At 43.7% G+C, this 144,179-nt stretch overlaps 1 protein-coding gene across 2 annotated transcripts; it reads right to left on the bottom strand.

The window, feature by feature from the left end:
• Window positions 1-59,095: 59,095 nt before the first annotated feature.
• On the bottom strand, window positions 59,096-127,560 carry LOC148540838 (volume-regulated anion channel subunit LRRC8C). 2 transcript variants are annotated; one of them, XM_088482237.1, is made up of 3 exons: window positions 127,423-127,560; window positions 71,344-71,485; window positions 59,096-65,158 (listed from the first exon to the last, which is right to left on the bottom strand). In XM_088482237.1, the coding sequence occupies exons 2-3, from the start codon at window positions 71,479-71,481 to the stop codon at window positions 62,891-62,893; spliced, it is 2,406 nt and encodes an 801-aa protein (XP_088338363.1). In that variant the 5' UTR covers window positions 71,482-71,485; window positions 127,423-127,560; the 3' UTR covers window positions 59,096-62,890. The 2 variants fall into 2 exon arrangements, with proteins under 2 accessions (XP_088338363.1, XP_088338358.1); XM_088482232.1 differs by lacking the exon at window positions 127,423-127,560 and having other exon boundaries at window positions 71,344-71,734.
• Window positions 127,561-144,179: the final 16,619 nt, after the last annotated feature.

The raw sequence follows: 144,179 nt of genomic DNA, 5'->3' as shown, positions 1-144,179 counted from the left end.
CTCCCACACCAGGGCCACAAAGTCAGTATAATTCCACACTTACAGCCACCAGGCAGGTGGTGGAGCGCTGTATCAGCCTTTTAAAAGGCCGATTCAGATGCCTCCACCGCTCTGGTGGTGACCTCATGTATTTGCCGGCTATGGTTTCGAAAATTGTGGTCCTGTGTGGGATATTTCACAACATCGCCATAAGGAGTGGTGTCCCAATGCAGCCAGAGGATGCCTTGCCCGAGGACGGCCCCCCGAGGTTGGTCGGAGGTCAGTATGTGGGGGGGCCATACTCGATGAAGTTGTGGCCAGATTTTTTAGGTAATTATTTCCTCATAATGTTTAAAAATGCCACAATGTAGACATGTAATATTTTAAAGTACACTTTTAACTGTTTTTTTGTTTTGTTTTTAATCCCTAAAATGACCATAAAAATCCATGCCTATTACCTGATCAACACAAATGACTTTATGTGGACACATTGGATATAACTTCGGGAACAATGATTTCTTCTCCTCATTTGTGGATTCATGTTGGCATGCTACTTCTTCAAACAGTTAATGATTTTGTTTTTTTGGGGGTTTTGGTGTGTTTTTCACTTGTGTGTGTGATTTGAATTTTTTAATTTATTGTGTGTATTCACTTGGTGTTTATTATTTGTGTGCATTAAAATTTTATTTTACGTTCACCAACCATTTCCATCGTAAATTACAACCAAGTGTAACCTGTTTCTGAAAATGCAAAGTTGCTTAATGCCTAATACTGTAATTTCTTATTTTGAAAAGTGAAGTACCCTGCTTTGCTGCTAAAAACAAACCCCAAAGGTATTATGGTGAATCAGTATGTTTGCAATCAGAGGCCTAAGCAGGTAGCTTTAAATTTAACATTACCCACACCAAAAAAAATAATCACATTTTGAGGTTACTTCTCCAAACCTACTGGTATTGTTATGTGTTTAATGTGCAAGCTTACATACTTACTTGAGCTTTCGACAAACAAATTTACATTTCTTTAAAAATCAGGGACAAATAGTAGACTTATGTAAGGTTCAACAATCTAAGATTTACACATAAGGAATGAGACTTAAATAAATCAAAATAAATTTTATTTTTAACAACATTTTTATAGCGAAAATAAAAAAAATTAGTGGCGCAGGCGCGCCAAAATGTGATCCAAGGCCACAAGCATGGCAACGACATGGCCCCTCAAAATCTGCAAGCCAGCATAAATTTCTGCATTACGCCTCTGGTCCTCTGTGGGTAAAAAAAATGTGCAGATTACTAAAATGACACCTTAATTTATATTTTCTAAAACAAGTAAAAAATCAGACAATACAAAAAAAGTTGAAAAAAAACATCTCCAAAAAAAAGGAATGCCAAACGAAAAGATTGTTGAAAAAAAAAGTAAAAAAATATTCTTCAAAAAAAACACAAAAGAGAGTTACAACTATGCAAAAATACATTTGTTGGTACCGTAAACAAGACAGACACAAGTATGAGTGTTTGGACATGTGTCATATGTGTAAGGGGAAAACATCCTAGACATTGTTTCACAAAGATATATATCAAAAACATTAGAAATACTTTACAATTTTGAACTGCACAAGCAAAAGGACAACATCAACCAAAAACAAAATAATGAAAAAACAACCATAGTTTAAAAAGGAAACATACCGGTCATAATGGTGACTGGGCCTGGAGCCCCAAAATCGTCCTCATCAGAGGTGGGCCAGTGCAGCACGGATGGAGGAGGGGTTATTTGGGAGGAAGTTGAGGGTGAGGAAAAGAGAGGGGGGATGGAGGGGAGGGTGAATTTGGAGGGATGGGAATTTGAGGAGAGGGAGGGGCCTCACGGTTGGCAAGGTCTGGGTTGGAGGGAGAATTTGGGGAAGAGTGGGGCGAGGATGTTTGGGTAGGAGTGGGGGATAGGGGACGAGCCCGACGTCGCTGGCGCTGGAGTCTGCGCTCAGCCCCTAAATGATGTAGAAAAATTATTATTATTACATATTTATTTTTTTTGTGAAAAAAATTACACACAAAAAAAACACAAAAAAACAAGGCTATACGGTAAACATGCACACGCAGGTATGTCCAAAATAAAGAAACAGGGCTATACGGTAAATATGCACACGCAGGTATGCTTACCTTTTAAATACAAATAAAAAAAAACACTTACTTTCCTGGATCTGCTGTCGCAAATTGGCCAACAGGCGTGGGGATCTGCGCCTCAGATCGGACCACCTTCTTTCCAGTTGGCTGATATTTCAGCGGTAGCGATCGCACGCAGGCGGCGCCGCACCTCCGCGTAGGCCAGCCGCTTGCGGAGGTTAGTGATGGGGCGTGTGTAATTGGTGATTCTCTGGTCCATCACTTCAGTGAGGACCAGGAGTTCACAGCGACAAAAAGCGGCGGCTCTCATGATGGCAATGTTTTTTTTTATACAAAACAGTTTTAATAAAGGTCCTAGAAAAAATTTGATTGGCTACAAGAATAAAGTTCATTGACATTGAAAAAAAAAAAGGATTGCAAACAAGTGAATAACAATTACGCTAATTAATATAGTGATTGCCATTAATCGATTCAAGTATGTTTGCTGAATGAAATAGCAGGCAATCGAAAACTGACAGGGCCACTTCCGGAATTAACTTGTGCGACCGTTGCCTGCAACCAAAGAGGAGACGGTCGCTATTTAGAACGTTCGCTAGCTAGAGGAGGGGTTGGGAGACTATGGGGCGGAAAATTAGCTGCGAACGAACATACGAGCGAGCGCTGGAATTTTATTATTTCCGCTCATACGGCGGACGAGCGAACGGCCACTTGCGTCCGGCTCTGAATCAGGCCCAATATCCACTAATAATATCAATAAATACCACAGGGTAAGATCTATAGGTTACAGAAATTAAAGGACCTATATTACGTTAAATAAGGTGTGCTGTTGTATACGCACCTGCTTCCACGCTGGACTCACCCGGCAGCTGGCTGGTGCATCGAGTAGGGGGCCATCCAGGATGATGTCATGCATATCCATGGCAACTCACAAGCATAGCGTCGTCCAGCTAACCATGGGAGGGAAACAAATAGTGAATGCATAGGGTGATATGAAATGACTAAAAACATGTTAAAAAATAATGGTCATATGCAGCATGATTGTGCACTACTGGATAGTAAAATTATCTATAGGCAAAGAATGTAGTAAAGCAAATAGTGATAAAAAATTAGATATAAGAATACAATGAAGCAATCAATAATGCAACAAATGTATTGAACAGTCAAACAGCTGCTGCTGTAGTCAACATCCTGCAATACGGTGTACATAAACACAACTAAGGTAATATAGGACCTTATTGAAGTATGACTATACGCATAACAACCAGTCAAAGAACACTGACAGAGGTACCCCCCAAAAAAGGGGATAAGACACTACAGGGGAAATGCTGGTATTATCTTGCCAAGTCACTGCATGTCAAAGTCCCACAGATATTGCAGATCACTGGGAACTAGCTGTATTGCAGAAATACGTTACAAGTGATTTTCTCATTCAGGCCCCGTGGTGCAAGAGTATCTAAAAGATGCATCCATTTTGATTCACATTGTGAAAGCTTTTAACTCCTGTCTCCGCCTTGTATAAACACCGGTATATGATCAATGATTTTATTATTTATACTCGATAGTGTGTAATTCTGTACTTTAAAATGCCAGGCCACGAGTTGGTGGATATTTTTGCCTTGGAGCACAGCTCTAATGGCTGACCTATGTAAGGCCATCCATTCTCAAAAGGTTCTTGTAGTTTGGCCTACATAGTATAGTCCACACGGGCAGATAATGAGGTATATAACAAACTGTATAGTGCATGTAAGTACATGTCGAATTTTGTACTTGTATCCTGTGTATGGGTGTTTAAAGTAGTGCCCGCCTTCCATAAATCCACAGGTGACACATGACGGACATTTGTAGACCCTGGTTTTTTGGTTTGTATACCTGACTGGTTTTGCTGTGGCAAACCTGAAATATTTGTTTTCACTAGTAGGTCCCTGAGATTTTTGCCTCTTTTATAGCTAGGCATTAATGCTTTTTTGTGTAAGCCTGGTAAGTCTCGATCCCCAGTGACTAAGGGCCAGAATGCTTTGATGGTTCTAGGTAGAACTGGGCTAGATAAAGAATACTCTGTCACAAAAAGGAATTTTTTTAGTGATCTGCTTCTTGTCTTTGGGAATCAGTAACCGTTCCCTAGGTAGAGTCAGTATTTCTTGTTTATTCTTATTCAATTCTCTAATACTATACTAATACAAGTAAAATAATATATATCAGGGTCTTGAAGTTATATATTCACTTATTAACATTATTAAGTTTAATGTATAGTACAAAAATCATAACAAATGTGTATGAAACATTAAAAGAAAAAGCAATAAAAGGGAGTGCATAAAAACAAATGCTTAAAAACAAGTGGGCAGATACAGTCAAAATAAAGGGAATAAATTACAAGAACCATTTCAACTCAAATTCTTTGTTGAGTCCCTCTGGTGTAATGGTGTTAAGTTTAAAAATCAAGGACATTTCTAATTTTGCCAACATTTTTTCTACACCCCTATCTTTCCATGTGGTTTCAACAGTTTGGATACCTAAAAATCGCTTTACACCCCTTATATTACATTTGTGAGTGTTCTTAAAATGTTAAGATAGATTTGCATGCCCTTATATTATTAGCATGTTCAGATATGCGGGCTTTCAGGGACCTAGAAGTACGACCCACATAAAATAAGACACACGTACATTTTATAAGATAAATTACGCTACTTGTATGACATGTAATAACATTTTTTATTGGGTATTATTTTCCTTTCACAATGAAACTAGTAAATTTTGATACCTGGCTGGGTACCAATCTACAGAAATTGCATAAGCCGCACCTATGAAAGCCTTCTGTCCTCACTGGATTGTTGTTAGTAAAAGGCAGGGCATTTTTCGCTAGGTGAGTTTTTAAATTTGGTGCCTTTCTATATACAAAATTCAGATTAGGAGGGATAAGATCTTTCAGGAACTGGGTCCATTTTTAAGATATGCCAATGTTTACTGACTATTGACTCTGCCTTTTTATGGTCTGCACTATAGTGGTGATAAAGGTAAAGTCGTATGCATTATTATCTTTCTTTGACGCAGTTTTTTGTCTTTGAAGGTCTTCTCTTTTCATATTAGACACTTCTTCGCTATTTTGTCTATATCTGTTTTTTTGTACCCTTGAATAAGAAATCTTTCACTAATTTTTGCACTTAGCACGAGGAACTCTTTGTTATCGCTGCAGTTTCTCCTGTCATATTAGTTGACTTTTTGGTATGCTTTTCAGCCAGTTTTCATGGATTTGACTATTAATATTAATATAATGCTGCAAATCTGTGTGTTTAGTGTAGCCCTTAGTCTTTAGTACCACATCTTTGTGATATATTGTCAAGTCAAGAAAATTAACAGCTTCTGTACTCACACTGAAGGTGAAATTTATATTTTCTTAATTATTATTTAGTGTGTTACAGAAGTTTTCTAGACCTTGTTTTGGGCCATCCCATATAAAGATCACATCATCGATGTAGCGATACCATAGAACCAAATTTTGCACCCAGTCACCATACCATATACTTTGATGTTTCCAGTATGCCATAAATAGGTTTGCGTAACTGGGCGCAAATTTGGTCTCCATGGCAGTCCCAATTTTTTGGATGTAGTAGTTCCCCTCAAAGAAAATAATAATTGTTCAATATAAAAGTAATCCCCTCAACAATAAATTCTTTTTGAGGGGATTATAAGAGGTTGGATTTTTTTAAAAACCATTTCACTGCTTCTATTCCTCTGTTGTGGGAAATGATCATGTAGAGCGATGCAATGTCTGCTGTGGAGGTAAACATAGAATCCTTCCAAGAAATTCCACTCAATTTATTTATGATGTCGGTACTGTCCTTAATGTATGATTTATATTTAGTGACAAAAGGTTGTAAGTAGATCCTGCTTTAAAAAGTGCCTTTGAACAGGTTTTTTCGGTGGATGGTGTCCTCTTGTCACATGTATCAGAAGTAAAATATTGCCATTTTGTGTTGCCTAAAGAGGTTTTATATCAACTAGACAAGCACAAACAAATGGGGGAGGTTATACGACAGTTGGTGGCCCCGGGCCCTTTCAGAAAGCAGGTTCTTGTTTTAGCCCATGCAGTTCCTTGGTGTGGTCATTTGGGATGGGATAAGATGGTGGAAAGAATAACCTCCTGGTTCTATTGGCCAGGTGTTTATGCTGAAGTCTCACGGTTCTGTTCCGCTTGTTTAGAGTGTCAAAAAACAACAGTAAACTGACCGTCTCCTGCCCCACTGATCCCTGTCCCAATTGTAGGGGTCCCCATTGAAAAAATAGGGGTTGATGTAGAGGAACCAATTGAACCACTGTCTAAAGGCTATAAATTCATTTTAGTTGTGGTTGACTATGCCACACGTTATCCTGAGGCATTTCCACTAAGGGTCATTACAGCCAAACAGGTAGCAACTAAGTTATTAGAGCAGTTTTCCAGGGTTGGATTACCTAAAGAAATTCTGATTGACCAAGGGACAAACCTTATATCTAAGTTAATGCAGGGGGTGTTAAAGTTGTTAAAAATTAAATCAATCCGAACCTCAGTATATCATCTCCAAACAGATGGCTTAGTCAAAAGATTCAACCGTACACTAAAGTCTATATTAAAGAAGTTTATAGATACAGAAAAAAGGTGGGATGAGCTTCTACCCTGTTTGTTATTTGTAATCATAGAAGTGCCCCAGGATTCTACTGGCCTTCCCCTTGTTCAGCTTCTTTATGGGAGGAAGCCACAGGGTGTTCTCAACCTTCTGCGGGAAGCATGGGAAGAACAACCAATAGAAGGCGAAAGCATTCTTCAATATGTGGTCCAGACGCATTATCGCATAGACCTACTAGGTCAATTGGCCTGGGAAAATTTGGTAAATGCACAGGAGGCTCAAAAACTTTTCTATAACCATAATGCCCGAACTCAAGTTTTTTCACCTGGGGATAAAGTCCTTTTGTTGTTACCTACTCAGGGAAGTGAATCACTAGCAAAGTGGCAAGGGCCATTTGAAGTAATTAGAAAGGTTGGCAAAGTAAATTATGAAGTCCCTCAACCTGACTCCCTTTGAGGTAGGCAGATTTATCATGTTAACCTGGAACAATCAATAGGTGATTTTTGTAGACCCTGGTAATGGCCATAATGACCTTGGTCCACAGATTCCCCAGTCTGATGGGATCTCTCCTATCTTTCAGTCTTTGAATTCAGACAAGCTGAAGCCTCCATTGTTAATGAATTCTCAGATGTTTTTTCTGATAAACCAGGGAAGACCAATTTAGTCTTACATGATATTGTAACCCCACCTGGCGTAGTAGTTTGACAAAGACCCTATAGGCTCCCAAGGGAAAAACAAGCCCAGGTAATCAAGGAAATACAAGAAATGTTGAAGTTAGGGGTAATTGAGGAGTCATCTAGCAACTGGTGTAGCCCCATTGTCTTGGTCCCAAAACCAGATGGTTCTACAAGATTCTGCATAGACTTCCGCAAAGTTAATGAAGTGTCCAAATTTGATGCCTACCCAATGCCAAGGGTCAATGACCTGCTTGATAGGTTAGGTTTGGCCAGATATATTTCTGCCCTTGATCTTACAAACGGATATTGGCAAATTGAGCTGACAGAGGAAGCAAGGAAGAAAACTGCTTTTCTACTTTGTTGGTCCTCTTTAACTGAAAAAAAAACATCCAACCAGAATGAACATTTGTAGCAGAGACTCAATACGAACCCCAACACTCTAGGAGGGGGCCCACAGTTCAACAACCACCATCGATAGAGGTTCTGATGGTATGATGAGTAGTGGTTCCGAGGGTAGGTCAGGAGCTGCATTACTGAGTAGAAGCAATAATATGCAAGACAGGAGTAAACTGAAATACAGTGAGCTTAAAGTCCACTTGAACCTGCAACGAACAGAAGAGATATACTCAGGGGAATTGCTAGTAAATGAGGTCACTGTGGTAGAAGACTTGGCACTGGAAGCAATTTGGGAGTCTTTGAGATGCCCAGGAGACTTCAGAATACAAGCAGGCTGGAATTGCAGAATAAAACTCACAGACTTAGACAATAGATGAACTGGATAAGAACCGGAGGTTGCAGATGTAGAACCGGAGGTTTAAACCAGACTGGGACCAGAGGTAACTGCAAAGTAGCCAGCCAGAGGTAACTGCAGAGTAGCCAGAGTGGAACGGGAGGCTTGAAGCAGATTGGGACCAGAGGTAGAGCAGCAGAGTAACCGGAGTGGAACCAGAGAGAGACAGCAAGAGTCAGCAGGGGGGTGGAACCACAGGCTTGTACCAGAGTGGGACTGGTGAGAGCAGCAGCCAGCTGGAGTAGAACCGTAAGCTTGAACCAAAATGGGACCGGAGATAGCAGCAGCCAGCCAGAGAGGAACCGAATGCTTGGACTGAAGTAGTGCCAGTGAGAGTATCAGTAGCAGAGCTGGACTGGAACCATGGCTTGAAGGTGCAGGCTTGAATAAAACAGCTGCAGAATGGATGTAGTTCCTCAGAGACAGCTGCTTGCAGGAATCCAACAGCACAGGTTCAGGCAGTGGATCGGAGGTAACACTTACTCACTAGTGAGTGAGATCACTGGGAGGAAAAGAACCACATTGTTCCGACAAGGTGCTTGTCTCATGTGCAGGCTTAAATAGGCACTCTGTCAGAGATAGGCTGACGTGGTCATGTGAGCGCAGGAGACAGGTAGAGACTGTATAATGGTGCTCACCTGATCAGAGACAACATGGATGTGCCCATGAACCTGAGGAAATGGATTGACAGTGTGCTGGGACAGGATAGCTCACCTTGTTAAAACACCGCAGGACAGGGTAAAAGAGACTAAGACACGTTTTTTGTGACAATTGATTGTTGAAGCCGTATTGTGTTGTGTTGGGAATGATCATTAGCTGCCATTGCAATCTATCTTCATGGATTATGATGCTTGCCTTGAGTATCTAGAAGAGGGAAAAGAAAAGGGGGGGAGGGATGGGGGGATGGGATGATGGGACAAAGAAGCAGATAACCATTTCATTAACACAATACACCCACAACTGGTTACTGCATGTGGGTAAGAAAACCACATCAGTAGACATAGGGCTTAATTCACTACAGATCGCTATTGCTATCGCAGCTGCGATTACGCACGCAGCCTTGCTGCAAAAATATGCTATTGAATGCTATCACAATGCAGTCGCACAGCCAGCATAGAGATGCCCACTGCCACCCACTACCACTATCTCACATCCATAATACCTTGCAGTCCTGCATACACATCGGTAACATTGAGCCCCTCACGCAGAATTACAGCAGGTCTGACCTTACTCAGAAATTGCTAACCTCATTGTACGCAGTGTGTACTCAAGCTGCGTATGCCGCATAACTTATGTACGCCCATGCAATGGCGTTCAAATGGCCAGGCACGCCTGTGTTTCTCTGACCACCCCCGTCACCATCTCCAAACGTTCGCTGCCTGTCAATCACTGTATGTAGCCATAGGGATCATTGTGTCTTATAACCAATGCAGGGAAATGATACTAATGATTCCATTGCCCGTTTTCGCCATCGTTTGCGAATCGGCTGTCCAATCGGCCGATATATCGGCCGCGATCAGCTGATTTGTGGATGATTTGCGGACGATTTCACCAACGACGGCGAAAAACTTACGTTTTTTGCCTAAAAACTGGAGAAAACTTTTCTCCAGCCTAGGCCAGGCGAACAAATTAGCAAAATCCCTATTTTTGTGTAAAAATGTGGGTATTTCTTACAGAACCCTTTGGACAGCCCCCATAATGATACTTTATAAAAAAAAATTCCTAAAGTTGCGTACATTGGTGAAAAACGGCCGCTGAAATTTCGGTCAAATAAAAAAAAATTTACGTGAAAAAAGCATTTAACGTATTGGGTCTGGTATTTCAGAAGGCCATAAGGATGCGCCAAGCGTTTTAAACATCGCACGTGGCTGGCGCAAGTGGTTTTTTAAAACCGCTAAAAAAATGCCTGCGCCAGCCACGTGCGATGTTTAAAACACTATGGGCATCTTTATGTCCCTTCAAAATACCAGCCCCAATACATTAAATGCATTTTTCACGAAAAAAAAAAATAATTTTGACCGAAATTTCAGCGGTCGTTTTTTGCCAAAGTACGCAATTTACAAAAAACATTTTTACACAAAAATATGGATTTTGCACATTTTCCCCCTTTTTAAAATGGAGAAAAGTTTTCTCCATTTTTACATGAAAAATCAGCGATACATTATCGCCGATGCGAATAATATCGCCGAAAAATCGTTGATATTATCGTGGGTGCGATAATATCACAGCTAATTGAATACAGCCCTTAATGTATATATCTCTGGGGGGGTTATATAACATTCACATAATGGCGGGTAAGGTGCAATCAGGGAAGTTGCTAGGGGTAAATTTACTAAAGTGAGAGTTTTTAGAAGTGAGTTTTAGAAGAGATGTTGCCCATAGCAACCAGAGTCTAGCTATTATCTTCTAGAAGGTGCTAGTTAAACATCAATGTGGAATCTGATTGGTTGCTATGGCATACTTGCAGACAATCAGCTCCAGCCTTCCGGGAGGGAGCTGATTATCGGCTAATAGCGGGGGGCGGGGCCGGCCATTGGGGGTGGAGCCGGGGGAGGGGCGGCCATTTTGGGTCACACTGGGGGCGGAGCCGCACGATCGCGTCATCGTGACTCCGCCCCCTCTTCACAATGCCGTGATTTTCGGCATTGTGAAGCAGGGGGCGGGGCCACGATGACGCGATTCTGCGCGATTCACGTCACCGGGCCCCCCGCTGCGGGGATTTCTGTTTTTTTCAGGGGGGAGGTTGGGAGGGTGTGAGACTTCCGGGAGGCTTGCCTGCCTTTCCGGGGGGCCGGGAGCGGCACCCAAAAATCGGGAGGGTAGGCAAGCCTGTGCTATGGGCAACATCTCTTTTAAAACTCACTTCTAAAAACTCTCACTTTAGTAAATTTACCCCCTACGTAGACTCTTCAGGGAGACAGGGAGATTGCTACTATTTCAGGGAGTCTCCCTGACAATGAGGGAGAGTTGGCAAGTACTGTATTGCTGGCCATACACGGGACGATTGATCACACGATTAGGGCTGTTTTTAGAGGTTGACAGACCAATCTTATGAAAATAGTTGTATTTTGAGTCTCCTGCGACCCCGCCGTCGTGTAGTTGGATCGCAGATCAGATGGTTTTGCAGAGAGACCTCTCAACTGATCGTGTATGAATTGAGCCCAATCGTATGTATTTTGCACATGTACGATCAGTTGTATGACCTACACTGTCCCTGGCCACTCGCCTCCGCCATTTTGACTGACGCGTGGTATCTGCAAAAAAATAATAGCTGAAGCACGCTTGTGTCAGCGTTTTCAAGTGAGTACTATAGACAGCACAGCGCGAGCATTGTGTTTCCCAAACCCACTGCTCCACCAATGTGTTTAGGCCCCTTTTGTCACTAATGTATATTAACCCCCTGTGCTGCCAAAGAATATTAACCCCTTGCCCAACAATGAATCTTTAGGGGTGCCCCTGTAATTTTAAACTTTAATACTCGTTATTTTGTATCTGTAATAAAAGGGTTTATAATTAAAAAAAAAAAAAAATGACATAGGGCCCCCCCCCAAAAAAGCCTTACCAGCCCCAGGCATGCCAGCCAGGCCTGGTTTCTAAAAAAACGGGGAACAAAATATGTAGGGTTCCACCCTAATTTAGAAACCAACACCAGGCTGCAGGGACCAGTCCTGGTCTTAAATATAGGGGGTCAAAAGACGTGGGGTACCCCCTATATTTAAGTCCAGCACCAGTCCCAACCGACCGGGGTGTAATGCCACAGCCCGGAGACCCAATCACCGGGGCTCCAGGTCCAAAGCATTACACCCCAAGTCAGTCAGAACAAGCCGGTGATCTCGGGGGAGTCAGGGACCCCCCCAAAAAAGGTCCCCCCTCTCCCGAGCACCACAGGCTTACGCTGAAGCCTAGGGCTCTTCCCCATACCCCTGGAGCGGTGGCTATGGGGGTATTGGGGGGGCCAAATAATGTAAAACTATTGTACTTTACAGTGAGACTACAGGTGCCAGCATGCCTGCCCTTTGGAACTTGTGGAACTACAAGAGCCAGCAGACATACGGCACCTGTACCCCCACTGTAAAATAAATAGTTAAAGAAAGACAAAACACACACACTGTGTCAAGTATAACTTTATTTCATACCCCTACCCACTCACACACACTCACCTTTATCCTGGCGCTGGTCTCCACAGCATCCCCAGGAACTTGGCAAAACAAAAAAACAATTGCCAACCAGACGGACCCACTATCTGTATGTGTGTCGCCACACATACAAATAGCTCGCGAATGCCAGCTGACGGGACAAGCACAGAGCTGGCAAGTCCCGCCAGCCAATCAGCGGCCGCGCTGACTGTAGAGCGGCCGCTGATTGGCTCCCGCTACTGACATTTCCCACGTGACAGTGCCCATCTGACAGTGCTCACGTGGGAACTGTCAGTAGCGGGAGCCAATCAGCGGCCGCTCTACAGCAGGGATACCCACCGCTCCAGGGGTATGGGGAAGAGCCCCAGGCTTCAGCGTAAGCCTGTGGTGCTCGGGAGAGGGGAGACCCTTTTTTGGGGGGTCCCTGACTCCCCCGAGATCACCGGCTTGCGCTGACCGACTTGGGGTGTAATGCTTTGGACCTGGAGCCCCGGTGATTGGGTCTCCAGGCTGTGGCATTACACCCCGGTCGGTTGGTTCTGGTGCTGGTCTTAAATATAGGGGGTACCCCACTTCTTTTTGACCCCCTATATTTAAGACCAGGACTGGTCCCTGCAGCCTGGTGTTGGTTTCTAAATTACGGTGGAACCCTACACATTTTGTTCCCAGTAATTTTAGAAACCAGGCCTGGCTGGCACGCCTGGGGCTGGTAAGGCTTTTGGGGGGGCCCTATGTAATTTTTTATTAAAAACTTATAACCCCTTTTTTTACAGGTACAAAAGAATGGGAATTAAAGGGAAAAATTACAGGGACATCCCTCCACCTAGCTGACATTCCCTCCCCTAGCTGACAGTCCAGCAGATGAATCATGTGTGAATGTGCTGCACAAGATCAATCTTATACAATTTCAAATCGTGTAAGATTGATCTTATCTGATGGTCTTATGTGAAATCGTTGCATTTTGAAAACAAATCGTCCAGGATGTTAAGGGAATCATTTCAAGGGAAATCATACAACTGGTCTTACCAACTTTTGAATCTCACCGTGTATGGCCAGCTTTAGTCACATACACAGCTGGGGCTTTCACTGAGTGCGATAAGGTTAGCAATTCCTGAGTAAGGTCAGGCCTTGTGCAAGTGTGCGTGAGGCTCCGATTGTACTCGATGTTACTGATAGTTTTGCAGACTTGCAAAGTATTACAGATGTGTGTAAGGTAAAGTGGGCGTCCTTATGTTTGCCTGTGACAGCATTGCGATTGCAATCATTAGCTTATGTTCACAGTGAGACTGCGTGCGTAATCACAACTGCGATCGCAATAGCGATCTATAATGAATCAGGCTCTAAGTAAGTTAGATGTAGAAAAATTTAATGTATGTAATAGATACATTAAGCGAGTATGTCATAAAGTATTTAATATTCCGTGTTATGGTGAAGGATAACATACAATATGAGGAGGATAGGGACAAATATCCTGTGAAAACCATGATTAAATCCTTGAGAGAGGAGGGGAGCGGACATGTATCAATCAGAAACATAGCAATCAGGTAACATTACGGAAATGAACTTTGCTGGAAGGAAGGAAGAGCTTTTGAAGCCCTGGAAAGAAATTCGGAGTGTGACTGTTTAAAGTCAGCAACCATCTTACTTTATGTAGCATGCATTCTGTCCTTAATTTACAGAGCTGGAAGGTGGCGATTTCACTCAGTTGTAGGAAGCGGGATCATGGATATGGTCAAAGAGCCAGAATTATGCAATGCCAATATTTACGGAGATTGAGTGATTCTTAGCCATTAAGCATACGCGAAAACCGCACTGCGCACGTGCAGCGATTGTTTTGCAATTACGTTGGCCTAGAGGATCCACTCTCAAGTAGAGTGACAGGCGCGTCTGACCGTTTAAACACCATTCCATGGGCGTGCATAAATTAGCCATTCCAATCTCCTTTGGAGTATGAGAGCTCTCAGCGTGTCAGGAGACAGGTCAGACTTGACTTAGAGGCTGAGTGGCTGCCTTATGTTTGTCGATGTTACCGATGTTTACGCTGTTGTACGTTGTTGGACAAATATGAGGAGGCAGCAGTGGGCTCGGGTAAGCTTTGGAAGGCATTAGCATACTCGGGTAGGCTTTGGAAGACATTAGCATACTTTAGCAATTACGATCCATGAGAGATCAAGCCCAAAGTCCTGCTGTTGTAGTTCTTCTCATGTCATTTCTGGGACCAGGATTCTTCCTGTTTTGCCTGTCTGCGGTGCTTCGCACTGAGGTAATTACTACAGGATCTTTTAGAATTCTCGGTGGAAGTCTGAGCGGATTCAGAGTAGGAGAAGATGTAGGTGGCAGGGTCGTGCAGTCAGGGTAGGCCTCCCCTGTCATACTCCCTGTCAGACTGCAGAGTTTTGACTATAAAAATTATTAAAATAATACAAAGAAGATATTTATAACTTATACATATCTTCTTTGTATTATTTTGATGGTTTTTATAGGCAAAACTCACCAAAATTGCAGCACTCCCTGGAAATACAGGGAGAGCCAAGAGATGAGGCACTAAGAGCTCAGCATCACCTCTGATAGTTCAGACACTGCCTGGAGCTAGGGGCTGGGCCACGCAGCAGCCAATAAAACACAGCGGAAAATAGCTATTGGAGGCATGCCTCACTGTGAGGGGCAGGCCTTGTACTCTGATAGACACCTCTGACAATCAGGTGAGGGGGCAGGCCTTGTACTCTGATGGACACCTCTGACGATCAGGTGACCAGTCCAAGAAATACTCAGGCATTGGAGCTCAGCAGCAGCACTGAGGAGGGAAGGAAATTGTCATATGAAGAGGAAACACACAAAGGAGAAAAAGGTGAGGAGGGTCTACTGCTAGGGCGAGATCTATGGGTGTGTGGGGAAAATCTTTTGTGCTAGGTGGAATCTGTGTATGGGGGGGATCTGAGGGGGAAATCTGTGCAAGTGAGGCAGGTTCATGTATGTGTGCATAAATCTGGCTCCGATACCAGCCCGTGCCTCCCCATTCATAGACCTCACCGCACGTCACTGGTAGGTGGAGCTGGCTCACCCGGCTTGATGCGAATAATGAGGGAGTAGTGATTCTCAGAAGAGCCCGCAGAATTAGTGGAGAAATAAAGTAGAGCAGACAATAGATTCCCTTTAACCTGTTTTTTGTTTTGTATCTTTTGTTGACTCTTTTTTGTCCTTTTCATTGATAGATTGCTTCCTTGGTCATCAAAAAAATTTAGCATATTTAGATGTAATACTTGTGGACTAAAATGGGGAAAAAAGGGGAAATGTTTGTTTGTGAAGGAGACGCTGTGGCTTTTTGCAGAACACTCTTTAACATTTTTTAATTTCTGATTAAGTTTAACATGGTTTTTAACTTATAATGCGGTCACCCTTTTTTTTCTCCACCTGGACGTTATACTTACGCTACTTGCACACCCTGCCATATGTAACCTACACAGTGCGCCCCAGATGGCTGCCTCGGTTGGGTTCTTTCTTGGGCAGGATGAACAAATACGTGGATCTATTCATTCAGTGCATTTAATATTTCAAATGTTTCAGTCACCTGCAAATCTCATGCCCGAAATGCAGCACTGTTTGCTGTATTTGCTATTCCCTGTTTTGTAAAATGTACTTCCACCCCACTGTATGATATACTGGTGTGCTATACCTCCACTGAAGTGCATCCTCCATGGGCAGGATGTACTTCACGTGGATCTATTCATACACATGTGTCCATTTTCCCATATATGCCTTGGGTCCTTGCATGGTTCATCACCCACAGTGCAACCTTAGTAGTGCGCCCACCATGGCTGCCTCACCTGGTACACTTGTGGATGGGATGAAAAATACATGGACCTGATGATTATGGTGGGTCCCTACTCCTAGCATCAGGACACTGCAACCACACCCATTTTGTGTCATTTCTTCTAGGTGTAACCTATTCCACCCAGGGTATTCCTACGTAGTGCGCCCAAGGCGGCTGTGGAAGGTTTAGTAGCTCATTATTCTTATGTAGCTTTAATCTTGCAAATCATTTCTGGTAGTAGAATTAAGGTATAGGAGGGAAACCTGGAGCTTCTATATGTTAAAATTAGAAAGCTGTCTAAGGGCCTAATTCAGAGATGTATGTAAACACAATATTTAAGTATATCTCTGATGTTCTTAGATCTGCTCATGTGCAGAAGCCACACTGTGCATGTGCAGAGCAGGGGCTGTGCATGTCGCTCGCTGATGTTTGGGCATGGCAACAGGCAGTGTTACAGAAAACGGGCATGTCAGCTTGCTGAAAGTGGCTACATCCTTGGGCACAGAGTCACTGGCTTCAGCAACATGAATTACCCTCCATCCTGAGTAACCTGAAGGTTATTCACATGATCAATGTTCACGCAGATGATCCTCGGATGCAGCAGGGGATTTCCTGCGGCATTAGCAGGAGGCATGATCTGCGTCCATCTCTGAATCAGGCCCTAAGCCAGGTATACAGTAAATAAGTAGCATAGTGGAAGCTGTCTGTGTAGTATTACCATTTGACCACTAGATGACAGCAAAGTATATTACTATAGCTGACAACACATGGTTGTGACAAGTATTGTTATTATTTTTATTATTCCATAAAGGTGCAGCTAAACAATGCCAACAAATGTATGTTCGTTTTCTGTCTACACTCACCCCAATGAAAGCAGAGGGAGATAGCCTTTTTAAACATAAAAAAAATGGAGAAAATATCACTGTGCTTGGTATATAAGTATCAAATTGGTCTGCTTGCTGCTTGACACGTGAAACAAGGAGGCTTATTATATAGATATATTTATTTTAACATTTATTTTAACCTTAAAAAATCAATAAAATTTATAAGAATAACTGACTGTAATTCACTCATAGGGGCCTATTCATCAACACAAAAAAATTTATGGCGGTAATTAGGTTTAGAACTCACATGGAGTTCTATCTAATTACCAGAGGAATTCATCATTCCTCCTCTTCATAAGTATCTAGTCCGAAAAGCTGTAATTTTTGCGTTGACAGCGTTTCAGACAATAGATACTTTTTCCTATCTACTCTAACTTACCGCAGTTGCTATCAGTGCTGTGCATGCGCTGTTACATTCACAAAAGCGATGCATGAACAGCACTGATTACAGCAGCGGTAATTCTGTGTCCCACCAGTGGTGCTGCTCTCTCTAGTGGTGCTAGTCTGCAATGTGCAAGCCAGACTGGTTCCATATGCTGTTTGGTGATTCTACATGCCCAGGGACAGACTGGGGCTATAAAACAGCCCTGGCAGTTCCTCCTGTGCGCGCTGCAGTTATGAGCCTTCACAAAAGGGGCGTTGCCTTGTCCTGAAAGGGGCATGTTTAAGTCACATGGAGATGTGCCACGAGTCACAGGCGCCTGGCCTCGCGGCACGCCCCCGTCTCTCAGTATTCCGGCCGAGTAGAGCACCAGGAGGCGATGCTGCTCGGCCAGGATTTAAGACCAGACCGGCCGATCAGGGCGGCAGTGCGCGGTGTGCTGCACTGTCACCACCCCAGCCTTCCCTCCGGACTTGGACTGGTGAGTTCTGTCCTGGCCTGTGCAGCTGCGCTCCTCGAGCCGGCCCTGAGGCCATCAGCCCTTCTGGCATTTGCCAGAAGTGCAGGATGGCCAGCCGGGCCCTGTGCATGCCTGCGTTAAGTACCTGATCCAGCAGTTCATCTGCACCTTTGACTGTCTTATTTTAACCTGCTCCACAGGTCCTTTTGAGCCAGATCATCATCATGACAGATTCCTGTACTTCTGGTTACCTTTTCATCCAGCTGGACAATACCGCTTGGGCTCCTGATTACCCTGTGTTTCGCCGGGGTACAGCTTTCCCAAGAGCTAGCAACTTGGCTTCAGGTTCTGTTTTGCTATCTGCTTTAGTGCTATCCAGAAAACCTGCTCAGTATTGCTTCAGCATATCTCCAGTGTAATTCAGCAAACCTGTTTCGGCATTTGCATCTTAAAACATTCTGCCTCCGTGTGTTCCAGCACATCTGCCCCAGGTATTACTTCAGCATGGCTCCAATCCAATCCAGGTATCTGCATCTGATTCAGAGATGGACGCAATGCTGATGTATACGCATATTGAGCAATTGTTAGCAATTGCGCATGTGTGTAAGCTGCACTGCGCATGTGCAGCAATTGAGTTCAGAATATGCTCATACAGAGGATTCATTTGCAAAGTGAGTGACAGGTAATCAGCATTTGGGTGAGGTAATGGGGGTGGCTAGAGAAAATCAGGTGTCGAGACCGTTTAAACAATGTTTCTGGGTGGTGCATAAATCTTGCTCACAGCAGGAGAACTCTCTGTGTGTCTGGAGACCCACTATGTCTGCGACAGCTTAGACTTACTCAGAAGGCTGATGGCCACATGATCTGCGTTCCATGTTTCAGGTTTTGTAAGTGAGCGCCAGATGTAAGATGCTTTCAATGGGTGTCTCTAAGCCCTGGACAGCAAATGAGTAATTTGCATATTTTCCCAATTGCGATTCATAAGAGCTACGATGGCATTTGCGTCCATCTCTGAATCAGGCCCACAGTCTCCACTTACCTGCATTCCAAAAGCACTCTGCACCAGACTCGGGGTGATTCAGTAGTGGACGGAAATGCAAAGCTGAACGCAACCAGCGTTCCAATTCCGCCCTTACAAATATGTATGCGCATAAAGAGATGTCTGACACCCTCTTCTGCATTTACAAACCCAGAACTGCGACTGAGGTCACAAACTAGCTGACCAAATGAAGGTCCTTAGGCATAGTAAGATGTGTCAATTAGGACACAAAGAGCCTGATTCAGCAGTGCACTGCTGAGCGCAGATTCCTGATGGTCGGGAATCTGCGCAGGTGCCTGACCCGTACTGCACATGTGCAGTACGGGTCCTGTGTGTTCGCACTCAGAGTGGCAGCAGTGTATCAGTGATTGACAGTCTGCTGCCGTTTGTGGACAGGAGGGGGCGGCGATGGCCTCCATTTCCCTAAATGGAGGCGTGTCGCCACCGTTGGGGGGCAGGGAAGCAGTCAGGATTTCTGACGGCTGACGAAGATTTCCTGGCCTCTTTCTTTCGTCTGTGGCAGCCGGCTTGCATGACCCCTTGGGTCACTTAGCCGGCCGTTGTTCTCACAGATTATCCAATGCCACGTTGTACGATGCAGCTCGGATAAGTATAGGCGAGGCTTGATGCCTCCTGCTACATTTTCATGATTACAAGGATGGAATTGCAAAGCTGCTTGCGTGCAGCTTTGCAATTCCATCCTAATTTGCATCAGGCCCAAAGTTCAGAATCGCTTCCATGGAAGGTAAACTTTACCATTCAGGGAACACTCAAACATTTCCTCTTAGAAGTAAAGATGGTGTTGAGTGAGGAGGTTTATTTGGAAGAATACTAAGCCTATTATGACTTACATTTCTGATCTGGGCTCGTCATGATGTATGATTATAGCATTAATGGAAACCCAGAAGGTGAATCCCCACCTGTATTATAATTTGGGGTTGTGGAGCGCTTTTGTGATTGAAATCAGATTGTGCTGTTTCTTATGGATGCTTGGAGTGAGGTCTTGAAATGTAGGCAGATTCACTCAACAAGGATATTGGTCCAATGACAGTTTTGCTCATAAGGCCCAGTGAGTATGGTCTAATATATCATGTGTGGCTAAGAGGGTGCTTGCTGTACATTCTGCGGTCCAGAAAAGGACTCTCTCCCTAGGACAAGGGTTAAGGATCCTGCTGTCTCCTACAGGATAGGTTTTACACACAGCTGCATTACGTGGGTGTGATGGATAAAAGGATTGTGGGATCTGGTCGGTGGGGCTTCCAAGTATGCTGCAAAAACATTTGTGATGAGTAAAGAAGCCATCAAGAGACGTTTGTTTGAACTCCAGAGTCTACACATGATATAAGATATCAGATATGATATCTTGCTGTTTTTGTTGGTGAAGAAAGATACTGCTTTGTTGGCTGTGGGTTTGTGACATCTTTGTGCCTCAGTGTCAAGGGTGAGCTAGTTTGATATTGATCAATGAAATGAATAGTGATGAATTTTATGCCGATTTGTCATGTCGAGTCTCTCCCACATCAGTAAAGCATTAAATCATATATTGAAGAACGTGCTTCTGCAGACATGTAAATGCTGTGTTAAAGGTCACAGAAAAGAGGTCAGTAGTCCTATATAACTATTATCAGGGAATCAGAGATAGAGGATGGCGTTTTGGTTGAAGTATGTATCCCATTATTCTTTCTTTGTTTGAAAAGGTGTGGTATGATACTGTATGTCAACAGTCATAACGTCACATTCATCATGTAGACACTGATAAAATGTTGACACGTTAGAATATTTACATATCGTCCCTGGTGGCCCAGCTGTGATTAACCTGCTCCTGAATGTTGCAGCAGCTCCAGTGGCGTCTTCCATGTCCTGGAGATCATGTGAGTGTCACTTCTGGCGGAGTCATCTGACAGAGCGGCGTTCCCCTCTAGTCCTGCAGACTAACCCTAATGTTGATATTCTGACAATGTTGACATGTTTTGTAACAAAGGGGAAAAAAGGGACAGGAGGATTTGTCGCACAGGCAAGAATGAACAATTATTAGTATAATTAACGGTTTAACAGTACCTATATGTACAAGTATTTGCACATATACATGAGAACCACTAATCTCATCTATTTATACTGCAAATAAAGCAAATCAAATAAAGGAGAAGTGGCGGTGCTCACTAGAGTCATGTAATAGTCAATTGAAAAGGAAACAGAAAAAGAAACTCTGTTGTGCGAGCACTCTTATGTTTGATTATTGAAGACAGGACATACAAGTAAGTCCCTAAAATGTAACTTTTATTACATCTGTCTAAAAAAGAAAAATCTTTAGAATATCTGATAGATATCCAAATAAGAAAAAACATGTACATATACAATATACAAAGTGCATAGGACAATGCATATAATTTTAATCACAATTAAAAATAGATAACACCCTGAGGCTGGCGAAGTATTTAAACGAAGTGTATGTTATAATAAGAATAAATTCAGTAGTATATATACAATCTTATAGCAGTAGTACCCGTTAATATTTAAATTCAATATGGATCGTGGGCATAAGAAAATTCTAGTAAAGTCCAGGCATAGAGTTGTCACTCCTCATTCTGCTGCTCCTTACCTATGCAATGAGCTATCTATAAGGAGTGAGAGATTACCGGAGGACAAATTGCCTGTGGAAACAACAGACTAACAGGGACGTTGCTCATATTTCATTTCTGCTTTTGAGTGTCATACATGAAGCATCGGACACACAATGAGAGAATTACTTTATTGAGATAGCCCGCAGTTAATAGAAAATTCAGAAAAGCAGATGAAGTGAATAGAATGTCACAGTAAATCACCACACGGTTGATAATTGATAAGATGATACCAATCACAACCACCTGTTTGCACAGTTAACTGATTATTCATATAATTTGGGAGGACCTTCCTCATTTGCTGTATGTTTTGATCCACAGGTCTATTGAATGTAAATTTATCATAGATAAACAGATGCGGTAAATAGTCAGTTGCCACTGTTAATTTCAAGGGCACATGCTCACATCTAAAACATATAACATATGATGAGAATGTCTCTTTATGCGTCTCATATAATTGACATATAACAATCACAGGTACTGTATGTAATCAATTGTCACTATAACTTTCAAGGGCAAATACTTACAACTAAAATGTAAATATATAACATACAATGAGAGTATCTCTATAGGCGTCTACAGTTTACACACTTCTAATAGACGACAATTATAGTGTATATATTGAAAAACACTGTGAGTCACTTGTAGCAACAGGATACAGTCCTGATACAGATGATTAGATACAAATATCCTATCTAGACATATAATATCTTCATATGTCTGTTTATCAGCAGACACAATAATATAGAAAATGAGTATGTATACATATACTTTCCACTCTGTGTGGTCTGTATTGTTAGATGATAGTGCTCTAATATCACATGCTAAATAGGAGTATCACATATGCTACATGAGTATGAGAAACATAATAGATAGATCTGCCGCATATCATTTTCAATATATATTAAACATGTTATGAAGAGTAAGACACGGCTCATAGGAATGAAAGATGTCTATGGTAATGTCATACTCTATAGACAGGTAAACATGCCTGGGTATAATCCACTAATCCTATGTAATAACGGTGCCCTTTGCAGCGCTGGCCCACACCATCACTCCATATAGATCGGAGATGGGTGAGTGAGGCCACATAAACAAGTACAGTGCGGCACACTGATGTCTCTGGGAACCGAGAAACAAACAGTAACCACCTATAGGAGCATACGTCGCTAAGTGATACAGACTGCTATGCGCTAAGTGCGCGGGCTCCGGAGTAGTGGAGTAATAGAATAAGTAGATAAATACATCCCACTGGGTACAATACTTGCTAGGAGGATGCTGCGTGCTGCACAGCTACGAGCACCCGTCTCTCCCAATGCGCGTTTCACCGGTAGCTTGGTCACGGGGGTAACCACAGGAAGAAACTTCCTGTGTCATATAGTGCTGGGGAGAGGAACTGACCAATCATAGAGGAATAGAGTCTAGATTGACATTCCATTCAGCCAATCAGTGTGATCACACATTATTGAGGGCTGTAGAGACTGAGATCTGTTTGGAAATTAACCACACGTGTGCCTGCTGTTTGCTAATACTGTCCACTCATCATGACATAGGGAAAATACTGCAAATGGTGTACCTATTTAATATTTATAGCTAGAAATAAGTTCAGAAGTACTATAAATATTAGAAAGAAGAAGAGAGGTTCTTACTCATAGGGGATTAAGTGTCCAATAGTAATAAAGACTGAATAAGAAGATTGCAGTGTTCTCAAAGGAAGTGTTGCTAGAAATAGGAACTGAGATGTAGTCTGGTATATTTAATATAGAATGATGAGTAAATATTATATTATTAATCAGTCAAAACTGAATAGCACAAAGATTTATACAAATAAATATATAAGGTGAAAAATTGACAAAATAAAGAATAATTAATAATAAAAAGATAAAAATTAAAATAAAAGGAATATAAATATTGGAAAATAATAAAAATTATAAAATTGAATATAAAAAAATATAAATTTGAAAATAAGAATAAATATATTAGGATAAATATAAGTATAACCATAAATAAATATCAAAAAGGTAAATGACTGTGATGCTTGCATGATGTGTGTAGTGATATAGTGCTAAGTGAAATAGTGAAGGCGAAACGGGGAGGGGAAAGGAAAATAAAATTATGTAGATCACATAAAGTAAATATGATATGCTATTAATAGTAAAAGAGCGATAACAGTTTGGAAAAAATTTCATTTTTTCACTAAAGTGATAGTCATAACTGATGTGAGGAAATAAGTCTGTAGTGAGTGTCCCACTATGAATATCATAGTGGGTAAAATGAACAAATGTAAGTGAACTTCCATGCATGTGAGACTGGTGAGAACGTGAAAAGAGGGGAAGGGAATAAAGTAAAAATAAAATATATAAATATAATCTGAATCAAAATAGTGAGAGTTATGATACCTAAGGGTACTCACAGGCGAATGTGAGAAAAGTTTAGAGTGTTTGCAAGGTCTGCGCTGTTGGCCATTGCATCCTATCAAATTCTAATAATTATAAAAAGGGGGCATAACTATTGTACTCATTGAGACCTCCAGGTGTGAGGGTACCCAGTCTAAATATCCATTCGGTTTCTTTTCTCAATTAGATCGTGTTGACATCACCTCCTCTTATGCCCATCCTCACTTTCTCCAGACAAAAAGCTCTCAGTTTCCTGGGATCACTGTTGTGTTGATGTAAAAAATGTTTGGCCACTGAGGTTATCTTCTTCATTCTATCCACATCCATCCGGGCATTACATATGTTGCCTGCGTGTTCAAGTATGCGTGATTTCAATGCTCGTGTTGTCATCCCCACGTATCTTTGATTACATTCGCATTGCAGGCAATAGACGACCGCCGTGGTGTTGCAGTTGAAATAGTCCCGTATGTAAATGTTCTTCCTGAATTTGTCTTGAATCTGGACAATTTTGGTCATAAGTGTGCAGGCTTTACAGCTTCCACAGGGAAAAGTACCTACAGCTTTCGACTTCATTCTGGGGGACTGTTCAAAATGACTGTGAGTAAGGTATGTTGGTATTTTGGGAGATTTAACTTGTAAGAAGTCAAATTCATTCTTAGTAATAGTCCCCTTTTGGAAAGCTTCTTGTATTAGTCTTTGATACAGAGATTGAAAATTTTCGGTCAGGTTGAACAATAATCTTGTATAGCAGGAGGGATCATTCAACTGTTTGGAAATCTCCTCCACATACATGTCCACAGGCCATAGTACAACATTGCCTCTCTTATCAGAGGGTTTGATGATAATGTGTTTCCAATTTTGCATGGTCTTTAGTGCTAATCTTTCAGATTCCGTTAAATTATGCCTGTAATTCAATCTCTGTATCAAAGACTGATACAAGAAGCTTTCCAAAAGGGGACTATTACTAAGAATGAATTTGACTTCTTACAAGTTAAATCTCCCAAAATACCAACATTTTATGCACTACCAAAAGTCCACAAAAACATCAACAAACCACCTGGCAGACCCATAGTGTCAGGTATAGGTAGTCTGACTGAACAAGGTAGCAAATTTGTGGACATGCATTTGAGGAATCATGTACTCACTTTACCCTCCTACCTCCAAGATACTAGAGATGTCCTTCAGAAGATACAAGATGTCAAATTAGAGGAGGACCATTTACTTGCCTCTATAGATGTGGAATAACTCTACACGTCCATAAGGCACCAAGATGGCCTACATGCAGTAAGGTATTTTCTAGAGATGGACAACAAAAGTGATTTTAATGAATTCCTGATCAAACTGTTATCCTTCATCCTACATAGAAGCTACTTTACATTTGAGAATAAGTATTACCTACAAATCAGGTTAACGGCCATGGGTTCCACATGTGCCCCCACGTACGCCAATCTATTTCTAGGTTGGTGGAAGCGGGAGGTGGTGTTCTCTGAGACCAACAACAAATACACCCAGAATGTCATACAATGGCTTAGATATATTGATGACATCTTTGTTATATGGGGAGGAGGGGAACATGAATTCTTGGAATTTATGAAAACCCTCAACACGAACGATTTAAACCTGAAATTTACTTGGGAGATTAGTAAACAAACCATTTCATTTTTGGATTTAAAAATAGGCAAGGATACAGTTGGTGAGATAACAACAAATCTGTTTCAAAAACCAACCGCAACCAATAGCTTATTGCATGAAAGGAGCTGCCATTTCCCACCAACCATTACTAATCTCCCCAAAGGAGAGTTCCTTCGCTTGAGACGCAACTGCTCAAACGAATTGAAATACATTGCCCAATGCGAGGCTCTCTCTGTGAGATTGAAAGCTAGAGGATATAGTAATCGAGCCATAAAGAAAGCCAGATATTTAGTGTCCCAGATTAACAGAGATACCTTAGTCTTTCCAGAACCTAAAAAACATCACAGAACTGAACTTAAAGAACTAAGGTTTGTCGGAGACTTCTGTCAAGAGTGGAAGATACTCAAAGGCATCATACAAAAACATTGGCCAGTCCTCTTACTAGATGCAGTCCATCTTGGCGAAGATGTCTCAATGAGTTGGAGAAGAGCCAGGAATTTGGGAGATCTCCTTACTCACAGTCATTTTGAACAGTCCCCCAGAATGAAGTCGAAAGCTGTAGGTACTTTTCCCTGTGGAAGCTGTAAAGCCTGCACACTTATGACCAAAATTGTCCAGAGTCAAGACAAATTCGGGAAGAACATTTACATACGGGACTATTTCAACTGCAACACCACGGCCGTCGTCTATTGCCTGCAATGCGAATGTAATCAAAGATACATGGGGATGACAACACGAGCATTGAAATCACGCATACTTGAACATGCAGGCAACATACGTAATGCCCGGATGGATGTGGATAGAATGAAGAAGATAACCTCAGTGGCCAAACATTTTTTACATCAACACAACAGTGATCCCAGGAAACTGAGAGCTTTTTGTCTGGAGAAAGTGAGGATGGGCATAAGAGGAGGTGATGTCAACACGATCTTATTGAGAAAAGAAACTGAATGGATATTTAGACTGGGTACCCTCACACCTGGAGGTCTCAATGAGTACAATAGTTATGCCCCCTTTTTATAATTATTAGAATTTGATAGGATGCAATGGCCAACAGCGCAGACCTTGCAAACACTCTAAACTTTTCTCACATTAGCCTGTGAGTACCCTTAGGTATCATAACTCTCACTATTTTGATTCAGATTATATTTATATATTTTATTTTTACTTTATTCCCTTCCCCTCTTTTCACGTTCTCACCAGTCTCACATGCATGGAAGTTCACTTACATTTGTTCATTTTACCCACTATGATATTCATAGTGGGACACTCACTACAGACTTATTTCCTCACATCAGTTATGACTATCACTTTAGTGAAAAAATGACATTTTTTCCAAACTGTTATCGCTCTTTTACTATTAATAGCATATCATATTTACTTTATGTGATCTACATAATTTTATTTTCCTTTCCCCTCCCTGTTTCACCTTCACTATTTCACTTAGCACTATATCACTACACACATCATGCAAGCGTCACAGTCATTTACCTTTTTGATATTTATTTATGGTTATACTTATATTTATCCTATTATATTTATTCTTATTTTCAAATTTATATTTTTTTATATTCATTTTTATAATTTTAATTATTTTCCAATATTTATATTCCTTTTATTTTAATTTTTATCTTTTTATTATTTATTATTCTTTATTTTGTCCATTTTTCACCTTATATATTTATTTGTATAAATCTTTGTGCTATTCAGTTTTGACTGATTAATAATATAATATTTACTCATCATTCTATATTAAATATACCAGACTATATCTCAGTTCCTATTTCTAGCAACACTTCCTTTGAGAACACTGCAATCTTCTTATTCAGTCTTTATTACTATTGGACACTTAATCCCCTATGAGTAAGAACCTCTCTTCTTCTTTCTAATATTTATAGTACTTCTGAACTTATTTCTAGCTATAAATATTAAATAGGTACACCATTTGCAGTATTTTCCCTATGTCATGATGAGTGGACAGTATTAGCAAACAGCAGGCACACATGTGGTTAATTTCCAAACAGATCTCAGTCTCTACAGCCCTCAATAATGTGTGATCACACTGATTGGCTGAATGGAATGTCAATCTAGACTCTATTCCTCTATGATTGGTCAGTTCCTCTCCCCAGCACTATATGACACAGGAAGTTTCTTCCTGTGGTTACCCCCGTGACCAAGCTACCGGTGAAACGCGCATTGGGAGGGACGGGTGCTTGTAGCTGTGCAGCACGCAGCATCCTCCTAGCAAGTATTGTACCCAGTGGGATGTATTTATCTACTTATTCTATTACTCCACTACTCCGGAACCCACGCACTTAGCGCATAGCAGTCTGTATCACTTAGCGACGTATGCTCCTATAGGTGGTTACTGTTTGTTTCTCGGTTCCCAGAGACATCAGTGTGCCGCACTGTACTTATTTATGTGGCCTCACTCACCCATCTCCGATCTATATGGAGTGATGGTGTGAGCCAGCGCTGCAAAGGGCACCGTTATTACATAGGATTAGTGGATTATACCCAGGCATGTTTACCTGTCTATAGAGTATGACATTACCATAGACATCTTTCATTCCTATGAGCCGTGTCTTACTTTTCATAACATGTTTAATATATATTGAAAATGATATGCGGCAGATCTATCTATTATGTTTCTCATACTCATGTAGCATATGTGATAGTCCTATTTAGCATGTGATATTAGAGCACTATCATCTAACAATACAGACCACACAGAGTGGAAAGTATATGTATACATACTCATTTTCTATATTATTGTGTCTGCTGATAAACAGACATTTGAAGATATTATATGTCTAGATAGGATATTTGTATCTAATCATCTGTATCAGGACTGTATCCTGTTGCCACAAGTGACTCACAGTGTTTTTCAATATATACACTATAATTGTCGTCTATTAGAAGAGTGTAAACTGTAGACGCCTATAGAGATACTCTCATTGTATGTTATATATTTACATTTTAGTTGTATTTGCCCTTGAAAGTTACAGTGACAATTGATTACATACAGTACCTGTGATTGTTATATGTCAATTATTTGAGACGCCTAAAGAGACATTCTCATCATATGTTATATGTTTTAGATGTGAACATGTGCCCTTGAAATTAACAGTGGCAACTGACTATTTACCGCATCTGTTTATCTATGATAAATTTACATTCAATAGACCTGTGGATCAAAACATACAGCAAATGAGGAAGGTCCTCCCAAATTATATGAATAATCAGTTAACTGTGCAAACAGGTGGTTGTGATTGGTATCATCTTATCAATTATCAACCCTGTGATGATTTACTGTGACATTCTATTCACTTCATCTGCTTTTCTGAATATTCTATTAACTGCGGGCTATCTCAATAAAGTAATTCTCTCATTGTGTGTCCGATGCTTCATGTATGACACTCAAAAGCAGAAATGAAATATGAGCAACGTCCCTGTTAGTCTGTTGTTTCCACAGGCAATTTGTCCTCCGGTAATCTCTCACTCCTTATAGATAGCTCATTGCATAGGTAAGGAGCAGCAGAATGAGGAGTGACAACTCTATGCCTGGACTTTACTAGAATTTTCTTATGCCCACGATCCATATTGAATTTAAGTATTAACGGGTACTACTGCTATAAGATTGTATATATAATACTGAATTTATTCTTATTATAACATACACTTCGTTTGAATACTTCGCCAGCCTCAGGGTGTTATCTATTTTTAATTGTGATTAAAATTATATGCATTGTCCTATGCACTTTGTATATTGTATATGTACATGTTTTTCCTTATTTGGATATCTATCAGATATTCTAATGATTTTTCTTTTTTAGACAGATGTAATAAAAGTTACATTTTAGGGACTTACTTGTATGTCCTGTCTTCAATAATCAAACATAAGAGTGCTCGCACAACAGAGTTTCTTTTTCTGTTTCCTTTTCAATGTTGACATGTTGCCTGTTGACATTTTAACAATATTGAATGTCAACAATGTTAATATTGACCTAATGACTACATCATATTTGTAAGGATTTTTTTTATCCCAGTCGCCAAAATAGTTTGGGATTAGAGAACTGTCTCAGCAATTTATCTGAACTTTTAGCAACAAATTGGCAATAGACTAAAGCTGGCCACACATCAGACCAACTTTCCTCCAACCAAGCAACTGACCAACCGTCCAACTTATCTGTCCAACTAAAACGCTTCTCCACACATCTAACCAACTTTTCATCCAACCAGCCAACCTGCCAACTTTTTTTATCAGACCAGCCAACTTCTGTCCAACTTGTGATGTCACAGAAGTAGGCGGAGACTGCCTGCCTACTTCTGCATGTTTTGAATAAATATATTGAAAACACACATATATATTTATATATGAATACATATATACTGTGTGTGTGTATATATGTGTGTATATATATATATATATATATACTGTATATATGTGTGCATGTTTTTATATATATATAAATATATATAAATATATATACGCAAATATTCGCTATCTGTTGCTATCCCTCCATTTCCGGCGGCAATGCTAACCCCAATAGTTTCTATAGGGGATACAATACTGACAGATTTATTAAGTTCTGGAATGCGAAACATTCTGGACCTTGATGCACGCAGCATAAGCCATCTGAAGATGGTGTAAGCCGCTGTAGCTTATGGGCTACACATCATACTTGCCTACTTTTGAAAAAGAATTGCAGGGAGATTGTGAAAGCAGCACCTATGAGTGCGTGTTACAGTGGGCGTGTACTGATACATCTGAGAGGCGTGCCATTAAAAAATTGATTTACATCCACATGTAAATGAGCCCCAAAGCAGTTAGTAAGATCTATTTGCTGATGAAAACACACTGATACTTCTCAGAAAATGCATGTAACCATAGGGATCATTGTGTCTTATAACCAATGCAGGCACATTATACTAAGGATACCAGAATGTATATTTCTCTGTTTTTTATTTTATATAACTGTCATAATGGAGGTAAGGTGCAATGAGCGAGATTGGTAGACTCTTCAGGGAGACAGGGAGATTGCTGCTATTTCAGGGAGTCTCCCTGACAATGAGGGAGAGTTGGCAAGTATGCTACACATCACAAATCTGTCCATGAGAGGATTCCATAGGAACCCTCCCTTGGCACTGGCCGCAGCGCATGCGTTGTCTGCAGAACGCACATGCACAGGATCCAAGCACATGAGTGAAGTGACCGCTGTCTCTGCAGGTGGAACTTCATACATCCGGGTGGTATGATCGCATCCTGCAATGCGATCATGAACGCTAATATGGCGTCCAGATCGCATTGCAAATGTGATCATTACTAAATGGGCCACACACATTTATATATACATACATATGATCCATAGGGATGTAGTTATGAGACCGGCAATCTCAATTCCAGCTGCAGAATCCCGACAAGGGATTTAACAGAGGCGTCAAAATAACGACTCCTATATTAATCCCGACGCCGAACCGAAAGTCCTCCTGTCAGGTAAGTACTACACTTATAACGGGAATGGGGGGGTTAGGATTAGGAACCACCGGGGGGACTTAAGGTGCCTACACACTAGGCGATGTGGTCACGATCCAATATCGTGTCCGATATCCCTTGAACTTTCCCCGGCAGCTCCCCGGCACTCCAGGGCATTATGTGCAGCAAAAGCTGCACGGTGTGTCACAAGATCTATCGTGCATGATCTAAAGATTTGCCGATCTTTAGATTGTGCAGGTTAGCAGACAGATGCTTGCATGGATCAGGGATATCCACGATGCATGTATCTGTCTGTAAAATAATAAACACAGATGCAGGGACAGGAACAGTGATACCTGTCTGTGCTGCTGTGTTTAAAAAAACCCTGTGTAAAAATAAACAAAACAGTGTGACCCCCTCCCCCAAAAGAACAACCAGCCCCGGGCTTTAGTGACCTACTGGTTGTGCAAAATACGGGGAACAAACGACGTATGGGTCCCCCATACTTTAGCACGACCAGCACCAGGCTAGTCAGAACCAGCTCTGGTTGCCAAAATACGGGGGACAAACGACGTAGGGGGTCCCCCGTATTTTGTGCAACCAGCACTGGACTCTGATCCAGTCCTGGTTCTGGAAATACAGGAGGAAAAAATTTGTAGGGTCCCCCTGTATTATCCAGAACCAGCACAAGACTTTTTCTAGCGGGGGACTAATGCCACAGCCAGGGGAGCCCTTACATCGGGCCCCCCAGCCGAAGCATTAACCCTGACCGCTAGTCAGCCCAGGCCGGGGATCCTTGGGGACTCCCTCAATAAAGGGGTCCCTCTCTCCAGGGCACGCCAGGCCCAGGCTGATAGCCCGGGGCTATCCCCGGAACCCCTGGCCGGTGGGTGCCGGGTTGATTGTATATAGTGTGTGTAAAAAATAGATGAACTAATATTGTCTTTTGCTGTGGAACTGCAGGTCCCAGCAAGCCTCCCCTGCATGCTGGTACTTAGAGAACCACAAGTACCAGCATATGGGGCATTACGGGCCCGCTGGTACCTGTAGTTCCACTGCAAATTAAAATAAACGCAGGACAAACACAGCGTACAAAGTAAAAGTTTATTACACATACATGCACTCACACATGTACACACACATGTACTAACACTCACCTATGTATCCCTGTAGCATTGGTCCACTTGTCCAGTAGATTGTCCATAGTGGACCTGTGATAAGAAACCTTACTCACCGTCTCCTATGCGAAGTAGGGTCTTCTTCGTTCCAAAGTAGGGATCTAGGGACAAAAAAAAAAAATGGTATCTCATGGTTAGGCAAGGGTAAGGGGGGGTTATGGTTAGGCACTAGGGGGGAGGTTAGGGTTAGGCACCCCCCAGGAGGGTTAGGTTTAGGATGCAGCGAGGGGGGGTTAGCTTTAGGTACTGGGGGAGGTTATGGTTAGGCACCCTTAAGGGAGAGTTGGTTAGGGTTAGGGAGAGGGGAGGGTTAGTATACTTACCTACCCCAGTCGGGATCTCCTCCGCCGGGCATCTGCTGTCGGGATTTCAGCCGCTGGCATTTCAATCCCATTCCATATATACAGTCAGGTCCATAAATATTGGGACATTGACAGAATTTTCATATTTTAGCCTCTATTCACCACCACAATGGCTTTGAAATGAAACAAACAAGATGTGCTTTAACTGCAGACTTTCAGATTTAATTTGATGGTAATTACATCTAAATCAGATGAACGGTGTAGGAATTACAACAGTTTCTATATGTGCCTCCCACTTTCTAAGGGGCCAAAAGTAATTGGACAAACTAAACAATCCTAAATCTAACTTTCACTTTTTAATACTTTGTTGCAAAACCTTTGCAGGCAATTACAGCCTGAAGTCTGGAATGCATAGACATCACCAGACGCTGGGTTTCATCCCTGGTGATGCTCTGCCAGGCCTCTACTGCAAATGTCTTCAGTTCTTGCTTGTTCTTGGGGCATTTTCCCTTCAGTTTTGTCTTCATCAAGTGAAATGCATACTCAATCGGATTCAGGTCAGGGGATTGACTTGGCCATTGCATAACATTCCACTTTTTAGCCTTAAAAAACTCTTTGGTTGCTTTTGCAGTATGCTTCAGGTCATTGTCCATCTGCACTGTGAAGCGCCGTCCAATGAGTTCTGAAGCATTTCACTGAATATGAGCATATAATATTGCCCGAAACACTTCAGAATTCATTCTGTTGCTTTTGTCAGCAGTCACATCATCAATAAATACAAGGGGACCAGTTCCATTGGCAGCCATACATGCCCACGCCATGACACTACCACCACCATGCTTCACTGATGAGGTGGTATGTTTTGGATCATGAGCAGTTCCTTTCCTTCTCCATACTCTTCTCTTTCCATCACTCTGGTACAAGTTGATCTTTGTCTCATCTGTCCATAGGATGTTGTTCCAAAACTGTAATGGCTTTTTTAGATGGTCTTCCTGTTTTTGAGGCTCACCAATGGTTTACATCTTGTGGTGAACCCTCTATATTCACTCTTGTGAAGTCTTCTCTTAATAGTTGACTTTGACACATATACACCTACCTCCTGGAGAGTGTTCTTGATTTGGCCAACTGTTGTGAAGGGGTTTTTCTTCACCAGGGAAATAATTCTTCTGTCATCCACCACAGTTGTTTTCCGGGGTCTTCCGGGTCTTTTGGTGTTGCTGAGCTCTCCGGTGCGTTCTTTCTTTTTAAGAATGTTCCAAACAGTTGATTTGGTCACACCTAATGTTTTTGATATCTCTCTGATAGGATTTTTCAGCCTAATGATGGCTTGATTCACTGATAGTGACAGCTCTTTGGATCTCATATTGAGAGTTGACAGCAACTGATTCCAAATGCAAATGTCACACCTAGAATCAACTCCAGACCTTTTACCTGCTTAATTGATAATGAAATAACGAGGGAATAGTCCACACCTGTCCATGAAATAGCTTTTGAGTTGATAGTCCCATTACTTTTGGCCCCTTAAAAAAGTGGGAGGCACATATAGAAACCGTTGTAATTCCTACACCGTTCATCTGATTTGGATGTAATTACCCTCAAATTAAAACCGAAAGTCTGCAGTTAAAACACATCTTGTTTGTTTCATTTCAAAGCCATTGTGGTGGTGAATAGAGGCCAAAATATGAAAATTCTGTCAATGTCCCAATATTTATGGACCTGACTGTATATATATATATATATATATATATAAATATTATACACACACACACAATATGGTACCAATGGGCATCAGGACCGTCCAACAACCTGAAGAGGGAGGCCATCAACAGCACCCCAGGGATCGGAGGTCCGTCAGGCAGCATTCCGGCAGGTGTCACAGAAGTGACAGGAGGAAGGTCTGGAGCACTCCAGCTTCATCAATGCACCGGAGATAGAGAAGGTGAGTATCGGGATCTGGGAGGGAGGGTGGTCGGCACCTGTAGAGGAGGGGGGTACCTTTGTGATTGCGGGGGAGGAGGGGTACACCCGCGGGAGGGGGGCAACCGCGGGGGGGTGCAACTGTGATTGCCAGGGGGAGTTTGTACCCGCGGGGGGGGTGCATCTGTAATCGCGGGGCGAGGGGGAGTTTGTACCCGCAGGGGGGTGGAGCTGTGATCACAGGGGGGGAGGGGGAGTTTGTACCAGCAGGGGGGTGCAGCTGTAATCGCGGGGGAGGGGAAGTTTCTACCCGCGGGGGTGCAGCTGTGATCGCGGGGGGAGGGGGAGTTTGTACCCGTGGGGGGGTGCAGCTGTAATCGCGGGGGGGGAGGGGGAGTTTGTACCCGCGGGGGGTGCAGCTGTGATCGCGGGGGGGAGGGGGAGTTTGTACCCGCGGGGAGGTGCAGATGTGATCGCGGGGGGAGGGGGAGTTTGTACCCGCGTGGGGTGCAGCTGTAATCGCGGGGGGGTGGGGGAGTTTGTACCCGTGGGGGGGTGCAGCTGTGATCGCGGGGGGAGGGGGAGTTTGTACCCGCGGGGGGGTTCAGCTGTAATCGCGGGGGGAGGGGGAGTTTGTTCCCGCGGGGGGTGCAGCTGTAATCGTGGGGGGAGGGGGAGTTTGTTCCCGTGGGGGGTGCAGCTGTGATCGTGGGGGAGAGGGGGGTGATCACGGGCTGGCAGGGGAGACTGGAGAGGTGTGCTACCCACCTGGATTCACCGCTGCTGCTACATGTTCCAGCCGGCTCCTGCTACTCCTGACAGGTCCGGCGCTGAAAACACGGGACCCACTGCTGAGGACAGAGGACTTGCTGCTGCCGGCGTTAAGCACACAGGACCTGGCCAGCGCTGATGACGGAGGAGGATCAGCGGGAGCTGGACACATGGGACACTGCACTGATGATGGAGGACCTGCCGGAAGACACACGCGAACACGTCGATGATGACGAAGGACCCTTGGGAGCTGGAGATACGGGAACCGGCGCTGACAATGCAGGTAGTGCAGCAGCGCCACTGATCCTCCCCTATGCACAGCCGCTGACAGGTGAAGAAGTAGGAGGACACTACCGGCCAGTGCCCGCCTACTTATCGTTCAGTTGGGGGGAACTATCCCCCTACACTAGAACGATAGTTGGTGAAAATCAAACATGTTTGATTTTCTCCAACTAGTTGGAACGACCATTTCTGGCCGTTTTTCAGCATGTGGGAGCAAACGGCTGACTATCGTTTGCTCCCACACACAGGACGATTATCATTCCAACCAGCCAACTAGTTGGCTGGTTGGAACTATGGGCCTGATTCAGAGCCGTTCGCTATTTGCGGTCGTTCGTTTAAAAACAAGGGGTGGCTATTCAAATGAACCGTACGCACATTGCAGTCTGTTCACACCTCTAAGTCTGAACGAGCGAGCAAAACATACGCTCGTTTATTTGTTAAAAACGCCCCCTGGCCGCTCGCACCATACGTCATGTCCGCTATTTATTAGATTAATCGAGTACATCGACCAGCGTATGAACTGCTCGCTATTCTTGTGGTTGGTGTTTGCTACCACAAATTTGCGAGCAGTTCTGGCTCTAAAATAACCCAGTGACGTGGTCAATGACGCTGCTGTAGTAATTATGCACACCCATAAAACGCCCGTTTTGACCTTTAAGCACGCCTGCGTTCGGATCTCCACTCCCCATTTTCAAGCACCTTCCCCTGTTACCACCCACATACGCCTCATTCTGTCACTCAAAATAGCAGGCACTCGCTATATAGCGTACAAACGATTTTCGCCCGCACTGACTGGTTCGCGCATGCGTACTAAAAACCGTACGCATGCGCAGATGTGCAAACATCGCTCGGAACGAGCGTACGGCCGCTAACGAGCGGCTCTGAATGAGGGCCTATATCGTTCTGGTGTGTGGGGGCCTTTACACTAAAGTTAGCTGTAAACTTACGAGTCTATTTACTAAGCTGTGTTAACGGTGATAAGGTACCAGCCAATCAGCTCCTAACTGCTATGTCACAGGCTGTGATAGAAAAATCGCATTTAGGAGCTGATTGGCTGGTACTTATCACCATTTACTGTATCTCCTAACACAGCTTAGTAAATAGACCCCTTAATCTCCTACGGCTGCAACTATGTAAGAGTCCCATAATAATAAAGAGACCTGATATCAAGTTTGGAGATTACGTGATATAAAAAGCCTTGTGCCACTGCAAAATCTAAAGTACATTGGGTGATGGTAGATTGTGGCAGCAGGATGATAGAGGATCCACTTGGTTGCCAAGGTGACTTACTGGTCACTGGGATGCTAAAAGATGGCATTCTGCATGCTGTCCAAGAGTGGAAAAATGGCACCGCTCCTCTGGAGGATCCAGAAATAAAGATTCCAGGAAGGAAGTAAGGAAGGCCTGATGTTCCACTCCTGAGCAGAGCCGGATTTAGATGTCATGGGGCCCTAGGCAAGATACAAATTTTGGGCCCCCATCCCTCAAACAATGGGGAATAATTCCCTCATTATTCTGTTTGTTTGTGTGTATGTGTGTGTATATATATATATATATATATATATATATATATATGTATATATATATATATATATATATATCTGATTGGTTGCCCCATAATGAGCAAAATCCGATAGCACTCAGGAATCCTCAGCGATAATGAAAGAACGCTGACACAGATAGTACGATCAACGTTTTAGAGCAGGGATGGGGAACTTCAGGCCCGTGCGCCGTATAAGGCCCCTGGAAACATTTGGTATGGCCCCCGGAACTTCTTTCTGCTAGCCTCATTTGACTGGAGTGTCCTTAAGATGCGTCAGATAGTCACACCACTACCCTTACAGTTCCCCGGAACATCCTCAGGATGCTCCAGGCATTTCTGTAATCACCATCGATTGTGGCCCCGCCCCTGTGTGATATCACTCGGAGGGGCGTGGCCAGCACCAGGCCCACAAATAATGTTATATATATCAAAATGGCCCTTGACAGAAAAAAGGTTCCCCACCCCTGTTTTAGAGAGTGAATTTTTTTTAACTGAGGGTTCCTGAGTGCCATCTGATTTTGCACATTACATTTATTTTATAGGGAAGGCACATTGACATGTTGCATTATTTGAACCAGGGGAGTGCTGGGCAGTTTGGATATATTATGTATTATAGCTATGCCCTCTCAGACACACACATACACACCTCTGTCACTTAAAAACATGCATGCAAATAAACCACAACCACCATCATTTATTAAAGACACCCCCACGGAAGGAAGATAATGGAGAGAGGAAGGGAGAGAAGGACCCATACATAATACTGCTACATTTTTATATTTTGACTGCATACTTGTTATATAGTTATCTCAGGTAGGGTAGATCATGTGCTTATGAAACTGAGGGCCTGAGTCAGACCCGGTCGCAAGCTCTGAGTGCTTGCAACGGTCGATGGTGGCCCAGAGCGCTCAGCGCTTGCCGGCTCCGTCGTGCTCATGCGCAAGACCCGGATAGCGACAGGCACTCCGTCGCTCCGGGTCTCGCAACAAAGGGGACGGGCTGTCAATGTTGAGTGACAGCTCGCCCCCTTTGGTGGGCGGCCTGGGGGGGTGGCTGCCCAAATGGAGGCATTCCCATGTGAACGCCTGCCGTTTGGGGGCGGTCCCACTGACTTCACGAGTGATGTCAGTGGAGAGATTCCGGCTCTGTAAGAGCCGAAATCTCTCTGGGGCTTGCGGCCACGCGACCATCAACCTGGCCGCTCGCTATAGCTGTGGGTGGTCACCCACAGCTATGCGAGCGGCCAGGAGGCCGCACAAAAAAAAAAACACCCTGATTCAGAACGAGCGCTCTTTCAGAGCGTCCGGCTCTGAATCAGGGCCTGAGTTGCACACACACTCACCTCTCAAATAAAACACATCCACCATCATTTATTCAGCAAATAAGCCACCATCATTTATTAACGCAAGTTACAACCCACCCACCCCACTCCCCTGACACCCATTGGCATGCAAGGCATACACCTGCATTGGCTATCAGTACTTCAGAGTGGAAGACAGTGATGGCTTCACCCGGCCAACATACTGTTTTAAAGACTACCTCCTCCCTGGCATCCCTCGACATACAAGATACACCTGCTGAGTTAGTGGAGATAGTCACTGCCTCTCCCGGTCAGCTCTGTCTGAAAGCTCCATGAGAACTCACTGCCTGAGAAGAGCTGCGCTCTGCCGCTGTAGCTCCCCCTCTATTCTGGCAGCGGGCAGCCTCTCAGTGTAAATATAAAGAGACAGCTGCCAGCAGAAAAAAAAAACATGGTCAGATGCATGGTGATGGATCGACGGGTAAGGGGGCATTCTACCTGCGTGTGCGTATGCTGCGGGCTCGGTGAAGGTGAGTCGGCATCACTCTTCTCTCCTGCGCAGGCGTCCCCGACACACCTTGACTGCACACACACTCTCCGGGAGAGCACTGTGCAGTCTGCTATGTGAGCTCTTTCATCGGGCGGATTTATTTGGGTCCCACCGGGCCCTAGGCGAGCGCCTAGGTTGCCTAATGGGAAATCCGGCCCTGCTCCTGAGGTCTCTTAATAACTATAGGTAGGAATCGTCTACAGTGTCCAGTTTCATTGTGTGCAGAAGATCAATAAGTAGCAGTAAGGGGTTTATCACCTGATTAGCTGTAGGTGATGTTCGGGGAGACTCCAATGACTTGAGGCCTGAGGGCATCTCAGAGTGGTGTGCTGACTTTATGGGACATTATCTTTCACAAGAAATAGGAGAAGGTGAGGCAGCTGATCACCTGTGCTCGGCTAGCGATTAGGCCTTGGATATCAGGATTTCAGGCTTCTGACAGATGTAGGCGATACTCATATGATTTTTCTGGGACAGCAAAAAAAGTAATTGGTAAGGGGCATAAATCTTATTTTATATAGCCTACATAATAAGATATGATAAGCCATCTGAGGGTTTTTCAGAACATACAGTAAGCAAAGTGGAACTATGGCCCTCATTCAGAGCCGTACGCTCTGAGCAGAGCGCACGCTCTGAATGAGGGCCGGGCTCCATTTTCATGGAGCGTCCTCCTGGACGCTCGTATAGCTGTGGGTCACCACCCACAGGCTATACGAGCGTGCATTGTGATGGCCGCGATGGTCGAGACCATCGCGACCATCGAATTTGCGAGCCGGAGCCTGCGGTTGAGGTTTTCAACCGCAAGCTCTGGAGTGATTTTGGCTCTATCAGAGCCAAAATCACTCCCACTGACATCACTAGTGATGTCAGTGGGCCGGCTTCTGACGGGAGGCGTTCCCGTGGGAACGCCCCCGTCAGGGAGGCACGCCCCCGGCACACCCACCAAAGGGGGCGTGCTGTCAATCAACATTGACAGCACGCCCCCTTTGATCGGACACAACGAGCGAAGGACTTTCCTTCGCTCGTCGCGTCTGGCGCATGCGCACGACGGAGCTCCCTCCGTCGTGCGCATGCTCAGTCCATAACATCGACCCACTTGCGAGCGGACAGCCGCTCGCGAGTGGGTCTGAATCAGGCCCTATATATTTAGCCAGTATTAAAAAGCCCAGAAAAGAGAACAAAAACTTCCAGGGGCAGATCTTCAAAATATTTATCTTACATGTTATATCCAACGGGTGTCCATTAACCACAGACCAAACGGCACTCCACCGTACTTTCAAAGTGTGAAAAAAGGTTTTTAATATCAAAGTTTCAAAGCCCAATCAGCTTTTTCTTCAGGATATAAAAAAGACATGTTAAATAGGGACATTTACAGCTACCATTATGCTATCAAGTTTTTAAGGTGGGTATACACTTATATGATATCGACCTGATTTGTTATTTCTGGGCTAATCGGAATGACAAATCGGGCATATCGTTAAGTAAGTATTCCCGATTTGCACCCTCCTGCAGTCGCAGATGACATCTTCTGGACGGCCCTGCTGTAGGGTCAATCAGACGATATTGCTTACGGTGCCATGCTGCCGAATACAGCATAACATATTAGATTGTGCCGTTGTCCCTGTGAACCTTTGCTAAACCCTATTCCTACTACAGACATTCCCTCAGCAGGCAGCCATACAGTTCAGCCATCCAGACAGAAATGTGGAGAAAACAGTGTAAGTGCAATTTCCTCCAAGTATGCCTTAATAGTTAATACATAGACCCAATGGCATGTATCAGTTGTGCTGCCTCCCCCTCTGCTACCTACTGGAAATCCAATATGGCATATGGGCTTCTGCCTTTAGTCTCCACCTCTGCTAGGTACTGGAAATCCTGCTTGGTGTATATATAATAATACACTTTTTTCCATGGTATCCTCTTATTGTAAAATGGGCTCTGAGTTAATAAGAAGTTTCAATGTCACTGTGAGCAAATGTAATATTTCTGTCCTTTCTCACCCTGTCTTATTCACACAGGAAATAGTTCTCTTTGTGTCTTTGGCCTTCACATAATGTCCAAGTCTCTCAGGGAATCTGGAAAGGAAGTGTGGGAGAGGACAGTGCACGGTTTTGTCTACTTTGAGACAAAAGGAAATGTTTTCTCTGTAGTTATTTTCATATTTAACCTAGAATCCACATATTAAATACATCTGGGAATTCATTATGTCCATATCAGTAATTCTTTATTTTACATTTTATTTTATTAGTATTTATCATCATTATTTTATTTATGTATAGTCAGTACTATTTTACAGCAGGAACAGTTGTGGGACCTCTCATTAACTATGACACAATGTCCTGGTATATATATATATATATATATATATATGACAAAGGGTGAGAACAAGCGCCTTATAGTGTAGCAAATAGTGGTATGTTTCTCACTTTAGATAAGAATATGCGTACCGTATGAACCCAATTAGCTGTGCATTGGATTTAGGTATCTTTTCTTGGAAATCTGACAGCAATCCTTTGCTCACTTCATAATACAATGTGTCAGACTCCCAAATATAGACAAATAAGAAGGGAGAGAAACACTCTCATAGTGTAGTAATTCAAAGTATTTAATCATGTAACACAGACAGAAAACACACATAAAAATGGAAAATTACATAAAAAATTATAACAATGGGCTTATCTGCTCAAAGTAGCTGGTTGTGAAAATCGGAGGTCATTGTTCCCCTCAATGCATTTCACTGCTTATGCAAATTGCCAGGACTTCTTCAGGAGGATGCATCTAGAACTCAAATCACGTTCTTATATACCCTTGGAGAATTAGTTAAATTAATTGGACATATCTATTTACGGCACTTCCGGCGGTCGCCGCCATTTTGGATTCTTATGTGCATGCGCAGGATCTGAAATAGTCCCGCGGGTTCTAGTGATATTTCACTGAGTTGTTTACATTCCGGTGACAGCGCCATAAATAGTCACGCATGCTCGGTCACCTAATTCGTCAACTGTCGCGCTCGCAAACAATCCCGTTTCCTACTAACATGGTAACCCGGATGATATTCATCCATCTTTGCTATATCCGGATTATTAGCCGCCCCAGCTGGACAGTATTAACATGTCTAATAGTGAGACCGCCTGTCTTCACTAGCAGCAGCCATTTTTATGGAGTCGCCTATGCTACAACGAGGGCTCCATTTTGCCATAGACTCAACCATCATTCTCATAAAATGCTGTTTTGATCATTCAAAACAATTTGTATACATATAAATATGATAATATAAATTATTAAAAATTTGTTTCAAAGTGTCATATTTTATAAATGAAACCCTACATATAGTACAATTATAGCTTTTAATAAAAAAACATATATATATATATATATATATATATATATATATATATATATATATAAAAATAGAAACTCTTATAAAAATTAGATATATATATCTGTATATATAATTTAAAACTGGGTATATAAGTGTGATAAATCAACATAATGTGACAAAGATTATTATTATTATTATTTTATTCTCATTTGTAGTTCTCCTTTTATAAAGCAGGAGATCATTGCATTTCAAATCTTTTGCTTTAGACACAGCTTTACTGATAATCTCTTCTGGATATTCTCTATCCCGAAATCTCTCAGAGTATATATCCATCTGCTCCTCAAAAGTATTATTAGCACTACAATTTCTGCATATATGGCAGAATTGGGAAAAAGGTATATTAGTTTTCCAGCCTTTGGCATGTCCACTCTTAAAGTGGACATACTGTTTGTGTCAACAGGCTTAATAAAATTCCGACTAATAATCCCAGTACTGTCACTGCTCAATATCAAATCCAAGTACTCAAGTTCAAACTTGCTAAATTTGGGAGTGAATGATTATTTATATTCATTGTTTTAAAAAATCCATAAAAGATAAAAAATCTCCTTCTGTGCCATTCCATATAATTAATATATTATCAATGTACCTTGCATATAAAATTAAATGGTTCTTAAAAGGATGTTCACCATAGATATATTTCTGTTCCCAGCTCCCCATGTGGAGATTTGCAAAGCTGGGAGCAAATACTGTGCCCATGGCTGTGCCCTCTACTTGTATTTAAAACATCTCAAGGAATCTAAACCAGTTATTACTCAAAATGAATTTCATTAAAGTGCAAATAAAGTCCCTATGTTTATCACTCATCGTTTAGCAAAAACTCCCGACAACTAGAAATTCCCACTTCATGTGGGATAGAAGTGTACAAGGATTGTACATCCACATTAGCCCATTTGTATTCTTCATTCCACTATAACCCATTAAGTGTTTGTAAAATAGACATGGTATCTTTCACAAAAGATTTCAGGGTTCCTACATACTTGTTAAGAAAATTTTCCACGTATTCAGAACAACCTGAAGTCAGGGAATCAATGCCCGCCACTATAGGACGTCCTGGCGGGTCCACTAATCTCTTTTGTATTATGGGCAAGTGGTAAAGTGTTGGGATGACTGGGTTATTTTGATTAAGAATTGATACTCATCCCTATCAATAATATCATTATGTAGGGCATCAACCAATATTTTATGAAGTTCTTTAACAAAAGGAATGGTGGGGTCCTGTTTTAATTTTCTATATGAGGTTTCATCTCCAAGTAATCTCAAGGCCTCTTTAGTGTAGTCATCTCGTTTCATTATCTCTAGGCCACCCCCTTTATCCACCTGTTTGAAAACTAGTTGTTCATTGCTTCTCAATTTCTTCAGAGCCTCCTTCTCAAAGTTGGTTAAATTCGACTTCTTGGGGGCCTCATTGCTCAATGCACATAGGTCCCTCTTCACCAAGTCATGAAATGTTTCTATTTGAGTGCTTCTAGACTCAAGAGAGCAATACTTTGAAGGAGGTTTCAACCCTGATTTCGATGTTGTCTCGTAATTCTTCAAAATGTCCGTATCCATTTTAAGAAAATGTCTTTTAAGTGTAAGGTACCTAGTGAACTTGTTCAAATCAATAAACATTTGAAAATTATTCACTCATGCTGTAGGACCAAAGGAAAATCCTGTTGTCAGTAATGACACATCAATATTAGACAATGTTTGGTTCGATAAATTGAAGATTCCTTGTTTCTTTATTTCTGATTCTGTCAATAATGTTTTAGTTTTTTTCCTTTCTTAGATTTCTTTCTTCCTTCTCTGGGTCCTTGTCCTCTCTGTATCCTCTTTTTAAAGGGGATGCCCTTGAGATCTCTTCCTTGAATAAGTACTTGTTGTAGCGATCCCAAGGCTGTGGAGAAAAGTCTGATGTGCCCCCATCACTTTCTTCAACATAATCTAATCTGTTCTTTATATAGCTCCACCCCAGAAGCTCCACCCACAGTCCCTGAACCTATTTTTCCAGAAAAATAGCCCTGGGTATAGTACAATACCTACCTATATTTCAAATGGCCATGGATGGAAAACAACTAATATTCCATATGAAATATTTGCTTGTACCAACTCCTCCAAGTCATTTCTGGCTCCACCCTCACCATTTTGCAGGGTTTCAATGCAAAGTTCTGATGCAGTAACATAGTTAGTCCATAGCAACAGTGTTCCTACTTTATGTGCATGCCCCTTCCTCAGGAACACAGTATTCTTTCTTTTTTTTAAGTATTTTTAGAATAAGGGATTTCACTTTGTAATATAGAAGTGTGTAAGACTGAATGGTAGCATAAGTACTTTTTAACAGAAGGCAATGGATTTCACAGAACCCGTAGTAGTTAGGGGTAGAGAATTGCAGTGTATGGGACAGACTTTAATAGAAAATATTTAGGAAATAAACAGCCCTCCTCCATTTATACAAACAAAAGAGAAAAAAAAAGTAGAATAGAATAACCTGTAGGTGTTTTCCTGACATTAAATTCTAGGTTTATACTGGTATTTTTATTAGAAGGTGAGAACGAGCACAACTAAGGCACTACACTTGCTCCCTTGTCTTGTCCTCTGATGCACCTTCTACTAATTCTGGTTGCTGTGCTGTATGCTCTAGTTCAGTCTTCTGATACAACTGTTATGTTTCCTGGTACTGTTCCTGGGTACAACGTGCTACCAGCCCTGGTTTTGATTCCTGGAAGGCTCTAGGCAGAACTCTGTTATGGTTCCCGGACAGCCATCCAAGTTCATGTTTCCAGTCTGGCATCCAGGTGCTCAGCATCCTTTTCTGGCTGAGATGGAGTCAGGCATGGAACTAGTGGTGGTGCAGCCGATGCATTGCAGCAGGGCGCACCACAGTTAAGGAGCCTGCAGCCTGCAGCATTACAATGAGTCAGACCGACTCATTATATAATATGAAGGCAGTCTCACTACACAGATGAGACGGCCAGAAAGGGAGACGGGGACGATGCTCTAAGGCAGACCTTTGTGCCAGAGATCCGACGTCATACCTCCCAACTTTTCAAAACGGGAAGGAGGGACAGGGTGACGCCAAAGACACGCCCGCCCGAAAAAGGGGTGTGGCTTTCAATAAGGGGGCGGAGCCAATTTAAAATGGGGCGGAGCTTCGCGGCTTCCCCCCGTTTTTGTCACTATAGGGGGCGTGCCCAGCACTCTCTGAGACGCTGGGTAGCCCCCCAGGCTCTCTACGCTAGTGAACAGATGCCGTGCGATGTGCACGGCATCTGTTCACCTTCTGCACACCCTCTGTTCTGCTAGGCAGAGCAGCGGGTGTGCTCTCCCCAACTTCCCCCCCACCGCGGGACACTGCGGCTTGCGGGCGGGACAGCGGGACAGTCCCAGAAAAACGGGACTGTCCAGCTGGAAGCGGCACAGTTGGGAGGTATGCGACGTCATGATCGTCACCAGCGTCAAATTTCTCAGGGTGGAGAGAAGCTGCCTTCTCTTCCATGCGCACCACTGTTGCACACCGGGCATCTGGCCCAGCTCAGACCAGACCAGCCCTGGAAAAGTCAGTACAGAAAGGAGATTGTATCAAGATAGTGGGTGCGTGCACTGCATTGTTGTATATAGCCTCAGGCAGCTCAGCCAGCCCACCACTGGCCTGAAGGAATAAATATATACTGCATAATAATTAATGGGAATGGGATAAATATTTTTTGCTAGAAAAGAAACACACATCCCTATGGAGAACAGGATGTGACTTTGTTACATTGTGAGCAGGGAACCCTGTACTGTGGGACTTCTTGTCATCACATCTACAGCGCTAAATGAGGCATCTGCTGAGTGGATTTGAACCAATTGTATGATTTTGAATCCACTCGTAATGGCTTCCTCTTCTGCAGGAACCAGAGCCGGATTTAAACCTCATGGGGCCTAGGCAAGATACCAGTTTGGGGGCCCCTTCCCTCAAAAACCTTGGCATGTGCGCAGTGCGATCACGGAGCGTGCACAGTCTACTGATAATCGCTCAGCCCATAATTATTAACTATTCAATTTTAAATCAGATTGCACAACATAAAAACGACATAAATCAATCTATAGAACAGAGTAATTGAGAATAAGGCCGGCTACGCACTGCACGATAACGGCCCAATTTGGCTAAATCGGAACGACAAATCGGACATATTGTGTAGTGTGTATGCCCAATTTGAGCGCTCCCACGGTCGCATGCGATATCATGTCATTGGCTGTGCTGCACAGCCAATCACACAATATCGCATACGGCGCCATACATATTAATAAAGGATGGAACAAGTGATCGTTGCGTCGTTCATTAAATCATCTAGTTTGTCCTGGCAATCATGCGATGCCCAGGGTGAAGGCAAATCGTCCTGAACCTTGGCATGATTGCCGGTCGCTCAGGTGTGTGCTCGCTGCTGTGCTTCCTGGAGATCCGGGACCTTTGAAGCTCTGCCTGTCCCTCTGGCCTCTGCGTGCTGCTGGTGGGCGGTAGCAAGCCTGGAAGTGGGACTGTGCAGAGTCTGATGTGCATGCTGGGGCTGGGCCCTGGGGCGAGCCGGGGCCCAGGGGCAAACACAGGATTTTCCTGGGTGGGTTTCTAAATATAAATAAACACGCTAACACATATACACAATAACATGCATAGACACTAACACCTACATACACACTAAAACAGTACACATACATAATATACTTACACTCAATGCAGCAGCTGCTTCAGGTACAGTACAGGTTGCTAATAAGGAGGACACCTGGATTCATTAGGCCCAGCCCCCTTGTGACATAATGTCGTGAATCGTGAGAGTTTGGGGCGGGGCTTGTTGTATTGGCTCCGCCCATATTGTGGCCAGTGCAGGGGAGAATCAGTGTGTGTTCCGGAGCTAGCTGGAGCTGGGCGGCAGATCCGGAGACTCTCCTCCTTCCCCCTGGTATGCACAGTCACTCTGAGTCTGTGACAGTGCAAGCAGTGGGACTCTTTGTAAAAGTAAAAGACATCATTACGTCAGGCAGAGCTCGCGCTGTGCTCCTCTGGGATCATTTTGACCGGACAGATTTCTTGAAACCTTGAAAATGGTTTTAATGTATTGGGTCTGATTTTTCGGGGGGCGGTATGGATATGAGAAGTGTTTTAAACATCGCACGCGGTCGCAGCAGGTGGTTTTTTACGGTTTTTAAAAATGCGTTTTTACGACTCGAAAATATAATTGCACCCATTTTAATGTAGCCCCAATTTCCGTGGAACAGTAATTTCCTGGAAAAAAAATTTGCTTTGTATCATTTTCAACTGTTTTAATTTTTTTTCACCCAAAATTGTGCGGTCATTTTTTGCCAAAGTGCGCATTTTTGTGGATAATTTATTATTAGGGGGGGTGTCCAAAGGGTTCTGAAAGAAATCCCCGCATTTTTAGCCAAAAATAGGGATTTTGCATTTTTTTTCACCTGGTCTGGGATGGAGAAAACTTATCTCCAATTTTTTTCCGCCAATTGCGTTTTCGCCTGTTTTTTGGAGAAAATATCACCGTTTTTTGATGAAAAAGTGTCAGTTTTCCCCAATGGCGAAAAAAACAGCAGTTTTTGCCGCTAATTGAATACGGCCCATAGCAAGCAACTGTGAACCTGGACAAACCATGTTGCAATGCAAGGGCAAATATTTTTGCATGCAGAGTAAATAATGGCTGTTTTTGCATGTAGCCCACAAATGCTGGACAGCTTTATTTTTACACTGCAATTTAGATTTCAGATTGGACACGCCCCTCTCATATCCAAATCTCTCTGCACATTTTACATCTGTCCTACCTGCAGTACAGCATGGTTTTACAGATATGGACAGTTACTTGCTATATCTTACTCTCTTCCCAAAGCTGAATCAGGCCCTATATTTATAGGACAGCTCTGGAAGGCGTTAAAGAGATTCTGGGTGAAAGCAAGCAGAGCAATGGAAGTTAAGCAAATGATCAGCTTGGTAAGTAGCCTTAGTAGTGCCATCATAGAAATTGCATAAAATTCTATATTAGGATTTTTTGGTTACCTTCGATCCTTAATATTTATATGAGAAAACAAATACATGGTAGGGGTCCTTTTTGAATTTTGACCCTAGTTGCACATAAACAAAGTGTTTGTCATTGGGACGCTGACCACAGCCCAAAGTTCTGACGTCACTTCTTAGGTGTCATTGATCCATGTGGGCTTCAAACAAATATTCAAATATTTTGTGCAATTCTGCATACAATGCCTTTAATGCTTGGCGAGTGTCATTAACTTAACATTTTTATTTATATTTTGTTTCTTCTTATATTTTGTTTCTTCTTATTTTCTGGTCAGATTTTGTCTCTATATAAACAGTTTAAAAATGTCATTGGATCCTTATTTGATATCTTCCATTCAACTCATTATAATATTGTTGAAAAGGAGTAGAAAAGTGGGTAACTTGCCTGCACTTTAAGGCCGCTACACACCGGTCACCGCGCTGTTATCAGCACCATCGGGTGACTACGGTCTTCCGTGACCCACCACTGCCCCCCTCTGAGCGCGGGAGTGGATCCGGACCTCTGCTCGGACTGGGGACTACCTGACCTCCAGAAGCCATGGCCTTGAGTTTGGGGCACCCGTGGACCGTTTGCCGGGCTCGCGTCGCGACCGCCCCCGCTGGCCTCTGCCACTTTCGAGACACTGCTACTGCCTCTCCCCTTGGAAAGCCTTGTCCTGGGATCTTTGGACTCTTCAGAGCTCCTGAAGCAGCTTCTAGGGCCCCATGAGTCACGTAGATTCGCCATTTTGGCACACAGCCCTCCTGACCCTTCTGCATACTATAGAAGCACCGACTGTCAGGTCCTCAGGTCAGGGGGAGTTTATCCAGGAGAGCACCTACCTCAGTGGTCACCCTGAGGATTTCACCAGCAGGACCTCTCTTTAGCATTCTGGTAAGGGCTGATTCAGACTCACCCTCTATTACCACCGCATTTAACTTCAGATTCTCACCCTCATATATATAAAGAGATGTAGGCTCCGTCCGCCTCATTTAACATCAACCTCAATCATCCTGATTGCACCTTAGACAAAGGGGCAAAAATATCTACTCCTAACAAGTCTCTTGGCTAGACTACCTGGAGCTATATGAGTGAGACATATAGACCACCATTTCGATATAATCACTGCTGCAAAATGATGGCTAGCCTTCACTAATTCCTTTTTTAATCTCCGTCGCCCACCTGTGATATCGAGCTACAGTGTTGTCACCCACATTTGTTGCATAAATACATGTTCTCAGTTCTCACCAACAATGACACCTAAACGCCCAAAACCCTCATCGACTGTTCCACCATTCTCCTTCTTCAAGGTATCTCCTTCCTCACAAAACGCAAAAGCTGGTCCCACAAATACTAAAAGAAGTAAACATGTATCGGCTTTACGTAACACGCTGGATTGCGCCCCACCTTCTGCCTCTCGACAGTTAGACGTTGCAGATGATGCCCGTCTTACAATGGGATCTATGAAAATGCTGCTGGCCTCCTTTAAAGATGATATTTCAACCAAATTTAAAGCCGCACTGCAGTCCTGTCAGCAATAGGTGGATGAATTGGGAACACGTACTGATCACCTCGAGAACAAATTAGAAGTAGTAAAATCGCATAATGACCTGATCACACTCCATGAAGACCTACAGTCAGAGGTCACATCTCTTAGGAATAAGGCTGCAGATCTAGAAGATAGGTACAGGCACAACAATCTTAAATTCTGTGGGATTACGGAGACAGAGCTGACGGTTCATGTAACGGAAATCTTTGCGAAACCTCTACAGACTACACAGATCTCAGACTTCCTACTAGACCGTATTCATAGACTACCCAAAACTTGTAATGCGCCTACCGACGCTCCTAGGGATGTTCTGATGCAAATGCACTATCATCATACTAAAGAAGCAATCATACGTGCAGCAAGGTCCGCGGATACTGATATATTAGGATAAATTCAAATATTTGGTGACCTTTCAGCAACAACGCTGGCTTTGAGAAGATTATTTCTCCCGGTTACCAGAGCATTACAAAAGTCATCCATCAATTATCGATGGGGTTCCCCACTAAATTGATAATATCTAGGAACGGTTTCACCACAGTCATCTCAGACCCAGCTGAAGGTGTCCAACTCCTGGTGACATGGAATTTAGAAGACATCTTGCAGAAAATCCTAAACAACCTTCGGGTTTACCCAGGACTGGTCCTAATTGGCTCATAACACCTTATATCCTTTTCAGAGTATTTAACATATATAAACACCTACTGTGATTAGAGATAAGTATTATAGCAGTTTCACGCTCCTTTTATTTGAAACTCTGAGTTCTAGTTAACCTGATTAGGGGCAGTTTAATATTAGACTAATTATTGGATCTGCCCTTTGGAATTTCAGATTTGAGTATCTCGTTTTGCTTGTTTTGTACTTATATCTAGGGGGTGTGTATCTATATTATTGGGAATGTTTTTCCTGAGTTGTCTCTTTAAAAAATGTTTAATGTTTGATATATTTTTTCTCTGTGATGATTACTGACTTCTTTGGTATATGTATTAACTTTCGGGTGACGGGGGTTATTTGCCCCACTGGCCACTCACCGCAATATACCATCAAAGACGGTGACCTTGATAGTCCCTTTTAGGTACTATGTTCTCTTTATTTATGTTTCTTTTATTATTTTCCCTACCTTTTCCTATTTTTTTGATACAACAATACTCCAGGTACTTTTTCTGTATGATTCTCAGGCCTAGTTTTATGTACAATACGGTTCAGATATGTTAATCTCCAGCAATACTTCTCTTTATTCAAATGGTTAAGATATTATCCATAAATGCTAAAGGTCTCAACTCTCTTAACTAAAGAAGACTTGCATTGAGACATTTCGCTAAATGTAGAGCCCATATAGTCGCTGTGCAAGAAACCCATTTCCAGCAATTCCCCCCCCCCCACAATTTTACAATCTGAAATATCCCCATTGCTTTACCTCCAATGGCCCTTGTAAAAAAGCAGGGGTGGCGATATTAGTCTCCAACACATGTAACTTTGTCTTGGATAAACAAATAAACGATAAAGAAGGCCGATACCTGATACTCTTAGGCAAGATAGACAATATCCCTGTGACACTAGCGTCAATTTATGCTCCAAATGTGAAACTAGTGTCCTTTATCAGGAAATTCTGTACGGTTCTTCAATCATGTAGGAAACGTATCTTCCTAATGTTAGGGGATTTCAATATGGTTCTTGATCAAGTAGTAGATAAATCCTCCACCAAATCCAAAGTGGGCTCCTATTCTATTCCAGATCACTCCCAGAGTTTCAGATGAATTCTCAGTGAATATGATCTCCATGATGTATGGAGGGCGGGACACCCTGGGAGAGAGACTACACCTTCTATTCTCAGGTACACAAGTCATACTCTCATATAGATTTGACCATATCAGACAAATGGTCTTTACCCTATATTAAACAATCATTGATTCTACCGGGTGCATGGTCTGATCATGCGGCGGTTTCACTAGATTGGGATGTCTCCAGATTGAGAACCCCCCAGGCCCCTGGCGTTTGGGAGAAGACCTACTGGTGAACCCAGAAGCTAAACAGATAATATCTAATGCCCTTTATTTGTATATAGAAGCTAACAAACCAGAAGACACCTCATCATTTACATTCTGGTGCTCTCTAAAAGCAGTAATTAGGGGACCAGCGATCCAGGCTGCAGCTCGTTTACATAAGGCAGCTATATTGCATCAAGTGGACATTGAATGTCGACTAGCCGACTTGGATGCTAAACATAAACATAACCCAAATGATGATAAAGTGCTTAGAGACCTACTCAACGTCTGAACAGAATGGAATACACTGGCATTTAGAAATGTCCACCAGGCGATGTTTAAACTACGCCAAAAATACTATGTACAAGGGGATAGGGCCGGCCGCTTACTGGCACGGAAGTTGAGGGGGAAAAGAGCAAAAGAAAGTATTAGAACAATATCCAATACTAAAGGTACTAAAATTACAGACCCCTACGTTATAGTGGAATCCTTCGAGCAGTATTATTTCCCAACCTACACCAGCACAGATTGATGACTTTCTGAGTACTGTTGATCTGCCCTCTCTGGATGCAGATTCTCTAAGCTCCCTGGCAAGCCCCTGGTCCGAGGATGAAGTTTTGTCAGTAATAAAATCCCTCCCATTGGATAAGGCTCCTGGACCAGATGGGTACATCAATAAATTCTTTAAATATTTCCAAAACATATCATCTCCTATCCTAGCACAAATGTTTAACGATGCCTCGTTGGCGGGCTCGTTCCCAGGAGAGATGCTAGAGTCAAGAATAGTTGCCTTCCCCAAACCAGGAAAGAATCCAACTTCCATGGCCAATTACAGGCCAATTGCATTCCTGAACACTGATATAAAAATATTCGCCAAACTCCTAGCGAATAGACTTAACTTATAGCTGCCTAACCTAATACACCGAGACCAGGTAGGATTTGTTTTAGGACGCCAAGGCCCGGACAATACAAGGAAGGTGATCAATATTATTGAATCATTCTCTAAGCTTGACCAACCCCTTCTGCTCCTGTCATTAGACGCCAAAAAAGCGTTCGATAGAATAAATTGGAGATACCTAAGAGCTGTTTTGGAGAAGTTTGGAATACAGGGCAAGCCGCTATCATCAATTTTAATGCTTTATTCTTCCCCCTTGGACAGAGTCTTTATCAATGGTATATTATCCACCCCATTTTTTATTACAAATGGCACTCGTCAAGGGTGTCCTCTTTCCCCCCTGGTATTCGCCCTGGCGATCGAGCCCTTAGCCGAAGCCATTAGAAAGGACCATAACATTTCAGGACCCATTCTATTTGACAAAGAATAAAAAACAAGTTTATTCTATTAACCCTCACAGATCCGATTCATTTTCTACCAGCTCTACATGTTCTACTAGAAAAATACACAAAATGTGTACATTAAATAAAAGAGGATGTGACTGACGGTGATTGGGGAGTTGGCCAGGAAGGAGACAGGGGTGGCCTGGAGATGCTAGGGATAAAAGAATAGGGAGCTAAAAGTGAGAATGATTATAAACAGAAAATTGACAGGCCCAAGCAGCGCCCCCTGCCCTGCGGTGCCCTGTGCCATGGCACATGTTGCACCACCCTAGAGACAGCCCTGCCAAGGCACACCATCAGTCCCCCTCCACAGGAAAAAACACAACACATTGCTCCCCCACAGAGAAAATAACATTGCTCCCCCACAGAGAAAATAACATTGCTCCCCCACAGAGAAAATAACATTGCTCCCCCAGAGGAAATAACATTGCTCCCCCACAGAGAAAATAACATTGCTCCCCCACAGAGAAAATAACATTGCTCCCCCACAGAGAAAATAACATTGCTCCCCCAGAGGAAATAACATTGCTCCCCCACAGAAAAAAATAAAACTACACTTACCTGCTGAGCAGTCAGCATACTCAGGCCCAGTGCATAGCTGCAACGTGCGGTGGGCAGATGGGACGGCAGGTGGGTGGATGGGAGGCGCGATGTTACATCATAGGGCATGCACTTTGCGTTTCCATAGGTCATCATCGGGTACACTGCTGAGCCTCCAAGAAGAGCCCAGCAGTGCTCGGCACCAGGACTACAGTGGTACTGACAGTAGCACACTAGTATAAGATACTAAGCTTGTGGGTGCCGAAGCCACACCCCCCTGGAAAGGGAACGTGGTCTCACAATAAAGGGCATGGTCTCACAATAAGGGGTGTGGCCTCAAATGAAAAGAATACCTTATAAATACATGACGTTAACATAACCATAGGATTCATCGGCTGGCCACTGGGGCTGAGCAGTCAGCACACTCAGGCCCATTGAAGAGCTGCAGCGCTAGGGAGGCAGACGGACAGGAGGGAGCGCAGGCAAGCAGATAGGAGGCATGTTGTGACATCACGAGTCACCGTCGTGCGCGCTGCTGAGCCTCCAAGAAGAGCCCAGTGCTCAATAAGAGACGGTGACAAATGCCATCGCAGCTGCGATTCCGTATGCTGCAGATGTGCAGAAATATGCAAATGTACCAGATGCTGCGATTTGTATTAAGACGCCCACAGTCAGCTTCTCAGATCCCCTGCTTGTGCAGAAAGACGCAACCATTGGCTGCACATCGGTTGATCATCGAACTTCTGAGAAACCCTATGGTCACACAAAATGGCCGTCTGAAGTGAGACACAAGAGCCATTTTTACTGCGTCTGGGAACGCAGTCACAAACTGTGACACACCACTGAAATGGTTGCAAAATGCCTGCTGTGACTGCTGACAAAAGCAGCAGAATGAATTCTGAAGTGTTTCGGGCAATATTATATGCTCATATTCAGTCAAATGCTTCAGAACTCATTGGACGGCGCTTCACAGTGCAGATGGACAATGACCCGAAGCATACTGCAAAAGCAACCAAAGAGTTTTTTAAGGCTAAAAAGTGGAATGTTATGCAATGGCCAAGTCAATCCCCTGACCTGAATCCGATTGAGCATGCATTTCACTTGATGAAGACAAAACTGAAGGGAAAATGCCCCAAGAACAAGCAGGAACTGAAGACATTTGCAGTAGAGGCCTGGCAGAGCATCACCAGGGATGAAAACCAGTGTCTGGTGATATCTATGTGTTCCAGACTTCAGGCTGTAATTGCCTGCAAAGGATTTGCAACAAAGTATTAAAAAGTGAAAGTTAGATTTAGGATTGTTTAGTTGTCCCATTACTTTTGGCCCCTTAAAAAGTGGGAGGCACATATAGAAACCGTTGTAATTCCTACACCGTTCACCTGATTTGGATGTAATTGCCCTCAAATTAAATCTGAAAGTCTGCAGTTAAAGCACATCTTGTTTGTTTCATTTCAAAGCCATTGTGGTGGTGAATAGAGGCCAAAATATGAAAATTCTGTCAATGTCCCAAGACATATGCACCTGACTGTATATACTACAGGTGATCATGTTTACCTACCTATTTATCATAATGCTTAGAATTTGTGCAAAAATTATTTTATTGTGCCATATACAGGATAAATGCCCTCCTTCTCCATCCTGCAGTCTATTAATGCAGAACATATCCTCCTGCTTGCCAGCTTCCTGGCAGTGAACTTCACTTTGAGCACTGGTACATTGTACAGAGATCAGCTGCAGCTGATAATCAGTCTCCCCTGACTCTTGCTGTGTTCTGCATGATAGTAAGAGGGAGGGGTAACGACACTGGGGGATTGGGTCATGCCACTATAAAGATGTATTGTATTGCCACTGGGGATTAATTTCCACTAAATGGATGGTGGGGTAATGCCACTTGGGATCTATTGCCAGTGGGGGGTGGAGGGTAATGTTACAATGGGGACATATGGACCCTGGTGGCATATATATTTTTGCTAATATAGGTAAATATATTTTTTAAAGCAATGTTCTTTAATTAGGGGCTGATTCAGAGATGGACGCTAATCACACAGCCGCTACGTCTTTGTACGCAGAGGCTGTGCGAAATTTATACAAAAGCCGCAGGAGTCGTCCTATGTAAAAAGATGCCCATTGCCGGCTTCTCTGATCTGATGCTGCATCCAAAGATGCAGTCATCGGATCAACTGTGTGACCATCGGACAGCTGAGTAACCAAAAAATTACTCAGGATGTCCGGCTTCAGTTATGCTGCCAAGGCCAATAAAGCTGTGTGCAAGGATGCGGCCACTGGCTTCGGCACGTCCAGACAATGCCGACACACCCGTTTACCCTTAATCAAATAATATAAAAATCGACAATTGTCAGTTAAGTGGGTAATGCTGGTGTGAGGATTGTAAATCTCCAAATATTGATTCAGCAAATTGTTTTGTTGCAACACTTTTTAGCACCAATACAGGAAGCACTTTGAGCACTGGTACATTGTACAGAGATCAGCTGCAGCTGATAAGTATAAACCAATATTCATAGCTGGCAAGAAAAGAATAGACACCGTTAAGGTACAAATGTTCTCCTAGACTCACCAATTATTCACCTATCTTCTTCCTAGGAAATTCTCTAGGTGCATTTGAATCTAACATGTTAGTTTCAAGCCAGTATTAAGCTGATTGGTCAATATTATTCTTGCCAATAGTTCATTATAATTCTGTACTAAATTACGTGTCCTACAACTTCTGTTCTGATGCAGAGTAATGATACCTAAGTGACCAGCACGGTTCCTAGCTCAGTGTAATGCCATTTATATTCGGGAAACCGCAAACACTGTCTGCAAGTCTCATTGTATAACACTTTATGGGAAACCTTTGTAACATGAATCACATCCACTGGATTATTATATAAAGACTTAAGTGCAGCAATTGCAAAATAATCTTACACATATTTAAAGTCTACAGCCATATGTTATATATTTATTGTGTGACTTGTATGCATTTACATACCAGAGTTTGCTTGTAACATGAAGAATATTCAGATAAGATGTAATGTTATTACATGAGGTACAGGCACCGCTGGCTAGAAACTGTTATAAAATAAACACAAATGACAACAATAGTAAAACTGCACCATGAACAAAATGTGCCTAATAATACTGGTTACTATATAGAGATGGAAATATTGCACATAACTTAAAAACAATATTCATGTATCTCGCTGTTGAGTTATCACATAGATAAACCAAGTTCTTCAGGAATTTTATTAGGCCAACCACATGTCTTGGAATCAATAATTGATAATACTGAGTAAGGGGTTCCCATTAGCAGAAGACATGTCAGTTTGTCCTTGAAGCTGTTCTTTTGTTTTGATTTTTTTTTACAGTAGATGCTTTCACAATAACTGGAGAGTAAACCCCACATTAGTCATTTATATAATGCAGCTGTTGCAACTAATTAGAGGGACACACAGCTAGGGTCCCAGTGTTTTGCTGAGCAGTAGTCCAGTAGCAGAAGTTTGGGGATGTGTTTTTATTTGGAGGGGTAGGGGACTTGTAGCTTGAATTTGCTAAATATTAGATGCCAGGTTGCCACAGTTTCCACTAAACTGCATTCTAAAAATTTTTTAAAAACCAGAGATTGTTTAGGGCAGTGTTTCTCAAGCTCGGGGCCTGATTCAAAACTTCACGCTAATGCAATCGCAACTGCAATCTCTTACGGATCGCAGTTGCTAAACTATGCTAATGATTTCCAAAGCTTAGCCGAGCATAGGGACGCCCACTGCTGCCCTCATAAAATCTGACGTCACGCACCTGCATAAACATCGGTAACATCGACGCAGGTCGTGCAGCATAGCGGCAAGTCACAGTGTCTCTACTAACATGCTGACAGCTCTCATGCTGCGAAGGAGATCACAATGGCCAATTTATGCACGCCCATGATACAGCATTTAAACGGTCAGCTACGCCTGCGTTTGCCTAGCCACCCTGCTACCTCCCCCAAACACTGACTACCTGTCACTCACTTTGCGATTAATCCACTGTGCAAGCGTGGTTGCAATACAGTCGCTGTGCGTGCGCTATATGGCTTACACTCATGCACAATTGCAAACAATCCCTCGATCTGCGTAAATATCAGCAGTGTGTACATTTCTGATTCAGGGCCTCCATCCTCTGGAAACGCTAAAGTTAGGTACACCCTGTCCGATTTTTCAGCATATCGAGAGCTACAATATCTGTGTTGCACATTATGCAATTTTTTAGTAGCAGTTACTGATTTTGGCCACAATGATTCTGCAAATGTCCGCCCACCAGGAGGAGGATGTAGTCACAGGAAACGTAACAAATATGGGCAGATTGGAGAATGCGCACACACTGCTCGTTATTGGGAGATTGAGGCCGAGATTTTCTGTCTTGGCCTACCAATCGGATAATCGAAGGATAATCCAAGGAATGCGTTTGTGGATATTTTTTAATAGTTTAATTGGTGAAACGCCAAGATGATCATTTATACACACTATACAATAAATCAGGGTAATCACCTGGCAAATCAGCCCAAAAATTATAGTGTGTACCAAGCTTTATAGTTCAAGGTATCCTCAGGAATAAGTAGTACCACCTGTAAATCTATTGTGTTAATCAATTAACACACCTGGGCTGCAGCTAGATAATCTGGAAAACATGCACTGTTATACCACTTTTAAACCGCTGCTTCGAATTGCCGTGTTAACCAAGGTCGCGGTTCAGTGTAAAAGGGGCCAGAGTTGGATTCCCAGGTGGAGTGACCCTGTAATCCAACCCAGATAACTTGCAGGGTTTAACCTGGGAACGACCCGTGTAACCCTGCAGTCTAAACGGGTAACCCGGATCGTCCTACCCGGGTCCCGTTTACAGCATGGGGAGATCCGGATGATGTCATTTCCAAGTGCCGGCAGGAGAGAACAACCGCACCCGTGTACAGCATTAACAGCGCCGACCCAGGAATAACCCGGGTCGGCGCTACAGTGTGAAATGGGACTGTCCCAGGTTTGACTAGGTTTTGAACTGTGGGCCTGATTCAGACCCGCTTGCGAGCGGGTCGATGGTGGCCCAGTGCGCATGCGCGAGACCCTGATAGCGACGGGCAAACCGTTGCTCCGGGTCTCGTACCAAAGGAGGCGTGCTGTTGATGTTTAGTGACAGCACGCCCCCTTTGGTGGGTGTGCCGGGGGCGTGGCTGGCCAGACGGAGGCGTTCCCATGGGAACGCCTACCGTCTGGGGCCGGCCCCACTGACAAGTGATGTCAGTGGGAGTGCTTTCGGCTCTGGTAGAGCCGAAAGCACTCTAGGGCTTGCGGCAACGAGACCCTACCACAAGGATCTTGTCGCAAGCCCGATGGTCGCGATGGTCTTGACCATCGCGACCATCTTCCTGGCTGCTCGCTATACCTGTGGGTGGTCACCCACAGTTATGCGAGCAGCCAGGCCGCTCTGAAAAACAAGAAGGATGGCCCTGATTCAGAGCGAGCGCTCTGTCAGAGCGTCCGGCTCTGAATCAGGGCCTGTGTTCCAAATCCGGGACTTTAGTGTAAAAGGGGTATTAGGGTTCCATGAGAACCAGGACTGAGAAACACTGGTTTAAAGTTACACTGAACAACATATTCTCAATCCAGGCCTCCCGGATGGATTTCTCATTACATTACAGCTTTTAACCCTTTCATTCCCAGCTCACGTTGCCCGGAGCAGGACTCCGTGTTCCAATTAGATGTGAAGCAATGGATTTGATTATTTTATTTGGCATGAAATAGACTACAGCTGTAACTTCCACTCCTGTTATGACAAAACAACATAGACTATAGAACATAGAGAATCTTCAGCTGGTGCTGATCTGGAACACCCAGAGTCTTTAGTTATCCATATATCAAATGTCATATAGAGAATGGATATATTGAATCAATCTGCAGAAAAGTGATTCCAGCTGCATCTAGATATTATAATGCAAATATTGTCTATATATATTTTGGGCTGCACATTTTTGTCATGGGACCTATAAATATCAAGTTAAGCCCTGCTAGCAGCCATTCATTCCCCCTGACTGGCCAAATTGCGGTTTCTTTCTTTCATTACCCATTCCCACTCTGACCGCAATGTAGTGTAGCCGCATCCCCTCTGACACATCATTTAGCAGATGTGGTTTTGTCAATTGATTTTGTTAAACATGTTAAGTGAAGAGACAACTTACACCACTAATGCAATATATTTATTTCCAGCTTTTTAAGTGGAGGTAACAAAAGGGAATTCTAACACTCATTTGAGGATTGAAAAATAATTTACTATTGTAAATATAGTTGTTAAACTCTAAGTAAGAAAAGTGCTTTGTTATATATTTTGCTCAAAGTGGTGCAGTAAATTAATATGAAAGCATGATCCCACTGTCCCAAAATTAGCAAAATATGCCATCAACGTGTTATGCTATTTAACTCGGAAATCAGGAAAATAAGAGAAGGCTACAAATAAATGTTAATTGCTAAATATACAAATACTGCTACTACTCTGAAAATCAGAATGTAAGATAAAATAGAAAGTTTTCACAGTAAACATTTCAAATGCCTGGTTTATTAACTATGATGAATAGTGAGATGCTAGTGCAGACTTTGGGTCTCATTCAGACCCGGTTGCAAGAGCTGAGCGCTCGCAGCCGGGTCGATGGTTAGGCCTTGCACACGCGCAGCGGCAAGCCCCGAAGCGAGAGAGAAACTCTCTCACTCCGGAGCTCACTACAAAAGGGCCGGCTGTCGATGTTGATCGACAGCTCGGCCCATTTTGTAAGCTGATGGGCGGCCGCGCTGACATCAGCAGTGATGTCAGTGGGGAGTTTCCTGCTCGATTAGAGCAGGAAGCTCCCTGGGGCTTGCGGCTGCCGAGACCCAACCTTAGGGTCTCGTCGCAAGCCCCGATGGTCGCAATAGTCTTGACCATCGCGACCATCACCCTGGTCGGTCGCTAAGCTGTGGGTGGTAACCCACAGCTTAGCTAGCGACCAGGAGGCCGCACTTAAAAATAGAAGCGGCCGCCCTCATTCAGAACGTGCACTCGCTTCTTGTGAGCGCCTCAGAATGAGGGCCTTTCTCTGTTAATCTCTGGATACCATTAAAATATATTTTAGTGATTAAAAACAGGACATGTTTCACCTACAGTTAATTGGTTACTGTGTACAAAAATGTAAGTATATATACACAAGGGAAGTTTCTGGCCATCACATGCTGTAAAAGCAATTAATACAGTAGCCCACAACATACTGCCCTGGGATCCTTCTGCTGGCTTAGATCCCCCTCCAAAGGGCTGCTGTCTTCTATTTACCGCCTCTTACTGGCAGCTCATACTCCTGATAAAGATGCCCATGAGCTGGCCTGGGGGAAGGAAATGTGAGAGACTATCAATTCTGAGACAGAAAAACTATTGCTATTGGAGCTTACGATAATATACTGCAAATCTGTGTGTATCTTGCAAATAATCGATTCTGAGATCTGGTACCATATCAGATCCAATACTGTCACCTCTTCCTCTTGCGAATGCATTTGTGTAAATTCCTGTAATGTGTTTCTCCCTTGGCTCCTAGTTCCTAAGCAGATTCATGAAATGCATCTGGAGGCTTCCCCTCTATGTTGGTGTGATTGCGGATGGACGGGCACCCATCTCCACTTTTTGGGACTAGCTAAAAATTCCCCCTAACTGGAGTAAAGTACATCACCATATATCGCGCATAAATTAAATACATGTACCTCCTGGCCCATGTTACCATTTCTCCCCTACTCTCTCTTCCCTCTGCCCTTTCATGATATCCTCAAGCACACCCCACATTTGATTTGGCACTTCCTCAATAATGCTACACGTCAAATTTCTCCTTCCTGAAAAAAGTCTAAACCTCCAACACTCCGTTCCATCGTGGAGAAGGCGCAGTTTGTCTATAGATTTGAATATATCTGTTGTAATATCTCCATCAATAGACATACATTTTCTGCAATCTGGACTCCCTTGGTAGATCATTTTGGGGGCTTCCTCTCCATTTTTTCATGGGCTCAAGGTAGATCTAGATGTCTGGTTTCCACGGATTGGAACCCCAACCCCTCCTTAGCTCATAGGAGCTCATTCAGACCCACTCACTAAGATGCATACTCTCGCTGCTGCCGATGATATGCAGTGTGTATGTATCGCAGTGCGCGTGCGCATACCTTAGCGAAAGTTCACAATGCATTCGCTCGCTGCGCATAGACAGCCCAGCAGAGTGAGTGACAGGGGAAGCTAATTGTAGGTGGTAACCGGGGTTGGCCATTAAAACCAGGGGAGTGGAGGTGCAAACACAGGCGTGCCTGAGCATCTCACCGGCGTTAGAGGTGTGCATAATTAATTTAAATAAAGAGTTCAAATACTAATCTAATGACTACTACGTAATTGTTTGATTTAATTGTTCAGTGCAACCCAGCATAATGGAGTTTTCTAGCACACTCTATTTTTTTACATTATCATTTCCAAACTTCTAACCTCGGAGAGAAGAGTGATGTTACCAGAAACATATACGCTCTTTGTTATATTTTATAATATTAAACAACACTGGCCAAGCTGGAAATATAATACAAAAAACTGAGTTTAAGAGACATGTATCATTAGTATGGGGAAGAGGCAAACAACTTATTATAGTCCAAATAACTTTTACAATGTAGATGGGTTTAGTATCCAGCAGTTCAAAATACACATACTGTATACTGCTCCAATAAAAGGCAAATTAAGGCACAAATGAACATTCTTAAAGCACTAGTCATTGAAGTTCATTCAGTTATATAAAACACATAAGTAATGCACATATGATTATCTTGGTCCCTGTAACAGTAACACAATGAAACATAAGTAATTGTACAGAATGATATAAAACATTTTTACCAAAATAATTCTCAGAACTACAGACAGTACCTGAGCATTTGAAAACCCAAATGAAAGTCCATTGAGATCCAAAAAACATATATTGCCCTGCAATAGATTGTTTTAAAAATACCATATTGTTTAATAGTCAATAATCTGACTCAGCCTGATAAAGTGCTGAAAAAATAGCAACCAACATGTGCATTGACATAATGCCCAGAATGAGTAGGACATAAAAAATACACAAAACAACATCACCAGACAGTTTTGGGTCCAGTAATAGTGTAGAAAGCCCACTGCCATGACAACAGTACTTATAATGAATCCCCAAAGGATATTACAGCAGTAGATACTGCCAGTAGGCATCCCGGTTTTATTCTGATTTAATCTGTTCTCGAATATCAGAGGGAAGTGTTTCAAACAAAGTGTCTTCTACAATAAGTCCAATTTTTTTCAGGGCTCTACAATCGCCAAGTTCTGGCGGCAAAGTTTCAAAGTGGTTACCCTTAATATCCAGATAGGATAGGAACACTAAGTTGCCAATTTTTGGTGAAAGAGAGCACAAGTTATTTCTCCCAATTTTTAAGGTTTTCAATTTCTTGCAGAAGTACAGTTCATCAGGCACACTTTCTACTTTGTTGCAAGAAATTGAAAAATACTGTAAACTTTGGAGGACCCCAATCTCAGGGGGAATGAATCTAATATCATTATAAGATAAGTCTAAATATCGGAGTTTGTGGCATAAAAACAAGTGAGAGGGTAGCACCTCTATCTTGTTATGGTTGAAGTAAAGCCTTTCCAAGCTTGTGAGTTTTTTAATGTGTTCTGGGATATAAGTAATGCTGTTGTACCACAGTTTTAAAATAGTGAGTTTGCGCAGGTGTTGGAAACTGAGTATTTCTTCAATGGATTTGAGATTATTTTCCTTCAGATCCAGTTCTTGGAGAACTAAAAGGCTGAAAATTGCATGAGGTATGCGCTCTAAGTCACAGTGTACTAGCTCCAGCTCAGTCAAGTTGACCATTTTCTTCAAATTGTTTAGCATCACCAGCTTTGAGCCATCGTTTTGGATACATAACTTCTGAAGATGGCCAGAAACATCAACAGCCCCTTGAGGAATTTTGGATAAATTACTCTTGATAAATAGTATCTTGAGACTCTTGAGCTCACGGAAAGATTCGAGGTTGATGTTTTTGGATACATCGGGACTTAAAGAGCCAATCAAGTACAGCTCCTCCAGATTCCTCAGGCTGTACATCCACGGTGGAAGTTCTCGAACATCATCAAACTTCACTCTCAAGATCTTTAGATTTTCTTTCAGAAAAGCTAAGGCCGCTGTGTGAATTTTTACAGAACACTGATATAAAGACAATTCTTGAAGATTATCAAGCTGAGCAATTGTTGCTGGTATCATGACATTATTAATAATTTCCAGCTTTAAGGACTGCAGCTCTGTAATCTCAAACACAGTGTCTGGAAGGCCGGAGAGCATAAATAACTGTATCTCCAATCGGTTGTAGGCATTTGTTTGTAGCCTTTGCCTCAATTTATCAGCTGTCCATTCATTATTTAAGTTTAGTTGCTTCAATTTGTTTTCACTGACTTCTGAGAGAAAAACAGCAAATCTTTTAGAGTATAGTGGATCATACTGATCAATCATGTGAAACATGAAGGCAAAATCATTCTTAACATCCGGGATATCGTCAATACCAGTCTCCTGTCGAACATATTCAAAAGAATACTCCTTTAAAGACCGGTAGAACAGCCAGTACAGAGTATAAAGGCAAGTAAATCCATAGACACCAACAAAGCACAAGTAACAAAAGGACAGCTTGGAAAACAAGTGTGCCATTGTATGGTTACAGGAAAAGTTATTATATCCAGTCATATCTTGTATGTCAACATTGCACTCCACGGTAAACTGTACTTTTGAAACAAGTGCACTATTGTAGCAGATAATAATGAGGAATTTAAGAACTTTCAGGATAGTTTGGCGTACGTACATGGCATATAGCAGATCTCCTTCCTCAACATGGAGCCGGAATTTTTTAACCTTCTCAAACAAAGCCTTGGCTTGTTCTCCTTCCTTTTTATCAAGGGCTCCAGCAGTGGCCTTATCAACCACAAATTTCTCAGGTATGGACTTTAGTGACTGAGTCTTCACAAGAGGGCTCTCAACTGTGGAAGGACTGGCAATAGACTTACTTAGATTGTTCTTACGGTTGTCTTTTTCCTCTGGCTCCTCCCCTGAGACTTCAGACAAAGCTCGGGTTGTCCAAGGTGATTCAAAACACTTCCCTAATATAGAGATAAAATGCTCAATTTTCGAGCTTGATCCAGGAAATTTAAACCAAAAGTTACTACACACCATGAAAATTAAAGTGTGAATGAGAACCAGGTAAGGAAAATACTTTGCGTACCAATGAAGAGCACGCTCGTAACACATTTGGTTGATGAAACTGTACTGTTGAAGATCCAAGTCTGTTTTTAATCCTTTCATTTCTACAGTCCCAGAAGGAGCTGTTGGTTTGGGAGATGGAACCGGCACGTTAGTGACCACAGCACTTGATGCATTATAGTTGGAAGAGTTTTGAACTGGTTGTATTCTTTTTGGCAGACAGATGATCTTGTCCTGCATGACCTGAAAATAAAGTACAGACAAGAGAAAGTTTCCTTATTACTAAAGTAACCTAATTATCTGACCCAGCATTATAAAAGGCTGAAATGTAAACCAACAAAATGTACATTAACATAATGCCCAGTGTGAGTGGGCCATGATGAGAAAAATCATTATCGGACAGTTTTGGGTGCAGTTATAGTGTACAGAAACCCCTGTGCCATCACAATGGTAGTAATTTTAATAAAAAAAAAAAAAATCCATCACAGCAGTAGAATGTAAGCAATCAGCTGTTGCAGGGGCTAATACAATCCTGGGATGCATCTTATATAATATATATATATATATATATATATATATATATATATATATATATATATATGTCTTTGTAGCATTGTTGCCAAAACTGCTCCCATTAATCAATGATTGGAATGAAACATTAGTATCAAGGATATCTATATGTTATAGGTGTCTTTGACTGTATTTTTAAAATAATTGATTAATGGGTGCAATTTTTGGTATCCTGGCTACAAATATATAGGAGAATTTAAATGAGCTCGGTAGCAAATAACAATACTAATTAAGGAAATGGAGGGGTTAGATCATAAAGAAAGATTAGATATATTGGGTTTATTTACTTTGGACAAAAGGAAATTTTAGAGGTGACCTAAGTGCTAAGTTTAAATATAATAAAATAAATTATAGTGGTACGCTCTGGGACAATAGAATGCAAGTAGATGTAACTTAATGGAACTTCCATTAAGTTACATCTACTTGCATTCTATTGTCCCAGAGCGCACCACTATAATTTATTTTATTACGATTCAGAGAGGGTGGGATACCTCTATTGGTGGCGCAGCTAGGGACAATTCATAGGAGAGACCCAGAGCGCTGTAAAACCCCACTTGTTTACACTAAGTTTAAATATGTCCGGGGTCAATATACAGATATGTATAATGGGTTTTCCATACCTAGAATAGTCTTGGTGAAAAGGGCCAGCTAATTTATTAACTAAATATAAAACTTATGGATGCCTTTTTTGTGTGTGTTTTTGTCTTTACAAGAAATGATATATTCAGCTGTAATTATTAGTATAATGTATTTGTGTGATTAAACCAGCAAATTATTCCACAATTCTTCTTTTCCACGATTCTTTTTTTAGCCACTAAAAAGAGTCAATTCAATACACAAAATATACCCCCTCATTCATTTGCGACTTTTACATTGATGCCCAATGTGTGTAATTTATTGGAGGTTTGGTATGTTTTCAGTCACAATACAGTATTTATGGAAAATAAATCTGTAGGTCTATTTTTTTATTTGCTACCTTTATTTCAGTTATGTATTAATAGGTATAGCATATGTCTGCATGCCATACCATAGGCTTGAATGTTAAAACGTGCAAAACATGCAGTAATTGCTAGGGGCACTTTGGAGACATAATCAGGGTCTTACCACACCCAGGGAACTGCTCTTCAGCAGTAAAACTTGATGAATATGTCATCAATGTCTACTGCAGCCTCTGAGTACATAATTATCATTGAGATCCCAATGTCCAAGGTGTGATTGAAGTAACTGGTTCCTCCATGAAGACCATGTGTTCCTCTTGTTTTGCTGAAAGTTTTAACTATTAACCAGGAGTTGAAGGAGAGAACACGGACCACATAAGTGGCAATTACCCTAGTATCAGTCAGGGTTTGGATGAGACTGTGGGGCCTATTCAGCAAATTATAAATGGCCCGGTAACCATGCGGTAACGATAGTTTCCGCATTTTTAAGTTACCGGGCCATTCATCATTAGGTGTCCCATAGGACCCCACCCCCCGGTATTCGGCAAACTACGAAAACTTTCAGTTTTCGGGGTTTGCTGCTGAGAACAAGCGCCATCTCCAGACGGCGTTTGTTCTCGGATCCCCGATCCTTCCTATGTTCCTATGTCCTATGTTCCATACGGCCTTCGATGATGAATAGGCCCCTATGCCACTTTTCAAACTCCAAAAAAAGCATGGTTTACCAGAAAGAGGGTGTGGCTTTGTGAATATATGGTCTTTGCTGAATGCATCTGGATGGGGTTTGGGTGAATAAAGAGTATGTTGTGGGCAGATCGGGTTGAACTTATTTTATCCTGAGTTTGGCAAGTATGTGAAGGAATTCACTAATTTGCAAAGTGGTGCAAAATTTGAGTCATACAAAGGGCTTTGGAGGTTGTGTTAATTTTATTGCAGTGCCTAAAGGGGCCTATCCATTACCCGACTTTGTGAACAATCCGTTGGATAGCCGGCAAGGACCAGCAATGTGCGTGCACGCTGGGTCCTTGCCGACCCCGACTATCTACTGAACATGCCCATCAACCTGACGACGCTCGTCAGGTTCAGCATGTTCAGAGATAGGAGGTCGGACTCCTGCACTGAATGACGTTCAGTGAACGCTGTTCAGTGGGGGCACCGCACTTCGGTGACCTGAAGGTCTGAACGCTAGACATTCAGTCTTTCAGGTTGCCTAGTGGATAGGCCCCTTAAAACACAACCTTGGTGAGCAAGATAGCCTAACTGGTGCAAATGAACAAAATAAAAATGTGTTTAAAATTTTTATCTCCCCAAATTAAAATGTATTTCTATTCAAACTTTTGGAACTGACTTCAGATGGGTGTAAAGTGTCCATTTCAACATGACTTGTTAAATAAGACTTGTGTATAAAGGAATAAACAAATTCAGATTGGTGAGATAGCCTGGCCTCTGCCAGGAATATTTTATACTTATGCAGCATAGTGAAAATGTCTTGTAATAAAATTATCATTAACATTGTTAGTTCTGGTACATACAAAATGAATGTAGACTGAAAGAAAACAGGTGAACCATTTGCAATGATGTCTCTAAAATAACAAGGGAACGATCACAGGAAACAAACAAACCAATTACAAATTCAGATGAGAAAGCACAGTTTCTCTAACCACAAGTTACAGTAACTTTAATTGATGCATTGCTATGATAGAATGTAGCAAGAGACTAATGCTTCATTAATCTCTGCCACATATTAATATTTCTGCAGGGAGCAGTTTTGTTTTTTTAAGGAGTTTGCAGCCATTCAGACCCTGGTGTCATCAATACAGAACATTTCTCTGAATACATACTTCCCAAGCATCCTGATTTTTGTGGGACTTATTGCATTGTCTCAATCTACCTGGCAGATGGGATGTATGTCCAATTTACTGCTGCTCTGCATAGCATGCCACTAGTGCACAGAGCAGCATAGGGCGATTACAGGAGAACGGAGGAAGATGAGGGGCAGCATACTGCTGGCTAGGCCACTTCCATGGTGTGGATCCTCTCTCTGGCCTGATCCCAGCTATCGCAATGTTGGAGGTATGCTGAATCTTCTAAGGCACTCTGTGGGTGTGAGGAATGAGTATCTCATGTAAGAAGCCCTACATGAGCACATCACAGTTCTGCTAGTTGGGGTGAATACCAGAAGGAAATTAGCCCTGCGTAGGCATTTCTTGTAACATTTATTTCAAATGGACTTTGTTGTGTAGGGGATGCTATATTCATGTGCACTACCAACTTCCTGTTTAATAGAATAGTACAAAATTTGATAACAATTAAACAAATTGCTGTCTTGTAATCCTCAGGTTATATAATAGTCTACTGCTTCTAATCCATTCAACATCACATTCTAACACTTTTTAAGATGGCCACACATGATGCAATGTTGCAGAGAATGTGAGACCGTTAATCAAATATTGCAGCATGCTGTCCAAAACAGTCACAATACAAGATAATGGGCCTGATTCAGAGACAGATGCTAATCGCGTCATTTCTGCGTCTTCGTACGCAGCAGAATTGAGAAGATATGCAGATGTTACAGTTGCTGATTTTTGTACAGAGAATCCTACCTCCGGCTTCATATCTGCCGCTTGCACAGAAAGACACACCATCGGACATCTGAGCAACCACAGACCCTCCAACATGACCCCTCCATCCGGAACAAATTGCTCTGCTCCTGGACTTCCTTCTTAATTGGTGATTGCAGACACCTGTGCTGAAACACTTGTCTCATCTATTAACTAGTTCAACACAGGTGTCTGCAATCATTAATTAGGTGGGAAGTCCAGGAGCAGAGCATTTTGTACCGGGTGGAAGGGGTCATGTTGGAGGGTAGGCAACCAGAGGGTTGGCGGGGCCAGTACAGATGCATATGAGGATGCAGTAACTGCGACACACCCTCAAAACGGTTGCGACACGCCTGCATTTTTGTGTCCAAACACATTCCCCCCCCCATGTTACCACCCGCAAACGGTCACTGTCTGTCAATCGCTCTGTGTTCTAATCCACACTCAGTGACGGTTCTAGGTGCGGGCTAACAGGGCCGTCGCCCGGAGCGCCGACACCTAGAGGGCGCCACTGAGTCGTCGCCCCCCCCTGAAAAAAAACCTAGAAGAAAAAATTAAAATAAAAATACGCCGGTCCCCCTCCCCCGCTAGCCACTGCAAGGCGGCTGCATTTGCCGGGCGCCCGCTGATATTTGTTATCAGCAGGCACCCGGCTCCCTCCCTGCAGCGGCAGCCGAAAGCCGGAGTTCACTCCTGAGCTCCGGCAGAGAGAGTACTATGAGAGGGACGTCATGATGTCATGACGTATCTCCCATAGATCCGAGGAGCCGCGGTCGGACCGGACGGCAGCGGAAGCAGGGGGTAAAGGTAAGTATTGTGTTTTTTGTTTTTTTTTCAGTTGGAAGCACCAGCACTGGGGGCACGATTATAGGGGCATTACTACTGGGGGACGACTATAGGGGGCATTACTACTACTGGGCACAACTACAGGGGGCATTATTTGTGGGGGCATTACTAATGGGGGCAGTACTACTGGGGAGCATTACTAATGGGGGCACTACAATAGGGGGGATTACTACTGGGGAGCATTACTAATGGGGGCTCTACTATAGGGGGCAGTACTGCTGGGGGGCACTACAATAGGGGGGATTACTACTGGGGAGCATTACTAATGGGGGATTTACTAATGGGGGCACTACTATAGGGGGCATTACTAATGGGGGGATTACTACTGAGGAGCATTATTAATGGGGGGCATTACTACTGGGGGAACTACTATAAGGGACATTACTACAGTGGGCATTACTACTGTGGGCACTACTAATGGGGCATTACTACTGGGGAGCATTACTAATGGGGGCACTACTATAGGGGCAATACTAATTGGGGGATTATTACTGTGAAGCTTTACTATAGGGGGCATTACTACTGGGGGTACTACTAATGTGGGCACTGCATGGGGGGCACCACTACTGGTGGGGCCATTGTGTAAGGGGCACCACAGCTGTGGGCATTGTATAAGGGGCACTACTACTGTGGGCATTGTATTAGGGACACTACTACTGTGGGCCTTGTGTATAAGGGACACTCATTTTGGCATTATGTAAAAGGGGCACCACTGTGTGTCATAACATAAGGGACAACTGTGTGGTGTAATTTGAATTGGGGATAATGTATTATAAAGGTAATTACTGTGTGTGGCACAATGTATTATACAGGGCATTACTGCATGTGGCATAATGTGTTATAAAGGGCATTACTGCGTGTGACATAATGTGTTATTACTGCGTGTGGTATAATGTGTTATAAAGGACATTACTGCGTGTGGCATAGTATGTTATTACTGTGTGTGGTATAATGTGTTATAAAGGGCATTACTGCATGTGGCATAATGTGTTATAAAGGCCATTACTGCATGTGGCATAATGTTATCTTATCTAAAAAAAATTCTTTCTTTCTTTTCTTTTTTTTTTTTTTTTTGTAGGGGGGGCGCAACTGGGAACTTTCGCCCTGAGCTCCACAATGTCTAGAACCGGCCCTGACCACACTACAACCATGGTTGCAAGACCTTCGTGCCACTGACGCATGTACAGTAGACAAAAAATCGGGCAACTGAAAAAATATCGGAGCATCCATCTCTGAAACAGGCCCAATGTTCATAAAGAAATCAATGGGATCACTATAGGGCACAGCAGAGAATGCGATCAGTAGATCACCAGCTTGTGTGTGACCACAGTAATGGTGTGCAATGAAGCCATAAGTAATTTAGATCCTTAGCTCGAGAGCCGACCTGACTACTAGGGTTGGTTTGTTTGTTGCCACCCTTCCAGAGGCGTTTCAGACACTGAGTAATATAGATCACAAGTACATTAATAATTACCTGCAGTGTACAGCCAAACACCCCTATCATGAGCATAGCCACAGAAAGATAGTCGGTGAACACATCCCACCAAGGCTTCAGGACCCGGAATGCCGGCTGTTGTTCTGTGAACTGACGGAATTCAGTTACTGGAATCATTGTCCTGTAGGGAACAAATACCATTGAAAATCACAATCTTATTAGTAAGGCAGAAAAGAATGGTTCAGGAATTCTCTCCTTGCTGATCTGTCATCATCCTGATGGGTCACACATTTGCTGGAGTGCCAAAGATAAAAGCACAGCCTAAATCTATTACAGGTGCAGAGATTACATCTATGTAGTGGAAATGACATCTTTTAGATCTTAGAAAATGTAATTACTTACTGTTTTCTAACCTTGGTGCATATTTTATACCAAGAACAAAAGCCAGGCATGTACTGTACTGCTAAATTCTTATCAAGCCGAAACCTGACACTTTTCTCCAAAGTCACTGCATATTACTGTCATGCATTTTATTTATTGAAATAAAACATATTATATTGTATATGAATTTTCAATCATCTGTTTTTACTAAAATCTCCACTTATAGGGGTCTATGTAATATTAATCTCGGTACTGCTGGAATTATTATGTACCTAACTCGCCAGGGATATTTTTAATAAAATTTATCCCCACAATGTACTACGAGGAACTCGCAGGGACAGCGATTGCGGTAACCCGACATTTAGGATAAGTCTTTCACAGACGTGAAAGACTTCCCCGGGGGAAGCTGACACTGCACATGCGCACAGTGTCAGCTTCAGGAACTGGCCGGGGGCTGCGGGGGAGAGATCGAAAGATCTCTCTCCTGCCCCTGGGGCCCCCATAGGTTAACAGTTTACACCATCTGAAGATGGTATAAACTACCAGTGCTAAACTCTGAAAAGCTTCGCTTGAGGGTACCGTATATACTCGAGTATAAGCCGAGTTTTTCAGCACAAAAAATGTGCTGAAAAAGTCCCCCTCGGCTTATACTCGATACACACTGCCAAACACATAGCCGCCGCAGCCGGCAGCTATGTGTTTGCTGTAATCAGCAGCCGCTGAGAGTCTGTCAGACTCTCAGCGGCTGCTGCTGCTCCCACTGCGGGAGCCATCTTCCGGCTCCCGCAGTGGGTGATGGGAGACACGTCGTCATGACGACGTCTCTCCCATGCAAAGCGGCGGGAGGAGCGGACAGCGGCGGGACCAGGAGCGGACAGCGGCGGGACCAGGAGCGGACAGCGGCGGGACCATGAGCGGGAGTTTCAGGTAAGTGTTTATTTTTTTTTTTATTGTTATCACGTCTCTCTCTACTAGGGGGGGGGGACTACAGGGGGCACTACCAGGGGGCGATGACTGCAGGGGGCACTACCAGGGGGCGATGACTACAGGGGGCGATGACTACAGGGGCCACTACCAGGGGGCATTATCAGGGGGCGATTACTACAGGGGGCATTAAAGGGGGGAATACCACTGGGGGAACTACCAGGGGGGGATTACTACAGGGGGCACTACCAGGGGGGATTACTACAGGGGGCACTAAAAGGGGGGATTACTACAGGGGGCACTACCAGGGGGGATTACTACAGGGGGGGATTACTACAGGGGGCACTAAAAGGGGGGATTACTACAGGGGGCACTAAAAGGCGGGATTACTACTGGGGGTACTACCAGGGGGGATTACTACTGGGGGCACAACCAGGGGGAATTACTACTGGGGGCACTACCAGCTGTTGCCATTTCCCACACTAGGCTTATACTCGAGTCAGTAAGTTTTCCCAGTTTTGTGGGGTAAAAGTAGGTACCTCGGCTTATATTCGGGTCGACTTATACTCGAGTATATACGGTAATTATATATAGGGCCTGATTCAGATGCAATGCCAATGTTTTCGCAAATGGACCACTGCGTATGCGTCTGAGTCTCACTCTGCATGCGTCGAGGTACATTACCGTAGTCGCATACCACAAGTATTTATTCACAGTGTGATTGACAAGCAGGGAGCGTTTGTGGGTGGTGACAGAGAGTGTCACATCCTGCATCTGCGATCCCATATGCAGGAAACATGGATCCGGCGTTATGACGCCCATTCTCAAACATCACTCAAGGAGTCGATGTTTGCTTGATCTGCGAAAAATACTTTGTATGTGTACGCAGTTGTAGACAGCTGCGATGGCTCAGTACAAGTCCCGGCTGCTGTTGCATTAGCATATTCTAGCACATTCACAGTAGCGGGAGCATTAGCGTACAGCTCTAAATCGGGCCCTTAGTTCAGTGTTACCCTCTCATTTCATCTGTATAACCAAGGCACACAACACATCTCTAGGACAGTGCAGTAATGGAATCTAATGCAGGCCATGAAGCTGATGTTCCCAAACTGGTAACTGGGGTGCTGCGGCTGCTGGTAGCTTAAAGTGGCCGGCCAGTGGTTTTGTTTTATTGTGTTGTAAATATATTATTTTGCCGGGGTGGGAGAGAGGTGCAATGAGCAGGGGAGAGCTGTTACTGTAAAGCAACAGGCATTGAGTCCTGAGGCTGCCTATTGCTGAATGGGGTCCTACAATACGGTGCGTTGTAGGAGATCTGATCTGAGGAGCGATGTTGCAGAACGGCGCTGACAATCACAACTAAAGGTAAGTAACGGGGTGACTTGGAGAGGGGCAAATGGAGAGACAAGGATTTGGCAAAGGGAGAGGTATGGGGGAGCAAAGGGAGTAACATGGAGGGGGCAAAGGAAGAAATATGGAGGGAACAAAGGAAGAGACATGAAGGGGCAATATAAGGGGGCAAATGGAGAGACATGGAGGGAATAAAGGGAGAGACATGGAAGTAAGTGAGCAGTAGTTAACATCTACAGCATCTAAGTTGTGTCAGCATGTATTGTAATTATTCACATAGAATCAACATTTTCTCTATATTACTTTCAGCTTTACTGGACCTAAATATACCTTTCTTTTATGGAACTACAGTGTTTTCAGATATAATTGAACAATGGTTAGTAACTAGCAAAGTGGTAGCAACGATGCATGCAAATAATAAACCAGACAATATCAAGGAAAAACCCAAACACTGGGCTAAGAGCATAAGGATCAGCGATGCACGCAGTGGTAATGTCGCACGCAGCGGCCAATGTTTTGTGTCTGCACATGCGTCAGTCTCATTGCCCATGGCAGAACAATTTGGAAGCTTTTTTTTTTTTTTGGAAGCAGGGAGAGTGAGTTTTAGTGGGCGTTCCTGACGGGAGGATAGCCAGACGCGGGCCCATCATAGACAGTGGCTGCATCTAAAGACGTTGTACGGCTGACACGACTCCATGTTCAGACAGAGAAAATGCACCTGCCATAGGGTTGGTGCAAGATTTGATGCTGCACCCGATGGTGCGTCTTAAAACACATGCAGTTGGATTAGCACCGCTGCCAGTGGGCGCCTCAGTGGGAAGATCATTGGCGTATGTGTGCACCTCTGGGTCAGGTCCTATTACTGCAAATAGTACCGGAGGAGATGGGGGAATGACTGAGACTGAAACCAGAGCACCAGCATCCACAAACTGAGTCATAATTACACATTTAAACATGTATGCTGCAAATATTTTCCATGTATAAGTTTTATTCTATACTGTTTTGCTGTTTTGTGCTTAGAATTTGAACTAAAGAAAATAATCGTAAATTCATCCACTTAAAGAGCATTTAAAAAAAAAAAAGGTGGTAATCCTTCGTGAAAAATAATATTCTTTGCTGGCTAACTAAAAAATGGCTTCTCAAGTCATTCAGGCACCCTTAGCTATGTATTTGATTGCATTAGCCTGGCTTAGCTAATGATGTACATGTCGTGTCTTATTTCCATTGGTGTTGAAAAACAAAATTGTGCTCTAGCTTTAAGACATGTTCCAAGCTGAGCTGCAGCATAGTGTCTAAATTGGCCCGAGGACCCCACTGCCTGAGTTCCTGTGCCCCAACCCTCTCCCTAGGGGTCTAGAGCATACACCTGGGAAGAAGGCATATACCATCCGAGGCTGACTCAATGGACTGATAGGGCCACTGTTGCCAACTCTGAAATGAGAAACAAGCAACTCTTGAGTGGAAAAACAAGCCCAATCCAATCCGATTAAGCCCAAAACATAAGCCCAACGTAATATGGTGGTACGGGGGTGGGGTAATTTAATGAAAACCACAAACGTTATTGTTTATTGTTCATTTTATTAAAATATTAAGGAATCTATATTTGACCCTCTATGTACCCCTGCCTGTACCTTCTAAAATCCTACCTATAAACTTCTAAGGATGACGCTAATTTGCGTACGCAGTTATACAGTAAATAAAGACTTAAGACCTGGAATCTGTGGTTCCAAAGCACAAGTATTATTCAGGTAAAAGTACAGTCAGTTACACGCTATTGATCCAGACACAATTCGGCGCAAACAAATTATACAGACCCAAGTACAGTATACATACGCAGCGCATTCTGGTCCAGATGTTAGGCATCAGCAAGAAACCCCTCAGTCAGCATTCAGCAAGAAGACTAAGGCCCTCATTCAGAGCCACTCGCTATCGGCAGTACGCTCGTTCCGAGCGATGTTTGCACATCTGCGCAGGTTTTTAGTACGCATGCGCGAACCAGTCAGTGCGGCCGAAAATCATTTGTACGCAATATAGCGAGTGCCTGCTATTTTGAGTGACAGAATGAGGCGTATGTGGGTGGTAACAGGGGAAGGTGCTTGAAAACGGGGAGTGGAGATCCGATCGCAGGCGTGCTTAAAGGTCAAAACGGGCGTTTTATGGGTGTGCATAATTAATATAGCAGCGTCAATGACCACGTCACTTGGTTTTTTTTAACTCAGAACTGCTCGCAAAATAGCGGTTGAAAAAACCAACCACAAGAATAGCGAGCAGTTCATATCCTGTTCGATGTACTCGATTAATCTAATAAATAGCGGACATGACGTATGGTGCGAGCGGCCAGGGGGCGTTTTTAAGAAATAAAAGAGCGTATGTTTTGCTCGCTCGTTCAGACTTAGAGGTGTGAACAGACTGCAATGTGCGAACGGATCATTTGCATAGCCACCCCTTGTTTTTGAACGAACGACCGCAAATAGCGAACGGCTCTGAATCAGGCCCTAAGAACCCAGTGTTGGAGCACACATATTTATACCCCCCCAGAACAGACAGGACAATAGAGAAGTTTGTTGCTTATGCCATTGGTTCCCATGGGGGAAGCATCTGTTACAGAGCGTTTAGCAGGCTGGTTCAAATAGACTCAACCCAGCCTCCAACAACTGGGGGTCTCTGCCCTCCCGCCCCATACAATCATCCTAACAGTTGTTCATATAATATACATTTTGTTGCTTGAAGTCTCTGCAGTCCATAAGTTGAGAATGCATAATGCGATCTCCACACCGATAATACCGAAATTCTGTTGAAAGAGTACGCATCAGTACAAATCCAAACACGGCTTACTTAGCATGTATAAAACCCTAGTTACCAAATAATCTTTATTTCACAGCATTTATACTAACTGAACAAACTTAAATCTTATACCTTTAAAGCTTATTAAACCTTTTATGTGAATATGTAATGTGTAAGTATGCGGGGTTTGATATAAAGACGCTAGTTAACTTGGGGCAGATGCGTGCGCATGAAGCTAATAAAACAGTGTTTTCATACAAGGTCTTATGCATTCGCTAATATGCGACTAGTTAACAGCGCAATTGTGCGTATTAATGTGTGTATGAGGAATGGTGCACTTAAATCTCACTTACTAAGTGAGCACCTAGCAGTGTGGACTGCTGAGCCTTATAGTTCCACATGCCCCCTCTCTCAGCAGCCCCCACCTTTCCCAGGCTCTAAAGAAAAGCCTTTTATTCTCCCAGACTCTTGTGTGAATGCAAATTAGCCCAGCTACAAGACCCAAACCTAAGATAACACTCTTGGCTTTGAAGTTATTTCATTGCAGTAAGCCTGCTAATGTAAGGTGTGTATTCTAGCAGGGCCACCTGGAGTGAGAGCAGACATTATCCAGGAAGCTTATCTACACAGGCTAGTTATCACGTGGCCATTTGCTCTGTTCTAGCTAAATGCAATATATCCTTTAGGGGAATTATAATAATATGCACTTTATCCAGAACACCCAAACTACGTAAAGTCATGAAATGGGCTTTTGGTGACTCGCCGTAACTTATGGCGACGGTCACGGATGCAATCGCATGATGCTAATAGTATTATCGCCACATGTACTAAAGTGTGAGTTTATATAAAATGGCGCTTAGGCAGCCATTCGCAAAATGGCGTCTTGCGGCCAGTCGCAAGATGGTGTCGCTGCGATTCAATTTTAAACTGATCTTGTCTCAGCCAATAATCCAGTTTCGACAATCCATATAAATATTTGCAAAACACTGCTTTTCCCTGCTCTACGAATAAACTCCACTATGCGAAGTAAAGTGCAGGGCACTCGGGGCCTGATTCGGCATAGGACGGAATTGCAAAGCCGCACACAAGCAGCTTTGTAATTCTGTCCTTGCTAAAATGAAAAAGCAGCAGAATGTGCCTGAAATCTCCTGGCTGCATCTGTGATCCCAGGCTCCGACCAAGGTTGAGGTCTGGGATCACTATTGCAACCATCAATCACGATGGTTGCACCTTTGATCAGGCTTCGGTAGCTGAAGCTGGCCATGTTCTGTCATCGTGCAAGGCCAGGAAGTCTGCGTCCTAGCCTTGCCACTCCCGGAAAACGGGGGCTACATGCCCCCGTTTCCGGGAATGCACAAAACAGAGGCAACATGCCCGCGTTTCCAGGAACGCAGGCCGTCTCCGCTCTGCAAACTCCTCTGCCTGTCAATCAGGCAAATGCATACAGGTGCCTGTGTGATATAGCAGGACCCGTTCTGCACATGCGCAGAATGGGTCCTGCGCAGATTCCAAAACAACTAGTGTGCACTGTTGAATCAGGACCTCTGTGCGTGGTAAAGTACAGGACAAAAGAGTAATTTAAACAAATTTGTCAAAACAAAATAACTGACATATGGGAAAATTTAACTTCTATTGATCGTTTAAACGAGTCATTCTAGTTAACCAAATCTATATAACTACATATACAGAGAGATATACATACAGACAGCTAAACATAAATGGATTAGTGAAGGAACTATATAACATTTGCTCACCTTAGTAGTGGGACCTGGATATCAAGCCCAAAAACAAGCTACCTAAAAAAAATAAGCCTAAAAACAAGCAACAAGCAACCATCCAAAAAAAACAAGCAACTGGGGGAAAAAACAAGCCCAATTCCGCTTGTTATAAGCGGACTTGGCAACTATGGCCAGGGCAGGCTTTTATGAAAGGCGCTCTCCTCCAATCCTGTAGGTTCTAGGAGAGGGCGTGGCTACATGGCACAGGTGCTGATGCTCTTCCTGGTCGCTGGCCCCTCCCCCGCACCTCTACATCACTGCCAGAATCAGACAGACGTCTGGTGTGTGTGTGAAAAGGGTTAATATACTGTAGAAACGGTTTCAGTGTTTGTGTAAATGGTTAATATGCTGTAGGGACTGGTTTGTGTAAAGGGTTATTAAACTTTAAACTGTTGTGTGCCTAGGGTTAATATACTTTAGGGAATGGTAAGTGCAAAGGGTTAATATATTGTAGGTGCTGGTGTGTGTAAATGGTTTATATATTGTAGGGACTGGTGTGTGTAAAGAGTTAATATACTGTAGTTAATATACTGTTGAGACTGGAGCGTGTACAAGATTAATATAATGTGTATATGTGTCATTAATATACTGGTGTGTCCCCTACAATGCTTCCAGACAACCCATCAGCAACACTCAGCCTTCATTTCAGTCAGACAGCCTATTGCAAATATTACATGCAGCTTGACATCTCATCTGCCACTTGCCCCTTCGCTGCAGCCAGACAATGCCTCTGCTATACACCACTTTCCCCGCTGCCTGACACTCCCTCTCCCTGCAGCCAGACACCCCATCTGCAACATCTCCTCACTGCAAACAGACTATTCATTAGGGATGTCTATCGACCATCGATGACTTACAACCATCAATGATCTATGGCCGATGGCAATTTTTTTTCCCCATCGATGGTGGCGTCCAATGGCCAGAAAACATGCCGGCCCAATGGCTGAGGTCTGCTCATGTGCAGCACTGATGGCTAAACCACTGATGGCTAAACCACCAATGGTTTTCTAACAAAGTTTACAACCGACAACCATCGATGGTATAGCCTTCAATGCCCATAACAAATCTGTATAGGCCAGACATGGGATGTGGTCTTAATACCGACTGCAAGAATTCCAGCACTCAGAATGCCAGAGCCGGAATCCTAACACCTGTCAGAATCCCAGCGTCTGCATCCCGAAGGTAAGTCCTGGGGCTAGGGGAGTGTTAGGGTTAGGCACTAAGGGAGAGGGTTGGGTTTATGGTGCAGGGAGGGGGAGGTTAGGTATAGGCACTGGGGGGGAGGTTAGGTTTAGGCACATGGGAGGGTAGGTTAAAGGTAGGAAGAGGTGGAGTGTTAGGATACCGACCGATAAGTGCCAGTATCCTAATCCTGTCGGGATGCCGGCGTCTGGATTCTGACCGCCAGGATCCCTACACCGGCATCCCGTACCCAATCCAACAGACACACTTCCCCCTGAAGCTAGACACTCCCCCTCCCTACTGTAAGGCACATCATCTGTTAGACACCCCTGACAGCTGCCAGGTACCCCATCTGCCACACTAACCCTTATTACTGATTAGACACCCCACCTACCACACTACCGCTCAGTCCGGAACTAACCAGCTAGGTAAGAAACAGCCTATTGGCCATCCAATCAGCCTGTATAGCAGTGACCTTCAAAGGGAGCCAAGGGCCTCTGCATAATTGACATTATTAAAAGAGTTGTATTTGTCTAGATCAGGGGTGGCCAATAAGCGGTCCTCCAGCTGTTGTTGAACTACAAATCCCAGCATGCCTTGCTCTTTTAACATGGCCAAATAGCAAAACTGTGGCAGGGCATGCTGGGATGTGGAGTTCTACAACAGCTGGGGGTAGCTTATTGCCCACCCCTAGTCTAGATAAATGTTGTTTTACCCATAGACACCAAAATATCTGTGCCCCCACAGTCTAAATTAGCATTAAAAGTCTTTTATATGGGATTATTTTAAAAAACATCTCAGTTACAGTAATCTACTAGGTTATCAGTAAAATACGCCTTTAGTGGATTATACCCAGGCTAGAGAAACAGAGCTCAGTTACCTGAAAAAAAAAGATATTTTACAAAGGAGCATTTATTCGTCTCAGTTTAAGCGCAGGTTTCCGTTTATTTTTGCCAGCAACCACAAGACACAATGGGATAATATAGGACAGCAGACGTTCCAATTAACCCTTCCAGACGCTGTATTGTTCGGTCATAATAAGCACTGGCTGCTTCCGTTTAACACAACAATGAAGTCACACAGTGATACATTTGCACCAGAAGTCATTTCCTCAGCATTATGTTCACCTTACGCAGATTACATATCAGTGTGTGTTATCTGTCTCTGTTTCCGCAATGTAAGTGTATGCTGTGACAGATAAGCTGCGTCCCCCTTCAGAAGCAAAACCGTAACAACGCTACAGCGCCAGATTTAGTATTTCAAATTTGTGACGTTAGGGTTACCCCATAATTTGTGACGTTAGGGTTACCCCATAATGGTAGAAAAACAGATGAATATCGTAAAACCTTTAATTTTAGGCGAACAGATCGCCATGCCATACAAGTAGTTGATAACAGGACACTATATTTTGAACAGTTTTTGGGATAGCCTGTGGGGGTGTATGTCAGAGTGATACTAAGTCTCAGTGTGGTAGAAAAGATTGCTCTAAATTCTTTGTTGTATATATATTACACACTCCTATCCAATCTAAGGCAATCCTGTAATTAGCTGCCAATGCAAAAGAGCGCAGACATGGTACATTAAGGCCTCCCAAATCCCTTGACTGATGCAATTTAAATAGAGAAACTCTTGGGCGTTTACCTGCCCAAATAAATTTGGTTAAGGCTTTGTTAAGTTGTATGATGGCACATTTGGGCGGAATTATAGGAAGCATTTGCAGTACATACAAAAACCTTGGGAAGCAGATCATTTTATATAAATGCCATCGACCCGTGTAGGTCAGAGAGAGGTGGGTCTATTTAATAAAATCAGAATAAGTTTTAGTGAAAAGAGGAAAATAATTTGAGGTATATACAGTCAGGTGCATAAATATTGAGACATTGACAGAATTTTCATATTTTGGCCTCTATTCACCACCACAATGGCTTTGAAATGAAACAAACAAGATGTGCTTTAACTGCAGACTTTCAGATTTAATTTGAGGGTAATTACATCCAAATCAGGTGAACGGTGTAGGAATTACAACGGTTTCTATATATGCCTTCCACTTTTTAAGGGGCCAAAAGTAATGGGACTATCAACTCAAAAGCTATTTAATGGACAGGTGTGGGCTATTCCCTCATTATTTCATTATCAATTAAGCAGGTAAAAGGTCTGGAGTTGATTCTAGGTGTGACATTTGCATTTGGAATCAGTTGCTGTCGACTCTCAATATGAGATCCAATGAACTGTCACTATCAGTGAAGCAAGCCATCATTAGGCTGAAAAATCAAAACAAACCCATCAGAGAGATAGCAAAAACATTAGGTGTGGCCAAATCAACTGTTTGGAACATTCCTAAAAAGAAAGAACGCACCGGAAAGCTCAGCAACACCAAAAGACCCGGAAGACCAACTGTGGTGGATGACAGAAGAATTATTTCCCTGGTGAAGAAAAACCCCTTCACAACAGTTGGCCAAATCAAGAACACTCTCCAGGAGGTAGGTGTATATGTGTCAAAGTCAACAATCAAGAGAAGACTTCACAAGAGTGAATATAGAGGGTTCACCACAAGATGTAAACCATTGGTGAGCCACAAAAACAGGAAGACCAAATTAGAGTTTGCCAAACAACAACTAAAAAAGCCATTACAGTTCTGGAACAACATCCTATGGACAGATGAGACAAAGATCAACTTGTACCAGAGTGATGGGAAGAGAAGAGTATGGAGAAGGAAAGGAACTGCTCATGATCCAAAACATACCACCTCATCAGTGAAGCATGATGGTGGTAGTGTCATGGCGTGGGCATGTATGGCTGCCAATGGAACTGGTTCCCTTGTATTTATTGATGATGTGACTACTGACAAAAGCAGCAGAATGAATTCTGAAGTGTTTCGGGCAATATTATATGCTCATATTCTTTCAAATGCTTCAGAACTCATTGGACGGCGCTTCACAGTGCAGATGGACAATGACCCGAAGCATACTGCAAAAGCAACCAAAGAGTTTTTTAAGGCTAAAACGTGGAATGTTATGCAATGGCCAAGTCAATCCCCTGACCTGAATCCGATTGAGCATGCATTTCACTTGATGAAGACAAAACTGAAGGGAAAATGCCCCAAGAACAAGCAGGTATTGAAGACATTTGCAGTAGAGGCCTGGCAGAGCATCACCAGGGATGAAACCCAGCATCTGGTGATGTCTATGCGTTCCAGACTTCAGGCTGTAATTGCCTGCAAAGGATTTGCAACAAAGTATTAAAAAATTAAATTTAGATTTAGGATTGTTTAGTTTGTCCCATTACTTTTGATCCCTTAAAAAGTGGGAGGCACATATAGAAACCGTTGTAATTCCTACACCGTTCACCTGATTTGGATGTAATTACCCTCAAATTAAATCTGAAAGTCTGCAGTTATAGCTCATGTTGTTTGTTTCATTTCAAAGCCATTGTGGTGGTGAATAGAGGCCAAAATATGAACATTCTGTCAATGTCCCAATATTTATGCACCTGACTGTAATTTGGAAGGATGATTAGGAATTTTTATACCCAAATAAGTAAGACAATCAGCAGTAGCCCAATGAAATGGAAATGAGGTACCCCATGCTAATTTTGCAGATGGAAAAAAGGCAAGGGCTTCCATTTTAGTATAATTAATTTTAAATCTAGAGATTGAATTAAAAATTTCTAGCAACGATTACAGATGTGGAATTGCGACACGTGGATTCTTGAAATAAAGCAGTATATCATCGGCAAATGCCAAAAATTTAATTTCTAGGTGATTTAGGGGTCTATTTACGCAGTGTTAGGAGACAGAGTGAAAAGTGATAAGGTGCCAGCCAATCAGCTCCCAACTATCATTTTTCAAACACAGACAGTGAGATGGCAGTTGGGAGCTGATTGGCTGGTACCTCATCACTTTTCACTCTGTCTCCTAACACTGCTTAGTAAATAGACCCCATAATTTAATTCCTTGCCACCTATTTTCTTTAAGAAAGTGCCAAAAAGAGGGTTGAGTACCAAGTTAAATAAAAAATGGGGAAAGTGGGCATCCCTGTCTTGTACCGCTGGACAAATTAAAGTAACCGGTATTGTGAGCATTAATAAGTCAGGAATGCCAATGGTGTTTGGTATAAGGTGTGACATATGTGTATAAATTCAGGGCCAAATTCCTGAAGCTGGAGGATTCTAGTCAGTTGAGACCAAGAGACTCTGTCAAACGCTTTATCAGCATCACAGCCGATAACGATATTCTCCTGCTCTAGTGATTTATGTGTTTTGAGCATAGCCGCCAATAATTATGTACTGAAGATCGATTTCTGAGGAAGCCTGTTTGTGCTGGGTGTAATAATTTGGGTAATATCAACTGGAGACGAGAGGCCATAATTTTTGTAAATATTTTGAAGACCTGGTATAAAAGGGAAATTGGCCTGTGTGAGGAGACAAGCGTTGGGTCTTTGTTTGGTTTAGGAAGTACTATCACCCGGGCAGTGTTAAAATCCGGAGGAGCAGGGTTGCCAGTAAGAATAGAGTTAAATAGTTTAGAAAGATAGGGTTGTACTTGAGGGGAAAGGATCTCATAATAAGGGGCAGAGAGACCATCAGGGCCCGGTGTTTTCCCATTGGGTAAAGATTTAATGACTGCGTTTATTTCTATCTCAGTAATTGGATAAATAAGTAAATCTCTATCTTCCGTAGTGAGTGGTGTGAGGTCTGCTTGTTTCCAAAATTCTAGACCCTGTATAGGATTATCAGGGGGCGCAGTGTACAAGGATTCAAAAAATTCTAAGAATAACTAATCACAACTACTATTTTTTTAACATTATTACACTATTAATATTCTACAATAAATAAAATTTTTACATGTACACCCATTATTACATTACCTCCCTTTCTTTCAGTCTGCATTGACTTATCTATAATGGATGCAACCCACCCTGTACACATATAATTATTATACTTAACTCTCCGGAGTCCCACACTGGCCGGTTCTGCGGACATTTTCTCGGTGATTTGCGCATTGCGCACTAGAGATGTCAGCAGGAACATAACGTGGGTGCCATGTTCCCGGAGACCTGCGCATGCATAGTACATTCTGGCACAAAGCCAGAGTCTACCTCGTTGCCCTAGAAGAGGGGGCCCACATGGAGGCTGCCCCCTCCTCTTTTAAAACGCTCCTGGTCTGTAGGACTCAGGGCTGTCTTAACAGCATTGTAGGCCTTGGGCAACCCCACTTCACATAGTCAGACTAGCACTGGCGAGTCAAACTCGGCAGTGCTAATTTACTAATGTAGTGGTGAAAGGATTCGCGGGAACAGCTGATCTTCAGAATGATGATTTGCTCCAACGCCCGTGGTGAATCAAAATGTTAATTATCAGGGGCCGTCCTGGTCCCAATAATTAACATAATGAATATGCCATTAATACACATACATAAAATCACACGCTGTCATACACACACATATATACATAGTTACACACATGCACACATACATCCAGATACCTATACATATATTCAGTCACACATAATATATATGCATGTACATAGTCACAAACATACATACAGACACACACATACATATTCACACCATACTTGCCTACTCTCTCGGAACGGCCGGGAGGCTCCCACCTGCCTGCATACCCCTGGACCTTCCCACCCCCCCCCCCCACACACACACATCCCCGCAGCTTGGGGGAGGATGATGCAATTCACGTAGAATCGCGTCATCGTGACCTCGCACCCTGATCGTTCATGCCACCTCACCTGATCGTTCATGCCACCTGCTCTGCCCCTAATGCTGGGTGATGTCCCAGGGCACGCCCCCATATGCCATATCACCCCCCCCCCACTGTGCTGACCTGGGGGCAGCCAGAATGTCAGCAAGTATGAGTCACACACATATACACGTACGTACATACATACAGTGACACGCATACATCAAGTCGCACATATATACAATGCAGTTGCACACTTACACACATACATACAGTCACACGCATACATCAAGTCACACATACATATAATACAGTCACACACTTATACACATACATAGTCACACACATACATCAAGTCACACATACATATAATACAGTCACACACTTATACACATACATACAGTCACACACATACATATATAGTCACACATGCACACATACATAGTCACATACCTGTACACATATATTCAGTCAAACATTTATACACAAACAAGTCACGCACATACATACATACATAGTCACACATATTTAAGTACATACAGTCACACATATACTGTATACTCATACATACAATAGACAGTGCCCACTTCCTAAGCCCCTCTTACGTTATAGGCTGGCTGCTGGACAGTCTTTATCACTCTGGTAACTGGGTCTGCAGCAGCTCCTCCTCCATGCTGCTGATGGCACAGTGCCGTTTAGCCCCTGGGAGAAGGGGACCTGGGAGGCAGGTAAAGAATGCTGTCTGGCTGCTCTGATTGTGTGAAATTCACAATCAGAGCAGAAAGGGACCATCTCAGCTGGCTACATTTGATGCCCCCGGCCCTGCTCTAAGGCCCATAGAATCGTTGCCCATACGTTAAATTGGCCCTGCCTATCCTATCATACAGTACATACTGAGGTTTATAGTGAGCACAGCTTACCCTTTATATTTATTGCCTCTGTATCTAAGAAAAGAACCTCTTTTATTGGGTTTGCAGCCCTTATATACAAGCCTCTGCTCACAAAAAGAGAGCACAGTCTCCCATTCTTTTAAAAGGGGGTGTAAGTGGTAGAACCAATTAAGTGATTGTGACTTCCGAGCATCCATCCTGCTCACACGCACCCTCTGCCACCATTTGGGCATATTAAATATTTAATGTTGTTACACTTGATGATAGTACTTCCCACAATGCACAGTTTTATTAGCAATGTGTCTTTGTGGTGGAACTTGAAATGTTATAAGGCTATATAATGAGGAATTAAGCATTACCATTATAGTACTATTGTTCTCTATTAGATAATATTTTCTCCAGAATCAGAGCAGAGTATATTACAGATGGAGAAGTCTAATTACATGCACAGGCTCCAGTAAGCCTGTATCACACACAAATTATCTCAGATGAGACACATAATTGGTGATAAAATGTTATGGAATAAAGATACTTCCTGATACTTATATTCCACTAAAAAAATTATCATAGAGATAGATGGATGGATGGATAGATAGATAGACAGACAGATAATCATATGAGGTAGCATTCAAATGCTACAGTTAATTGTATATATATATATATATATATATATATATATGTTTTTTTTTAGTTTTTTTTATTGCTGATAGATTACATACCTCACTGTGCTTGCAAGGTATAGCTGATGGTCAGCAGAGAGCAAAGTGAGGCGATTCCACACCAAATCCATTTTAAGTATTTAGAATGTTTTAGTAATGTAAGATTTACTAGAGCCAACAATATATATATATATATGGGCGATACATCCCTTACTGAGGATATTACACTGGGGCTGGTGGGCGTGGGGGGAGATCGCTGTCGCGGGGGGTGGTTTGGTGAGCCTGCGGCGCTACACAGACACATTATTTTCTGAAAAATACAGGGAGAACTGTACGGAGGGGATTCACAAGGACAGAGCTTTATCACAAGCTCTGTCCCTGTATGCAGATGTTAGTACATCCATGTGATATTTCCTAAATTTGCAATGCGAATTTAGTCAAAAAAAATCACACTACAACCACAATTTAAATGCGGATTGTAGTAAATAGGGGCCCTAGGGCCTGATTCAGCAAGGATAGGACGCACGAAGTCGGTTGATTGTTGCATTCTGCGCGAACCAGCCAAATCAGCTACGCAGACCCATGTCAGAGTGATTGACAGGAAGTGCCGTTTGTTGGTGGGGTGGGGGTGCTCGTATGAACACATGCGTGCCAGTGCGTCCCAACGCCATTTCAGGGGCGTGCATAAATTATCCACTGTGTGGCCATACGCATTGTAAGGCCTCATAGCGTGCGTGGCTGTTAGCAATTTCTGAGTATGGTCAGGGCTTGTGCAAGTGTGCCTATGGGTCCGATGGTACTCGACTGTACTGATAGTTCCGCTATTCTGCTAAGTATTACAGATGTGCGCATGGTACAGTGGGCGTCCTTATGTAGTGCTGAGTTTGCATTGTGATCACAGTGCGCTGCCTTGCTATCACAGTTGAACTGCGTGTGTACCCAGCATTGTTACCCGTAGTGAATCAGGCCTATAGTGTGAAAATCTACAATATCAGTAATGATCCCAAAAAACAATTTTCCTTCAACTAGATATTTCTGCGTTTACCTTTAATTTTCAAAAACCCTTGGTCATAGGCCATTCTCTGGGTTATTTATTATAAAACAAGTTGCTAGGTGTTGTGGCTGATTGAACAGCTGCTGGTCATGATTCATATCTGGCAACATGATCTGAATGGATATTGCAGCTGAAATCATGTTAACGGACTTGTTTTTCTGAGTATATACAACAATGAGCGTATCCAAAGCACAAACTCACTCTATAACTTAAACTTTACAAAGTGTTACCCATTGGCCCTGTGTCAGTGCAGATTGGTTATACTTTTCAACCAGCGTAGTTAAGAAATGTTTCTGTGCGTGTTACATTTAACCATGCAACACAAGTGACATAGAATCAAGTGACATGCTGCAGCGTTTGGGAGGCGGAGCAGCGGCATGCCTGGGCTGCGTCAGTGGATGCAGATTTCCTGGCCTCGAAAGCTGCCCACCTGAGTAAGCCAAGCTTACTCAGACTATCAGGTGCGCCGCCATCATGACCATAATCCGATGCAGCATCTATGGGCGCTGCACTCAGATCGCAATTGCTGTCAGGAGGTGTCTGCTTCCTATAGACGCCTCCTGCAGCATTTGAATATTTGCTGGATGGTATTGCACAGCCGCTACCTTGCGGATGTGCAATACCATCCACATCTGAATCAAGCCCATAACCAGGAATGGTGTTTGCAGTTACTAATCAAACCTGGCAGACAGACAAACAAATCTGGGTTTGGCGGATACCAGGAGAATGTTTCCTGCTTCTATAAACTACCAAATTCATGTTTGGTGAATGCGAAATAATGGTCCGTCCTGGACCCCAGAGTTACAGTGAAGTAAAATACTAATAGTACAGCATAAACGTCTAGAGAATTGTGTGCATACAACTATATAGCAATAGTTTGTGGAAGGCCTGGTCCTGTTTTAGCATGACAATGTCCCAAGGTCCATCAAAAAATGATTTGCAGTCAGGAAGAACCTGGCTGTCCTGCCCAGAGCCCTGCCTCAGCCCTTTGAGATGAATGAGATCGCCAACTCCAGTTCAACAATACTGACAACCCAACATCAGCGACCAACCGCTCCCTCTGCTGCAAAACGGAAAAAAAATGGTGCTGCCCAGCACATATGATCACGCAGGCAGTCCTGCTGTGGGCATGGCCGTGGCCTCTTCCGATCCGGCTCCCAATGTTAACGCTGTGCAGCGCTCTGAGGTGTATGCCGTGATATCATCATGCCATGCAGGAGGCTGGAGTGACAGTGGGCAGAAGTCAGGAGTGAAAGGGGGCAGGAGGCTAGAGTGACAGGAGGCTGGAAAGACAGGAGGTTGGAGGGGACACAGGGCAGAAGCAGGGGGCAGAGAGGTGAGGAGAGGGTACTACCAGTCAGTAGCACATCAGGCAAAGAGAGAGAAGAGACTACAGCAGCCTGAGCTTGTATATGCCTTCTGGCCGAGGAAGACAAATCCGACCCCCCCTATTAGTACGCGGCGCCACGCATTGTACCTTTTTTAAAAAACAACAAACATATTGGGAGGGGGCGTGGTCATGCCTCCTCGATATGGTTATGTCCCCCCCAGTACCCGGGCCCATCATTGCTCTTGATGGCCCCAGGCAGGAGGTGACATAGGGGGGCACAAGTCTGGTTGAACCTCTGTTGTATGATGATGACATTGGTTATAGTCCTACACAACAGGCACCTTCCGAACCATGTGATGTCCTCCATGAATAGTGAATACGGACTAAACTCACTGTCTGCCCAGGGAGGATCAATTTCTGTAAAGGTTCCGCATTGCAGAGAAACCACCATATAGGTAAGATGTATTTTTATTTAGTACATACAAAAAATAGTATAGAGCGGGTGCCAAAGGGACTTTTTACCCTGGCTTCTATTTGGTCTACAACCAGCCCTGCACTAAGTACTGACTGGCCTATTAAATGCATTTGCCAGTAACAAAAAAAATAAAAAATCAAATGCATAGATGTGTAGTAGAGGAGTGAATCTGACTGTGATAACCTGTACCAATGAATTTAAAGGCGACACGTATTGAAAATAATATAATGCAAATTAAATATATATATATATATATATATATAAACAAGGTAACAGCGGCACTCTCAGGACTTGAAAAAAAATAAGACTCACGACTCCATAGGTTTGCGATTCCAGAATCGCAGACCTGTGGAGTCGTGAGTCTTATTTTTTTTCAAGTCCTGAGAGTGCCGCTGTTACCTTGTTTATATGCCTGGTTATATAACCACTTTGAGGGCACCCAGGCCAGTATTTCAGTTCATGTGGAGTGCCAGCGTTATTTTCCTATATATATATATATATATATATATATATATATATATATATATAATATATGTAAAAATGTAAATTATGTCACTTGTAACAATGATTTTTCATTTTCCATGTATTAAACATGTATCCAAAACGTATTGCAGAACTCTAACACCAGTGGATACGTCAGTTAAAGTATTACAGTGCTAGCAGACGCAACAGGTCACGCAGGCGCACAAAAGCCCCGACGTCCAGCAGAAGGAGCTGGACAGGGGTGGAGGGATGCAAAAGGATCCCTCTTCGCAAACCCGGGACTCCTTCCCATAGGGAAAGAGCAGGATGTGGGAGCAAACGCCATCTGAAGATAACGAATGCTCCTGCAATCAAGCTCCAAAAATACTGTATTTTTGGAGCTTGATGAACTTCTGTCCCCATAGTAGTGTATGGGGACAGTGGGCCATTCCGGTAGAGAAAGGTAAGCAGGAGATTATCTGTGATATCTCCTGCATTACATTTTTGATGAAAGGCTCGAAAACTTGTTCATTTTCACCAGCTTTTGTAGAAATTAAGTGATGAGGAACAGACCCCTATGTAAGTGGTGCCAATATACAGTCAGGTGCATAAATATTGGGACATTGTCAGAATTTTCATATTTTGGCCTCTATTCACCACCACAATGGCTTTGAAATGAAACAAACAAGATGTGCTTTAACTGCAGACTTTCAGATTTAATTTGAGGGTAATTACAACCAAATCAGGTGAACGGTGTAGGAATTACAACGGTTTCTATATGTGCCTCCCACTTTTTAAGGGGCCAAAAGTAATGGGACAAACTAAAGGCCTCTACTGCAAATGTCTTCAGTTCCTGCTTGTTCTTGGGGCATTTTCCCTTCAGTTTTGTCTTCATCAAGTGAAATGCATGCTCAATCGGATTCAGGTCAGGGGATTGACTTGGCCATTGCATAACATTCCACTTTTTAGCCTTAAAAAACTCTTTGGTTGCTTTTGCAGTATGCTTCGGGTCATTGTCCATCTGCACCGTGAAGCGCCGTCCAATGAGTCCTGAAGCATTTGACTGAATATGAGCATATAATATTGCCCGAAACACTTCAGAATTAATTCTGCTGCTTTTGTCAGCAGTCACATAATCAATAACTACAAGGGAACCAGTTCCACTGGCAGCCATACATGCCCACGCCATGACACTACCACCACCATGCTTCACTGATGAGGTGGTATGTTTTGGATCATGAGCAGTTCCTCTCCTTCTCCATACTCTTCTCTTCCCATCACTCTGGTACAAGTTGATCTTTGACTCATCTGTCAAATAATCAGTAAAGTTGCTGGTCCCATAAATATGAGCAGCCCACATCTGCTCAGCCTCTTACCCAAAGAGCTCACCCTCTGGGTAGATCCTTATGAAGTGTCATACCGGATTGGTGAGGATGGCTCCATATCTATATGAAGTAACCGCTCCTACTGCTCGGAGCCCATTAAACTGTAAGAGTGAGTTACTGGGGTGCAATTCTACTCCCAACCAGTATCTGATGACCGTGAGCAGCTAACGTCACCAAGGATCTCATATGTTGCTTGTGTATGTGTAAATACCTCGCTCTGGGAGCCATGTTTTCTAATGAAGATATATATTCCAGAACTGTAATGGCTTTTTTAGATGTTGATTGGCAAACTCTAATCTGGTCTTCCTGTTTTTGAGGCTCACCAATGGTTTACATCTTGTGGTGAACCCTCTATATTCACTCTTGTGAAGTCTTCTCATGATTGTTGACTTTGACACATATACACCTACCTCCTAGAGAGTGTTCTTGATTTGGCCAACTGTTGTGAAGGGGTTTTTCTTCACCAGGGAAATAATTCTTCCGTCATCCACCACAGTTGTTTTCCGTAGTCTTCCGGGTCTTTTGGTGTTGCTGAGCTCTCCGATGCGTTCTTTCTTTGTAAGAATGTTCCAAACAGTTGATTTGATTTGGAGAACACCTAATGTTTTTGCTATCTCTCTGATGGGTTTGTTTTGATTTTTCAGCCTAATGATGGCTTGCTTCACTGATAGTGACAGCTCTTTGGATCTCATATTGAGAGTCGACAGCAACTGATTCCAAATGCAAATGCCACACCTAGAATCAACACCAGACCTTTTACCTGCTTAATTGATAATGAAATAACGAGGGAATAGCCCACACCTGTCCGTGAAATAGCTTTTGAGTTGATAGTCCCATTACTTTTGGCCCCTTAAAAAGTGGGAGGCACATATAGAAACCGTTGTAATTCCTACACAGTTCACCTGATTTGGATGTAATTACCCTCAAATTAAACTGAAAGTCTGCAGTTAAAGCACATCTTGTTTGTTTCATTTCAAAGCCATTGTGGTGGTGAATAGAGGCCAAAATATGAAAATTCTGTCAATGTCCCAATATTTATGCACCTGACTGTAATTAACAAAACAAGGACAGAAATAACACAAGTTCCAAGCATGCTATAAGTTTGTTTTATGGGGGAGGGGAGGGCCTTAGATGTGAGAAACAAATATATTTTTCAAGTAATCTACTGGATTATCTCTTTAAAACACTGTTTGCTATGTCTTCATTCTTCTACCCAGTGAAACATACTTTAAGTTATAAACATGTCCCCTCCCTAACAGAAGAGGAAATCTGCAGCAACTGTCGGCAAGTGGGTCCAGAACATAAACTGTGCATGCTTACTTGTTGCATAAATTCTCCTTTACCAGCAACTAAACATTTATATTACTCATAAATAGTAAAAAGTAACAAGGTCAGATTGCAGGATAAATGACTCAGGCAGATTTCCTGTGGTGTCTGTCCATTTGTCCCAATGCGGGCTGTACGTTTTATTTATTTTACACTCACAGCATTCATTGTGCTGCACACAGTATATACAAATCATGACGTTTCCGACACTGGGCACACACCAGTGACACCGATGGAGATAAATTGTTTGGTAACAATTTGTGTAAAAAAGGATAGTGTAGGGGTTCTCAACTAGAGTCCTAAAGTACCACCAACAGGTCATGTTTTGTGGATCATGCACAGGTGAGGTAATCTTTGTTGCTGGGTCAGTAATTATCCAAACTGCTTCCACAGCCAGAAATCCACAAACACATGACCCAGGGCCGGCTCAAAGCACATTTGACAGTGCGGTCGAACAGGGGCGCCACCCCATAGAAGGCACACCCCTCCCAACCATTCCTGATTCTAGCAGGACGGTCCAGTTTCTCGGGCACTGTTCCACTGTTCCACCGGCGGGGCGAAGTGTTCCGTGGGCGGTCAGGAGGTTGGGCACCGGCCCCCGAGAAGAGAATGGACGCCGCGCACATGCGTGCGGCATCCATTCAGTGAAGGAAGAGGGCTGGGGGCAGCCCAGCTACTGACGGACTGCTGGGTACACCCCCAGCCTGACGTTAAACAGGAGGCGTGCCATACGGGCACGCCCCCAAATAACATCATTTAGGGGGTGTGACCTATGATAATTAGGCCACGCCCCCATTTTCGGACGCGTGCAGGTAGCGGGCGTCTAAGTCCCACTCTGCACGGGACGCGGCTCCTTATGGAGCCGGCCCTGACATGACCTGTTGGGAAAATTTGAGGGTTTGATGCTGAGAACCACTGGGATAGTGCCAATGCATATGATTATACTTCAGGTCAGGGGCATATTATAAGAAGAGAGGATCCATGTGCAGTCTCGGGGTACCCTTCTATATACCCGGCGGCCAGCAGTGCACCAGGAACTAGAGTAGACCCTAGTGCTATGCCAGATTCTCCTGCACGCAAACCGGTCACCAGGGAAATGGTGCATCAGTCATTTTCAGGCAACTTCCCTACTGTGGATGCGCAAAACACAGGAAAAATGGCTGTCATGCCATTTTGCCAGTGATTTGCACAGTGCTGCTACTGCTGATGCGGGACTCCGGAGAGGTAAGTATTGAATAAATGGATGCAGTGTAGGCCCCCATAGACCCAGGAATCGGTGTGCACCGCACCCCTTATAGATACACCGCTGCTTCAGGTGGCGTGGACTATAGATCAACTTATAAAGTAATATAGGCATTAAACTTCTCTTACATTTGTTGCAAAATTGTAGGAAAAATTGGGGCTATTATATAAAATGTTACTTGGAAGAAAACTGAAGTAAAAATCATACATCTTACAAAAACGCATATGAGGGGGGCAGGGGCGGATTGGCCGTTGAAGTCAGCGGGTAGATTCCCAGTGGGCCGATGCACTTGTGGGGCCGCCTCACGGCCAGCAGGTTTTTTTTTATTTTTTTTAATACATTTCCATTCTGAAAGTGACTCAGTCAGCCTGCGGGGCTGAGGGGCCAGGATGACAAGCGAGGCGGACGGGGCTAAGGCAGTCAGCTGACTGGGCTGAGACTCGAGGCCAGGCAGAGCAGACTGGAGGCGGGCAGCGCCAGCGCAGCAGATTGAGCTGAGGGACATAAAGGTAGGTACAGGAAGTGCAAGGGCACAGCACAGATCTAACAGAGGGCCCCGTTGATGCTGATGGTCGTGGCTGCAGCCTGCTTCTCACTCATAGACACATGTTCTGCCTGTGAGTCAGAAGCAGTTTGGGCTGGAATCATCAGCACCAACGGCCCCTCTGTCAGTTTTCATCAATAGATCCAGCCAGGTTTTATATGGGGGCATTGGTGGTGTGTGCTCCCCTCCCCCACTCTTACAAGGGACTTCAGGCTCTGAGTTTCACTTTCCTTTCCTCTCCTGACTCCATGACACGTTGCCGTCCCCTACAGCTCCTCCTTCCCCTGCTTACCCTGGCTGGGCCTCACAGGCAATCAGTTGTACCTCTGTTCCTACACTCCCCATGTGTGCTTCTAAACCCCCCCTCCATGTGTGCCTCTGCCCCTCCCCCCTTCTATGCCTTATTCCTTTTTGCATCTATACCTTTGCCTCATACTCCCATCTGTCCACCCCATATGTACCTGTGATACTTCCCCCTGCTGGGCCTTTGCCATCTATACCTTTGTCCATCTGCTTGTTTCCCCATCCAGTACCTCTGCTACCTCATCATGTATGCATATTGCATCCCCCTCCTCCATGGCTGGTGACTGCCATCAGAAGCTGCGCAGACCACAGAAGCAAGGCCGTGTACAGCACCACATCATTCATCTAAAGGTTGGCGGGTAAGCACAATTTTATGTTAATAATAATTTTATGTTTCTAGTTTATGTATTTATATTATATATGTTTATATTTTGTGTATGTATATATATTTTATATGTGAAGATAAACTTCTATACTATATTTATATTTATACTTATTATTATAAAATTGAACCCGGATATAAATGAATTGTGGCACCTAACATACACGGCCAGTGTCCCTGCTCCCACTGCACGTGCAATGCACATTAGTTGTTTGCCGCCTCAATGGGAATGAAGAGGACCAGGAACTAGGGGGGAAAGTATAATGGGAGAGGACAGGAGAAGCAGACTGGCTAAGGTGACCAGCAGATGCCGGGTCCATTTATTCACTAGTGTTCGTGTGCGTGTGTATATGTGTGTGTGTGTGTGTGTATATATATATATATATATATATATATACACACATACACAATCCAAAAATCCCGGCACTCCGGAACCCCTTAGGGGTAACTTGCTCTGGTGCCTTCCTTTAAGGTGCCAACAGCTCCAGATATACAGGATAAATAAGGCGTCTCTCAGAGACTCGATACCAATAAGAACTTTAGTATGAAATCAACAATGTTGATTTCATACTAAAGTTCTTATTGGTATCGAGTCTCTGAGTGGCGCCTTATTTATCCTATATATATATATATATATATCACACATGCATGCAAAAAAATAGATATGGATAGGGAATGTGGCATGTCGGTGGGCATGTAGGTAGATTTGGGGGTATGTGGTGAGATCTGAGGAGCATCTGACGCATGTCAGTACTATGGGGAGTGGCATGGCACTCACTCTGGGTACCAGGGCCCCATGGAATACCTCTGCATCCACTGGATCAGTAGTGGGGGGGACAGGACACTGATTCATCTGTACTGGGCCCATCATATCTAATGACAGCCCATGATGCAGGGGATGCCGATGCCTTTACTATGTGGCCCAAACTGCTGCTGGGGCCCCGCATCCCCTGCACACGTCATGCTGATAAACAGGGGAAAAAACTGGCAGTGATCGCAGTTAAGTGCATGGCGGCAGGGGACTCTTCACTAAAAGCTGATTGGGTCCTCCAGAATAATTACTGTAATGCTGCCCCAGTGCTGGGGTGAACATCCTCCAAGGGGTAGTGATTTGCAGTGACTACAGTGAGGGGTAATACTGGCAGAACATGGAGACAGCTTTTAATTAGTGAGAGAGTGTGACATATTAACAAGGGGAATCTGTACTCCCCTCTCTATATACCACCCCCTATCTCTCTCTAACTCTCCTGTCTCTCTCTTCTCCCCTTACCTCTTTTCCTATCTCTGTCTCTTTCTCTCTAGCTCACATACTGTACACACTCTGTCACTTTGTTTCAATAAATGTTCCTGTCACTTATGTAGCGTAACTGCTCCTTTCTGTCATTCCCATCCCACTGAGGGGGAAAGAGTGTCATCACCAGCCCTAGTATATGTATACTGTAAATAAAGTGTATGCCCTGTCACTCTGTGTAGCACCTGTGAGATGTCAGTGTGTCTAACCAAATATTTATTCAAAACATGCAGACACTTTCCGCCTACTTCTGTGACTTCAAAAGTTAGAGATAAGTTGGCTGCACTGTTTTAGTTGGACAGTTGAATTGTTGGAACAGAGGGGATGGGTACAGGATCCCGGCGGTCAGGAGCCCGGCAGTCAAAATCCCGACGTCGGCATCCCAACAGGGTTAGGATGACAACACCTTTCAGTAGGTATCCTGACCCTCCCCCTAGCCCTCCCTCCCCGATGCCTAAACCTAACCTCCCCCCAAGTGCCTAAACCTAGCCTCCCCCTCCCAACACCATACCCCTAACCCTCCCCCCTTAACCTTAACCCTTCTCCTAGTACTTAAGCCCCAACCATCCCCCTAGCCCTGCTACTTACCTTCAGGATGCCATCAGTCGGGATGCTGGTGCCGGGATTCTGACAGGTGTCGGGATTCCGGCGCTGGTATTCTAAGCCGGCATCCCCTGCGCCGGGATACTGAACGCATTCCAGAGAAAAGTTGGTCTGGTGTATGGCCAGCTTTAGCCTTGCCTATCACTGATACCTCCAGGTATAGTGATGTAATAATCCCGCCTACTTTACTTTGGTGTTTTGGTTCTGCCTACAGTTGATTTGGTGCCGCCCATGTGAGGCCACTTCCAGAAAATATTTCCAGGGCCACTTTTAGTTCCCAATCCGCCCCTGGAGGGGGGTATTCATGAAAGCATGGAGAGAGATAAAATTGTGAGAGATAACGTACCAACCAATCAGCTCCTAATTGTCATTTTTCAAACACAGCCTGTAAATTGATGGTTAGGAGTTGATTAGTTGGTACAGGGGGCCTGATTCAGCTTTGGGAAAAGAGCGAGAAACAGCAAGTAACTGATCATCTTGGTGAAACCATGCTGCACTGCAGGTGGGGCAGATGTAAAATGTGCAGAGAGATTTAGATTTGGGAGGGAGGTGTCCAAACTGACATCTAAATTGCAGTGTAATAATAAAGCTGTGCAGTATTTGTGGGCTACATGCAAAAGCAGCCAGTATTTACCCCACATGCAAAATAAAATGTATGTATTTGCACCCCTTGTATTGCAACATGGTTTGTCCTGGTTCACAGTTACATGCTCTTTCTCACTCTATTCCTAAAACTGAATCAGGCCCTTTACTGTACCTCTAACAATTGTATCTCTCTCCAAGCTTTCATGAATACTCCGTTAAGTGTTTTTCTTATGTTTGTTTTTATACATCATCTCTGTAATGGTCATAAAATTATTACAAATTATAAAATACAAAAAAATAATAAAAAATAATAATATATTTTTAATAAAATATTTGTGTAGTAACTTTAAACTTCATAACATTCAGAAACTGTTTTTAAAATATTTATTTTTATATTTAAAACATTGCTGTACAATACACATTTTGTTAGTGACAATAAAAAGCATAATTTTTAAACACATGCATGCTACTTTAATCATGAAGTATTACTTCTGGCAAAAGTTTTATGTTATTTAATTTAAATCAGTCATTTTATTAAAAATAATATGAGTTGCTTTTTTTCTCTCTCTCTCTATATATATATATATATATATATATATATATACACATGTAAATCATTGTCAGACGAAGCATGATAACTTATTTTGTTTCTTCAGGCTGCTATTAATCTATTATAAAATTGGACCCTGATCCAAATTAGGTCATCAAGCATGTTTGCCTGATGACCTAATTGTGTTGTGACATGTGCAAGTCAAACCTAAGGTGCTAGGCCCTCTCCCTAGCTACCACTGTGCGCGCCGTGCATATTCCATATGACCTGCGTGGTCACAGCGACGCGAGAGATTACCTGGAATTGTGTGGGGGGGGGGGTGTTTGAGGGGGGTTTAACGGAATGCTGTGTTTATTTATTTACTAGTGATTTATAGATTTGCACAATTTGTACAGTGTTGTGTGGTTGGCAACCAGTCGAATGACACATGATGTAGTAAATAGAGAGGATTGGAACACCCTCTCCCAGACATGAACCCTACACTCAGGGGGGAGTGGACCAGCCACCCAGATCATGTCTATTTCATGAGTAAAGTGGGTGGTCTGGCAGCTTGATGATGCATTTTGTAGAAAATTGTGTTATCTTGACCCTGCAACTCACTGCCCTATGATGCAAACCACATTATTGTACACTGGGTGATGGGGGCTGTAATGATGCAAATTACTGTGCCATGTTCATTTGCCACTTCTCTCTTCCCTCCAGGCAAGTAGGTAAATATGATCTATAAGTTTAAGCTCAATACCACTGCATTTACTATTCAGCGGCATTTGATAGGGTTTTGTAAACCACCATCGATGTTCATCTGTTTTGTTTTGGTTTTTTTCCTGGGTCTTTTGACCAAAATTGCTGCATCTATCAGGTGAATCAGAAGTTGTGGAATCACAATAAATTCACTTACAATGAGGCAGATAACCTTTATAATTCTCTTGAGGGAGAAATACTGTTTTCCTTTTGGGGCAGTGACTCTAGTGTGCATGCATGACCTACAGGTCACGCATGCGCACAAGAGCCCCGACGTCTGGCGGAAGGAGCCGGACAGGTGCGGAGGGATCAACCTGGGACGCCTTCCCATAGGGAAGGAACGGGTTGCTCACAGCGAGCAGGAGCAAAGCCATCTGAAGATGGCAAATGCTCCCGCACTCAAGCTCCGAAAATATTGTATTTTTGGAGCTTGATGAATTCTTTTCCCTATACTAGTATATGAGGACAGAGGGCCATTCCGTGAGAGGAAGGTAAGCAGGAGATATCTGTGATATCTCCTGCTTTACCTTCTTGATGAATGGCCCAATAACTTAATTTCTACAATTTCAGGTGAAAATGTTCATTTTCACCTGCTCTTGTAGAAATTAAGTGATGATAAATAGGCCCCTGTGTACCTGTCACGAAAGCCCCGCCCCTTATGTGATAAACCATGTCCCCATTGGTTAATGCCATTATCCCTGATGATGCAATCAGTGTTATTCAACCCTGAATACTGCAAGAGAGAAACTCCCAGCTATAGACATTCAGGACTAACTTAAATTGAGTTACTATTTGCTGTACTAATTTAAATACATTTTAAGCTGTTAAAACTGCTGCAAAACCTAAGGAATATGTTCATATTGGCCAAGAACAGTATGAATCTGTAAAGCTGAAATAGACAGGCATCTGTAATCCTTTCGTTAAAATAAAAAGACTCATTGAAGTCATCCAGATTTTCATGTACCGGGTAAACATGGCGTCCATGAAGTTACACTAAATACATTCTTTGACACAGTCTAGACCTTCTCTTGTCAGTATGAATAGATGTATTCTAGTTCATTTCATGCTATGAAGAATATAGTTTACTCCCCAGAGAAGACATAAAGTCGCTGTTTACCAAAATGATAAGGTACAATGTCTATTTCTGGGCAGCCATAGACATAAGGTCATGTTTCCTCCAGTGAGATTTCTAGACAATGTGATTAAAAATACAGCGTGACTCACATATACATATACACACACTATTTCCATATGCTACAGGCCAAATGCTTTTATATAGGTCTCAGAACTCCGAAATAACCCCTGATCTGCTTATATTTTACAGGAAGGGGTACATTATTTATTTTAATACCCATATACTGTATATCATACTTGCCTACTTTGCTGCCCCGCCAGGTTGGAAGAGAGGGGGCGTGGTGGTTCAGAAAGTGGGCGGTTCTGAGGGTGTGGTGACCGTGGCCCCGCCCATCGCTATGCAGTGCCAAAAAAACAGGTATTGTATAGAAGGGGTAGAAAGGGGGCGAGGCTACCATGGCGCAATTCACCGCGGAATGCCCACTTGTGCTTTATAAGTGGGTGGCGCGGGGGGTTAGGAGTGGGTAGAGGGGGGGCCACGGGGAGTTGCGAACGGGTGGAGGGGAGGGCACGGGGGTTTGCCGGCGATGAAGGGAGGTGCGGAAGACTTGCTTACCTTTCCGGGTGGCCGGGAGCACCACTCAATTTTCGGAAGTCTCCCGACCATTCCGTAAAGTGTAGGCAAGTAGTGTTCACTCTAGGTCCGGCAGCAGGCAAGGTGCCGGACCTAGAACTAGGGCACTTCTGCGAGCGCCTAAGGCGCACGCACGCGCCTGAACAGGGGGTATGGCCAAATAAAAGGGGGCGTGTCTTTATGACGCGTCCCCTTTTCGTCACTCCTGGGGGCGTGCCCGGCACTTACGGACACGCCGGGCAGCCCCCAAGCGATGCGGTCACAGTGAATGGATGCCGGGTGCATGCGCCCGGCATCCATTCACCGGCGGTGACCACTGCGCCGCCGTTTTGACCACCCGAGGGACTCTGTGATCCGCAGGTGGAGACAGAACCCACAGGCTGTTTCAGCGGGTCGCAGCACTGGAGGGCAGGGTGCTTTCTGCCCTTCAGAAAAAGGGCAGGGTGCAGCGCCCTGCTAAAACAGCCTAGCGGGAACGCTAGGCAAGTATGCTGTATATACGCATGTATACCGTACTTGCCTACCCTCCTGGAACGGGCAGCTCCTGAAAATCAGCTGGCGCACCTAGCTGCCCAGAAGAGTGGGAGACCCACACGAAGCCACGGTCGATGGCGCAATTCAAGCTGAATAGTGTCATCGTGGCCCCACATTCCGCTTCACAATTCTAGGAATCACGTCATCACGCCCACCAACCTGCCAACGTTTCTGCAACACGCCACCCTGCTGAGCTGACCTGGCTGTCCTCTCCCGGAGGGGGCAGCCAGTAAGCCAGCAAGTATGACGTATTGTATACACATAGCCAGGCGTACATTGACATAAACACATTTATATACATGCACAAAAACACAGATATATACAGGCATTTATGCATAACATATACTCGCATATATGAAACTATATACTGTACATACAGTGTGCCTGATTCTGAGTCACACGTAATGTCAGGTGTAGTAGGTATTACCGCCCGACAGTGGCAGCCCGGCAAGGTTGAAAATTCACCATTGTCCCTAAGGTAAGTATCGCTAACCTAATTCCCCCCCTAACCCTCCCTTATTGGTGCCTAACCCTAACCTCCCCCCCAAGTGCCTAACCCTAATCCCCCCTCTAAGTGCCTAAACCTAACCCCCCCTTCGCTGCCCCCTAAACCCCCGAGGGGTGCCTAACCCTAACCCTCCTTTCCTGTAGCCTAACCCTATGTCCCCCTGGCAGCCCTAAACCTAACACCCCCCCCCCCCCAGCAGCTGTCCGCGCCCGGCATCACTTCGATCGGGATGCCGGGCGTCGGTCTTCCGACGTCTGGTTAATGATAGGCGTCTAGATTTAGACGCTTGTCATTAGTACAACGCCGGGATTAGAACGTCTGGAATCCGGCAGTCGGGATTTAGACCGTCGGCTTCAAAACTACATCCCGTAATGTCTATGCATCTGCATACACAATACCATCAGTATGCATGTACAATGCTACGTCAGTATTCTGAACAGTACACATCTTTATGTAGCTTTGCCTGTGAATGTAGCAGTCATCACTATCATCAGTAATGCTGGGTGTAGATGTGGCATACACACTCCATATGCAAGACAATGGTGCATACATATAGCAACATGCCTATGGGACACCCATGTAACAGCCCTCTTCCATGCATACCCAGTTAACACCCAGAATTGCCCTTACTCTCCAAAAGACCTGTAAAGTGTCCTGATAATTGTCTCAGCTTCAACCAATAAAATGATCAATATTTTACTCACACAGGGGCCTATTCATCATTACTAAAAAATATATGGAGATAATTAGGTTTAGAACTCGCATGGTGTTCTAAATAATTACCGAAGGAATTCATCATTCCTCCTCTCCATAAGTATCTATTCCGAATAGCTGTCATTTTTGCGATAACAACTTCTCTGATAATAGATACTTTTCCCTGCCTGCATCCCCTGCCTGTCTCCCGAATCTGCCCAGCTTGAATGTAGTAGTAGCTGTGGTCACGATGAAGTGGGCTTGATGACACGATTTGCTGAAAATTGTACCATTATGCCCCACATCCCATTAACTGATGCCACATTGCCAGTTGAGGTCCTAAAAGTCAACAATAATGCAGAATGCAGTATTTACATGCTTTGTTACCAATTATTTCAGGGACAGTTCCGTGTTTTAAAGAATTGCCCCTGAAATTTGAGTCCCGATTTTTCAATACGGACAAACAGCAAATATAAAAGTCTTCATTTTCTTAAATATTTTTAGAAGCAATACTTTGTGCATTTTATTATTTTTATGCTTTAGGTTAATATTTATTGAAGAGGAGTATTTCAAATGCAAAAATATATATACTATAATCAAAGCATGACATGATGAGGATTGTAGCACTCTAAGGTTGCTTGGGTGAAAATTATCCCTCAGAAAACATTAGGAAATAAGCATATACATTCGTATTTATACACAGACACATAAGTACACTAACATATATATTAACAGAAAAACATACATACCAACCTCCCCTTTTTTTCTATTTACTCTATAAGCGTCTGAGTTACATCTAGAGTATCAGCTCAGGCAACTTCATAAAACAAGAATATACGATAATTTCCTATAACCTGAATGGCCGGATGAGTGACCCTTAGTGAACAGATGGTGCTTCGAAATCTCTTTAACTGCCAAAAATGAGCCAGGTCATGTGACTAACTAAAATTAAATGACTCTCCAGAAAATAAACACCTACTATGTTTTTGCTTGTGTATAAACACGCTGAATATGCATATCATCAGAGCCGGATTAAGGCGCCATGGGGCCCTAGAAAAAAACACTAGTTTGGGGCCCCTATAAACATATTATAAATATATATATACAGTCAGGTGCATAAATATTGGGACATTGACAGAATTTTCATATTTTGGCCTCTATTCACCACCACACAATGGCTTTGAAATGAAGCAAAAAAGATGTACTTTAATTGCAGACTTTCAGATTTAATTTGAGGGTAATTACATCCAAATCAGGTGAACGGATGTAGGAATTACAACGGTTTCTATATGTGCCTCCCACTTTTTAAGGGCCAAAAGTAATGGGACTATCAACTCAAAAGCTATTTCATGGACAGGTGTGGGCTATTCCCTCGTTATTTCATTATCAATTAAGCAGGTAAAAGGTCTGGAGTTGATTCTAGGTGTTACATTTGCATTTGGAATCAGTTGCTGTCGACTCTCAATATGAGATCCAAAGAGCTGTCACTATCAGTGAAGCAAGCCAATATTAGGCTGAAAAATCAAAACAAACCCATCAGAGAGATAGCAAAAACATTAGGTGTGGCCAAAACAACTGTTTGGAACATTCTTAAAAAGAAAGAACGCACTGGAGAGCTCAGCAACACCAAAAGACGGATGACAGAAGAATTATTTCCCTGGTGAAGAAAAACCCCTTCACAACAGTTGGCCAAATCAAGAACACTCTCCAGGAGGTAGGTGTATATGTGTCAAAGTCAACAATCAAGAGAAGATTTCACAAGAGTGAATATTAGGGATGTGCAGGCTCGGTTCTACTCGGTTCCGTTCGGTTTTTTTTCCCGAATCTTATTGGGTTTCAGCTGTCACGAGTTTTGGATAGCCAATAAGATTCGGTAAAAAAAAACGAACGGAACGGAGTAGAACCGAGCCTGCACATCCCTAGTGAATACAGAGGGCTCACCACAAGATGTAAACCATTGGTGAGCCTCAAAAACAGGAAGACCAGATTAGAGTTTGCCAAACAACAACTAAAAAAGCCATTATTCTGGAACAACATTCTATGGACAGATGAGACAAAGATCAACTTGTACCAGAGTGATGGGAAGAGAAGAGTATGGAGAAGGAAAGGAACTGATCATGATCCAAAACATACCACCTCATCAGTGAAGCATGGTGGTGGTAGTGTCATGTTGTGGGCATATATGTCTGCCAATGGAACTGGTTCCCTTGTATTTATTGATGATGTGACTGCTGACAAAAGCAGCAGAATTAACTCTGAAGTGCTTCGGGCAATATTATATGCTCATATTCAGTCAAATGCTTCAGAACTCATTGGACGGCGCTTCACAGTGCAGATGGACAATGACCGGAAGCATACTGCAAAAGCAACCAAACAGTTTTTTAAGACGAAAAAGTGGAATGTTATGCAATGGCCAAGTCAATCCCCTGACCTGAATCTGATTGAGCATGCATTTCACTTGATGAAGACAAAACTGAAGGGAAAATGCCCCAAGAACAAACAGGAACTGAAGACATTTGCAGTAGAGGCCTGGCAGAGCATCACCAGGGATGAAACCCAGCGTCTGGTGATGTCTATGCGTTCCAGACTTCAGGCTGTAATTGCCTGCAAAGTATTTGCAACAAAGTATTAAAAAGTGAAAGTTAGATTTAGGATTATTTAGTTTGTCCCATTACTTTTGGCCCCTTAAAAAGTGGGAGGCACATATAGAAACCGTTGTAATTCCTACACCGTTCACCTGATTTGGATGTAATTACCTTCAAATTAAATCTGAAAGTCTGCAGTTAAAGCACATCTTGTTTGTTTCATTTCAAAGCCATTGTGGTGGTGAACAGAGGCCAAAATATGAAAATTCTGTCAATGTCCCCATATTTATGCACCTGACATATATATATATATATATATATATATATATATATATATCCAAATACAGAGCAGCAGCGGGCGGCACTCAGAGAAACTTATCAAAAATGACACGGACACACCGTGAATCCAGTCATATATAATACATATACATACACACACACATATGTACATTTGCAGTAAGTATATACAGTGTGTATGCGTGTGTGTATATATCATACTTGCCTACTCTCCCGGAAGTAGCAGGAATCTCCCAAATTTGCGGACATTCCCCTGCACCCCCGGAAGAGTAGGCAGCCCTCTCGCATCTTGCCCACTTCCTAGTGAAGTGGGTACTATAAGGAAGATAATCCCGCGAATCACAGGTAAACAGTACACAGTAAAGGGGCGGAGCCAATATGACGTATTTTCTAAGAAAATTATGTCATATTGGTCCTGCCCCTCTCGATTAACCCGCTATTCACGGCAATCTCCCATGAGGGACGAAGCCTAGTGACGCTCTGCCCCCCCACCTCAAGCCAGTTGCGTTCTCTCCTCCGGTCTGCTCCTGGAGGGGAGACTGAAAATGTAGGCAAGTATTATATATATATATATATATATATATATATATATATATATATATATATATATATATATATGGCCTCTACCTTCTTGTGGCTCTCCTTACTTTACTTTCACCTACTTCTTACCCCCCACTAGGGCACCTAACACTTGGTTGCTTAAGTTCTGTTGCATATCTAGGTGTTACGGTCACTTATGCATCAATGTATATTATCCATTTCCTTGTCCTATCGCATGCGGCCGGCGGTATTTCATACCCATTCCGTGTCCATGCAATAGGGAAGATAGATTGAATAGTGTGAATGACTGAAATATTCTCTGTAGAGCGCTCTGGAATATGTGTATGTATATATATATATATATATATATATATATATATATATAATAACTGGTAATAAGTAATTAAATGAATAATATATTTTTCAACTAGTTTCTAAAATTGGTAATTGGTCCATACAGAGATCCATTTTTAGAAGGATGTAAGCGAGCAATCTAATTATTTGTATTATTGTGTCCTCGTCTTTTTTTTTTTTGGATCTGCCACTAAGCATATCTATGAATAGCAGATGGTGGTAGGAAATGTATCATTTCCTAGATGAGGATATTCATAACACAGAGAGTAGTAGCACAACTCCAGTAACCATTCTGACCTTGGATTGAACATGTAGAAGCAAGATTCTATTTCCTTGAAAGGCAAAGTAGTGTTTTAAACAATGTGTGGTGATTATTATAATTATTATTAGTTACTTATATAGAGCCAGCATATTTCTGTTGCACTTTACATTTGGATGCATTAATAGAACAAAACTGAGTAATAATAATAACAACAGACACAGAGGTAAGGGGATGTAGTTCATATCCTGGCGGTCGGTATGCCGATGCTCAGAATGCCGGCACCGGAATCCCGACACGTCAGAATCCCGGCAACCAGCATCCCGACAAACGGGATCCCGACAGTAAGCAATGGGGTTAGGGGGAGGGTAAGGGATCATGGTTAGGCACTAGGGGGAGGGTTAGGGATCATGGTTAGGCACTAGGGGGAGGGTTAAGGTTAGGCTGCAGGGGGAGGGTTAGGTTTAGGCTACGTCGAGGGAGGGTTAGGTTTAGGGGTAGGGTTAGTGTTCGTATAATTACCTGCAAGTGTCAGCCATGTATCCCAGTCGGGATGCCAGCATCGGGATTCTGACCGCCGGGATCCTGAGCACCAGAATCCCATACCCTACCCGAGGTAAGAGGGCCTGCTCATAAGCTTACAATCTATAGGGGAATAGATTGCAGAGGTTCTTGGTGGGTTGTATGATCCAGTCACACAGGAATGTTGGCCTAGGGTCAGAAGGATGTGTAAGTGATGAAAGAGAAAATATGTAAAGTAATGTGTGGACTGTATAGAAGGGATTTAATTGGGTAGGCTAACCTGTAAAGCAGGGATGGGGTACATTTTTTCTGCTGAGGGCCACTTTGATATATACAACACAATTTGAGGGCCCGGTGCAGGTCACGCCCCCTCCGTGTGACGTCACACGGGGGCAGGGTCACAATCGCTGGTGTGCTGTAAGGGCAGCGGTGTGATCGTCTGAAGCGCCCTAAGGACGATCCAGGCGGCACTACTGCATAGATTCTGGCTGCAGGCACCCTGCTAGCCAGTGAGACTAGCAGAAAAAGTTCCGGCTCCGAAGGCCAGACCAAATGATTTTGCGGGCCTTATACGGCCTCCGGGCCTGTGGTTCCACATCCATGCTATAAAGATTATGTGGGTGGTTCTGGAATATGATAAGCTTTTCTGAAGAGGTGAGTTTTCAGGGAAGGCTTGCAGGTTTGGAGACTAGAGGAAATTCTTATTGTGTGTGAGAGAGCAGAGTGGGTGCAGCTTCAAAAAAGTCGTGTAACCGTGCATGGGAGTAGATTAGAGACGCAGATCTTGTGCAGACCAGAGAGGTCAGATTGAGAGCTATTTTAGCGAAGATATGTATGTTATGTTGGTGTAGTTTGGTTAATAGCCTTATGTGATCTAATTTTATATTTTTACACTTCAATAAACATTGAGCAAAATATATGGCACAGGTAGGTAGCCACGGCTCTCTGAAAATGTACAATCATTAACTTTCAGGTGGAGTTTTATTACTCATGCATAGCTTTAGTAATGTGAAAGATTAGCCAAGACTCCAATGGATAGTGGCAAAATAATTGTGCAAAAATGAGGCTGAATGACAAGGTACAGAGGGGTAAATATATATTTCTGTGGAAACACTGATATCAGGGTCTTCTTTTTTTAAATGACACTTTTACAGTAATATCAATTATTTTGTATTACATCTGAAATAAATATGTAATAGTGATATAAATCCCACTTACTGATCTGTTTTTTCCAGGGAGGGCTGACTGTCAGAAGTCATAAAGAAAGGGGCTTACTAGGTTGGAAATGTGCCCATTCGTTATTGCTGGACTAATGAGTGTGGTCTACTAACACTTCCTCTGATGAACCTGTCATTGCGGGTGAAGAAACGCATCAGCCTAGTGTTGAAGAAAGATTTTTTTTCTCCAACAAGACTGCTCTGATTGCGTGCTGTTGGTAACTGGAGAAGAGACACTTTGAGGATTCATGCTTTTGTGTGCAGAAAAGCTGTTAAAGTGAGACAACTTGTGCAGTTTGTTTGATATATTGGAAGCTGGACTAAGTGCTACAAGACTGCTAAGTGAATCTGAATATGCATGCACATAATACTCCTATACACAGGCAGGACTATTACGTGAGTCTGTATGCACACATTGGTTCCATACGCTGGTGGTAGGACACAATGCTTATTGTTAAAATTTGGATGGTGATACAGTTTTCTATCTTGTAGTGGGACACATTATCCCTTTAGAGTGGATGATGCATGGATACATGTAGGCGATAATGGACTGCCCTAATTACTATTAAAGAACAGTACTATCCATCTGTGAAACGCAAGACTCCAGCGTCTGAGTCTCTGATTTGTTTTATAGCAATAAACAATATAAACCTGAGGTTTTATAGAATCAGAATTGTGCAGTCATGCTTGTTACCACATCCTAATTGCAGCATCTCCCCACACCCATACACAACAGGCATAGCCTCTGGCACACAAACACACAAAGAAACAACATGCTGGGGTACACACATACATACATCCATACATACATAATAGTAGTTTTAGACAATTGTTTCCCCAGCAGACAATGGGCATAGCCTGGAATGCAAAACACACACAAAGCAACAAATTATATAATTTATTACCATATCTATTATAACACCTGTACTGTTGTATACATATTATGTGTAAGATTTGTTATTAGACATTAATGATAGTATTCTGCATTTATGTTATGTATGAAGCTATAGCTAGTTGCAGTATACATGAATGGTATGAATATCATTGTTACCATGAATTTAGATCAGGAAATTCATTTTCTTTCTTAGTTAAGCTGTGATTTACCTTTGAAGTTATACTAATAATACTCATTATTAAATTGTCATTAGCACACTTGGGGCCTGATTCAGACCCACTCGCAAGCGGCTGTCCGCTCGCAAGTGGGTCGATGTTGTGCTCTGCGCATGCGCACGACGGCGGGAGCTCCGTCGTGCGCATGCGCCAGACGCGACGAGCGAAGGACTTTCCTTCGCTCGTTGTGTCTGATCAAAGGGGGCGTGCTGTCGATGTTGATTGACAGCACGCCCCCTTTGGTGGGCGTGCCTCCCTGACGGGGGTGTTCCCACGGGAACGCCTCCCGTCAGAAGCCGGCCCACTAGTGATGTCAGTGGGAGTGATTTTGGCTCTGATAGAGCCAAAATCACTCCGGGGCTTGCGGTTGAAAACCTCAACCGCAGGCTCCGGCTCGCAGTTTCGATGGTCGCGATGGTCAAGACCATCGCGGCCAACAAACTGCACGCTCGTATAGGCTGTGGGTGGTGACCCACAGCTATACGAGCGTCCAGGAGGACGCTCCATTTTTATGGAGGGCGGCCCTCATTCACAGCGTGCGCTCTGCTCAGAGCGTACGGCTCTGAATGAGGGCCTTGCTTCACTATTATACCTCCCTATACTTTAACATAAGACAAATCTTAAAAAAAAAAAAAAAAACAGGGGCATGTATAAATTAACCACTGCTATGCAATACACAGCTTGGGCTTTTACTGCGTGCAATGAGGTTAGCAATTTCTGAGTAAGGTCAGACCTTGTGCAAGTGTGCGTGAGGCTCCGATTGTACTCAATGTTACCGATGGTCTCGCAGTCTTCCTAAGTATTACCAGTCTTCCTAAGTATTACAGATGTGTGTAAGGTAAAGTGGGCGTCCTTATGTAAGGCTGCGTATGGCATTGTGATTGCAATCATTAGCATATCTTCACAGTGAGACTGCGTGCGTAATCGCTATTGCGATCGCAATAGCGATCCTTACTGAATCAGGCCCAGAGACAGCTATTGTGCTATAAGAAATAACAGGAAAATTAAATTAAAGGACAAGTGATTGGCAGGTATAACATATAATTTTCACATATTCTAAACAATATAGCCAACGTCTATAAACATCACTGCTAACATAAGCTGTTGCAGTGATTCACATACAATGTAGACAGTTCTTACACAATACCAAGTTCTGGGACAGCCATTTATAGGCTAAGGGGGTCATTCAGACCCGCTCGCGAGCGTCAGGACGCTCGCAAGTGGGTCGATGTTCCCCACTGCGCATGCACACGACGGAGGGAGCTCCGTCGTGCGCATGCGCGAGACCCGGCGAGCGACGGGCTCACCATCGCTCCGGGTCTCGCACCAAAGGGGGCGTGCTGTCGATGTTGATTGACAGCACGCCCCCTTTGGTGGGCGTGCCGGGGGCGTGCCTGCCAGACGGAGGTGTTCCCATGGGAACGCCTAGCGTCTCAAGCCGGCCCCACTGACATCACTAGTGATGTCAGTGGGAGTGATTTTGGCTCTGATAGAGCCAAAATCACTCAAGGGCTTGCGGCAGCGAGACCCTACCGCAGGGTCTCCGTCGCAAGCCCGATGGTCGCGATGGTCAAGACCATCGCGACCATCATCATGGACGCTCGCTATAGCTGTGGGTGGTAACCCACAGCTATGCGAGCGTCCCATGAGGACGCTCCAATAAAAGGTAGGAGGGCCCTGATTCAGAGCGAGCGCTCTGGTCAGAGCGTTCAGCTCTGAATCAGGCCCTAAGACCAATCCACATTGTCCTAGGAATATCACATGACACTACAAATCTGTTACAGAAATGTTTCTCACACGCTGTTTTGTTATTGTCCATAGCATATTTATTTCACTGAACACTTCATTTTTGTCCAGAAAGTGCAAAAGCAAATACCAATTGGTGTGATATTGAAGGTCATTTCATGAGCAAAAGTCTGCAATGGGATGTAGTTATGAGACCGGCGGCCGGTCTCTTTTCTCCTATTCAAAGGAGAAAAGGGCAACAGCTATTTTAATTACATAAAGAAATAGTCCCAAGCATTAGGGTGGGAACATAGGAGAATGTGTTGAGCTTATTGAATATTTTGCCAAAATATGGTGGCCGCAGCACTGAATGGCTTGTAAAATAGCAACACTGGAGTGGGCTAAGGATGAAAAGAAGAATGATTTAATGGGATGTAGTTACTATCCTGGTGGTTATGCACTAGGGGGAGGGTTAGGCTGTGGGAGGGTTAGGCTACGGGGGGAGGGTAAGGGGTTAGGTTTACAGTACTTACCTAATTGGGTCAGGATTCTGACTGTTGGGATACCGCTGTCTGTATTGTGACCGCCGGGATCCCGACTGCCGGGATCCATTACCCAACCCTTTTTATCTTGTGAGTTTATAATAATAAAAATAGTGATTGGGAAAAACATTTATAATTAGTACTTCAGCTACATTTGAAAGCTTTCAATGGGTTAGATTGTTTTTGTGGGACAGTGTATGATCAATGCATGTGGTGATGTTTGTCTAACAGTGCAGTACTTTGCCTGTGTTTATATTTATCTCACGTTTTTCATTAAAGTTAATTATAAATCGGGGGCAGTCTCATGCTGCAGCCAAATTACACTCAACAAACTGCTGGATGTGACAAGACCACACACAGGGAGACGCTAGTCATAGGCTGAGTCCTGTGGCTTTTTGCAGATCACTCCATTATTTTTAATATCTGATTAACTTTAATATGGTTTTTAACTTATAATGCAGTCACCATTCTTTTAATACGGCCTTTTATATCTTTGTATTCAACTTCTCATTCATTTATTTGTCTCCGCCTGAACGTTATACTTCCATTACTTGCACACCCTGCCGGACGTAACCTACACAGTGCGCACCAGATGGCTGCCTCAGATGGTTCTTTCTTGGGCAGGATGAACAAACATGTGGATCTATTCATTCAGTGCATTTCATATTACAAACATTTCAGACTCCTGTATATGTTATTGCAGAACTGCAGGACTGTTTGCTGTATTTGCTATTCCCTGTTTTGTACCATGTATTTCCACCACACTGTATGATATACTGGTGTGCTATACCTCCACTGAAGTACATGGGCAGGATGTACTTCACGTGGATCTATTCATACAGGCTATATCATACTATCACACACGTGTCAGTCTTCCCATATATGCCTTGGGTACTTGTACGGCTTTTCTCCCACAGTGTAACCTTCGTAGTGCACCCAACATGGCTGCCTCACCCGGTACACTCGTGGATGGGAAGAAACATGCATGGACCTGATGATTATGGTGGGTCCCTACTCCTAGCGTCAGGACTCTGCAACCACCCATTTTGTGTCATACCTTCTAGACGTAACCCATTCCACCCAGGGTATTCCTACGAAGTGCGCCCAAGACGGCAGCCTCATCTGGTACTGTTCGTAGGTGGAATATGTAACCCATGGAAGTTATTTCCCAAAATGTCTGCACCAAACCTGCAAAATGCTTATTGTACTCTCTAGGTTTCGGTTGTTTTTAATTATCTCTGAGTGGCTTTCTATTTTCTGCAATACCAAATCCTTGTACAATGTACCATGTTTTCTGATGTCTGTAAAGCGACTTTGAGTCCTATGGGAGAAAAGCGCTATATAAATAAAATGATTATTATTATTATTATTATTATTATTATATAATCTCTTAGGATAAGACTGACCATTTTATTGCACATTTATCAATCACCTACATGCACTTCTGTAACTTATATAGTAATTGAAAACATAATGAAATTCCTTTACTGCTACTTCGCTGTCTTATATTCTACTCAACATTTGCATGAGAAGCTAACAAATATTAAAGAATCTTTAGGGCTTATTCTGTGAGAAGGGACTCAAACTGCAGCTCAGATGGATCATCTGCCATATTATTCTCACCCAAGATTTTTAAATCCTTTAGTCTGTTAATATTGGTTAGACAGGTTATTAGTGAACTCGGCTATGACAGAGAATGGGTTCTGCTCAATGGGCATAATTGCTAGCACCCAGAATAATACAGCATGTGATACATTTTGTTTAACATTGTGTTTCTCAAAGTTAATTAACAATTTACCTTAAACAACAAAAATATAACAATATGGAAATCAGTTTTTTTTTAACTGCGTTCAAATATAAATTTTTCATTAATGCTTTAGATTTTTATAATGACTGGAACTGCTAACGTTTACTTTTATTTTTGTCTTTTATCTAGATTCCTGACCTCACTTCATAAAGTGCAACACTCCACAAGCCATAAAAATCTTGGCAGAGGTAAACAAGTGAGTAAATATATTGGAAAGCCATAAAGCTGAATGCACGCACTGCAGCTATAACACTTCCTTTGATATAAATGACTGCAGTAAAGTAATAGGACCTTCCCTTGAGAATATCTGCTCTTCATTCTTCCAAAGAGATTATAGCAGAGATGATGATGTATATAAAACTAAAAAATAAACGAGGCATATTGTTTACTTTAACTAAAACTTCTAAAAGAGGCTCAACAAAGGAATCTTCTGTTTCTCATTAGCAGACTCCAGTTCTAAATCCAAATCAAACTTCTGTTTTAGGTGTAAACAAGACAGTCAAGGTCTCACACCAGTCCCTTCAGAACATCTTCAAAGAGAGGATATATTTCACTATAAGCGACTGACTAGTAGAATTGCTGAGGATGGTAGTTCAACAACAGTATGAAAGCCAAATCTTAAATAGCTTGAAAGGGTGTGTAGCCGCATGCATCTAAATCATAAACGTGGTACCCACTTTGCTAGATAGTCATATGTCTCCCAACATGGAGACATATGACTATAATATGTGTAATATGCACAGGGATGGACAGATAGCTATATTAGCATATGTTAGTCCGTAGGCTGCTGCAACAGATGCACATTCGGACGCGTCTGCGTCCGATTCAGAATCAGCCCCACAGAGAGCGATCTGCACTGTCCTTCATACGGTTCCTTATTGCCACCTCTCCATATCAAGGATTTGATTGATATATTTGTCTGGGGTTTATATTAGAGCTGTGGGGATTTAGATACATGTATTGGTACTGTTGTTACAGTTTAAATATATTAAATTATTGCTACATAATTGTATTGACATGATTCTAATTTATTGTGATGTCTTTTATGCATTGAACATTCATCATTAGAGTGTTGATATATGCTAAAATATATTTTTATTAAACCAGGGCTTGACAAATCCCGGGGGCCAGGTCGCCATGGCTACCAGATTTTGCTGCCTGGCTACTAAATTTTGCAGTGAGGGAGGAAGCAGATCCTCATCAGCTCCGGCGGAGATTCGTGCCTATAGTATTGCGGTGTTCATATTATGCACAGGAGTGCATGTGCTGAGTGTCGCCTGCGGTGCTTGCTGTGCCTCTCTCCATCCCGGCCTGTGCTGACAACTCCTCTCCATCCTGGCCTGCTCTGATCCCTGCTGTCTGTCCCAGTCTATGCTGATCATCCTGTATGTCCCGGCTATCTACTGTCTCCTATCTCCGGCTGCATAGAGCTCTCCGGTTGTAGCGTCTATGGTGTGACCACGAGGGGAGGAGGGTTTTGTTGTACTATCTGGCACCATAATTTTATGTGAAATGTGGTCTGTTATTACTGGAGGGTGGGGGGTGGAGCAGGGGAGCTGTGCAGAGCAGTGAGGGGGCCTTCATTTTACTGTATCTATTCAACTGCTACTATAGTGTGTATAACAGTTGCATAACACTCAGAGCTGTGCTCCTTTTTCACTCCTGTAATTTTTTTGGAGGGACGGTGGTCTGGCTCCTACAATTTCATCCTGGCTCCTAGATTTTAGAAAAATTTGTCAAGCCCTGTATTAAACTGTGGGTACATTTTCTCATTTTCACAGTGCTGTTTTTGAAGTACTAATTTTGCTATCGCAGTTGAACTCCGTGCGTACGCAATATTGTGATCCGTAGTGAATCAGGCCTTAAGTACCTCTATAACAAAAAATAGATCTTATTTATGTGTTATTTACACCCAGCGCCTTCCCGTGCTTGCCGTCTGCACACTCCTTCCCTGTACCCTCCCCCTGACCATAAAATAATATCTGCAGCAGGTGGGTGGTGAGTGGGGATTTTCTCAAGCCAGCCCCTGTGCGGCCGCACTGACAGAACATGCCTGGAGCCGGCCCTGCCTGCTATTTACAAAATCTCAGCGGGCGCCCGGCAAATGGACTCCAGCCTGGCGCCTCCCAGCAGTGCAGGGCTGACTGGCTGGGTAAGGTGGGCTGGAGGAGGAGGAACTTGTTCCGCCTTCAAATAGAACTGACGGAACGCGGCTCCGCCCCTTTCCGGCCCACTTTAATCCCTGCACATACATCTAGCCTCCCTGCGCATTAAACAGCCCTTCTAGTCGCGCCATGTTTTGGCATGACTCTGTAGAGCTGAGCGTCTTTTTGTGCGACTCTTTACCTTAAAATGCATCTTAATTATGCAATGATGCAAACAGAACGCACAAGCAGCTTCTGCTGATTTAAATGATATGCAACATGCCTATGTTCTATGGGCCTGATTCAGACCCGCCCGCAATCGCTATGCACTCGCGAACGGGTCGATGTTAGGCCACTGCGCATGCGCACGCCGGAGCCAGCTCAGACGTGCGCATGCGTGAGACAGGTCTAGCAACTGGCGCTCCGTCGCTCCGGGTCTTGTACCAAAAGGAGGCGGCTGTGATTTTGATCGACAGCTCGCACCATTTTGGGGGCGTGGCGTGGGGGGTAGCTTCATAAACGGAGGTGTTCCCATGCGAACGCCTGCCGTTTGTGGGCGGCCAGTCACCAGTGATGTCAGTGGGAGAGCTTCCGGCTCTATTAGAGCCAGAAGCTCTCTGGGGCTTGCGGCCACGAGACCCTACCATAAGGGTCTCGTTGCAAGCCCGATGGTCGCGATGGTCTTGACCATCGCGACCATCATCCTGGCCATTCGCAATAGCTGTGGGTGGCCACCCACAGCTATGCGAGCTGCCAGGAGGCCGCTCCAAAAAAAAAAAACGCCCTGATTCAGAGCGAGCGCTCTCTCAGAGCGTCCGGCTCTGAATCAGAGCCTATGTGCGAATGCGGGTGTATCTGCATGCAAAATGCTACTTTACAGTGTCACAGCCACTGACACTGTAACATAGCATTTTGCATGCAGATGCACCCACAATCGCACATGGAACATAGGCATGCTGCATATCATGTAAATCAGCAGAAGCTTGTGCATTCTAGTCGCAATGCTGTGCGAATAAGACGCATTTGAAGGTAAAAGGTCAAAACAAAAGACACTCTGTGCTACCGAGTCACAAGGCGCTCATGCTTTATGTGCAACACGACTTGTATGTGGACACATTTGTAGACCCCTATATGAGATGATGCGTCAAGTGTGACCTGGTTTAAAGCTTCCTAAGCACCTGACAATGCATCATCTGGTTTTCCCACTCATACACCATTTCTGATATGTGGTGGCAATGTAGCTCTGTTAACGCATACTATTTTCTACAGGAAACAAAGAATGTAGGTGCATACTCTAAGGACCTCATTCAGACTCACTCGCAAGCGGGTCGATGTTTACGCCCTGCGCACACGCAGCGGCCACACTGCGCGTGTGCAAGCCCCGGCGCGAGAAAGAAATTTTATCGCTCCGGAGCTCACTACAAAAGGGGTGGCTGTCGATGTTGATCGACAGCTTGACCCATTTTGTAGGCGTGGCAGGGGGGTTGTTTTACAAAGGAACGCCTGCCGTTTTGTGGGCGGCCGCACTGACATCAGCAGTGATGTCAGTGGGGAGCTTCCTGCTTGATCAGAGCAGGAAGCTCCCTGGGGCTTGCGGTTGCTGAGACCCAACCTTAGGGTCTCGTCGCAAGCCCCGATGGTCGCGATAGTCGCGATTGTCTTGACCATCAATCTGGTCGGTCACTAAAGCTGTGGGTGGTAACCCACAGCTTAGCTAGCGACCAGGAGGCCACACTTCAAAAGCCAAGCGGCCGCCCTCATTTAGAGCGACCGCTCGCATTCTGCGAGCGCCTCTGAATGAGGACTTAAGGGCCTGATTCAGACTCGCTCGCAAGCGCATTGCGCTCGCAAGTGGGTCGATGGTGGCCCAGTGCGCACGCGCGGCGTGTGCACTGCGCGTGCATGAGCCCCGGAGCAAGCGCAAAAAGCGTTCGCTCCGGAACTCACTACAAAAGGGGCGGCTGTCGATGTTGATCGACAGCTCGCCCAATTTTGTAGGCGTGGTGGGGGGGTGGCTTCACAAATGGAGGCATTCCCATGCGAACGCCTGCCGTTTGTGGGCGGCCCCACTGACATCACCAGTGATGTCAGTGAGAGAGCTTCCGGCTCTATTTGAGCCAGAAGCTCTCTGGGGCTTACGGCCACGAGACCCTACCACAAGGGTGTCGTCGCAAGCAAAATGGTCGCGATGGTCTTGACCATCGCGACCATCATCATGGCCGCTCGCAATAGCTGTGGATAGTAACCCACAGCTATGCGAACGGCCAAGAGGCCGCAATTAAAAAAAAACTGTGCCCGCCCTGTTTCAGAGCGAGCGCTCGCTTTTTGCGAGCGCCTCTGAATAAGGCCCTAAGAACAATGATAGTATACTATTTTCTGCAGGGAACAAAGGGCCTGATTCAGACCCACTCGCAAGCGGCTGATGTTGTGCACTGCGCATGCGCACGACGGCGGGAGCTCCGTCGTGCGCATGCGCCAGACGCGCCGAGCGAAGGACTTTCCTTCGCTCGTTGTGTCTGATCAAAGGGGGCGTGCTGTCGATGTTGATTTACAGCACGCCCCCTTTGGTGGGCGTGCCTCCCTGATGGGGGCGTTCCCAAGGGAACGCCTACCGTCAGAAGCCGGCCCACTGACATCACTAGTGATGTCAGTGGGAGTGATTTTGGCTCTGATAGAGCCAAAATCACTCCGGGCCTTGCGGTTGAAAAACTCAACCGCAGGCTCCGGCTCGCAGTGGCGATGGTCGCGATGGTCAAGACCATCGCGGTCATCAAACTGCACGCTCGTATAGGCTGTGGGTGGTGACCCACAGCTATACAAGCGTCCAGGAGGACGCTCCATAATTATGGAGGGCGGCCCTCATTCAGAGCGTGCGCTCTGCGAAGAGCGTACGGCTCTGAATGAGGGCCAAAGAATGCAGGTGCATACTCTAAGTACTAAGAACAATGGGCCTGATTCAGACCCACTCGCGAGCGGCTGTCCGCTCGCAAGTGGGTCGATGGTCTGCACTGAGCATGCGCACGACGGAGGGAGCTCCGTCGTGCGCATGCGCCAGACACGACGAGCGAAGGACTTTCCTTCGCTCGTTGTGTCCGATCAAAGGGGGCGTGCTGTCAATGTTGATTGACAGCACGCCCCCTTTGGTGGGCGTGCCGGGGGCGTGCCTCCCTGACGGGGGCGTTCCCACGGGAACGCCTCCCGTCAGAAGCCGGCCCACTGACATCACTAGTGATGTCAGTGGGAGTGATTTTGGCTCTGATAGAGCCAAAATCACTCCGGAGCTTGCGGTTGAAAACCTCAACCGCAGGCTCCGGCTCGCAATTTCGATGGTCGCGATGGTCACGACCATCGCGGCCATCAAAATGCACGCTCGTATAGCCTGTGGGTGGTGACCCACAGCTATACGAGCGTCCAGGAGGATGCTCCATGAAAATGGAGCCCGGCCCTCATGCAGAGCGTGCGCTCTGCTCAGAGCGTACGGCTCTGAATGAGGGCCAATGATAGTATACTATTTTCTGCAGGGAACAAAGGGCCTGATTCAGAGCCGGACGCTCTGACGATAGCACTCGCTCTGAATCAGGGCCCTCCTACCTAAAAATGGAGCGGCCTCCTGGCCGCTCGCATAGCTGTGGGTGACCACCCACAGCTTATGCGAGCGGCCAAAAAGATGGTCACGATGGTCAAGACCATCTCGACCATCGGGCTTGCGACGAGACCCTGCGGTAGGGTCTCGGTCACCGCAAGCCCTGGAGTGATTTTGGCTCTATCAGAGCCAAAATCACTCCCACTGACATCACTAGTGATGTCAGTGGGGCCGGACCCAGACGGTAGGCGTTCCCATGGAACGCCTCCGTCTGGCAGCCACGCCCCCGGCACACCCACCAAAGGGGGCGTGCTGTCACTCAACATCGACAGCACGCCCCCTTTGGTGCAAGACCCGGAGCGACAGCTTGGCTGTCGCTATCTGGGTCTCGCGCATGCGCACGACGGAGCTCACGCGGTCGTGCGCATGCGCACTAGGGCACCATCCACCCGCTTGCGAGCGCTCAGCGCTCATGAGCCGGTCTGAATCAGGCCCAAAGAATGCAGGTGCATACTCTAAGTGCTAAGAACAATGATAGTATACTATTTTCTGCAGGTGCATACTCTAAGTACTAAGAACAATGATAGTATACTATTTTCTGCAGGGAACAAAGAATACAGGTGCATACTCTAAGTACTAAGAACAATGATAGTATACTATTTTCTGCAGGTGCATACTCTAAGTACTAAGAACAATGATAGTATACTATTTTCTGCAGTGAACAAAGATTGCAGGTGCATACTCTAAGTACTAAGAACAATGGCCCTCATTCAGAGCCACTCGTAAGCGGCAGCTCGTTCGCTCCGAGCGATGTTTGCCAAACTGCGCATGCGTACGGATCGTTATACGCATGCGCGAACCAGTCAGTGCGGCCGAAATTCATGTGCTCGCAAAATAGCGAATGCCTGCTAATTTGAGTGACAGGATGAGGCGTATGTGGGTGGTAACAGGGGAAGGTGCTTGAAAACGGGGAGTGGAAATCAGAACGCAGGCGTGCTTAAAGGTCAAAACGGGCATTTTATGGGTGTGCATATTTAAAACAGCAGCGTCATTGACCACGTCACTGGGTTTTTTTTAGCCAGAACTGCTCGCAAAATTGTGGTAGCAAAAACCAACCACAAGAATAGCGAGCAGCTCATACCCTGGTCGATGTACTCGATTAATCTAATAAATAGCAGACATGACGTAGGATGCGAGCGGCCAGGGGGCGTAGTTTCCCAAAAAACGACCGCAAGTTTTGTTCGCTCGTTCAGACCTAGAGGCGTAAACAGACCGCAAACAGCGAACGGTTCATTTGAATAGCCACACCTATTTTCTGGACGAGCGAGCGCAAATAGCGACCGGCTCTGAATCAGGGCCAAAGATTGCAGGTGCATACTCTAAGTACTAAGAACAATGGGCCTGATTCAGAGCCGTTCGCTATTTGTGGTCGCTCGTTTAAAAACAAGGGGTGGCTATTCAAATGATCCGTACGCACATTGCAGTCTGTTCACACCTCTAAGTCTGAACGAGCGAGCAAAACATACGCTCGTTTATTTGTTAAAAACGCCCCCTGGCCGCTCGCATCCTACGTCATGTCCGCTATTTATTAGATTAATCGAGTACATCGACCAGCGTATGAACTGCTCGCTATTCTTGTGGTTGGTGTTTGCTACCACAAATTTGCGAGCAGTTCTGGCTATAAAATAACCCAGTGACGTGGTCAATGACGCTGCTGTTTTAAATATGCACACCCATAAAACGCCCGTTTTGACCTTTAAGCACGCCTGCGTTCGGATCTCCACTCCCCATTTTCAAGCACCTTCCCCTGTTACCACCCACATACGCCTCATTCTGTCACTCAAAATAGCAGGCCCTCGCTATATTGCGTACCAACGATTTTCGGCCGCACTGACTGGTTCGCGCATGCGTACTAAAAACCGTACGCATGCGCAGATGTGCAAACATCGCTCGGAACGAGCGTACTGCCGCTAACGAGCGGCTCTGAATGAGGGCCAATGATAGTATACTATTTTCTGCAGGGAACAAAGAATACAGGTGCATACTCTAAGTACTAAGAACAATGATATATATTTAAAACTTGCAGAAAATAGTATACTATTTCCTCTGTCCAGTTTCAAACAAGTATTAGTCTGTATTAGTTCTATTTTTACTGTGTCTCTGTTAGAATATAAATTTGAATAATATATATCCTTTCCATTCTATCACAGACAACGGAAGCCACATTCTACATCTTTTCAAAAACAAAGCCTATCACTTACTGCTGTGAATTTTCCAACAAGCACACGGTAGCAGATGCAGCGTTGACCAGTTTGCGGAGCTCATCTTGTTTGCTTTCCACTGTGTATACTTAGAAACGAAGCTTATGTCAGTAAGGGGTAATGCAGAGTCACACGCAAATCAGTCGCATCTCCAGAAGGTGTGTAATAGGGCATTCTCACTGAGGCTATATGCAGTGAGGGAGTTTCAATGGAATTGTGGGCTATGCAGCATTATGTATACGCATAGATAAGACAGCTTTTGAACCAAGGATAGGGCTGGTGTACGTGCGTACTGATGATGATGGCCATCAAACCAAGCAAATCTGTACTCTGGCTCAGAATTACGGAAAAGAGACACAGGTTTGATGGATATATTACATAAATTAGACACTTTAGTTATTTATTACACACTAGTATTTGTGACTTATCTCTTGCTAAGTTACTAGTGTGGCTGCCCCCCTGTGTCTCTTTCTTCTAAGCACCTTGCCTATCTCTACAACACCTGTCTCATCTTTGTCCCTGCAATCTTCCCCTCTCTCTGTTCTGTACCCTCCCCCCATTGGGTGGGGTGGGGGTTTGTGGATGGGGCTGTGGAGGTATTGCAGTGGGGGAGTGTCCAGAAGATTGCGCAGGGGCCACGCCAATGACTTGAAGGTTTCTTCGCTCACCGTACCATCTCTGTCTCTCATCTCCCCCCCCTCCTCTATCTCTCTTTCATATCGTTCCCTTTCCCCCAAAATCTGTCTTTCATACCAGTCTGTTTGTTCTAAGTTGGCGCAAAAACGACTGAACAGCTTTTCATGAAAACAGCATCATTTTGTTTCACCTCCATCCGTCAAGTTAAAGCTGAGCAATAAAATAACAATATTTGATGACATCATCAATGCAAGTAATAGGTGTAGCACCATGTGCGCGGCCGGGGAGGGGTGTGGGGAGAGCCGCTTTCGGTCCAAATTCGTTTGTGTAGAATAGGCTACATAGCAGTCTGTGCACAGGGCACACAGGGACATTGGTGTGAGTGGTGGGTGTATAGGATATGCTACATAGCATTCTGTGCACAGGGCACACAGGGACATTGGTGTGAGTGGTGGGTGTATAGGATAGGCTACATAGCAGTCTGTGCACAGGGCACACAGTGACATTGGTGTGAGTGGTGGGTGTATAGGATATGCTACATAGCAGTCTGTGCACAGGGCACACAGTGACATTGGTGTGAGTGGTGGGTGTATAGGATAGGCTACATAGCAGTCTGTGCACAGGGCACACAGTGACATTGGTGTGAGTGGTGAGTGTATAGGATAGGCTACATAGCAGTCTGTGCACAGGGCACACAGTGACATTGGTGTGAGTGGTGGGTGAATAGGATAGGCTACATAACATTCTGTGCACAGGGCACACAGTGGCATTGGTGTGAGTGGTGGGTGTATAGGATATGCTACATAGCAGTCTGTGCACAGGGCACACAGGGACATTGGTGTGAGTGGTGGGTGTATAGGATATGCTACATAGCAGACTGTGCACAGGGCACACAGGGACATTGGTGTGAGTGGTGGGTGTATAGGATATGCTACATAGCAGTCTGTGCACAGGGCACACAGTGACATTGGTGTGAGTGGTGGGTGTATAGGATAGGCTACAAAGCATTCTGTGCACAGGGCACACAGGGACATTGGTGTGAGTGGTGGGTGTATAGGATAGGCTACATAGCAGTCTGTGCACAGGGCACACAGGGACATTGGTGTGAGTGGTGGGTGAATAGGATAGGCTACATAGCATTCTGTGCACAGGGCACACAGGGACATTGGTGTGAGTGGTGGGTGTATAGGATAGGCTACATAGCAGTCTGTGCACAGGGCACACAGGGACATTGGTGTGAGTGGTGGGTGTATAGGATAGGCTACATAGCATTCTGTGCACAGGGCACACAGGGACATTGGTGTGAGTGGTGGGTGAATAGGATAGGCTACATAGCATTCTGTGCACAGGGCACACAGTGCCATTGGTGTGAGTGGTGGGTGAAGGCGCTGGCGCTGCTGGTCACATAAGCCACTCCCACGACAGGGCCCCTATGCAAAGCAATACAACTAGAACAACTCAAATGTTGGCAGAAGCGATTTCATTGTGGGTAACAGCTAGTCCTAGATATACAGTATGTACTTCCCACCAGTTTCAGAGGTTCTGAGTTAAACAAATAGCTACTTTAGGTTTTGGTGAGTGTTGGATTCTACAATGCCCAGTTTATAATGCTCCTTTTCACCGACAAGGTAAATGATACCCAGAATTGTCCCTCACAAAATTAAAATGGTTTGAATGGAGTTTTTCAGTGATTGTTAAATACTTCAAAGGGCATATAAAATACTTTCAAATGTCACCTGGGATAGTTTTTCATTGCATTTAATCATATCCAGGCACACAAATCTTTTACTTTCCTAATGATCATGCCCTGAACTGGTGTGTGTGTCCAAGGGTCCAATGCTTAGTCTCCATGGCAACTGCAAAGGGCTGATTTTGTGAATCAGCATGGATGTGGTCATAGGAATAGTGAATAGGGACTGAAGGAAACGGATACACTAGTCAGGATTTCTGAATGTCACTTCCCAGCGTCACTGCTTGTTGTGTCTGAACACACGGCTGCATGACTCTGTGCTCTGAATGTGTGGGACTTATTTTCTGGGAAATACAAGACTGTATATTCAGCTCCTTTATAATTCTATAATGGTATTAACTGTATCTGCAATAAGTTATTCTATAATAGCTCATTCACCCATTTGTGTTGGAGAGCGGATTACAATGCATAGAATCATACAATTTAGTGATACATTGTCAGCACGTTTTTAATGTGCTTTTCATATTTTGAGCTGTTACAACCTATTGTACTAGTAGCGCACGTTAACGTATGACAAATATAGTGTGCTGCGTTCTAAAATTTTACACAAGGCATATAAAAGGGCAATGGTGAAACAAAACATTAGTGGTGAACAAGCTGCAGTGACATTAGATAGTGGATCACCAATTATATCAAAAAGGCAAATTGGACATTAAAATAAATAATATTAATACTAATTTGTTGCTGTGAGCCATTGTATATAACAGTTAATTAGGTAGTACACATGCGCATACTCCATTCACTCTCCACTGTGCAACAATCCTATGAGACCGTTCTGAATAGATAAATAACCAAGTGGTTCTGATCAGTAGTAAAAGCTACATCTGTATTATGTATTCTGTATTATGGAGTCACAAGATGTTTAAAGTTAAACATAGTAAAGCTGAACTTTGACACCACTGACAATTTAGTAAATTAATATTATTCTGTCTTTATATAGTTATCAGTGGTTCTGTACAATCAGGGAATACAATTCAAATTATAAGGGCCCATTTATCAATGTATATTTGAGGTATTAACCACAAATATCTCCGATACCTGCTGTGATCCCTCCATTCCCGCAGGCAGCCACATCCCCCACAGGTTTCTATGGGGGATGTGATGCTGCCAAATTTACCAACATCATTGGCCTCCGCAGCTAAAGCCATCTGAAGATGGCGTTAGCCACTGTAGCCTATGAGCTACACTGCGCATAATTAGCTGGTGGAGGGTCCCTCCGGAACCCTACCCGGCTATGGCGGCCATGCATGTGCAGTCAGCGTAACTGTGCATGTGCAGCAGCCCTGGCAGCTCTGCGGGCACATCACAGGGATGGGCTTCTTTCAGAGCCTGTGTCCCTGCAAGTCCCGGATGATACATCCGGGCGATATTATCGCATATTGCAATGTGATCATGGGCGGTAATGTCATGCCCAGTTTGCAATGCAATGGTCGATCATTAATAAATGGGGGCCATAATGACAAGCAAAATATTCAGTGAAACCAAAAGGTGAAGAACTCCTAATTACAACCTCACATATATATAATGATATCATATAGCTTATTTGTTTGATATCTTCTCTAAGCAATAGGTAGGTCACTGGCAGCTTTATAGATAAGCTGGGACTACAAATCCAACTATGTCATGTCAACAATTAGTGAGCCACAGCTGGCAAAGTTGGAGGTATTCGGAGGTAGCTTGGAGAGAGATAAACTTATGAGAGATAATGTACCAATCAATCAGCTTCTAAATAAAATGACAATTAGGAGCTGATTGGTTAACACTTTAGTTCTCACAATTTTATCTTTCTCCGAGCCCTGATAAATACCCCCTGTAAGATCAATCACCATGTAGTTCTTCCATACTCTGTTGAACCTGTGACTATGAGAAAGTTACTGTGCCCATCTGAATCAAGCACCAGAATCTAGTTGTAAATGAAATGGAAAAGGAATTTCTGGGAGTTAATGTGCTGAGCACATACAGTACAGCAGTGTAAATTCCACTCATGAAATATGATATACACTAGTAACATTACTGCACAGGTAACTGTATACCATACCACCATGCAAAGACAGCAGATGCAGTGACACACTAAATACAGTTATTAATCTTGTACGTCTGTTCTGTTTGTAACCCAAATTCCTTAAAAACTTAATAATTCACTTTATCTACCTGCAGACACACAACACAATGTGGCTACAGACGCCACACAGCAAAACATACTGGCCTTGCACAAGGACAACGCTATGTAATTAGATAGGTTGGTATATTACATAGTTGCCAACTGCCCCTAATTTTCAGCAATGGTCCCAGGTTTTAAAGAATTGTCCCAGGAATTTGTAGTCCCTGGAAATGTATATGTCAGTACTGAGCTAGTGTAAAGTACAATTTGTATCACTCAGAAAATGTCATGCCATTAGCCCTATTTTATTCTACTGAACATTTAATGGAGTATATAAAAATGGAAAAGATATTATAAGGAAGCTCAGTGCAAACACCATGACTGATACAGTAGTACATTAGATCCTATTATGCTGAGATCTTCCATTTACAGATGTGACAACATAACCATTGCTCAAATGCGCCAAATAGCCCCATTTGGCACACCACAGACTTAGGAGTCGTGCCAAGTCTCCCACCAGATACTGTTTTCTCCCAAAATATGCGTCTCAGTCATTTCGCTAAAGCGACAAAAGTAAAATGCCAAGGTCCACTGTCTACTGGTGTTGGCATTTAATGTACTTCTGTGTGCGACAAAATCACTAATCTGGGTAATAAAAGGCTAAAGACAGAGAGAGATCCACGCCGTACCTCAAGCCATGTATCGTAGCTGCGACTTTATACCAATGTATTATCCTAGTCTGGCTGGTACGCTGTGGGTGACTTAACGTGTGGCTACTATGCAAATAAGACGCAAAATTTAGGAAAAAAGTATTTACAGGGGATCGCTACTCGTGGCGGAGTGTCTAAGTCACAGCAAGCTTCTTGCTCCATATGGGGCAAAAACACTAGGTGCCCATCAGTAGCAGCAAAGTGGTTTTTAAACTATTGCCAGCTATGCACTGCCTAATTCTGCTGTGTGTTACCAGTCTCAGAGCAGGCATGATGATGTAGGTAGCAATGTAGCTCAGTCCCTTGAAGGACATTTCAACACATGAATCTGTGCGATTCACTCAGCTCACCGTAATTGTATCTAGAATATTAGGAAACTCCCCTGATTCCTTTACATCTCTAATAACGGTGCAGTCCCCAGTACAGGCTCAGTCCCTGGGCATCACAGTGACCAGCATGGCATGGCATTCTGCTGTAGGTATAGTGCTGTGCAGGGCATCGCAGTGACCAGCATGTCATGGCATTCTGCTGTAGGTATAGTGCAGGGCATCGCAGCACTGCAACCCCTATATACACGCCCAGCAAAGTTTCCAGAGCTGCAGCTGCCATCACTCACCCTGATCCTGGCTGTAGAAGAGTCTGGGCAATCAGCTTGTCTTCATGTCTCCCTGTGTGACCCTATGGTAGTGAATGAGCTGCTTGCGGGATGCTTCCCTGTGACCCAGCCTACTGCCTCTCTCTCTCTCTCCTAACTCCAGCAGCTTTTCCTGCCTTTCTCCTGCATTACGCCGGCGCAGATGCACATCCCAGCAGTGACGCACATACGCCCCCACCCCGCTGCTGCCACCAGACAGGGAGGAGGGGGGCTAGAGGGGGGTCCTTGCTCAGGACATGAACAGCCACAGAAGACCTGCCCCTTGTAGTCATGCGAAAACATTAATGTGCCATGAAGATGCAGGGTGTGGGGGCTGATATAAATAGATAACAATATGAGGAAGAGTATGGGCTATTATTATACAAATATCATTCTTCCTCAGGCAGATACTGTTCAAGATGATGAGACACCAGAGACCAGTCCCAAAAGTTATACACTGTAACCTAAATAGCACGTGTTCCTCTGTAGGGCATAGAGAATACTCAAAGGGGTGGGCAATAACCGCCTCCTCCAGCTGTTTGTTGAACTACACATTCCAGCGTGCCTTGCAACAGTTTTAGCATGGTCAAATCGCAAAACTGTGGCAGGTCATGCTGGTATGTGTAGTTCTACAACAGATGGAGGGGCACTTATTGCCTACCCCTATTTCTACCATCATAACGCAGAGAGCTCCTCTGCATAGCTTTACTCTCCTGAACTCCAGCTTCCGGCTCTCCCCACAGGCACTATGGGAGAGACGTCATGACGTCTCTCCCATAGTTCCGAGGAGTAGCCGGGCGGACCCGACGGCGGCAGTCACAGGAGCCGGGTTTAAGGTAATTTTTTTTGTGTATGTGGCACTAGGGGGGCATTAACAGGGGGGACTACAGTGGCATTACCTACAGGAGCATTACCAGGGGGCACTACAGGGACATCACCAGGGGGCTCTACAGGGGCATTACCAGGGGGCACTATGGGTAGCATTACCAGGGGGCACTACAGTGGCATTACCTACAGGGGCATTACCAGGGGGCTCTACAGGGGCATTACCAGGGGGCACTACAGGTGGCATCACCAGGGGCATTACTATTTGGTCACTACAGGGGCATTACCATATGGGCACTACAGGGGCATTACCATATGGCCACTAGTACAGGGGCATTACTATAGGTGCACTGCTGAAGGGGGCATTACTATGGGGGCACTGCTGCAGGGGGCATTACTATGGGGGAATTACCGGGGGGGGAGGGGGGTGGTTGCCAAATTACTGTCTTGCCCCGGGTGACAAAAACCCTAGTTTTGGCCCTGCAAATAGCAACCAGGCCAGGCCAAGTGAGGGCCAGCAGTTCACCACCCTAGTCAGTAGGCAGAGCATTCCAAAATTTAAATAGGGGAGCCACACCAACTGCCAGTGATTATATAACCAGTGAGGATGCCAGAGTGGATGGCAGTTGGTGTGGTTCCCCTATTTGAATTTTGGAGTGTACTACAGCCCCACCTCTGGAGCTGCCACTGCTAGTCAGTAGGTATTCCTGTTCCTGCTTCTTACAGTGATGTTGTGTACTGAGGCCAGTGCTGGCGCTACCATTAGGCAGCTGCCTAGAGCACTGGCCTGTGGAGGGCGCCGCTGAGTCCCCCTGCCAAAAAATTAAGAATGTCTCCTCTTCCTTTGGGAAAACATGACTGATTACTGCTAGGCCTGGGCTGAGAATTAAAAGTTTGCATTGTACGACTGAGGTATGTACAAATGATATGTGCATCTGGTATTTGTATGTGTGTGTGTTATGTATGTACCTACAGTGTGTTATGTATGTACCTACATACATAATGTATCTGGTATGTATGTATACAGTATGGTATATGTATGTAAAGGCAACCATAGAGAGAGAAAGTATTAATGAAAATTAATTTAAATCAATGAGGAACATTTGAAAAAATTTTTTTATTTATTCTAAATGATAAACTCAATATTACCATATAGCAAACATATTATGCACAAAGCAATGAAAAATAGAAAAAATAAATAAAAAGGGCCCAAAAGTCACTAGAAAATTATGAAGTTACTTGTATCCAATATGTGACACACAATCAATGTTCCTTTGTAATGGAAGAAGCAGAAAGTTCTCTTGTAAATTCCATACCAAATCACAGCCCTTAAAATAATGAAATGGACACTCCCTGGGTCGAAGTGAATCTCAACCCAACCAGCGGGGAGTTGATGACAGACAGGGCTGCCAGAGGGAACTTACATGCGTTGCGGTGACTCTTGTGCAGCCGCTTATTAAGGTAGTCCCGTTCTCACCGCGGCTTGTGTCCTCCAAAGTCGCGGTGATGTAGTGAGAGCCGCAGTCACGGTGGCTGGCAGGTACAGCTCTACCCACTTGCTGGGGAGCTGATGGAGTGCTGCTCGATGTTCTGTGTGAGATGGGGTAGCCGGGCTGGTAAGATGGGACGCACCTGGGGTGTGAGAAGGGTGTGCAGTCAGGCTCCTTATTGAGTAAGCAAACTGAAACCAAGCACCTACGCGTTTCAACTTCTTGCTGAAGTCTTTTTCAAGGTGAGTATGTTGGTCAGATCCTTTGGCTTTATAAAGGCAAATTCATTGTTTCATTGCATGCTGCTGTTTTACAAACATGACCCCACTGATTGATTATTTAGCAAAAAAAAGGTGAGGAAAGCAGTAATAGGATTAAGAGGAGACTATTTAAATGTAAATTGCACAAGTGTATAGATACACACTTATGCAAAAAGCAATTACTAAAATACAATTCAACGTAAAATATTTGTTCATACAGAAAATAACTATTATGTCTAAATAAACAGTAAAACCTATTTTTTTCTAATAGAAAGGCAATCTTTCAGAGACAATGCTCTGATATAAAAGAGGATTGATATTTTGGAATGTCTTATCATACAAAAAGCGCAAGAAGGAAAAGAAAGAGGAAAGGAAGAGTAGAAGGGAGATAAATTATGCAAAGTGTGCAGGAATAATATTGTACTATAAATCCGTATAACTGTTTTTACAATAAAGCAAAATGTTGTAGCTTATTAGAATCTTAAAAAATAACTACATGCAAAATTCACTCATTGATTCTATGATATTAACAGTTGGCACTCTTATAAGTGAAGTGGATAAACATATAGATACAATGCATATATATATATATATATATATATATTTATATATATATATATACAGTCAGGTCCATAAATATTGGGACATTGACAGAATTTACAGATTTTGGCCTCTATTCACCACCACAGTGGTTTTGAAATAAAACAAACAAGATGTGCTTTAACTGCAGACTTTCAGATTTAATTTGAGGGTAATTATATCCAAATTGGGTGAACGGTGTAGGAATTACAACAGTTTCAATATGTGCCTCCCACTTTTTAATGGGCCAAAAGTAATGGGACTATCAACTCAAAAGCTATTTCATGGACAGGTGTGGGCTATTCCCTCATTATTTCATTATCAATTAAGCAGGTAAAAGGTCTGGAGTTAATTCTAAGTGTGACATTTGCATTTGGAATCAGTTGCTGTCAACTCTCAATATGAGATCCAAAGAGCTGTCACTATCAGTGAAGCAAGCCATCATTATGCTGAAAAATTAAAACAAACCCATCAGAGAGATAGCAAAAACATTAGGTGTGGCCAAATCAACTCTTTGGAACATTCTTAAAAAGAAAGAACGCACCGGAGAGCTCAGCAACACCGGAAGACCATGGAAAACAACTGTGGTGGATGACAAAATAATTATTTCCCTGGTGAAGAAAAACCCCTTCACAACAGTTGGCCATATCAAGAACACTCTCCAGGAGGTAGATGTATATGTGTCAAAGTCAACAATCAAGAGAAGACTTCACAAGAGTGAATATAGAGGGTTCACCACAAGATGCAAACCATTGGTGAGCCACAAAAACAGGAAGACCAGATTAGAGTTTGCCAAACAACATCTAAAAAAGCCATTACAGTTCTGGAACAACATCCTATTGACAGATGAGACAAAGATCAACTTGTACCAGAGTGATGGGAAGAGAAGAGAAGGAAAGGAACTGCTCATGATCCAAAACATACCACCTCATAAGTGAAGCATGGTGGTGGTAGTGTCATGGCGTGGGCATGTATGGCTGCCAATGGAACTGGTTCCCTTGTATTTATTGATGATGTGACTGCTGACAAAAGCAGCAGAATGAATTCTGAAGTGTTTCGGGCAATATTATATGCTCATATTCAGTCAAATGCTTCAGAACTCATTGGACAGCGCTTCACAGTGTAGATGGACAATGACCCGAAGCGTACTGCAAAAGCAACCAAAGAGTTTTTTAAGGCTAAAAAGTGGAATGTTATGCAATGGCCAAGTCAATCCCCTGACCTCCGATTGAGCATGCATTTCACTTGATGAAGACAAAACTGAAGGGAAAATGCCCCAAGAACAAGCAGGAACTGAAGACATTTGCAGTAGAGGCCTAGCAGAGCATCACCAGGGATGAAACCCAGCGTCTGGTGATGTCTATGCGTTCCAGACTTCAGGCTGTAATTGCCTGCAAAGGATTTGCAACAAAGTATTAAAAAGTGAAAGTTAGATTTAGGGTTGTTTAGTTTGTCCCATTACTTTTGGCCCCTTAAAAAGTGGGAGGCACATATAGAAACCGTTGTAATTCCTACACCATTCACCTGATTTGGATGTAATTACCCTCAAATTAAATCTGAAAGTCTACAGTTAAATCACATCTTGTTTGTTTCATTTCAAAGCCATTGTGGTGGTGAATAGAGGCCAAAATATGAAAATTCTGTCAATGTCCCAATATTTATGGACCTGACTGTATATATACACATGTGTGTGTGTATATATATATATATATATATATATATAATATATACACATGTATAGTCTGCAGATAGATGGACATAGGGGATCTCTACAATTGAGGTCTCAAGATATACTGTTCAACTCAATCTGTTCATTGAGACCATCTGGATAAAGGCTATTCATGTTGAAGATCCAGAAAGCTTCACGCTTGCATAATGTCTGGAAGCAGTCTCCCCCTCTAATGGTGGGTGGGATCGTTTCTATTCCCACAACCTTCAGAGAACTGATGTCTCCATTGTGCTGATGTAAAAAATGTCTGGACACACTGTGAAGAACATTCTTTTTTAGGATATTCCTACTGTGTTCCAGAAAAATGTGCCCGCAGACTCCTAATTGTTCTACCCACATATCTCACACCTTTACAACTACACATTAATACATAAACCACAAATTTGGTTGTATCGCTCACAAGTGGTACATTGACAAACAGCGATAAGCTTAATGCTGTTTGTTAAATACTGAAAGGAGGACATAACCCCTTTAGTGAGTGCTAAAGGGGTTATGTCTCATTGTGAAATGGGCTCCACATGAAAAAAAAATACAGACACACACACGAAAAAAACACACAATATACACCCACAGGAAAGAAAAACACATATAGGCATCCACATGAAATATTACTCACCAGTTGCACAATCTTATCCACCGCACATACAGTCAGGTGCATAAATATAAGGACATTGACAGAATTTTCATATTTTGGCCTCTATTCACCACCACAATGGTTTTGAAATGAAACAAACAAGATGTGCTTTAACTGCAGACTTTCAGATTTCATTTGAGGGTAATTACATCCAAATCAGGTGAACGGTGTAGGAATTACAACAGTTTCTATATGTGCCTCCCACTTTTTAAGGGGCCAAAAGTAATAGGACTATCACCTCAAAAGCTATTTCATGGACAGGTGTTGGCTATTCCCTCATTATTTCATTATTAATTAAGCAGGTAAAAAGTCTGGAGTTGATTCTAGATGTGACATTTGCATTTGGAATCAGTTGCTGTCGACTCTCAATATGAGATCCAAAGAGCTGTCACTGTCAGTAAAGCAAGCCATCATTAGGCTGAAAAATCAAAACAAACCCATCAGAGAGATAGCAAAAACATTAGGTGTGGCCAAATCAACTGTTTGAAAGAAAGAACGCATCGGAGAGCTCAGCAACACCAAAAGACCCGGAAGACCACGGAAAACAACTTTGGTAGATGACAGAAGAATTATTTCCCTGGTGAAGAAAAACCCCTTCACAACAGTTGGCCAAATCAAGAACACTCTCCAGGAGGTAGGTGTATATGTGTCAAAGTCAACAATCAAGAGCAGACTTCACAAGAGTGAATATAGAGGGTTCACCACAAGATGTAAACCATTGGTGAGCCACAAAAACAGGAAGACCAGATTAGAGTTTGCCAAACAACATCTAAAAAAGCCATTACAGTTCTGGAACAACATCCTATAGACAGATGAGACAAAGATTAACTTGTACCAGAGTGATGGGAAGAGAAGAGAAGGAAAGGAACTGCTCATGATCCAAAACATACCACCTCATAAGTGAAGCATGGTGGTGGTAGTGTCATGGCGTGGGCATGTATGGCTGCCAATGGAACTGGTTCCCTTGTATTTATTGATGATGTGACTGCTGACAAAAGCAGCAGAATGAATTCTGAAGTGTTTCGGGCAATATTATATGCTCATATTCAGTCATATTCTTCAGAACTCATTGGACGGCGCTTCACAGTGCAGATGGACAATGACCCGAAGCATACTGCAAAAGCAACAAAAGAGTTTTTTAAGGCTAAAAAGTGGAATGTTATGCAATAGCCAAGTCAATCCCCTGACCTGAATCCGATTGAGCATGCATTTCACTTGATGAAGACAAAACTGAAGGGAAAATGCCCCAAGAACAAGCAGGAACTGAAGACATTTGCAGTAGAGACCTGGCAGAGCATCACCAGTGATGAAACCCAGCGTCTGGTGATGTCTATGCGTTCCAGACTTCAGGCTGTAATTGCCTGCAAAGGATTTGCAACAAAGTATTAAAAAGTGAAAGTTAGATTTAGGGTTGTTTAGTTTGTCCCATTACTTTTGGCCCCTTAAAAAGTGGGAGGCACATATAGAAACCATTGTAATTCCTACACCGTTCACCTGATTTGGATGTAATTACCCTCAAATTAAATCTGAAAGTCTGCGGTTAAAGCACATCTTGTTTGTTTCATTTCAAAGCCATTGTGGTGGTGAATAGAGGCCAAAATATTAAAATTCTGTCAATGTCCCAATATTTATGCACCTGACTGTAGTGCCCCTGATTCACACTACACCACATAGTAGTGTCCCTTATTCATATTGTGACACAGAGCAGTTCCCCTTTTGCACAATTCCCACCGTAGTGCCCTTTATACACAATGTCCACAGTAGTAGTGCCCCTAATACACATAATGCCCATAGTAGTAGTGCCTCTTATACAATGCCCACAGCAGTAGTGCCCCTTATGCAATGCCCCCAGTAGTGGTAGTGCCCCTTATGCAGTTCCCCCAGTAATGGTTCCCCTTATGCAAAGCCCCCAGTAGTGGTGCCCCTAGTAGTGGCAGTGCCCCCAGTAGTAGTGCCCCCAGGAGTGGTGCCCCTTATGCAGTGCCCCTATGTAATGTCCCCAGTAGTCATGCCCCAGTAGTGATGCCCCCTGTTGTAATACCCCCTGTAGAAATGCCTCTAGTAGTAATGCCCCAATAGTAATGCTCCCTGTATTAGTGCCCCCAGTAGTAATGCCCCCTGCAGTAGTGCTCCCAGTAATAGTGCCCCTGTAGTAGTGCCCCCAGTAGTAATGCCTCCTGTAGCAATGCCTGCTGTGGTAATGCCCCCTGTGGCAGTGGCCCCTGTAGTAATGCCCCCTGTAGCAATACCCCCTGTATAAATGTCCCCAGTAGTAATGCTCCCTGTATTAGTGCCCCCAGTAGTAATGCACCCAATAGTAATGCCCCCTGCAGTAGTGCCCCCAGAACTAGTGCCCCCTGTGGTAGTGCCCCCAGTAGTAATGCCCCCTGTAGAAATGCCCCCAGTAGTAATGCCCCTGTAGTAGTGCCCCCAATAGTAATGCTCCCTGTAGTAGTGCCCCCAGTAGTAGTGCCCCCAATAGTAATGCCCCCATAGTAGTGCCCCAGCAGTAATGCCCCCACAAGTAATGCCCCCAGAACTAGTGCCCCTGTAGTAGTGCCCCCTGTAGTAATGCCATCGGAAGTAGTGCCCCCAGTGATAGTGCCCCTGTGGCAGTGCCCCCTGTAGTAATGCCCCCTGTAGCAATACCCCCTGTAGTTATGTCCCCTGTAGCAATGCCCCCTGTAGCAGTGCCCCCTTTAGCAGTGCCCCCTGTAGTGAAAACAAAACAATTCTTACCTTAAGCATCCGTCCGTCATGACATCTCTCCCATAGTGCACTGCACACTGCAGGAGCTGGAAGCCGGTGCTCAGGTGTGAGCTCCAGCCTCCGGCTGCCACTGGCACTGCGGAGAGGGAGCCAGGCACCCGCTGGTAACAAAATCTCAGCGGACGCCCAGCAAATGGAGCCTCCCTGCGGCGCCGGGGTTAGTTGAGCCGGAGGAGGCACAACTGGTTCCATCTCCCGTTCTGGCCCACTTTAACCCCTGGTGGGTGTGGGGTCCCTGGGATGACCGCCCCTGTCGCCCCCCCCGTTAATCCGGCTCTGTATGTACCTCTGTAAATGTGTATCTGTATTTGTGTATGTATGTACTTATAAATATATATGTATATATGTATGTATGTAATAAAGCATGTACAGTATAAATAAACAAGAGGCTGCATGACTGTACCTATGTATCTGTGTATATATGCGTCCCTATGTATGTTAGGGTCTGTATGTGTGTGTTTATGTATATAAGTGTATATGAGTATATGTGTACCTATGTAATAACGCATGTATATATATATATATATATATATATATATATATATGGCAGGTAAAATAAGTATTGAATACATCAACATTCTTCTCAGTAAATATATTGGTAATGGGGCTGTTGTAATTAAATTTTCACCAAATGTCAGCAACAACCCATGCAATCCACACATGCAAAGGAATCAAGCCATAGATGTCCATATATTAAGTTAGGGGGGTTAAAGTGGGCCGGAATGGGAGACGGAACCAGTTCTGCCTCCTCCAGCTCACCTAACCCCGGAGCAGCAGGGAGGCTCCATTTGCTGGGCGCCCGCTGAGATTTTGTTACCAAATGTCACTAGGTATTGTGTAGGTGTTTATTCTCCTTCCTGATTTCCCACCTTCTCTCGTCTCCCTGTTTGTCCCTCATTCCTCCCATCTCCCTCTGTTTGTCCCCCTTTCCTCCCATCTCCCTCTGTTTGTCCCTCTTCCCTCCCATCTCCCTCTGTTTGTCCCCCTTTCCTCACATCTACCTCTGTTTGTCCCCCTTTCCTCCCATCTCCCTCTGTTTGTCCCTCTTCCCTCCCATCTCCCTCTGTTTGTCCCCCTTTCCTCACATCTACCTCTGTTTGTTCCCCTTTCCTCCCGTCTCCCTCTGTTCCTCCCCTTTTCCTCCTGTCCACCTCTGTTCGTTCGTCCCCCTTTCCTCCTGTCTCACCTATTATATACATATACATACATACAGTCAGGTGCATAAATATGGGGACATTGACAGAATTTACAGATTTTGGCCTCCATGCACCACCACAATGGCTTTGAAATGAAACAAACAAGATGTGCTTTAACTGCAGACTTTCAGATTTAATTTGAGGGTAATTACATCCAAATCAGGTGAACGGTGTAGGAATTACAACGGTTTCTATATGTGCCTCCCACTTTTTAAGTCAATGTCCCAATATTTATGCACCTGACTGTATACACGCACATCTTATATATATGCATACATACACACTCCTTTCATACATGTGTATATATATATATATATATATATATAAAATGTGATCTAGAAACACTATAATAACTGTGCATATATTGCAGTAGGTGTCACTGGAGCAAGATACACACATCATATTATATATATATATATATATATATATATATATATATATATACACACATTTTTTTTATATACATATATATTATGGCGCCTCTATATAATATGATTTGTGTATCTTGATCCAGCAACACCTGCTGTAATATATGCACAGGATTGTTTGAGGGAGGGGGGCCCCAAACCGGGATGTAGTCTGGAACCCGACGGTCTAAATGCCGACCGCCAGCTCCCAGATGGCTTTACCCCGACTAGGGACGAATGACAGGCGTCTAAATCTAGATGCCTGTCATTTCCCCGACATCCGGAGACTGGTGCCTGGCATCCCGATCAAGTGGATGCCGGGCGCCGCAGCGGACAGCCGCGGGAGGGTGGAGGATTAGGTTTAGGGCTCCCGGGGGGACTTAGGGTTAGGCACCCCTCGGGGAGGTTAGGGTTAGGCTAGGGGGAGGGAGGGATAGGCACCCCCCGGGGGAATTAGGTTTAGGCAACGGGGGAAGGAGGGGTTAGGTTTAGGCACTTAGAGGGGGGGTTAGGGTTAGGCACAGGGGGGGAGGTTAGGGATAGGCACCCCTAAAGAGGGTTAGGGATAGGGGGATCAGGTTAGGTTAGTAAATACTTACCTGTAGGACGATCGGGATTTCCTCCTTTGTCGGGTAGCCGCTGTCGGGAATTGAACCATGCGGCCAGCGGTAATACATATCACACCCACCAAACCGGTATCTTGCCTAGATATTAATGAACAAAGGCCCTCATTCAGAGCCACTCGCAAACAGCAGTATGCTCGTTGCGTTCCGATGTTGAATAACCGTGCATGCGTCGGTGTAACACTGCGCATGTGCGTACGGCAGATTGCGAGCTTTTTTGGTCTCGTTCGTCAAATAGCGTGCAGGAAGTGACATGTCAAATGTGATTGACAGAACAGGGCGTTTTTGGGTGTTGACGGGGGTGGAGATGGAAAAACGCAGGCGTGGCGAGGCGTTTTTGGGGCGTACATACATTAGCAGATGCGAGCGTAAAATGTGTTCGGACCGACTCATACATCACTGGATGATCCTCTTTCCCTTCAAAATGCTCGCACAGCTTAGGGTCTGGATTACTCGACCACATTGGCGATGGCCTTCTCCTCCGTCCCGGGACTCCACGATGTTGTTGCGATTAATCGCGGGAGGGCTGAAAAGCAATTAGTGTTGGATTGAAAACCGGTTTGGTATGTGTTTTGCAATCAGTTTTTTGGGATAGCACAAAACCGTACGCAGGTGGAAATCAGAGCTGCTAATGTCAGGATGACACAATCAATTTGCGTACATTTGTGGGGGTTTATTTTGGCCTCAATTTGGTGGTTAGGGCCTATTGTAACAATAATGTCATCATGTTTTAATTGTCTCACCATTTTATTTTTGCCACTTGAATTTGCCTCGTTATATGAATTTTTAAACGTTCCTTAAAGAGCCCGTTTTTAAAAAAAAAAAATTTAATTTTTTTGGCAAGTTTTTGCCTTTTGGTCCAGGATTAAATGTAACCCATTTGTACAATAATTTCACAATCCAATGTCAGATTTTTGGTGTCAATTTATTGGTCAAACAAAAATTAAATTAATAAAAAATTTGGGGACATCTTTTTTTGGCAAAGATCTGTCCCAAAATCAAACAAATTGGCCCAACATAACTGTTGACATAAACATACAACAAAAAATTAAAAACATTTCACAAGAAAGGAGAGGGAAGTTTTGACCAGAAAGGAATATGAGCCAAGCACAGAAGGATTGTGGGAAAAGTCGCCATTGCTGTCACCGTTTTTTCACCCGTTTGGATGGGGGAGGGAGGGCGCCAGACCGGGTCCGGGATGTCATCGGGCTGGCCTGTCCAGAGGCAGATTTTGTGGCCTCTGGACTAGGCACAGGGCTAGGCACATTTGGAGGATTGGCTGATGTTGTGCCAGAGGTGGAGGATCCTGATGTTCCGGCAGGAAGGGAGGTCGGCTCCACCGAACGAGCTGCTCCAGGGCATTGGCGATGCGGATGTTGGCCCTGGTATTTTCCGCCGAGGCCTGACCAATGGTCACGTTGGCCGCAGCATTTTGCTCCAGGGCCTCAGCCACCCGTAGCAGACTGGCGTCCATCCTCTGCAGAATCTCCGTATGGAAATCCGATTTGAAATTGAGTTCTGTGAGGAGGGACACTGCCTGCGAGGGGGATTGCCCTGGACTGGCTTCTGCAGGGTCCTCAGCTGGATGTACTGGTTCCTCCCCTGACGAGCTAGCAGAAATTCGGCGGCCAAGGCTCCCCTCTGGAGCAGACTCATCCGCCTGTGTCTCTGTTAGGAAAAAAGAGAAAAGACTCACATTAGAATCTACATATTGGCACAATAACATTTCAGAGTTGGTGACATCAAAAGATTTACCTGGGACAACATGAGGAGCCGCAAAGTCTGGCATGTCCGTATCCATGTTGGACACGCCAAACACCTCCACAGGCTGCACACACCCCTGTGCCAGCTCTTCTAAATCCGTCAACTCCAATGACACAGGGGTGGGACCCCCACCTGTCCCCCTTGCATGCCTAGCCTTGTCCGCGAGTTTTTGCTTTAGGCGATATTTGAAGTCACCCCATCTGTGGGAAAAAATGGAAGCCATTATCCTTTTGTTTAAAATGGTGTTTGTTTTTAGGGGGGGCAAGTGTTTACTTACCGCCGTTTGACATCCCGGGCTAGACGGACATAATCACCCACCCTATTGACAGCAACGGCTACCTCTTCCCCACATTCTCCCCTTCTGGCTTAGACTCATATTCCTGTCTGCCTGTGGCAGGGTGTCCACACACTTCTGTATCAAAACCTCCATCTCCTTTCTTGTGAAATGTGGCTGCCTTTTTTTTTTGGCAGCTTTGGCCGGAATACTGGGCCCAATCTTATGTTTCAAATTAATCATTGATACAAAATGCATGAAAGACTTACCGCCTGACTCTTGGGCATTGTTTCCCTGGTCTGTCGCCATGTCTGAGGTCCAAACAAGAAATACACCAGAATTTTAATGTGTTTTCGTGACGTATTTATACATGCGTCCTTATTTTGCGGCCGCATCATTGATTGTGCGTTCCTATGATCCCTCCTTAATTTGTGCGGGAAACGAAACACTATTTATGGCTTGGTGTGTCTCGAGTCGAGGTGGCGTTTTTGGATTGTTGGAGGTTACCTTGGCTGGAGTTTCTTGTTTGCGGATAAAGGAGTTGGCGTTTGGAGTTTATTTTGTTTGCTAGATTTGCGTTTTTATTTTCCGTTCTCTTTTTTGGTTTTTATTTTTTTGGCCTCGTTTCTTGATTTGGTAAGTTTTGTGAAGTCTAACTTTTGATCAATTGTTGTCTCATTGTGTTTCTTATTGTTTTTCATTTTTGGATCCATAATTTCATATATTTTAGCTTTTTATTAATTTCAGACCCAAAGACCTTTTGATTTGGACTCTTATATATTCGCTCTTGGTAAGTCAATTTTTTATCTTGTATTTGTGAACTAATTAGCGCATTTTTCTCAGTTTGTATAGTGACTTGTATTTGCGAACTAATTCGCGCATTTTTACTACTTACTATTTTGACTTGTATTTGCGAACTAATTAGCGCATTTTTACTACTTACTATTGTGACTTGTATTTGCGAACTAATTAGCGCATTTTTACTACTTACTATTGTGACTTGTATTTGCGAACTAATTAGCACATTTTTACTACTTACTATTTTGACTTGTATTTGCGAACTAATTAGGAAATTTTTACTACTTACTATTTTGACTTGTATTTGCGAACTAATTAGCGCATTTTTAAATGCTTATTAATCCTGTAAAAATTTTTGTGGTTGCCCTTTCGCTTTTTTGCCAAACATTTCAACCCATTTTGATGTACTGTGTGCAATGTCGTTTTGCTCTTTTGCCAAATGTGTGTTTCGCATATTTTAACTTTTGTCTAGCACAAAATTTAGAAACAAAAATGCACAGAGTGAAATTTGTCAAATTATTTTTGTGATTAATTTCAGTTTGGACGTATCATGACAATACCCCGGCATGTAAGCAGCAATGGATGGTATCATCAAGCTAAGTTGTTTTTAATTTTCTTTTGGGGTGGGTCCAAAGCCTTACATTCCAATCTTGCCATTTCAGGTTGATCTTGGGCGGATTGTTCTGGCCATGCTCCCGGAAGCCGACCAACCTCAATCTCGTCCCAGGCGTAGGCATCGTAGGTGTGCAAGGCCCCAGATATTTCGAACACGTGTCACCCTTTTTGGAATGCCCGATGATGAGGTTTTAAGACGCTACCGTCTTCCTCCAAAAATCATCATAGACACTCTCTCATTAATAGAGAGTGAGCTTGAGCGGCAAATTGACAGTCCTACAGCAATACCACCACTTACGCAATTTATGGCGGTGTTACATTTCTGTGCCTCAGGATCGTTTCAAACAACAGTGGGAATAGTGGCGGGCATCTCACAATCCTCCTTTTCCCGGATCCTGAGGGCAGTGATGGAGGCACTTTTCAAGCACCTCCATCATTTTATTCAAATGCCTTTGGATATGGGTGCCCTTAGTGTGGCCAAGGCCAATTTTTACCAAATAGCTGGCTTCCCACACATCATAGGGGTTGTGGTTGGTACTCACATACCACTTCAGCCTCCAGCACGGCTGGAGGCCATATTTCGAAACAGGAAACACTATCACTCCCTGAATGTAATGGTGGTATGTGATGCCTCCCTCCAGATCCTGTCCCTGAATGCAAAATTACCAGGAAGTGCACATGACTCCTTCGTCATCTGGCAATCAGGGATATGGCAGAAATTAACCAACCTACAAGCTGGTGATGCGTGGCTTCTGGGTAAGTGGAGACCTTTATTACATAACAATGTTAAGCTTGATACACAGTGATCCTGATGTTGTCTATTCTTTTTCACAGGAGACAGTGGATACCCTTGCATGCCCTGGCTGCTCACTCCTTATTTGGCTCCCACACCAGGTCCACAAAGTGAGTTTAATACCGCACTTACAGCCACCAGGCAAGTGGTGGAGCGCTGTATCGGCCTTTTAAAAGGCCGATTCAGATGCCTCCACCGCTCTGGTGGCGAGCTCATGTATTTGCCAGATATGGTTTCGAAAATTGTGGTCCTGTGTGGGATCTTTCACAACATCGCCATAAGGAGTGGTGTTCCAATGCAGCCAGAGGATGCCTTACCTGAGGATGGCCCCCCCGAGGTTGGTCGGAGGTCAGTATGTGGGGGGGCCATACGCGATGATGTGGTGGCCCGATATTTTAGGTAATTATTGATCAAACAACAGTGTGTATACCCAGTGTGTTACGGTTTTTTAACGTTCATCTTTTTTGATATTAATTCTTGCACCATCTTCTGTTTGTTTGCATAATCTTTGGCACTCCCACGATGACTACTTCCTGCTACCCTTCAAAAACCTTTCTGTTGAAACTTCGGGAATATATTCTGAAACCAATATTGCAACGCCATATTTTTGAAATCATGTGGGCATGGACCTTCGTCAACCAGTTCTTGATTTGTTGTGTGTTTGTTTATTGTTTTTGGTATGTGGTGTTTTTCTGATTATCACTGTGTCTTTTGTTTGTGAGTGACCACTTTGTATTTTGATTTCTGTTGTGAATAAATATTTGGAGAGTGTAATTTGTTTCCTTTTTGGGCACGTTAGAAGCAAGTGTAAACAAACTCCCAAACGTTAATTTTACCTAAGGGTTTTTGGGGTACTAACCAACACAACAAGGAATCGTGTACAATCAGTTGCCTTCGTAAGATTGTCCGAAGCAGTTTGGCCACCAAATAGGAACCTGAAAAATGGTGTAAACTATCATGTTGACCACCACAAAAAAGGAAAATGACATTGGTACTGGGAGGTGTTTCTTGTGCCTGTTTGCATTCAAAATACAACACACAATCTGTAGTGAGATTCTGTGGCAAACCTTGCTTGAAGAGTCTACTTATGTCAGTGTAAAGATTCTTGGATTTACTCCAAACGCATGAGACAGAGCTTGATTTAAAACTGATTTATTAAGAAACAATTTGTAAAAACAAAAAAAAAAAAACTAATTCCTAAGGAGGACCAACAGATGGTCAAGGCCCTGCATAAGCCCGGTGACCTGCTCCCGCATACGGCCCACACAATTCACGATCTCTTCCCGACGCCTCTGTTCCTCTGTGGGTGACAAAAGTTTGGGGATTAATAAATCGATAATGAAGCAACATTGTAAAAAAACACAAAACAAGCAAACCAAAACTTACAAGCTTGTGGGGCAAAAAAACATTACACGGATAAAACCCAGCACCCCAAAATGTCTAAGGGCAAAAATACAAGGGCCCTAAAAAAAGGCACACAGGTGTGATATGTGTATGGTGACATCAGCAGGAACAGGTAAAGACAACCCCCAAAAATACCCTAAGGCGACAAAAAGTCAAAAAAAATGGGGACGACACATGATTACATACAAACAGTTTGTGGTGTCCAAAATAAACTTTAAAAACATACCGTTCTCCAAAACGACAGAGCCAGAAGCCACTCCCTGGACCACCTCAGAGGTGGCTACATTCCCCAACCCGAGGGGCAAGGTGTTTTCGGGATCCTGGGAGGGGGTATTTGGAGGAGGGACGGATGGAGGAGAGGGGGAATTGGGCTGGAGGGTAAGTAGGCCTGAAATTTCGGCCACAGGGTCTGGGGAGCAGGGGGTAATAGAGGAATTGGGGGTTGGAGAGAGGGGCCGGGACCGGCGTCTTGTGTGGCGATGCCGCCGTAGTGTTTGCTGTGCCCCTAAAAAATGACAAAAATATTGTGGTTAGTTTCAACAGGAAACCAAAAAAAAAAAAAAAAAAAACGCAATAGGA

This window comes from Taudactylus pleione, unplaced genomic scaffold (genome assembly GCF_031769625.1).
Source record: "Taudactylus pleione unplaced genomic scaffold, aTauple2 ptg000017l, whole genome shotgun sequence".
NCBI classification, from domain to species: Eukaryota; Metazoa; Chordata; class Amphibia; order Anura; family Myobatrachidae; genus Taudactylus; species Taudactylus pleione.
Note: the sequence above shows the minus strand (reverse complement) of the source record. Positions and strands in the feature narration are given on the sequence as shown.

Bases quoted from the DNA above. Each gene is read 5' to 3' on its own strand.
- LOC148540838 (XM_088482232.1), bottom strand. From the start codon at position 71,505: ATGGTATTTGTTCCCTACAGGACAATGATTCCAGTAACTGAATTCCGT. The intron at 65,159-71,343 runs GTAATTATTAAT...CTTTATTTTCAG, and splicing joins TGTTTGGCTGTACACTGCAG to GTCATGCAGGACAAGATCAT.